The sequence below is a fragment of the Enhydra lutris genome, unplaced genomic scaffold, assembly GCF_002288905.1.
Source record: "Enhydra lutris kenyoni isolate GAN:26980312 unplaced genomic scaffold, ASM228890v2 scaffoldscaffold14, whole genome shotgun sequence".
Classification (NCBI taxonomy): Eukaryota; Metazoa; Chordata; class Mammalia; order Carnivora; family Mustelidae; genus Enhydra; species Enhydra lutris.
In genome coordinates, this window is record NW_019154098.1 from 2,572,647 (window position 1) to 2,698,108 (window position 125,462).

The following is a 125,462-nucleotide window of genomic DNA, read 5'->3' on the forward strand; positions in this document are numbered from 1 at the left end:
CTCCGAGCACCTGCACTCTGGTCTCATTTCTTCCCAGGGGACCCAATGGCCAAGCCGTGGGTCTCAACACGCCCACATCACAGATGACGAAACTAAGGCCCAGAGGGGCCAGAGTGGACTCTGAAAATCATTCATCTGGTCGTTCAGCTGCGGTGCCCACGGACTGCCAGTCCAGCAGGGAAACAAATAACCCCCCAGCTGCGGGGGGGTGGGCGAGCAGCAGAAAACAAAGCCAGTGAAGAGAAGGTAGTGCAGAGAGCTGGGCAATCGGGGAGGGCTTCCCTGAGGAGGTGCACTGGGGTCTGAAGGTCTCCCTCAGCAGACCCTGCCCCGCCCAGGGGAGTGGCCCCCACAGCAAGTGAAGTCACAGCTGTCCCTCAGCCAGGCCCGCCCGCAGGCTTCTCAAGGGTCCTGAGCACAGAAGCCCCCACGTCGGGGCCTTTGCCACCCTCCTCCTGTCTCGAACACCTGTTCCTCCAGAGCCCCCGGAGGCCCCTCCTGCTCTGGTGACTCCCCCAGCCTTGCCGCAGCTGTGAGCTGGGGGGAGGGGGCGGGGCCAGACCTGCCCGGGAGCCTCCGTGCCTCCTGTACCTGCACCATTGGGGGTTCAAGGTCAGGTCTCATGCCTTTGAAGCACCGGGTCCTAACCACGCCTCTGGCCCCGACCCCAGGCTATGCGTCCCGGGCCAAGCTGCTGGCCTCCGGTTCCGCCTCTGCACCATGGGTGCAGTCAGCTCTCCAGGGCACGGGGTTGGCAAGGGGTGCCATGGGGCAGAGCTCAAGTCTCGGGTCCTCAGGCCCCCGCTGAGTGACCCGGACACACCACTTAACTGCCCTGTACCTCAGTGTCCTCACGGGCAAAATTGGGCCAGACGCACAGAACAGGCGCATCTTGGGAGGAATCAGCGGGGATCAGGGAGGGGTCATCTCGAAGACAACCGGTGGATTGTGGGATCACAGCTCTCCCTCGTGGAGGGGTGCCCAGGGGCTGAGGGAGGACTGTGTGGGCCGGGGACTAGGGTGTACAGAACCTTCAGCAGGTGACAGGGGTGGGGATAGATCTGCAGACATCTTGCTCTGAGAGAAGCTGGGGGGCGGGGTCCGCTGCTGTGAGCCCCTGCACAGCTGCCCAGGGCCAGCCATGCCCGCAGCCACCCCTCCTGGAGAAATCTGCATGTCCTCCAGGGCTGAGGGTGCGGAGGGCGGACTGTGGGCAGGGTCAGGCCCCGTGCAGCCCAGGGGCCCCTCTGCATTGCACTCAAACCACGCCCTCCCGCGCCCCCTGTCCCTGAGCCGAGGGTGGGGGGGGAAGCCAGGCTGGGATAGGAACCCAGACTCTGGCTGGTACCACCTAGGACCTGCTAGGTGACCCAGGGCCAATCTGGGCCCTCTTGGGGACCTCGGTAGGGACCCAGCAGTCCCTGGATGGAATGAGCAGAGAGGCTCAGACCAGCCAAAAACAGCAGGCGACGTTCTAAAGTGGATGCCGTGAAACCAAGAATAATCATGAAAATAAACAGGAAGATGGTTCCCCAATAATGGCTATCTGGGCCGTGGAAGGCGGGGGGGTCACCCACCAGCAGCCTGGGGACACGCACAGGTACTCTCCGCCCTGGCCATGCCCTTGTGCACAAATCCCAGGTCCCGAGATGCCAGCCCGCCCTCCCTTGTCCCACCCCAGCCCAGGCCAAGAGCACTAGACCTGGGTTTGACTCCCAGTTCCATCAACTTTATGCTGTGTGGCCCAGGCATGTGGCTCACCTCTCTGGGCTCCTCCTTCCTCATCTGCAAAGCGCCCTGTGGATTTCAAGTGTCCTATAGGTGCCGGGCTCACAGCAGATGCTCTGAGCACCTTGTCGGGGACAGACCGGGCCTGCCCCTCTTGGCCTCTGGCACAGACTAAACTCAAGGCCGCTGCCTGTTGGCCCAGGGCTGACGCCAGGCTCCCCATCTGCTGGGGACCCTACGTAGCAGGACAAAGGCAGACAGGCTGCAGGATTGGCGTCCACCGGGCAGCTGGACAGCTGCGAGGGCATGCGCAGGGAGGGGGTGCGGTTTTGAGAAAAGCCACGATGTTAGGACGTGCCCACCCCTGCCAAAGAGGGGACCCCTCTCAGGGCCCGTGGGCAGGTACCAGCTCCTGGCGTTGTAGGGAACACCCAGCGAGCTGGCAGCAGCAACCTCCCATCCCTTGTTGGAGAGGACAGAGTCAAATGACCTGTGCAAAGATGCTCATTCCCTGCTCTGGGACCAGGAGCAGGGTGAGGATGACAAGGGACCGGCTGGACCCCACAGGGTAATAGGGTAGGCTTCCTAGAGGAGCTGTCAACCCTTCCTATGCTGAGCTGTCCCGTGGCAGCAGGAGGCAGAGGCTGGAGTCCTGCCCCCAGCTCCTCCCCCACCAGCCCCACCCTCCAAGGCTCCTGCTGGGAGTGTTTCCTGGGGAAGGGAGGCCCGAAAGTCCTCAAGATGGGTGACCAAAATGTTGGGGAGGGAGGGAGCAAGGAAGAGTCCGGTGGAGGAAGAGCTTGGGCCAAAGCTCGGGGCGGGAGGACGCGTGGAGTGTCACCAGACAGCTGAGGTGCAGTGAGACTGGAGAGTGGTCCCCCCCAGCCTAGGCAGGGCCTCGGGTCCCTCACAGGCACAGCCCCTACCACGGGCATCCCCCTTTACCCACATGCCTCCCTGGAAGGTCTCCGCAAAGCTCTGGAAGGCCTGTGATGTGCAGGGCTCTGGGTGTCCCCACCTGGAGGGGCAGGGAGGAAACACCGCCCTCACCGTGCACCCCCACCTGCCCCCCCAGCCACACCTGCACCAGGCACTCTGGGTCCAAGCCCTCCTCCAAGGCCAGCTGAGGCCATAAGCGGTGCAAGAGGCCGGGAGGGAAACCTGGGAGGTCACCTCTGGCCAGGAGCCTGCCTCCCAGCGGGCTGGATCCGGGCCAGGCACTTTGCACCATGTTCAAGGCCCTGTGAGGGTGGCCCCTGGCCTCAGCCTCCTCGGCTGTTCGAGCAGGCTTCCACACCTGCAGAGTCCACTGCCTCTTCCAGGAAGCCCTCCCTGATCCCACCTTCCTTTGCCTCCCAATCACCCTGCCAGCATTCAGCTGGGGATCTATCTTCTCCACCCAAGACACCCCACAGGTCTCAGATCTATAGGAGAACCATGGATGAATGGGGGGGCTGCTGGGTGGGGGCGTCAGGCCTGGGTCTAAATTGGACTCTGTCGCTGCTAAGTATGGGGCTCCCTGCCCCCCGCCAAGACCTCAGGTTCTCACCTGGCAGGTGGACACCTGGCTTCCCAGTCCGCTGGGTGGAGGTGAGCGAAACCCAAGCACAGGGCCCAGGCCCCATGGAAACGCCCAGCAAGTGCTCTCTGTATGTCGGGATCAGCCCGGCCAAGGACAAGCCCCAAGGCCCAGCAGGGTAACCCCAGTTTAGCTGCTGAAGCTCCCTGTCTCTGTGTCCTGTGCCCTCATTTTAAAATATGGATCAGACCCCCTCCCAATAATAGGAGGAATCCAGATGTCCCTTTCCACCTGCTCCCCACCACAAGGCCCCCCAAGGGCAGGGGCAAGAGAGAGCAGGCCACGCCAAAGACATGCCAAACGGAGACTCTGGGGGCCGTGGGCTGGGCTCAGGGGAGCCAATTTGGGCTGCAAAATAGAAAGACTTCCTTTATTTTCAGAGCAGCTTCACAATGCAGCAGCCTAACTTGGGGTGATCTCCCCATCCTCAGAGGAGAGCAAGCTAAGCTCTCATGAATTCACTCACTCATTCACTCGACATGCACTGAATGTGATTTATGATCCTCTCTTTTGTTGAAAATTCACAGACTAGTGGGGACACCAGACAAGTGGCCAGGCAATGACAGAGCCACGGTGCTATGAGAACCCAAAAGAGGCCACAAATCTACCAGGGAGGGCTCTCTGAAGGAGGAGGCATCCAAACTGAAGGGAGACAGCATGTGAATAAGAGTGTATAGGTAGGGTTGTTTTAGTCACAAGGGATGGAAACTCAGCTCAAATTAACGTAAGCCAAAGAGGGAGGTAATCGTTTCATTTAACTGACAAGTCCTAGGAAACCAGCTTCAGGCAGGGCTGGATCCAGGTGCTTGAGCCATGTCCTCAGGACTTGGTCTCTGTACTTGGTCCTGCTTCCCCCAGCAGCCAGCAGCAGCTTGACCTCACAGCCCCGGGGAGGAGAGAGCTGTCCTTTGAAGTCCCCAGGGCTGGCCATGGCTGACCAATTGCTATAGCCCGGGGCAGCTCGCTCATCAATAGGGATAGTCGGGGGCTCAGGGCTACCAGAGCCCAAGAACAAGGCCAGGGAAAAGAACAGGACCAAGCCACTGAAGGATTTTTTTCCCGCAAATGGTCAAGAGAGGCTGAGCCAGACTGTCCAGGGTGTGCAGGGGCCGCCTCTAACCCCAGGAAACCCTGGGCCTGGGTCTCAGCCCCACCTCCACCCCCGGGTTACGACCATCACTTCTCCACCCTGCCTGGCGGTGCTGCCAGGTGGTAAAGACGTTCCAGAAGGTGCAGACATGTCCAAGCCTCACAGCATTTCAGAGCTGGAGGTGCCCATAGATAGACGGCAAGACTGAGTCCAGCAAGGGGCCTTGGAGGGCCTGGGCAGGATGGAAAGACCCGTGCCCCTCCTTCTGAGACCCCTCACTGTCTCTGAGATGGGCAGGAACAGGAAGAGGGAAGGAAGTCAAGAGGCAGGCAGAGTGAGGCCCTACAGGGACTGGGGATAAGTGCCCCAGCCGTCCAGCTGCCCCTCCAGGACAGCGGCACACTAGTGGCTCACTCCCATCCAGGACCAGGACTCACTCCTGGGGGCTGAGGGCTGCGAAGAGCGCCCCTGCCGCCTCCCACCACCCTTCTCCCAAGGGGTCCCCTTTCCCTGACCCTCACCTGTGTGCGTACCGGGCCCCATCTCCCCTCTCCTACCCACCAAATCCCTTCAGGGCACATCCTGTGCCACCTCCCAGCATGCCTCAGGGCAGCCAGAGGTGACTTCTAACTTTGCCCACCTTACAGGCGAGGACACTGAGGGCTGTTCCAGGGTGTTCGGCGTGGTTTGGGATGGGCTATGCTCCAGCCCACAACCCCCCCCACTGCCTTGTGTCTTCCCAGCTGACCCTGAGCCCCCCGAGAGCAGCCTGCATCTCTCTGTTCTGCCCGGAAACGTCCCTGAATGTGGGCAGGCCAAGCGGGCTGGGGAAGCAGGCAGTGCACAGGTCCTATGCCCAAGGATGGTCGGTCTCCAACCATCCTGGTGCCCCAACCAACCATAGTGCCCCACGCCAGGCACTATGAGGGCGTGACCTCTGCCCACGGGGCTCCGGCCAGCTGGTCCCAGCTACGAGGTCCCATCCACCTCAGCCAGGCCCAGGACACCCTGCCAGGAAGAGGGAGGGGACAGTGCTGTGCCACCCCCCTCAGATTGGGTCCCAGGACAGAGCCCCGCCTCCCCCATCAGGCTGCGGAAGGCACCAGGGACCCCATTTAGCAGATGAAGAGAGCAAGGCTCACGGACAGGCCGAGGTGCCCAGGGTGAGGGCGTGGCAGAGCCCGCCTGGAACCGGGGTCCTGGGCCTCCTCTGCTCACTCTCCGCCCCGGGGCCAGTCTGAAGGCCAGGTCTGTGCCTCCCCGTCAGCCTGGGTGGGCGGGCCCGGGGCCAGACTGTCCCCACAGAGGAGCAGAACCTTCTCTCCTTTCCCCTCATTCCAGGCTATATTTAGAGGCCGCAGAGAGCGAGGCACGTGGGGAGTGGGTGCCGGGCGCCTACTGGCGGACGGGGCCACTTGCCTGGGTGTCCCTGTCCCCCTCAGGACCAAGGGTCTAGCCCTGGGCTCACCTGAGGCAGCCCCAGGTTCCAGTCCTGGCCTGTGCCTCCCAGAGCTTCGGCTTCTCAGAGTGTGAGTGCAGGACGCCCAGAGGCCAGGACAGGGACCCAGCACCCAGCTCCTCGCCACACCCACACCATGAATCCACTAGAAACGGGAGAGAGGAAGGCTCTGCCCTTATGTGAGAGGGAGGCAGGCAGGGAGACCAAGGCTAAGAGGGGTTCCTCAACAACCCAGAGCGGCTGCTGGTGCGTGGGGACCAAACTCTGCAGGCCAATGTCACTGCGCCAATGCTCCCACGACCCCAGCGCTCCAGCCATCGCTGGCGGTGCCAACCCACCCGGCCCTGAGTCCCATCTTAGATGGAAGCATCATGCATAGGCCTAGCCCTGGCCCGCAGGAGGGGCAGGGGCCTGAGCCTGCACAGTGGGAGAGCAGAGCTGGCAGGAGGGTCCTGGGGGAGGCGGGAGGGAGCCGCGCAGCCAGGGGACGGGAGCACGGGGTGCTGGGAGTGGGTCGCTGGGAGTGGGTCCCGGGGAAGAACACCCTGCTGAGGGCCACGCCCTTGACCCGAGCCGTTTCAGAGCTTCCCAGGGGACGCCATCCCAGCGGACGGTCAAGGAGCAGCGTGAGCAGAGGCAGTGAAGACCAACAGGGAAACTGAGGCCTGGAGGACAGAAGTCCTTCCTGAGGCCATGGGGAAGGAGCAGGAGAGAGGGGGCCCCTCGGCCCAGAAGCTCACAACCCAGCTCCTCCCCGGGCCCAGAGAGGGGCGGGCCTGGTGCTGCGCGGGCAGGTTCAGGAGGCCGTCAGCAGGCCACAGCCCAGAGGCTCCACAGGCCAAGCCCTGGGCCTGGAGACCTACCATTGAGTTTCTCATTGTTCAAAGCAAAATGAACAGATGCCCTAGAAAGGGTCATCAAGTGAGAAGGCCAGTACTTAGCCACTGTGAGAAGTGAGCCGTGGAGTGTGATGTGCAGGGGGTTATAACAGGAACAGAGACAGCCAGACTCACAGAGAGAACAGGGGGAGAGACGAGACCTGCAGAGAGTCAGGGATCCTCATCCCAGGCTGTGACCGGGATCAGGGCTCAGAGTGTGATCGGAGTCAGGGCTCAGTGTATGGCAGGATCGAGGTTCCTGGGATCCTATCCTGTGTGGCTGACATCAGGGCTCAGCCTTGTTTGGGATCAGGGTTCAGACTCTTGGAGCCGGGACGCGCGGTGTGCTCTGCAGACATCGCCATCTCTCCTCACCCAGGGGGGTGGGGGGTCCTGAGCACCCTGCCCATCCCCCAGCTGCAGAGGCACCCGGGCCCCCATCCCTGGCCTGGACCCTCTGGCACCTCGAGCCTGCAGCTGGCCAGCATGTGAGGCTGGCCCTGGGGAGTTTCCTGGAAGGGCGTCATCCTGGGACTATCTCCCAGAGGAAGTGTTCTGTAATGTTTATTATTTGTCTCTCCCTGTGACACGGACTCGAACCTAGTGCAGACACACTGGAAAACCAAAAAGCGTGTGGAAGGGAATCCAAAACGACTGTTCGCCGTGTCCCCAGAGCCAGATCCCAGCCATCCTCCATGCCTCGCCACGGCTCATTTGTTTTCACAGTAGGGAGACAGGCTGGGAGGCACCCCTGTCCTCCTTGGAGCCATTCAGGAGTCCCCCACTGCCTGGGAATCCAGGTTCCCAGCCCCGTGCCCCAGCCTCATAGCCTCCCCTCGCTCTTGCTCATGCCCCCAGGATGTCTCTCCCTGCCCTAGATGCCCCTGTGCTCCACCCCCACCCCCCCGGCTTGACTTACCATTTGACAAACACACCCATCGACCCTGCGTGTTTGGGGCTGGGGTACCAAACAGAGGGCAGCCCAGCCGGAAAGGACTAGAAAGCTGAGACCTAGGCCTGCATGTGGTGGGTGTGGCCATGGGCCTAGACAGCCTCTGACTCCTCCCAGCAGCCTTGGGGGTCAGCAGATGCCCGGGGCCACAGTCCTAGGGGCAGAGGCAAAGCTAGGTGACCTCAGGCACGTGCAGACCTCTCTGGGCCCAAGGAGAGAGGCGGCCTACCGCCCTGCCCGGGCCTCCCTCCAGGCCAGACTGGAGCGCAACCCTTAGCCAGCAAGGACTCCGCTGCCGTGCCTCCCCTCCACCAGGCTGGACATTTGGTGCCCAGCCCCCAGCAGACAGAACTCAGTACCCCCAGTCCACAGAGTGGAAGCTGCCGGAGGGAGCCCGTTGCCTAGGGCCAGATAGGCAGCCGTGGGGAGTGGGCAGTGTCCCGCCCGCGTGCAACAGATGCCCCACGTCCATGGGCCATGGTGGGGGGCAGGGGTGCACAGCGTCTTCCTTTCCCCTTGCAGGTGGGGGAGGACGCACTGTGCGGCTGGGATGTCCCACGTACCCACCCTTCCCCCCAGCTTGTCCCCAAAGCCCTCTCCTTTCTCCAGAAAAAGCCAGAAATGCCCTTATTTGGAGCATCAGCACGGCAGGGATGGGGGTGGGGGCCTGTTAACCCTTCACGGGTAAACAGAGATAAATCTCAGTATGTTAAACACAGCGGTGCAGGAACATAAACGGAGTGGGCGGCCCCTTACCCGCCGCTGGAGCGCAGCGTTTATTTAACTCACACCCGCCCCACGGCTGCTGGGACGGGGCTCCAGGCGCAGGCCCCAGCCAGCACCCTGAAGGATTCTCGAGCCTCCCAAGGCAACAAGGGTGCTCACCTCTCAGCGCTGGGAGCCCCAGGAGGTCGGGTGGGGGCAGGGGGAGATGATGGCCCTTGGGCGAGGTTTCTTATGAGGACCCTAGCCCGCGGGCATTGACCCACCACCGGCCTTAGAAGAGCCAAGAACAGATGGGCGGGCAAGAGGACAGGGTCTGACCCGTGGGTGTGGGGACAGCCAGGCGGGGCCGTCGCTGGCCAGGCTCTTTGGAGCAGAACCGTGGTTTATCGGGCAGCAACTAACCCTGTGGTTTATCCAGCACCAACCATGTGCTCAGTTAATGCTAGCAGCTACACAGCCCCAGCCATATGGATCAGGAGGGGAAGCACAGAGAGGTTAAGTGACTGGCCTAAGGCTGCACAGTGAGGAAGGGAGGAACCAGGCCTGGAGCCCGGGTTCAAGCCTCCCACTCTTGGATTCACAGCTTACCTGCGCCACAGCCTTTGTCTTCCCTGTTGGTCCTGTGACAGTCCTGTACAGCAAGGGTTTTTCCTTCCCGCTGCATCAAGGAGGGGCTCAGACTAGCAACATTCGGCCAGAGCTCCGCCCAGCAAGTGCGGGGCCCCATGGGATGGAGAGGGCAGGCGTCTCAGGGCCAGACGGGAATGCTGGGGACCTCGGCGAGCAGGCAAAGCCCAGCAGCATCAGGCTCCAGGCACGGCTCCCACCACCCAGGGCTAACCTGCCTCCTTCCTTCCAGGCCCCCCGGTGTGTGCCGGCCGCAACCATGCCCTCTGCGTCTCCCGTGGGCTCCTGGGCCCCAGCGGCCCCCAACGCCACAGTGGCCGAGGCCAACGGCAGCCTGCCGGAGAAGCCCCTGTTCCACGTGTTCGCCCGGCTGGACGAGGAGCTGCACGCCGCCTTCCCGGGCCTGTGGCTGGCGCTGATGGCAGTGCACGGCCTCATCTTCCTGGCGGGGCTGGTGCTTAACGGGCTGGCGCTGTACGTCTTCTGCTGCCGCACCCAGGCCAAGACGCCGTCAGTCATCTACACCCTCAACCTGGTGGTGACCGACCTGCTGGTGGGCCTGTCCCTGCCCACGCGCTTCGCTGTCTTCTACGGCACGCGCGGCTGCCTGCGATGCGCCTTCCCGCACGTCTTCGGCTACTTCCTCAACATGCACTGCTCCATCCTCTTCCTCACCTGCATCTGCGTGGACCGCTACCTGGCCATCGTGCAGCCCGACGGCTCCCGCCGCTGCCGCCAGCCGGCCTGCGCCAGGGCCGTGTGCGCCTGCGTGTGGCTGGCCGCCGGCGCCGTGACCTTGCCGGTACTGGGCGTGACGGCCGGTGGGCGGCCCTGCTGCCGCGTGCTGGCGCTGACCGTGCTGGAGTTCCTGCTCCCGCTGCTGGTCATCAGCCTGTTCACGGGCCGCGTCGTGTGCGCCCTGTCGCGGCCGGGCCTCCTGCGCCAGGGCCGCCGGCGCCGCGTGCGGGCCATGCAGCTCCTGCTCACGGTGCTCGTCATCTTCCTCGTCTGCTTCACGCCCTTCCACGCCCGCCAGGTGGCCGTGGCGCTATGGCCGGACGGGCCGCCCCGCGCCCGCCTCGTGGCCTACCACGTGGCTGTGACCGTCAGCAGCCTCAACAGCTGTCTGGACCCCATCGTCTACTGCTTCGTCACCAGCGGCTTCCAGGCCGCCGTCCGAGGCCTCTGCCGCCGCCACGGAGCCAGGTGCGAGCCCAGCAGCGGCACCATGGTCAGCGCGCGCAAGAGCTCCCGAGGCTCGGGCCACCATCACATCCTCAGGGCCGGCCCCAGCGTCTTCGCCCAGGACCTGGCCAACGGGCCTGACGCTTAGTCGGCAGGACCCTGCCAGGGGCCCAGAGGTCAGGACCGGGCGGGGCAGACCAGGTCAAGGCCAATGGAGACCTCGGCTCTGCCTGGGGGTGGGGCTGGGAGGGCCGACATCATGGCCCTTGATTGACTGCGGATGGCTGACCCACACGCTGCCCGGAGAAGGCATCTGAGGCCACACAGCTCCGAAGTCGATGAGCAATGTCCGCCTCGGCTTCCGCAGGGGATGCGGGAGTCCAGACGCTGACGCCTTACTGTCCCGGGGGCACAGACCGTGGCCGATGAAAACGCAGAGGAGCACCCCGGAGCTGCTTCTCTCCTGGCCTGTCCCCACCCTACAAGGGACTCCTCAGAAACAGGCACTAGGAATCCCAAAGAGGTTCTGTTCCCACTGCTCTCGTCCCCTCCTCCCCATGCCTGTCCCCCACAGAGAGAAGAACAAGGACGGAAAGGAAAAGTCGGGGCCCAAGAATGTCCCGTGAGCAGACAGAGGCGTTCAGGCCTCTGGAAGACGCCGCCCAGGGCCCCCGTGAACCGCACGGCGAGACAGCATGACGGCCCTGGGGAGCTTAGCTGGAAGGGCTGTGACATCTGGGCTGAGGCCTGTCCCCCCACAGCCCACAGAAGAGAAGCTGTGTCCTGCCCATCTGGGGTGGGAGGCAGTAAGCAGCACGTACGGGGGCCACGGCTGGGCCACGGCCACATCAGAATCAAGACCCCGTCCCACGTCCTGCCACACCCCTGCGCCAGCCCTTGGAGGCAACTCCAGTCCGTCCAAAGCCCTCACTCCAGGAATGACCTCAGAAGACACTGCGGGCTGCCCCGGGGGGGCGGCAGGGCTCGGGCCCCATCCTATGGATGAGAAAACCAAGAGCAAAAACCTAGAGCAGCTTGGAGGCCTCCCAGCCCGAGGCTCCCGGCAGCCCACATACGGAGCCCTTTGTTCTCCTCTGGGGGCAAGGACCACTGGCCAGCTCCTGCCTGGGCTCGCCGTTTCTCCCCTGCCTATCCTGGGGAGGGAGCGTTTTTTCTGGCTTGGGTCTCTGGTGCCTCCTCTAAGCTGCACTCCGGGATTGCCTCCACAAACCTTCTATGGAGCAGCCAAGCTCTCTGAGCCCTTTGTAGACTGCTGCAGGGTAGGGGCCTACTGGGGGAGATGAGCCCTGGGCCTGAGCCAGGCCCCATGCTGGAACTCAGCCACAGCCACTGAAGCAGGGTGAGATGGAATCCGGCCTCGGATCTGCCCAGCCTTGCAGAGGAGAGTCCTATGTGCTCAGTGGCTCCAGCCAGAGGCTTCCATCCTCCAAGTTCAGGGCCCTGGAGGGAGGCCTGGGAGGCAGGAAGGCCATTTATAGCCCCATGCTACAGATGAGAAAACTGAGTCTCAAAGAGGGAAAGGCCCAGCCAGGGCCGGAGAGAGCACCAGGTCCTCCAAGGTCAGCTCTGTCTTCGCCCACCCCTGAAGGACAGGTTCCAGGCATAGTGCAGGAGCCTCTCCCCAACCTTGCTCAGAGCAGGGCTGTGGCTCCCCAGGGACCCAGAGCCGCATGGGGCAGAGCAGGGACCTGTGAGCCCGTGGCAAGAGGGATGCCGAGCCAAGGACCAGCACTAGTGGTGGGTTTCAGGCAAGGAAGCCCCCACAGAGCTCTGTCCCCAGCCCCACATCGCACCAGGGCAGGCATGCGGTGGAGGGGTGGGGGAGGGGGAGGGTCAGTGTCAGGGCTTGGCCCCAGCAGAGCACCACCTGTTTGCTCTCTCCCCCTGGTGCTCATTCTCATTCACGCTCAAGAGTGAGTGGCTGATGCCAGAGGACAGGGCTGTGTTTGAAGGTGGAGGAGTAGAGGTTCTCCTGGGACAATCCCTTCCTCTAGGAGGTGGGGTCCGTAAGGCAGGTGAGCCGGCACGGATCTGGGAAATGGTGACCGGGACCCGGGTCTGTTCCCCTCTGCTTCACAGCTGTTGTCTCGTTAATCGCACCGCGTACAGAGGGAAGAGCCATGGGCAGCGCTGGGATCCGGCATCCAGGGAGGTGCCCGAGCCCCCTCCCCTTGTCCTCAGGCCTGAAATCCCACCATCCAAGCTGGGTTTCTCAGGGGCTCCCCAGGGCACTGTGGGAACCTTCTACCACTCAAGTTGGACAGGTAGCCACCTGTCCCCTGCAGCCGGGACGGGAACTGGCGGCTGACCTCGCTCTTCCGAGAACTCAGTCTGACGGCCCCCCACACAGAGCTCTCTCTAGGTGGGCCTCAGTTTCCCCCCATCTCCCCTGCCCTCTCTCCCCTCCTTGGCCTTGCAGCTGGCGGAGAAAGGGCTGAGGAACGCCCCCCCCCCCCACAGCTCTCTCGAAGGCTTGATCCCACCTCCTGACGTCTGGCTCCCTCCTACTTTGACCTCCTTGTAGGGACTGAGCCCCCAGGGGCCTCCAGAGGCCGACCTGGACTGTCCTTGTTCCCACAGGGGCCAGGGTGTGAGGTCTCTGGACCCCCTCCCCCTGGCCTCCCTTCCCTGATTTTCAGGAAGCCCAAGTGACGTGACATGGTGTGTGTGTTTGTATCTGATGTAAACGATGTCCTTACAAGAAGTCCTCATCCTGAACTAAATCTGTTCCTTCCCTTCCTGCCCTGCACTCAGAGAGCATGCGCAGGCATCACCTGCCCCAGACATGCCCCCCCATGGAGTCTCAGACCCTTTGAGACTCAGTTTGGGGGGCTCTGCGCCAGCAGGAGCACATTCACCGCCAGGGACAGGCTGTGGTGGTGGGTGTGTGCTCGCGCCATCCCTGGGGGGCAGGGGTGGGGGCGGTTAGGGACCTGGAGCCCCACGGAAACCACTCTGAGGTGTCCTGTCCTCTGAACCTGCCCAGAAGCCTGGGAGGTGGGGATTGTCATCCCTGGTCTACAGATGGGGGAAGGGAGGCTCAGGCGTCCTGGATGGCCTGGGCCTCCGGACACCTGGTTCCTGCCTCTCAAGACGGCCTGGGTCCTCTGGTCCTCTGTTCCTCCTGGGGAGCCCCGGGTGGGAAGGGGTGTGGCTGGATGCCGCCCATCACTCTGCTGTCTGGCGCACTCTGAGACCGGAGGCGGCCGGAGGTAAATATTAGGGCCTGTTTAGATTAAGCTCCATTAATAGCAGAAAATGTCACTGCGGCGCCCGCCCCAGCTTCCTGGGGGCCTCCGGTGCCTGGGGCAGGCGTGGAAGGCCCTGTGGGAGATGGATGTCCCCCCTGACGGCCAGATCCGACCCTGCACTGCCCCGGGCCTCCTCACACCCCCTCCCTTCCCCTGGGAGGCTCAACGTGCGCCTCCTCTAGGGGCCCAGGAGGCAGGGGCCGAGGCAGTGAGGCTGTTCAGCCGAGGCAGCCTCCCCATGGGGTCTGTGCTCCTAATTCACCGAGGAGGACACTGAGGCTTAGAGATGTGAGGGGACCCACGCAAGGCCACCCAGTGACACCCAGGAAGAGCATTGCCCACCCAGACCTGCCTGGTCCCAGGGCCAAGGCCACCCCCACCCCCTGACCGTGGCAGGAACCAGGCAAGCTGTGGGTCACTGCGCTGAGTCTGGGGAAAGGGGGATGCGCCCTGGCGTAGGAGGGAGGAGGAGGGCAAGACAAAAAGCGGAAGTGGGAGGGAGGGAGGACGGGCCTGGGGAAATGGCTTGTGTCATCCCCATTTCCACGTGACCCCCTGCCCCACGGAGCCTCCCCAGACCTCCCAGACGGGCCCCTCCCCACCCCTGGCAGCCCCTCTCTCGCCCTGCGCTTAAGGCTCTATACACCCTCCCCTGGGCCTTCCCTTTGGTGCAGCACAAGCCCTGACTATCCCCATCTTGGGTCCCTTCCCTTCCTCTGGCCCTGGGGCCAGCCTGCCAGAGTCCTTCCCACCCCAACCCAGGACAGACCACCCGGCCCAGCAGTCCCTCAGGACTTGCCCCCAACCTAACCATCGGGCTTGGCCCCGTGCTGAGCCCGCAGGGACTCTGCAGGGCCTCTGGGAGTCCAAAGGCTAGTGGCACAGCTGTGACGCTCGGAGTCCTCTGCCACGCCAAATGGGACTGTCCAGACAGGGGCATCCTGAAGGGCTTCCTGGAAGAAGAGTTTCAAGGCCCTTGCCTGCAGGTCCTCACCCCACCCACCTGGCCCGCCGCACCCACCCCACTGGGCCTCACCTTGAGGTTGTGGTACCAGGAGCTTTTCAAGCCCCACGGGCACCCAGAGCCTTGCAGGCAGGCGGGACCAGGGCATTTCACGCCCATATTACAGATGAAGAAAGGGAGGCCCCGTGGGTGAGTGGACTCTTGGACCACGCATCATGTCCTGCTGCACCAACTCGGGGACCCCCCTGAGCCTCAGCCCCACTGTGAGGAGGGGCCTTCTGCCCAGACCGCAGGTGCCCCAGGACTGAGCAGCTCTGGCCCCACTCCAAAGGCAGCAGAGGAAGGGGAGAGGAGCCTGGCAAGGCAGGCGTCCCTCCCAGTGTCCCCGAGACCGCAGCCTCATCCCTGCCCCTCTGCAGGCCTGTTTGCTCAGCTGTAACAAAAGGGCTCAGAACAAATGGCCTCCCAGCCTGGTGTTAGATCCTGGGGTCTAGCTGACAGAAAGGACTTAAATGGGAGAAGCACTGCCTGTGTTTATAAACTAGCCCCGGGCTCTGCTTTCCTCCCTCCTCCCCACCCACCAGCCCTCCACTTCCAGTGCTCTCGGCGGGGAGAGCAGGCGTCCCGAGCGCAGAGGTGGATTCACAAGGCATGGGGTCCCCAGGCTCACCCCCAAGCCAAGGAGGCCTTTGCAGCGGGGTCCCAGACAGAAGTGGGGTGGGGCATGAACTTGGTGGGAGGAGTAGGCCAGGAGCACTGTCACCCGCCCTGCACTGGACCCTCAGGACCCAGGCATCAGCGCGTCCCCAGATGTCACAGGGTGCCACAGACCTTCACATCTAGGGACTCCAGGGGGGCGACAGGTGTCTGGCCCCCTGTGAGCCCCAAGTGTCCAGACTATACCAGTGGCCTTTGGGACCTGTTTCATGGAGGAGTCCTGGGACCTGTGAGGGTCTTCCTGCTTCACCCACCTTGGGTGCCTCTCCTAGTAGCCTGCTTCGGGAGGGGGCAGAAGGAGGATGAAGGTCAAGCTCTAGTCTAGGGAAGTGAGGTCCAGGGGTCTGGCCTCACCTGCAACCTGTCCTCTCTAGAGAGAGCCATGGGGGGCATGTCTGGGAGCAGCTCTGGGACCCTAGCACCAGAGCGCCACAGAGAGGGTGTCACAGCACAGCCCAGCCCAGAACACGCCTCGGGGGACAGAGCCCAGGCAGGTAAGCGGGTGTCCTGCCCAGGCCAGGTCCCTTCAGCCACACCAGCTTCTCCAACGCTGAGCGAGTCATGTACCATTTCTGGGCCTCGGTCCCCTCTTCTGCCAAGGGGGGTAATTGACACCCTCTGCCTTTAGGCGCCGTCGTGACAATTGTGCACGTGTGCACGTGTGTGTGTCTATATGCACGCATTGTGTGCACTACATGTGTGTGCGCGTGCGTGTTACATGCATGTTTCACCGCGTGTGTGTTGGTGTGTGCGCACGCAAGTTGTGTGGATTTGTGTGCCTGTGTGGGCATGTGTGTGTGTTGTGTGTCTATATGTATGTGTGCTTGTGTGTACATGTTGTTTGCGTGTGCACAAGTGTGTTGTGTGTGCGCGTATGTTGTGTGTGTGTCATGCACCTGTCTGTATCCTTGTGTGTTGTGTGCCTATGGGGGTTGTGTGTGCGTGCCTGTGTTCTGTGTCAGTGTGTGCATGTCTGTGCGGGTGTGTGCTTCTCCCCGCGGCGCTCGGCACTCGGGAATCTGTGATCAGCCTGGGCTATGGGAGGACACGAGGCCCTGAGCACGTTCATTCACCCCACAGCACCCTTCACCTTCCCCACACCGAGCGTGATGGAGGGTCTCCCACCACCAGACCCCTGTCCCCCACGCGCACGGCAACGGTGACTGAGACCCGTCGTTCTCCCTCATTCCTCCGCAGTAAGCTGTCTTTGAGCTTCCCTGGAACGCGTGCCCGCGGTGAGTCGGGAGCCGTGAGACAGGCCAGGGCTAAGGGGGCACATTCCGGGCTCAGCCTCAGGCGCAGGATTCCCAATTTCTGCCCCATGGTCTTGAGCAAGTCCCTCCCAGACTGGCCCCAGGGCCCCGGGGAATGCGGGGCGGACAAAGACATCGGGGTGGCCGTGGGCCACCAGGGGGCGCTGCTGGCCTGGAAGAGGCGGCGGCACTGGACTTGGCCTGCGGCAGTGACCTCTCCAGATCACCTCTGCCATCTGACCCCAGAGGGCTGCTTGGAGGAGGTGCGGCGTCCTGACCCACCTGGGTGCGGGGGGAAGCTTGGCCCTGAGTCAGGAGGCCCCTGAACGCTCCGGCTCCTCCACCTTCAAGGCCGCCCCTCGCCCCCACTGCCCCCCAACAACGGGGAGGCTCAGTGAGGTGGCCACAGAAGGGAAAGGGTGGCTGGTGAGCCAGCACCTGCTCGCAGGCTGTGCAATGAGGACGCACAGGACAGTGGGCCCCGTGGGCAGCCAGCGCCCTCCCCCTCTCCCCAGACGCTGCCTCCCCTCCTGCGGCACAGGCTGCATTGTCCCGGCGATTCAGGGGAGCTGAAAGGTCCCTAAGGCCATACGTGGCCCCCATAAGAACCTCACTCCCTCTCTCGTGAGCCCAGAAATGGTCAGACAGCCGCCTGCAGTCACACAGCCTGGTGGGGTGCCCGCCGCGTGGGCAGGAGAGAGAACACAGCCGAGGGCTGGGATGTCCTGACAAGCGGGGCCGTACGCTTCCAACCACAGCGCTGGCGTCTGCCCCAAAGCCAGGCAGCAAGGAGGCAAACAGACAGACAGACAAACGGATGCCAGGGAGAAACGGGGCTGGGTAGCAGTTCCTCAGTGATCCTGGAGCTCTCCGGTCAGGGAGAACCACAAGCCCTGGGGTGTTGGACACGGAGGGAGATAGCAGCCGGCGGATCTCTAGTCCGACAGCTGGGCTGACACGGCCCCCATCGCCACCCGCCCACCATCCGCCCGCACAGCCATCCTCACCGAGGCAGCTCAGTGGAGGACAGCATGGCCTCAGTGTCGTGGACACAAGGTCAACTCCAGCCAGCCCTGCCCGGGGCCTGGATTCCTGGAGAGGCCTGCTAACTTCAGCTGGTTGTGAGGAAAATGCAGGGAAAGGCACAGGCCTTCAAATTGTAGCCACTCACCCGTGAATGAGGACCGTCCGCAGATCAGTCCCTCCGTGAGCATCCACTGAGCACCGGCTCTGCTGCTTGGCATTAAATTGGAGGCTGTAAGGATGAATGAGGTACAGACCCCGTCTCAGAGAGCCCGCTGCTCTAATCCAGCGTGGCGGGTCCCGGCCGAGATCCCTGTGAGAGCTCAGTGACCTGCCAGAGGGCTGGGAAAGGCTTCACAGAGGAGGTGATGTTTCGCTGGGTTTTGAAGGATAAATAGGAGTTTGCCTCTCAGAGAAACAAGGAAGGGTATCTCTACCGGCACACACTGTGGGGGTCAAGGCTCAGAGCTATGGAGGGGCAGGCCAGGGTTCAAAGTCCTAACTGAATGGCAGAGGGACCTCGGGCAGGTCACTTCTCTGTCTGAGACTCTGTTCCCTTGTCTATCAAATGAGGATGAAAACACCACCTCCCCAATGAGCTGATGGCTGTGGAAAGTGCCAGGCGAATGCTAATGTTCCCTACTTAATTTTCCATGGTCTTTTTTTGAGGCCAGGGTTATTTCTGTCCACACTTGGCTATTTCCAGGCCCAGAGTGCGTCCTTTCCCACAGAGGACGCCTGGCTCCCAGGCCACGGTGGGAGGACAGGGATAGGGGGCATGAGGAGCAGAAACAGAGCCTGTCTTCTACTAAGGGGAGTACAGACGCCCTTGATTGGACAGGCTGGGCACTCCCCTCCCCCGGGGAGCCCGGGCACCAAGAGCCCAGTCTGAGAACCCCCAGGGCATACACTCCCAGCTCCGAAACCCCTTTTTCAGATGAGGTGTGACCAAGGCCCAAAAGATGTCGGGGGAAAGGGACAGGAAGAATTTACCATCATGAATGATCTCATCACTGCCTGCCCGGAAACCATCCTGCTGCTGTCCGGCCTGCCAGTGAGCCTCCCGGCTCCCACGGCGGCCCTGGTGGGCCCAGCGTCTCCTCCCCAGCCGCCCGCACCCACCTTAGCCCCTTGGTTCATCACCTATGCAGAGGACTGACCCAGGGGTGTTGACACCAGGAGGACAAGGCTGGCAAGGAGGGGAGGGGCTGGAGGGCGGGGTGCCACACATCCTGCATCCCAGCTGTCTGGGGGCTTTCCAGAACCACAGAGGGCCCACAGGGACCCCTGTCCTCCTACCAGGGGCTCAAGAAGCCCCGACAGCCTGGTCAGCCTCTCCCACCTCTGCGGAAAGCCCAGACCCCGCCACCCCGCCCTACTCAGACCCTGCAGGCCCTCCCAGGAGGGCATCGCTTGGGGTCACTCCCTGGGGGGGATCCTCCCTCCAGGGCCCTTCCCAGCCGTCCAGGGGCCTTGCCAGGGGTGGGGCCAGGGGTGGGTGGCAGGAAAGATCAGGGCCCACTGGGGCCAGCTGGGAGCAGGGAAGGGTCTGTGGGTGTGGGAATGGACACAGAACGAGAGGCCAGGAGGCAGGGAGGAGTTGGCTGGAGATGGGGCAGCTGGCACGAGGCGGGGGCCAACAGACCTCCACACACGTGCGGCAGTGGCTGCCCTACTTTGCAGGGGTCCTCGGGCTGCTGAGTCTCTGTCAGTGACGTCTGCTGTTGAGGACCGCGGGGTGGGGACCGGGATCCTGCTCAGTTCTCTGTCCCCCCCGGAGCCTCAGGAGCTTAGTGTTTGAGAATCTTCAGACTCCACGGTTTTGAGAGCCTGGAATTATCGAACTTGCCCATTTGGGAACATCAGGCCGGAAGGTCACCTGCAGAACAGCTCATGAGCTCCTGAAGCCCACGGGCACCGGGCATATCCCAGCGACTCCCCCTCCGCCCCCCGCCACCCAGCCTGCTGGGGCCAGCCTGGAGCAGAGAAGGGTTCAGGAGAGAGCACAGCAAGGACCCCACGAAGAGGACTTCAGACGTGTGCCCGGCCAGCCCTCCACTCTCCGCTGGGGAAACTTTACCGGCCACTCCGGGCAGCCACGACCGGAGGCAGCCCCAAGGTCCACCAACCGATGAGCGGACCCACAACCACGGAGCCGGGCATCCCTCAACCACGCAAAGGCACAAACCCGGGGGAGCCCACTACGGCGTGGATGAGCACGGAAGCCACGGGGCTGAGTGCCAGGATCCGCGTGCAGCGCGGGCCCAGAGTGTGCGGTCCCATGGACACGAAGGTACATCCCAGGGACAGGGAGCACGCAGGGGGGTGGCTGGGCACTGCTGGGGAGGGGCTAGGTGGTCACTGGTGGACCCTGGGCTTCTTCTTGGGGTGATGGAAGTCCTGGAACGAGACAGAGGGGGTGGTCACCCAGTATCATGAGCGAGCCCAGTGCCATGGAATCGTTGACTTTAACAAGGTTAATTTTATGTTACGTGAATTTCACCTCAATAAAAAAAAAAGACCTCTTGAGAAAGTCCTTATCGGGATGCGCAGCTGGCTCAGTCGGTAAGGCGTGCGACTCCTGATCTTGGGGTCATGGGTTTGAGCCCCATGTTGGGTGTAGAGATGATTTAAAAAATAAAAATTAAAAAATGTTTTTCAAAAAATAAATTAAAAAGTCCTTACCTTAGAAACGGGCCTGACACTCCCGCCCCACAAGATTGTTGAAGGGATTAACCAAAAGTACTGTGTGTGTTGCGTGACACGGCCGGGACTGTCCCCCGCCAAGCCAGTGCTTACTAAAGGCAGACGAGGGAAGAAGAACCGGGGCCGCCACGGAAAAGCACTGTTACGGGGACCCTCACCAGGTTTCCAGGGAGATCCTAAAGGATCCTAGAGCCTGGCCGGTGGACTCCACCGCCATCCATGTCACCCCCACCCTTGCCATCCCGTAGGGTCCCTCTGTGCCTCCGCGCCTTGGACCGAACTGTGCCTTCTGCCCCTTCCGGCCAGGAGAGCTCCAGCTCCCTCGGGGCCCACACTGGCCAAGAAGCTGCCCACCCGCCCCGGGGGCCCCCTCATAGCAACTCATGCTCCCTCCCTTGCCTCCTTGGCAGACTCCCTGACCGCACTCTCTGGGGCCACGCTCAGCACACCCTCGGGACAGCAGCCGGGGGGCCCGCGAGCGAGTGTCCCAGGTGACTTCCCGGCACCCACCCTGGCGCCCTTGGCCCCGCCTCGGCAGAGTCTTCTGTTCCAAGGCCTTGGCCGTGCCAACCACTCAAATAAATTAATGTTCCCATGGCCGCTGACTCACGGATGAGAACACCAAGGCCCCTGCCAATGGCTGCTAGCCCCTGGCCTGCCAGGGAGCGGCCCTTTGCCCTGGGAGCACAGTGCCGCGAGCCCGAGAAGTCACGGCTGCCAGCTGCTGGGGCGCCGTCCTCAGAGTCTAAGGGCTCAGCACCAGGGCCGCCTGCCACCTCGGTCAGGCTCTGTGAGGAGGCCGGAGGAAACAGGCTGAGCGGGGGAAGGGCCAGGAACCGGGCCACTAACCCGGCCTGCCTCCTCACCCCTACAGGGACTACACAGCCTCCCGCCCACCACCCCACTCCCGCCCCTCCCACTCACGCCCCACCCCCACCCCCCACCAAGGGAAGCTTTGGCTCAGATTTCTGAGCATGGGGTGCCCTCAGGAACCAGTTGTGGTTCTTCATCTTAAAAGAGCCCAGGAGAGAACCATCCCCAGGCCCCCAAGCCGGGGTGGCCTTTGGGACCCCACGGTCCAGGAGACTGAGTCCCAGACAAGAAATCTGAGAAGGAAGTGCAGTAAGACTCCCCAGCCCTGGACAGCCCCTAGGATCCTCTGTCCCCCTCCCCTCAAGGGCCTTGCAGCTGGATGGGGGTGGGGGGACCTGGGCCTACAGCCCTCCCTGGGCTGGAAGGGCGGAGAGCTGTGCCAGCAGAAGGCCCAGCATGGTCCAAGGCACAAAGATAGGCTCTGCTGTGGTGGGGGTGAGGTTTGCTGGGGCAGGGAGCAGGAGGAGGGTCTCCGTGAGGGGCATGGTGGAGGTTGGTCATTCTGTAGCTCAGACACCGCTCTGGGCCTTGGCAGGGACCCCAGGAAGGCTGCATCTCCTTTTCTGTAAGACAGACAGAACCAGAGCTTGCCCACTGGGCTTCCGTGGGTAGGAGTGAGGCGCAACCACTGCTCCATGGGTTCGACCCTATGGGGGCAGAAGCCCTCATTTGGCTGCTCAGCTCCAAACGTGCAGCTCAGGGATTAGAACCCAGCTCAGGCTGGCCGCAGAGCCCTTCTCTGCTTCTCCCCACCCAGGGAAGGAGGTGGGAGACAGCTCATATCCCCCTAACTCCCCCCCCCCCCACCCAAGACCAAGGACCAGGGACCTGCGTCTTTCAGGACATCCTGCAGACTGAAAACTGGATTTTTACAAAGTTCTTATTCCATGAAAATCTCCTGGGGGATGCTCTCAAACCAGTGTTCGAGATCGACAACAGCACACCGACCTTACCGGTGTTTGGTAAGGGTTATTTTTAGCCAACTTTCTGTGACCACCTTTTGAATTCAAAGCTCCTGGGCATTGGGCAGCAGAAACAGTGGGACGCAGAAAAGAGAAGGAGGGAGTGTTGTCTCCCTCCTAATCAAGGTGTGACTCGGGGCACAACCGTGCTGCAAACCGGAGTGGACCGACCGGGACAGGGAGGGGCTGAGATGGTTATCCGGCTGCTGAGAAGGTAATTACAGACCTCTCCATTGTTCCCAAATCTCAGGGTGCCCTTTATCGCCATACTGCTAACCTCCGCTCTGCCCGGGCAAGCCTCGATGGGAGGGCAGGAGCTGGGGGCTGTTTTCTAGTCATAAGCTGTGAGTAAACAGGCCCCAGAGAGCGTGGGCCTTGGGAAATCCTGCCAAGGACCAACTGGACTTTCGGGCCTGAGAGTCTATGCCCTCCATTTCAAAAACAGAAAAACTCCATGGTGGGCAGAGGTCCCCAGAAGCCCCCCAGCATGCCAGTGATACCACCATGATATCCCAGAGGGCCGCGCTAGGGAGCTCTGAGAGTAGGAACAGCTTGGAGCCCGCTGTGCGAGGATGTACCTTGATCCGGTCACTGCCATGATGCTAAAGAGAGTTCCAGAACGCTGCCTCCTGCCATCTCACGGAGCTGCCTTGGCTGTGTGACCTAGGGTGAGCTGGTGCCCTCTCTGGGCTCAGCTCTCCCAGAGCCCTGTGAGCTGCATGCATAAGGGCCCTCCTCTGGTGTACTTCGCTCCCACACAGCTGACACAGGGCCTGCCCAGAGGAGCTATTCCAGAAGGCTTGGGGACAGAATGTGGAAGCCTCCAGCGTGGGCTCCCAGGTGGAGGCACCACGAGCAGGGATGTGGGTTCAGGCTGTGGACAGTGTGCACGCTATTCCCAGGCTGATCTTCAATCATCCACACACGACCCCTGGAGAGAGTCTCTTCTCTTATCCCATGATACAAATGGGGAAACTGAGGCTCAGTGGTGAAGGTCACGTCAGGTGTGAGCAGTCATGCCCACTAGGGACATGGGATGCTTCACAGCCTCTCCTGACCCCGCTGCCCAGCACCACGTTAATGGCAAACTGGACTCCCACTCTGGCAGGGGACCGCTGCCCCATCCTCGCCCCACCCCACCCCACCCCACCCCACCACGCAGCTTCTGCTCTGCCGATGCCACAGTTGGCCTGAGTGCTCAGGTCCCCGTGTGCACACATGCATACGCTTCTCGGGTCCCCCAAACACCCTCTCCGGCTGGGTCTGCCCATATCATGGCCTGGGTGTATGCGTGAGGGCTGGGACTGGGGAGGCAGTGGGAAGAATGTGTAAGTTGGGCTGGGTCAGGGTCAGGTACACAGGCAAGACAGCGGACCGAGTGGAGAAGGCTCTGACCCTGAGCAGGAACTTGTGTGGTAATGCTTGTGCCCAGCTCCTAGCCAGCAAGAGGGTGCAAACTTGGGTACGAGCAAAGCCCCGAAAGCGGGGCTGACTCTGCTCTCCCCAATCGCAGGCTGCCTGCCCCATGGGGGTCAAGAGCTGTTTCCAGGCCAACGCGAGCCAGCTGCAGACAACTGCACTGAGCCATCTGGCTTTAGGGTGTGCTCCGATCTGCCACTCGCTGGCAGATCCGGGCTTCCATCTGGGTCATATGCTGACTTCTGATCCTGGTCATTTACTGAGCCCTGACCATACTCACAAACCCACTGGCCAGAACCAGTCATGCGGTCTAGCCAGTTCAGGGATGGGGCAGGGATAGAGGGGAAACGCAGTCCTTCTGGGCCTCAAAGAGAGGAGAACCGGTACTCTTTTGAGGGGCTGTGCCTGTGAGCCCGAGGAACTGTCTGCTCCGAGGAACCTCGTTGTAATTCACAGGCAGGGTTATAATCCTGGACGTGGGCTCTGACACAGCCTCCCAAATATCCAGGACCCCACTCTGACCCTCCCAGAACACAACTCCCTGCTCTGTGGCCCCACCACTAGAAATCAACATAAAGGCTAGTGCAACTATGTATCGTCAACCTACATAAACGGGCTCCAGACTCCCGGCAGGATTTCCCCACCCAACGCTCACGACATGTATTTTTGTAATTCTTAGTATCCCATTTGATAGGGGAGGACATTGACACTCAGAGAGGCAAAGGAACTTGACCGAGCAGACACAGCTCGTTCATGCCAGAGCAGCGTTTGAATCCAGGACTGTGGGCTCCACGAGCAGCTTCCCCCCCCTTCCCAGCCTGGCTGGTGGGCTTCATTCAGCCCGTTCCAGGGTCTCGCGGCCCCAGCCAGGACTGGAGGGGGAGTTCTAAAGATGAATCAGGGTCCTCCCCACCCCATAAGCACGTCGGCTGGGTTCCATACTGTTTCTGCCACTGGGGAGCTCAGTGACCTTGGGCTAGTTACCTAACCTCCCCGAGCTCCTATTCCTAGTCTATAAATGGGCTGTTAAGAGGATTTATTTTCTGCATAAATAAGAGATGATGAAAAAAAGAAAAAACCAACCTCAGCACAAAGCCTGCTACACAGGACACCCTTAATAAGTGCCAGCTGCTGGCAGCGTCTGATGAATGTGGGCTTAAAGCTGGAAAATCCAGGAGTGTTAGAGGATCCAAGCCATGTGACCCCCAGTGATGGGGTTTCAGGTACTGTGCCTGCATTCAGGAAAGGAGAGGCTTACAAAGGCCCCTGAGGCCCATGTCACGGGCCCTCACTGTCTGGTCGGTCACCAGGAAGCTGGTTAAGAAGATGATGGGGCCCTCAAGACAGGTCTCCCTCTTCCTGGTCATCCTATTAGACCAAGTGCACCCTCTGCTTAGGGAATTTATAATGAATTCTCACTTCTGCTAGGCACTGGCCTGTCCCCCTGGATCCCTGTGTCCAGAACCTGCGATGTGAACATTATCCCAGCCCAATGACTCCCTTACACAGGAGTCCTGATACAGGGGACAGAACAGGGGCAGAGGACAGAGCTCAGAACCCACACTTGCTCCGCATCTTACCTCCAGTCCCCATGTTCTGTGCCCATGCCTGGTCACGACCACCCAGGTCCTCGGTCACAGAGCCCCTTCCTATGGACCCAGGACCCACACCTGGAGACTGAGCTCGTTGACTCTGCAGAGTGGGTGCGGTTCTCTCTTCGTAACAGGTGGGAAGTGAGGCTCAGACGGTGAAGGAAGTGTTCCTGGCCACACAGGCACAGGAGGAAAGGCCCATGGGGCTCCTTCTCCTTCCCTAAACTTTCAGCCCTCTCTCCCTGTGCCCACAGCCCAGCTGCAGCAGAGCCCTGCTGGGCTTGCCAGGAGCCCCCATCCCTATCTCCCCGTCGAACACTGCCCATGCAGACCAAGCAAATGCGTGTCTGGTCGGTGGCAGATCCTTTCTCCACTTTCTCTCCTCCAGCGGGCCAGTCTGGCAACAGACGGCTAGCATGGGGGCATGCAGCTGGAATAATGTCTGATGGATTTGAAACCAGAAGCAAAAATCCCAGTCCCCAGAGCTTGGGTGGGGCAGTGAGGACACTGGTGAGGGCGGGCATCCGCCAAGGGCAGGAGCCCCGACGTGTGACATGAATTCTGGAACTTGAGGTGGACCGTCACTGCCAGCCTGCCATCGCACTTCCCTCCAGCCCACCTGCTGCAGGTGCGAACCTGAACTTTGGCTCCCCCCATCACCACACACCTATGCCACGCAGGTGGTTTCAACCCTCCTACCCCCTATTTAATTCTCAGCGAGCAAATAAGAGTAAAGCATATGGACAGTCAGAGGATACTAGAGGGGGACACAGTGGGCTCCCTCGCGGGCAAAAGACGGATCAAGAGCGACCCGCACGGGGCGCCTGGGTGGCTCAGTGGGTTAAGGCCTTTGGCTCAGGTCATGATCCCGGGGTCCTGAGATCGAGCCCCGCATCGGGCTCTCTGCTCAGCGGGGAGCCTGCTTCCTCCTCTCTCTCTGCCTGCTTCTCTGCCTGCTTTAAAAAAAAAAAAAAAAAAAAAAAAAAAACCAAAAAAAAAAAAAAAAAAAGAGCGAACCGCACCTAACTCAGAGGCCCAAAGAACGGCGCAGAGAGTGCGCTGCCTGCGGGCAGGGACCCCGGCGCCGGGCATGCGCAGAGAGCACGCCGCCCGCGGGAGGGGAAATCCCAGGGTTGGGCATGCGCAGAGGACGCACGGCCCGCCGATCGGCAGGGCTCCAGGGGCTGGGCATGCGCAGAGGGTGCACCTCCTGCGGGCGGGGCTCATAGGCGGAGCATGCGCAAGGCCTCCTCCCAGGTCCATCAATCAGAGGCGGTGGGAGGGGGCCTCGGGCCCGCGGCGCCGGGGATATCGCGCTGCACGTGCGTGAGGCTGCGGCGCCGCGCTCTCGGCCGCCTTCTCGGCCCACCTGTCGCAAGGCCTAGTCGGTGGCTCCTCCCGCGTGTCACAGCTGCCCGCTTCCCTTTTCCGCCCCTCCGCTCCTGTCCGAGCTCTTCCAGGAGCCCCGCTGGCCCTCCAGGCCCGACCGCCGCACCCCGGCTCGGTCCTCTTCCGCGGCCCCCAGCGCTCTTGACGGGGGCGACCCTGGTCCGCAGCCCACCCCCGGAGGCCGCCTGCGTGTCCCTACCCTTGTCCCGCCTCTGTCCTAGCACCGCATCTGCTGCCCGACCCCCCCCGCACCGCACGCCCCTCCCAGTGCCACCTGCTTCCCCGTGTCTCTCCTGGTGCTCCGGCCCCGTCCCTCCTCTGCTCTTTGCCCACCCCCCCACCCCCCCGCCCATGCCAACCGGGATTGAGGGACTGGAGACATCTGCCTCCTCTTCAGTGATGAGCGTCTGCCCCAGGAAAGCCCCGCTCTCTCCTTCCTTCCCAGCCGAATCCCCCCCGCCTCACAGGGTCCCCGGCACCTAGCAGGTGCTCAGTAAATACTCATGGAGGGTGGGAGGGAGGAGAGCGATGGACACCTCAAGGTCAGGCGGTGTGGACTAGTTGCGGGACCGAATACTCTTTTTTTTTTTTTTTTTTAATTTATTCGACAGATCACAAGCAGGCAGAGAGGCAGGCAGAGAGAGAGGAGGAAGCAGGCTCCCCGCGGAGTAGAGAGCCCGATGCGGGTCTGGATCCCAGGACCCTGAGATCATGACCTGAGCCGAAGGCAGAGGCTTTAACCCCTGAGCCCCCCAGTCGCCCCCGAGTACTCATTCTGAAGCTGCCCAGTGACTTAACTCCCAGATCAGGGTGTTTGCGCCCGGGAGTTCAGCTGGGGGAGAGGAGGCCATGCCTCAGAAGTGAGGAGCCACACCCAGAAATTTCTCAGCACACGGCCATACTTAGCTCTCTTGTGGGGACACACACGTGAGCCCACAGGGTTCCCACCCCAGCCCATGAGAGCAGCGTCTCAATGACCAATTTCACAGAGACATGGCCAGAGGCTCAGGGAGGTCAGTGCCTCTCCCAGGCCACAGGGCTGGGATGTGCTCCAGACTCCCTCTCTGTGGCCCCGAGCTCTGGGGTGGGGGTCTGGGCTGGGGAGAGAGCAGGCAAGCCAACTTGCTGTGGTGTCCCCAGAGAGCCCCAGCTATCTTCTGAGGCAGCCCCGGCATCCTCCTCCACCAGGGCATGACCCGGGTGCGACCCAGGGGCTGGCCCTCCCTGCCCCTGAGTCGCTGGCCTCCTGCAGCTGCTGGGGGCCCCCTGGCTGCGCGCCCACCGGCGTGTGAAGTGCTTCCCGAGGACTCCCCGGGGGAAGCCCCTGCCGGACGCCTGCTGGCGAGTGCATCAAGGAGGAGGCCTTCCTTCCGGGCTCATCCGCGGGGGCCTCAGGGGTCAGGCCTCGGGTCACCCTCCAGCTGGGACGGGAAGCCTCGCAGGAGTCTGGAGTCTGGGGTGGACAGAGGCCACAGGGCTGAGGACACTAGCTGTCTGAGCTGACACCAGCACGAGCTCAAGCCATTCTGCTCTGCGACCTGCTCGGCGCTGCCTTCTGGTCAAGCTGGAACCGGTCATTCCAAGTCCCTCCTGGGCGCTCCGCCTGGGCTGGCACCTGGAGGGGAAGCCCAGAGCCCTCCACAGCTCTCCGGGGACAGATGGTGGCCTCCCACCAGCCTCCCTGCCTCCACTGCAGTCCCCACACCTGTGCTGTCCGAAACGGCCGCTTGCCGGTTGTGAGCTCTTGAAGTGTAGTCGGAACTGGGAGTGGTTGTATGAACACGCACCGTCTCAGAGTCCGAGGAGGGGAGGGATGGGGTAGAATATCTCAGTTTAGCTCAATAACTGTGTATTAGTCACACTTTGAATAATATTTTGGATATATTAGGTTAAATAAAATATATCGTTAAAATAAATTGTACCCGGGCGCCTGGGCCGCACGGTCAGTGAAGAATCTGACCCTCGATTTCGGTTCAGGTCATGGTCTCAGGGTCCTGAGATCCATCCCTGCATCAGGGCCCACACTCAGCAGGGAGTCTGCTTGACATTCTCTCTCCCTCTCCCTCTGCCCCTCCTGCTGATTCTCTCTCTCTCTCAAAAACAAATCTTTAAAAAATTTGCATCAATTTCTTTCATTTTTATTTTTTTTTAAGATTTTATTTATTTGACAGAGAGAGATCACAAGTAGGCAGAGAGGCAGGCAGAGAGAGAGGAGGAAGCAGGCTCCCCGCTGAGCAGAGAGCCCGATGCGGGACTCGATCCCAGGACCCTGAGATCATGACCTGAGCTGAAGGCAGAGGCTTAACCCACGGAGCCACCCAGGTGCCCCTCTCTTTCATTTTCATAACACGAGACTACCAGAGACTTTAAAGTGACTTATGGCTGACATTGGTTCCCACTGGAGAACACTGTCTACACCACTGACAGAGGGAGCTTTCCAAATCTGAATCAGATCTGCCCCTCTCTTGCTCAGAGCTTGTCCATGGCTCCCGCTGCCCTCAGAGAAAGTCCTTCACGCCCACTGGATCTTTGTCATGACCCAGGTGTCACTTCTCACGCCGGCCCTACCTTTCTCCTGCCCCAGCTGCTCCCATCCCCTTGCACCTGGAGACCTTGCATAAGCCATTCCCTTTGCCAGGAATGCCCTTCCCTGTTGCCTGCTCCCCCCTCTGCCTGGAGTGTCACCTCTCCCTCAACACTCCTCTGACCTCCTCCCCCAGCCAGTCCCATGACCCCTGCTACACCCGGCTGCCCTGGGCTTAAAGAAGTTTGGTTGGAAGCATAAAAGTATGGAGGTCACTGAGGCAGCCACTTTCCTGAACGGAGCTGGTGAATTTCAAAAATGTTTCTAGAGCCCAAGTCTTGTGCTGAGCTCCAATCCTACCTGGTGCCTCCCAGTGGCCACTGTCCCTGCTCTTGACCACTGGGCTGCACTGTGCTCCCTGGCCCGTCCCCCCCAGGGCTCAGAGGTAAACCGTGAGGGCTGCTTCCCCAGCTGCTGAGCCCTGGGTCTTGGCAGTGGCTTTGTTGTTTAGTGTAATCGCCCACACTTCTTTGGAGGCGGACGCCTGCCAGACTTCGCCGCAGCCCTTCCTGTACAGCGATCTAAACGATGGGAACCACCTCCCTGTATTAGTTTGCTTGGGCTGCTGTAACAAACATGACAGACGGGGCGGCCACAACGCCCGCTGTTTACTGTTCCACCGTCTGGAGGCCGGAAGTCCAAGATCAAGGTGCCGGCCCCGCTGGCTCATTCTGAGGGCCTTGAGGAAGCACCTGCTCCTCTCCTTGGCTAGTGGACAGACCGCCGTCCCCATGTCCACACGGCATTCTCCCTGCATATCTGCGTCCACACTTCCCTTCTTCTGAGGATGCCAGTCATCATGGTTTCGCGCTCACACATGCAAGCTCACCAACACCATCTCCTCCGCAAAGGCTCCATCCTGGGGTCTTGGGGGTTAGGACATCAGTGTATGAATTTGGGGATGGAGGTACAATTCAACTCATGACTTTCCCAGCAGAGCCTCGCCCCCATGCCACAGATGAGGGAGGCCTTGGTGGCTATGAAGTGGGCCAGGACCCCGCCAGGGCAAGAGGGTCCCCTGTAGGGAGGGAGGCTCTGGGTTCCACAGAAGGCGGATCCCCGGCTGTGGGTGAATTGAGTTCAACAAGGTGGTTATCGCAGTCAAATTTCAAAATCGGGGCCCTTGCAACAGCCTCCTCCTCCTCGACTAATTGGCTGTGGGTGCCCAGGGCAGTATCGGTTTCTTCTCCAGATCCGGGTGATGGTTCCCACAGATGGGCGCAGGTCCCGCCCTGCCCGCAGAGCAGTCTTGGCACCTTCCCTCCCAAAGGCCCCACCCTGGGGCCAGGATGCTTGTTCCTTCCCAGCAGCGAACCAGGCAGACCTCGGGTTCCCTCGCTGTGCCCATCTGGAAAATGGGCTGAAAAGAGGTTTGATTTAGCGCCCCTGGAAAAGGAAACTGCACAGTAAGTGCCCCAAGGGGCTGTGAGCAGAGCAACTGGCTGGAAATGCCCGTATGGGCCTTCCTCCAGCTCTGTGGACCTCCGCCCACCTCTCTCCGATTCTTAGAAACTCCTGTGGGGAGAGGGACTGACTGACTGCCTCTGGCAGAGAAGAGCAGGCTCGTGGCGGGGGAGGGGGAGACCTGGACCTCAAGCCTGGCTCAAAGTCCTCACCTCCTCTTCCCTTCCTTGTCCCCCAGTCCCAGCTGCTGAGTCACCTTCCCCAGGGAGGCCTCTCTCGGGAGCTCTCTAGGCAAAAGCGTATTTTGAGCAGGTCTTGGAGTTGGTGAGGAAGGCCTTTGTGAGTAAGGTTGCGTCTTCGTTTAGTTTGGACGGTGGAGAGAGCGTGGACAGGGCCGGGTGGCATTCTGGAAGGAACCAGCGTATGTAACAGCTGCGAGTGTGGCTGAGTGTGGACAGCAGCCCCTCAAGAGTGCCCCCTGCACTGACCACCCCCCACCTCGGGCTCCAGCTCTCCCAGGGGGCTGTGTGGCCTAGAGCAGACCTCTAGGCCTCAATATCCTTGCACCTGCTGTTCCTTCTGCTGGAATGCTTTTCCTTGCCCATTAACAGGGCAGCCCTTCCTTGCCGCCAGGCTCACACACCGCTCGCACAGGGAGGCCTCCCTGAGCCCTGGTCTTTGTGACACAAGAGCAGCACGCTCTGGCTGCCCACTCTCCCGCACACCACAACCCCGCCCCATTTCACAGATGAGGAAACTGAGGCATGAAGAAGCAAGAGCCCACATGAGCTCACAGAAGGCCCCGGCGCCTTCCTCTTTGAGTCGTCACTCCCTGGAGCCAGCTGCTGGGCTCCTCCTGCTGGGAGGGCTGGAGGCTCCATGGGGCCCGTGGACGGCATCCTGGTCAGCGGGCACATCCCACACTGTGCCACATGAGGCGGGCCACAGCTGTGTGAGGCTCTGACCAGGCACCGGCAGCCAATGTGGGGCTGGGCTCAGTCGTGGGCTTCAGCATCTTTTCTGGAAAGTGGTGTCTCGGGCGCCCCGGGGGTCACATCACAGGGCTACTGTCGCTTCCTCTGGGCCTTACTTCTGAGGGCGGCCGGCCTGCCCCCAGGAGCAGGGAGGGAGACCCTGCGCTGCCCCCCACCCCATGGTCCTGAGGGAGGGACGCTGCAGAGCACCCCCCAGCCCTGGGGCAGAATGGGCAAAACATTCAAATTTCGAATCAGCCTCAGGGAGTCTGAGAAGCCTCTGGAAGGAGCCGTGTCTCAGCGGGGATGAAAGCCTTTGGGACTCAACCCTGGTCTCTCACAGTCTTCCTTCAGCGAAAGCTTTTCTTTTGTTTTGCTTTGTTTTTTGTTTTGTTTTGTTTTATTCTCTTGTTTTTGTGTGGGTTTTTTGTTTTTGTTTTTGTTTTCTTATTTAAATTCAATAATGAGGGGCGCCTGGGTGGCTCAGTGGGTTGAGCTGCTGCCTTCGGCTCAGGTCATGATCTCAGGGTCCTGGGATCGAACCCCGCATTGGGCTCTCTGCTCAGCAGGGAGCCTGCTTCCTCCTCTCTCTCTGCCTGCCTCTCTGCCTGCTTGTGATCTCTCTCTGTCAAATAAATAAATAAAATCTTTAAAAAAAAATAAATTCAATAATGAACATGTAGTGTGAACATGTAGTGTATAATTTGTTTCGGAGATAGAGGTTGGGGGTTCCTCGTGGCCTACACCACTCCATGCTCCTCTCATCCCCTGCCCTCCTTCAGGCCCATCCCCCAGGGACCCCCATGCCCCCCATCCCTCCCCAGCAGTCACCCTCCGTTTGTTCCCTAGAGTTAAGAGTCCCCCATGGTCTGTGTCCCCCTCTGATTTTGTCTTGTGTCCGCGGCCGCACCACCCTGAACGCGCCCAGTCTCGTCTGATCTCGGAAGCTGAGCTGGGTCAGCCCAGTTAGTGTGCGGACGGAGGGAAGGCCTTTCTGCAAACAGCCTCATACACCCTCCCCCCAAGTCCTGGGGCCCAGGAGGTGGGAGTGTTAGAACCAGGATTCCAGGTGGCAAAAGGGGCAAGTGGCTGGGCACCCCCTGCTGAGGAGCAGCCTGGTGCCCCGAAGCGAGGGGCCCCCGAAGACCCCCAGGGGAGCCGCCGGGCCCCAGGGTCCCCAGGGCGCCAGACACAGGCAAACCGAGCATCAGCCTGCGGTGGGCTCTCTGCGGTTCGCGGGTGGGGAATGGATGGGCAGTGACCTCAGCTCGTGGGGACCCCCGGGGGGGCCAGGCGGGGCAGCAGGAAAGAGGGCCCTCGTCTAGCTGCTGTTTCTCCAAAGCTGCCTGAGCCCTTGGGCCGCCGGCTGACTCTCGGGAGACATGAGCTCCAGAAGCAGACGTCCAGAAAAAGGACAGAGGGCAAAAATCCAAGCAGGGGGAAGCCGGTGGCGGCCGGAAAGCGTGCCTGGGGACTCGGGTGGGGAAGGCAGGAGAGCCTGTGCGTGTGAGCGGAGGGAGGACAGGCCAAGCAGGCCCTCCATGCAGTGGGAGGCTGCGGGCGCTCCCCGAGGGGCGTGGCGTCCAGGCGGCCTGTGTGGGTGCGTGTGCGTGGTGGCCGAGGATGGCGTGTGGGTGTGCATGTGCACATGCGTGCGCGTGTGAGTGTGTTTACCTGCTGGTCTGAGGGCAGAGGGCGTGTGTGAGCGTGGATCCCCAGCTTAGGCCCCTGGGGGTCCCCCACCCCGTCCTGGACCAGCCATCGGACTGTGTCCGTGAAATCAGAGAATGGAATGCCCCCAGCCATCTTGGTGAGGGCCGCGTGCGGTCGCGGTGGGCAAACCAAGGCGCAGAGAGGGGAAGCAGGTTGTCGGACGGCACAGCCCGCAGAGTGTGGAAGGGATCAGAAGGAACCTCTGCCTCTGATTTCAGCCCATGCCCTTTGCCCACCTCCTACCCCCCGGAACTAGGGAGCGAAGCCTCACAGGGGCCAGGGGCAAGGCTGGCCCTCGGAGCCATCACTCCAGTCTCCCACCAGGCTTCTCTGAAGCACGTTCATTGCCTAAAGGTGCAGATGTGGAAACCAAAACCCTGACCAGCGACATGACCTTCTACATCCCAGGTGAGGCTCCCCGCTATACACCTGCATGGGGGGCCGTGCTTGCCCTGGGCCCCTGTCACTGAACACCTATGCTCACCCACAGGGCGGGCAGGCTTGAAGCCTAGCACTGCTTCTCGAACCCAGAGCCTTCTGGACACTGAGGAGGGTGTCCCAAGGCCCTGCACCCACCGTGGCCAGAACTGTGGCCGTGCCCGTGGCCGTGGCCACAGAGGGCTCTGGAAGTCCCTGCTCTGGGAGAGAGCAGTGGAGAGGGCGGCGGGCAAGCTCCCCAGGTGTGGGGCACAGGCAGGGCCAAACCAACCCAGCAGGTTGGGCGGGAACTGGGTGGGCCTCGTTCCATCCCCGCGCCCCACCCCTGCAGGAGGCGGGAACCCTCCTTCTGGCCCTGAGGACAGCCCTGGGGCAGTGAACGGAGGGGTCGGGGCTCTGCGGTCCTCTGCAGGGAAGCCAGGCCACCACGGCCCTCTACCTCCACCTCATGACATGCTGTCCTCGGCCAGTGGGGTGATGAGCAAGGAATGCAAAGGGCTTAGCACAGAGTAAATGCTCAATAAATGCCCCCCGTTAGTTCCGGCTCTGGTGACGCTGTGTCCATGAGAGTGACAGGTCATACCAGCGTGACGGGCCCAAGTGGGACTGGAGGTGGTAAGCAAGGCCCTCTGGTGCCTGAGGGACAGGACCCCTGGCCCCCCAGTTGTTGGGTCCCCACCAAATTCAGGTGCAGGGACCCCACATCGGGCCCCTGGCACAGCGCCAGGCTCCAACCTGGGTCCTGACAGCTCCTGGGTTCCAGAGCTCCAACGCTGGGGCCCCGGGTCTAGAGACCAGCCCTGGCTCTGCCTGCGGACTGGGCGGCTTCGAGCCGTCACTGGACTGCTCCGGGGCAGTCTCCTTCTCTGAGCAAAGGGCATCCTGATTGCCTGGTATGACAGAATGGGTTCTTGGAAGACTGAATGAGCTGTTGTGGTCGTGTAGCCCTAGCCCAGAGGACCCCAGCCCTGCCTATAGCCTCGGAGCCATCGAGGTGTACGGCCTCCCCGCACACCTGGCCCTGCCTGTACTCGCAGCCTCCCCACACCTCTGGCCTCCCTGCGACCCTGGCCTCCCTGCCCTTCTGCAGGCTCAGGCGTCCTCTGAGCCCACGGCCTCCCCGGCCCTGCCCACACCCTCCCCTGGTCCCCCTGCTGTGGGGCCTCAGAGCACCCCTCCCCTTCAGCTGGCAGCCTGGGAGTCAGCCCCTGCCCCTCTCACCACCCGCTCTCACTCCCAGAGCCCAGCCTCACCAGCAGCTGCCCTGAAGTGGGATGGGGTTCCCCTGAACCAGGCAGTGGGAGAGCACTGGAGTAAGCCGGGAGGCTGGTCTAGGGACGGGGAGCAGGAGAATGGAAGGGGCTCTGCAGGGGCAGCACTGGGACCATTGCGCTTGACAAAGATCAGCTCTGTGAAGGGGGGTGTGAAGCAGGGCTAGACCAACGCTGAGCCCAGGTCTCGGGCTGGTGGGAAGCCAGAGCCCAGCAGGCAAGGGACCCCATCCTGCTCAGCCCTGCACAGATGGCACAGCAGAGGGTCCCCAAGGCCAAGGCCTGCAGGCTGGGGGCGGGGGTGGGGGTGCTGGAGGCTGCAGGGACTTGGCCAGTGGGTCAAGCACACAGAGGCGTCGCCAGCAGGGAGCCCTGCCATGGAGCCCCACCCGGGTCCTGGGTGCCCACTGCAGGTCCCCTGCTGACCGTGGTCTTCCTCTGTGCACCCTCACCCACTCTGCTGCCCTGGCCTCCCCCCGCCCTCCCTCGCCTGTCAGCCCCCTTCCCATCAGCCTCACCGTGAGCCTCCAGCACTCATTCCTTCCAGTCGTCTTCCGCATTCTGTCCACCCCAGGTGGTGGCCTCTGGGGCAGGGAGTGCTCACCAAAGCAATCACTGTCACCTTGGGGGGACTGCCTGGGGCCATCTCTGGGCCCCTGCAACCCTGGCTCCCTGTCCCCATAAGGCTAGCCTAAAAGGTGCTTTCTGATAACTGAATGCTGTCTGTTCACAGGTACGACCTGATGCCGGCCAGGTGCTCGCCAGGGCAACCAGATTCCGTTGTTCTGAGCACCCAGTCCACTCCCTCAAAGGCACCCGGCTTCAAAGCCTTCTCTAGTAAACCTCCAGTCCTGGGGAGGAAACACGACCCCGGCCCTTCCTGGGGAGTATCCTGTATGAACCAGCTGGGAGATGGGACAACCTCCAGGGATGGCACCGCTGCGGAGGGAGCAGTCTCACTGGCACCTAGTGCGGTGCCTGCCACAGAACACAGGATTTGTAAACGAGGACAGAAAGATGAAGGCGGCTAAAATGCAGTGGAGAGACCCATCAGCCCTGAGCTCTCTGCAGGCTTGGAGAGACCCCACTGGCCTTAAGAGCACCAGCCCTGTGCTGAATCCTGATCCCACCACAGACTGAGCCCTGAGCCACGCTGAACTCTGAATCCTAGTGACATACTGAACTCCGACCCCAGTCCCAGAATGAATTCTGACCTTGCTCACAACTGGGTGGTGATTTTGATTACACACAGAGCCTTGACCTGATCACACACAGAGTCCGGATCCTAGTTACATCCTGAGCCTTAATCCTGGTCACACACTGAGCCCTAATCCTGACCACACACTGATGTTGACTCTGATCACACTCCGAGCATTCTTCCTGGTCACATTCTGAGCCCTGATCCTGATCATATACTGAGTTCTGATCTCAGTCACTGAGTCCTCAACTTAGTTACACAGTGAACCTTGACCCTGATCACACTCTGAGCCCTGATCCCCATCACACATGGAGCCCTGATCCCAGTCACATACTGAGCCCCGATCCTTACTCACATTTGGAGATACATAACCTTGGTCAGACCTTGGTTATATCCTGACCTTGGTTATACAGTAGGCATTGATCCTAACCTCGATTTATCACTGGCTCTAGTTTTACTGACCGAGCCCTGACCTTATTTGCTCCATGACTGAACGTGACCCTGTTTACTAGTCCTGACCCCTTTGCACCTACCTGCTCCACCCCTCCCTTACCAGGCAGAAGAAAGCGTCTCAGCTCAGTTCCACCCTGGCCCCCAGCTCTGAACCCAAATCAGAGGTGGGAGTGGTTTCCTGGGACTACAGATTAGGGAGGAGCTAAGCACCCCGCTTCTCTCCTGTCACGTGCCACCTCCATGCTTCCCAGCTGGCCCAGCCACCCCGCTGCTCTCTCCTCACTTCCAGCGTGCTGTTGGGGGGATGACCCTGGGAATGTGGCCCAAACACTCAGAGCTCCTTGGAGCTGGAGGAGTCAGTAAACACCATGGAAAACAGGCCTCCTGGCACGACTGCCTCGGAAAACGGGGTCAGCCCTCTCTGCAGCCTGCCGTTCTTGGCTCTGGACTCCGGTTACCCCCAGCAGCTTCTCCTGGGCTCTCCCACCGCAAGGTCAGACAATGCCTACTCTGCCTTAGGCAGCCGCCTAACACCTTGACTCAAAGCCCAGCCTCTGCCTAATTTCAACGGCCCCAGTTCCATTAGCACTGCATTGTCTGGGCCTCAGTATGGCTTCCTTCCACTTTTTTTTTTTTTTTTTTTTTTAAGAAACTACAATTTGTGAAGCACCTGTGACAGGCTGTGTCCCCCAGGCGCCTAGCCCCATACATGTAGTGACCAGGCCACAACAAGGCTTCATTGGATGAACGAAGGCTGACTCCCCTCCCACGCTTTCCTGGGCTTCTCACCAGAACCCGGCAGTGAGGTCCTAGCACCCCATTTCTAAGGTGGGAAGACCGAGGCTTAAGGAGGCTTAGACAGGCTGTCACGGCTAGTAATGACTCTGCTCCCTCTCAGTGAGACCCAGGCACCCCGTAAACAATCCATACAACTTGCTGAATAAACGGCCATGAGAACGCACGCATGGGGGTATGAATGGACAGGAGAGGAGCAGAACCAGGGAGCTGCCCATGTGAGTTTCTAGAGGGTGTGCTATTCTCTGCATGGCCTGGGGAGGGGGCCACCTCCTCTAATGCACCCGACCCCTGCACCCCGGAAAAGGGGCATCTGCAGGGCCAGGACCTTGGCCTGCAGCTCCTACCTTCCCTCACTCACTGCTCCTTCCTGCGCTGTGCCTGGTGTGGGTGTGCGCAGGACTCAGCCCGGGAACCCGCGCCCCAGAGGCCATCCTGTGTGGCTGAGAGGGTTGCAGGATTAGAGGCTGGGGCCAGCGCAAGGGCCCAGCAGGCAGGCCCAGGGGAGCTGTGGCAAGAGGGAGGGGGCCCCTCTGTGTTTCGGGGGTGAAGGACAGAGGGGCAATGCCCAGCCCCCGGTGGGAGACCGGGCTGGCTTCTGGGATGGACATCGTTGGGGTTGTCCCCTTTCCTCCTTCAGGTTTCTCCAAGTCCCCTTCGCAAGTGATCTTGCCTGACAACCCCCCCACAGCCCCCCAAGCCAGCACTTCTCCCCACTTCCTGCTCTGCACAGAATCCGTCACCACCTTGCTTACCAGCTGCCTTACCGTCTGTCTGCTCTCTCGCAAGGATGCAGTTTGCAGGAGAGGGGGCAGCATTCGTCTGTTTTCCCGGCATCTGTGACAGTGGCCGGCACGGAGCAGGTGCTCAGCCAATGGTTCCTGAGTGAATAACCGAATGGAAACACAGGGCGGTTCTTGGCACCCAGGAAGTTCTCAGTAAGTGTTAGCCCTTGGTGACTCTGCACGCCCATCTGAGCCCACATCCTCCCCTTGCCTCTGGGGTCCCCATCTGCAAAATGGGGATGAAACCCATCTGACCCCACAGGGTTCCTGTGAGGTTCAGTGAGATATGGACAGGAAAATACCTTGTAAAGTGTCGATTGCTCTCTAAAGGGTGATTCAAGGCACAATCAAAGCCCAGCTTTATTTTTGGTATGTGCTGGGGGAGGCAGGAATTACCTTGCACTTGTGTGGTCTAGAAGGGCTTCCTGGAGGAGGTGCCCCTGGGACAGGAAGACCAACGGAGGGGAAATGCACTGCTGGCAAGAGGAACAGTGTGAGCAAAGGCAGGAGGACAGAGGGTCGACCCAGAGGGTGGTGGCAGTGGGCTGGGGGGCAGTTTGCCATCCAAGCAGAGTGCCAGTGGGAGTTCTGAGTTCTGAGTTCTGAGTTCTGAGTGCCAGTGGGAATTCTGAGTTCTGAGCACCCCCAGAGGCCCACTCTGCCCTTATTGACGTCAGCAGGTGGGGCCTGGGCCTCGGGCCATGGGCGGGGTGGCCCCACGCATCACCTGCCTTCACTCTTCATTCTGAGAAGTTCTGCTAGTCGCCCCACCCTGCACCTGCCAGAGCAGCTGGCTCCCTGCCTCCCCTTCAGGTCACCCTGGTCATTCGGTTCCCGGCTGGGCTGCAGGGAGCCTGGCCCACCCTCCCCCACCATCTGGGCACGTACCCTCATAACGCAGAGCAGATGCCCCCGCTCATCCCCACTCTGACGGTCCAGGAGCTCCTCGCAGGCCCTTGACCTTGGGCAGAGGGCACAAGGATGCAGAGCCAGGCAGCCTGGGTTCAAATCCCGACTAGGCTACTTACCCGCTACCTGCCACCTTCTGTCCCTGTGCCTCAGCTCCCTCTTCTAGCAGAAGTGCCCTCAAGTGCTGTGGGCGGGGCTTAGCCGGTGTGCAGTCCCTCGGGGTGCCTGTCCATCATGCCCCCAGGCGCTTGAGTCAAGCCAGACCAGCATTAGCACTGAACTCATGCGCCCATTTTGCAGATGAGGCAACCAAGGCACGGAGAAGCAAAGGGACTCGTTGACAGCCAGCTACATAATTTTTAGGCCCTTCTGAGGGAGGGGGCTGTGCGCAGCCCGCAAGGAAGGGGTGAAGCTGGGTCTTTAACCCAAGCAGGCTGATGCCCACCTGTGCCCAATCTGGGACTTCTAGGTCCCCTTTAAAGAAGGCCTGTTGGGGCACCTGGGTGGCTCAGTGGGTTAAAGCCTCTGCCTTCAGCTCAGGTCATGATCCCAGGGTCCTGGAATCCAGCCCCGCATCCGGGTCTCTGCTCAGCGGGGAGCCTGCTTCCTCCTCTCTCTCTCTGCCTGCCTCTCTGCCTGCTTGTGATCTCTCTCTCTCTCTGTCAAATAAATAAAAAAAATTAAAAAAAAAAAAAAAAAAGGAAGAAGGCCTGTTGGCACTGGTGCCCCTTTCTCCAGCAACTGCAGGTCCCACAGGGACTTAGACAGGAGGAAGCCCCGACCACCCGTCCTGCTTCAGGCCCAGGCCAAGAAGGGATCAAGAGACAGGTGTTCCTGTCACGGTGTGTGTGTGTGTGTGTGTGTGCGTGCGCGCGCGCGCGTGCATGGCAGTGTGTGTGCCTGCTCTCAGGCTTTGTGAACCTCTAGGGTTCTGCCGTCCCCAAGTTCTCCGCCAACCCCTGCTGCATTTATTTACCCTACAGTTTGGTTTTAGAACATAAGACAATGACAAGAAAAGGTAGAGCACAGAGACTTCACCTGGGCCTGCTCCCCAGACCCCGGGATGGGGCAGGGGAGGGGTTCTGCTTCCCTTTCAGCCCATCTCCCCCGCAGGAGGCCTTCCTCTGCCCCCCTCACTCCTCTGCTCCCGAACAAGCCAGCCAGGCCTTTTCTAGTACCTGCTGCTCAGAAAGCCCCCCCCCCCCCATTCTGGGTGAAAGCGGCCTCACTCTCTCACAGAAACCCTCCAGGTCTGCTCAGGCTGAGAAGGTAAGGGTTGTGCTGGGGGCCAGAGCTGGTCTCCCCAGTGTCGCGGGCACTCACGGAGCACAGCCTCCATGCCTGCATGGGCTCTGTGCCTTTCCTCATGCTCGACACCACCGCCCTGTCCCCCAGTCCTCTAGGCACAGATGTCCTGTCCACCACACAGATAAGGAAAGGAAGGCTGGTGGGCGGGGGGGGGGGGCCTCACCCAGGACACAGCAGCAGTAGAATGGCCTAGAAGCCTAAACCTCTTCCAAAGGTGCACTGTGGCCCCAGGTGACCATATGACCCTAGGTGGACATATGACCCTGGGAAGCCTATGACCAGAGAGCCATAGGACTCCGGGCAGTTGTATCATCCAAAGAAGTCCTGTGACTACAGGAAGACATATGACCCCAAGAAACCATATCACCTTGGAAAACTGTATGACCCCAGACAGGCATGTGATCGACCCCACGAAGCTATATGACTCCAAGTGGCTTATGACCCTGGGAAGCTATATGACCTTGAGTGTCCATATGAACTCAGGTGGCCGCACGACCCGGACAGCTAGATGACCCGGAGTGACAATGTGTCCCCAGAGAGCTTTATGATTCTGAGAAGCCATATGACCCTGGGCACTTCCAAGCCCCAGGAAGCCTGTTGCTCTCTTGTCAATCCCAGAGCCTGGAGGTCCTGCCACAGCTTCGTCCCCCCGGAACTGAGGTTACTCTGAAGATCACTCACGGCTCAGGATGCCTGGGCAGTCATTGTCCTCTCAAGCCTCGGGTCCCATCGTGGGCGACTGGGGAGCCTGGCTTTGCCCTAAGACCTGGGACCTGTAGGGTGTGGGCCCACCTGCCCCACATCTCAGGAGGCCTGCACCCCACACTCTGGGAGGGCCCAGCCTCTCCATTGTGCCTTGGGACTCACAGAAATTAGGCATTTCCCCCTGGATCACACAGCGGGAAGTGGCTGGAGCTCCAGTTCTGCCACGGGGGCTCTGATCATCTCCATCACACCTAAACTCACTCCCTCTGCTTGCCCCCCCCCCGCCCAGGTTCTCTCTCTTTCTCAAAGAAATAGATTTTAAAAAAACATAGGACGTGTTATTGCTTAAAAATGAAGGACAGGGGCGCCTGGGGGGCTCAGTGGGTTAAAGCCTCTGTCTTCAGCTCAGGTCATGATCCCAGGGTCCAGGATCGAGCCCGCATAGGGCTCTCTGCTCCGCAGGGAGCCTGCTTCCACCTCTCTCTCTCTGTCTGCTTGTGATCTCTCTGTCAATTAAGTAAATAAAATCTTTAAAACAAACAAACAACCCCCCCAAAAAAAACCCCAGAATATGTTATTGCTTAAAAATGAAGGAGAGTTTTGCAAACGATCATCCCCCGAGGGCCACAGCCTTGGCTTCTAAACCCCTTCCCTGCGCGGGCCCCCTGGGCTCACCCCCAGTGTACAGCCTGCAGCCGCTGCTGACGGCAAGGTTCAAACTAGGCCCTGTTACCAGCTCCCCCCCACCCCCAGAACCTATCGGCTGATTGACCCTCCACTTCCCCAACCCTGACCTGCCCCAAATCCTGCCCCTCCCTAGGCCAGCACACCCAACCTCTCTGCCTCCAGGCACCAGGGTCAGGGGCCTCATGCCTTCTGCAGGTGTCCTCGACCTGACCTGGTAGGGTCACACAATGGGGATGACAGCTCTTGACCCACAGAGGCATGGGACTGCAGGGGATACATGGGATGCTGAGTCTGGCCTTCAGCTAGTGCCCAGTGAAGGCTGGTTCACGTTGTTTCCAGAGTCTGTGGACCCTTCAGTGCCTCTCCATGGGTCCTCACTAAGAGATTCCTTTCCTCTTTCTTTCTGTCCCCCCTACCTGCAAACATGTCCGCAGCCCCACTGTGGGCAGCCTCTGGGATGCAGCCATGAACCTGACCTGGTTACCAGCCCCTTGGACAGAGCTTGCAGACCACTCGAGAGACAGACATGCCCAGTTACAGCCAGGAATCATCTGTGAAGGGGCAGAGGGAGTCAGAGCTCATGGGAGGGATCCACTCTCTCCGGTAAGGCAGGACATCGAGAGGGCTTCCTGGAGGAGGGGAAATTCCTGGCCAGTCTCTGGAAATGATCAAGGTTACAATTTTATTAGTTCTTAGGCCCTGCAGATCCATGGACAAGAAGGACACAGCTCTGCTCCAAGGGGCCCCAGTTGAGGCGGGGAGAAGGCAAGGTTGCATGAGCAGTGATGAGACATTGTCAGACCCTCCCAGTTTCCCAGGACATGGCCCGGGGCTTGTGGGTCCCTCCAAGTGTCCCAGGGGGTCAATGTGCTTACAATGAGGATATAGGATGGGCTCCATAATTTGTTAAAAATTATGAAGTTTTTAAAAAAGATTTTATTGATTTATTTGACAGAGATCACAAGTAGGCAGAGAGGCACGCAGAGAGAGAGAGAGAGGAGGAAGCAGGCTCCCCGCTAAGCAGAGAGCCCGACACGGGGCTTGATCCCAGGACCCTGGAATCATGACCCGAGCCAAAGGCAGAGGCTTCAACCCACCGAGCCACCCAGGAGCCCCTTATGAAGATTTTTTTTAAAAGATTTATTTATTTCAGAAAAAGAGACAGAGAGAAAGGGAGAGTGCTTGAGCCGGGGTGGGTGTGGGGAGTAAAGGGCAGAGGGAGAGGGGAAGCAGACTCCCTACTGAGGGGGAGCCCAGTCAGGGGTGGGGGTGTGTGTGTCCATCCCACAGATCACAACCTGAGCCAAAACCAAGAGTTGGACACTTAACCAGTCAGCCCCGCAGGCGCCCCAGAAATGATTAAGAATTTCAAGCTACTCACCGCAGAGCTGTCAACCAGGCATGGAGTGCTTCTGAGGTCGCACACCTGTGACAGGTAAGTGCCCAGGCACGTCCTGCTCTGGGGCCAGGTCTTTCTGACTCTGGGGCAACAGGCTTCTCATATGTCCAGCTCCCTACTCACAGCACTGGGGGCCCTGTTATTCAAGGAGGGTGTGAGGGGGAGCTGTGTGGCTTTGTAGCTCCCCACCCCCAGGCGGTTGGACAGTGGGGTCACAAGCGACAGGCTCAGCTTACCCTCTGTCTTAATCTGCTCAGGCTGCTGTAACGGGAATAAGGCAGCCTGGGCAGCTCGAGCACCCAATACTTACTTCTCACAGTTCTGGACACCAGGAAATCCGAGACCAGGGTACCAACGTGGCTGGGTTCTGGGGAGGACCTGCTCCTACCGCCTCCCCCGGTGCAGGCACGCAAGAAGAGAGGAAACGAGCTTTCTTGGGTTTCTTCTTATGAGGGCACTCAGCCATCGGCAGGGCTCCACCCTACTAGTCACCCCCAAAGAGCCCCCCAGTGTCATCCCACTGGGGGTGGAGAGCCAACCTGACTTTTAGGGGAACACAAACACGCATTCTGCACCCCTGCTCGCTGATGGCAGCTGGACAAGGCCCGGGGGGATAGGCTGGAATAGAGCGCAGGAAGTGGGGCCCCGCTCCTGCTCCTCATAGGTTAGTGGACGCGCACGCGCACACACGGGCCCCTGCACCTGTTCTTGCACATGCGCAGTAACCTTGCTCTCTGTCCATTCTCTGTGCCCGACTCCAGACTGTAGAAGTCAATTAAATTTTATTCACATGAAACTTTACGCATACGCTTTTATGCATGCATTCATTTGCCTTTTCAGAAACACTGATGCGGGACCTACTATGAGCAGGTCCTATGCTGGGCTCCCCGGCTGGGGGCCTAGCAGGCATTCCTTTCTCAGAGGCTCATTCTGCTACAGGATCCTCCAGGAGGGACAGCGGATCTTGCTGCCAGCTCTAGTACCCTGCATCTGGCTGAGTACGTGCCATACGGTAGGCGCTCTGTAGCTGGTTGCTGAAAGGATGAAAATAGATTTTGATAAGTTGCAGCATTCGGAGTGTTGTGAATAATTAAAGTTATTAAGTCCTTACTCTGTGCTCCTTACTGTATCAAGTTTTTGAATAAAGCGTTATTTAACCCCCATGACAGCTTGGGGGGTAGGTGTTATTAGAAGGCTCATTCACGGAGGAAGGCTCTGAAAGATTAAGAAAGGTGTCCAAGGTCGCAGCATCTCTGGGATCACCTCTGCCTCTATCTTCTGGCCAGAGGAGCCAGAAACCCAACAGAGGAGGGAGACAGACAGTTGTGAGGAACCCACGATGAGTCGGGGGGCCCTTCGGGCTTTTTAGGTGCTCGCCGCTGATGTTCTTATTAACCCTTCACTGAAGCATGACATACACACCTGTGTAACCCAGATCAAGACACGGAATCTTACCAGCATCCCAAACACTCTCTTGGCTTCCCCCGTGTGGCTCTGGCACCCCTCCCTTTAATGCTAACCACTATCTTGACTTCTACATATACTTTACCACTTTTTACACACGGAACCCTATATGCTTTGACGTCTGGCTTTTCTTACCCCAAAATCATGCGTGAGTCATCACGTTATGTGTGTCTGTGCACTATTCGTAGCAGCGCTGTCATTCCACTGCACAGACCAGAGAATGCTGTCGGTGTATCTGTTCTACAGCTGAGGGGCATTTGGGTCCCTTCCCATGTGTGGTTATTACAAACAGGGCTGCTGTGAAGACAAAGACGAGCGCATAACGTATGCGTCTAGGAGGGGACTGCGAGGTCGTAGGGTTTGCAGTGCAAGCCCTTGGAAAGGGACTTCCAGGGGCTGCACCATTCTGCACCCCCACGAGCCGCGGGAGAGAGTTCCAGTTGCTCCACGTCCACACCAACACTTGCTGCTGTCGGATTTTCCCATCCTAACTGCTCGGGAGGCCGCGCGGCGCACCCTTCCTTCCTAATTCCCTCCAGCGGCCCCACGAGAGGGGCTGAGGATCTCTGCGTTGCAGATGAGGACGCCCAGCTCTGCGAGGTGAAGCGGTTTGCTCACAGCCGCTTCCATCCCGGCGAGGGCACGCGGCTGTCTGACCTCAGCCCGTCAGGTCATCCCTTTCTCCGTCGGGCTGCCTCCCGCAACCTTGCGTCCCTGGGCTCCGGCGTGGGAAGGCGGCCCATCCTTGAGACCGCAGCCGTTCTGCTTGAGGGGTGCTACGGGACTGGGGTCCCGGGCTGGCATGGGTCCCGCCCAGCTACCCAGAGGGGGCGCAGAGGACGGGCGGATGGGCCACGGCGACCAATGGGGTTCAAGGAGAGAGACCCAGAGGCGAGGCGGGGAAAGCGTCCTCTGCAGCACCTGGGGGCGGAGCCCACCCTGCTCGGTGCGGCCCGGGCCGGGTTGGGGGGATGGGGGGAGGAGAATGCTCCTAGAGGGGATTGGCTGGTGGGGGCCCCGCTGCGTTCGGAGGGAAGGGGGCAGGGAGTGAGCAGGGGAGGGGCGGGGGCTCCAGCGCGCGGAAGCTGGGGCTGGGGGCACGCGGGACGCCCCTCCCCGGAGGAGGGAGGTGGGACGCAACGAGGGGCGGGGCCGGTCGGGGCGGGGCCTGGGCCGGCGGGGCGGGGCGGATGGGTGGGCGGGGCGCGCGGAGGCCAATAGGCGCGCGCGAAGCCAGCCCCGCCCTGGCCTCCCGCGGCGGCTGCTGCATAGTCATGAGCGCAGGCCGGCGCTGCGTCAGCGGAAGCGGCGCGCGGCGGCTGTTTCCGACCCGATAAAGCGGCGTTGTCCCCGCGCGCCGGCCGCAGCTTCGGAGCGCTCTGTCCGCGCCCTCGTCGCTCCCTGACTGACCGCCCGGCCGGCCGGCCGAGAGCAGCCGCCGCCGGGCCCCGCCGCCGCCCTTGCCGCCGCCGCCGCCCCCCAGCGCCCGGGGCCCCGCGCCCCCGCCGCCTCCGCCCGGCCCGGCCCGGCCGCCCCGCCGCGCCGCCGCCCCCGCGGCCCCGGCCGGAGGAGACAGGTGAGCGGCCGCCTCGCCCGCCCGCCTCCCAGGACCCGCACCTGGACGCCGGCACCTGCAGCTTCCCGCCTCCCCACCCCACCTCCGCGCGGCCCGGCCTCGAGCTCCTGGTCCCGCTCCTGGCCCGCCCGGGCATCTTGTCCCCAGGGAGGAGGCCACCACCCCACCACCGCCCCGACTGCCCCCCACCACCCGGCCGGGGCGACTCCCGCCGGAACTCGCTCCCCATCCTCGGCCTCCTTCCTGCTCTCCCCGGGCTGCACCTGCCCCTCGTCACCCCCGCGCAGGATGCCCACGGGAGCATCCCGGGCCCCGTCCCCGCCGTGTGCACCTTCCCACGGATCTGACCCCCTTCGGTCGCACTGCATCCCCCACCCCGTTTCCTCGGGTTTCTCTACCCAGAGTGGAATCGGGGGCCTCGCCCCCTTGGCTCCGACCCCGTCCTGCCTCCGCGGCCTGACATCTATCTCCCAACTTCTGAGAGTCCAGCGCTTGCCTGCCCCCTGCGCCTGCCTTCACCCCACCCCCTACCCCCTGCGCACACACGCGCTCTGCACGCCCGTCCAGTGCCCCACACCTCAGGCTCCAAGCTGCCCCCTGGACTGTGCCCGTGTTTGTGTCTTAAGTGCTTGTCCTTCGGTCTGTCCCTTGGAAGACACCTTTATTTCCTGTGGCCAGGCTTGTCCCTGGAGGAGAGGGGCCAGTGCATCTCTGCAGCCGGTCCGGAGCCCCTGCCCTGCACATTTCTCTGCATCTCAGCACCGCTTCCCCTTTCCCGAGCAGCTCCTCCTCCTGGAGCTCTTGAATTTAACCCATTCCTCCCCAAGGTGTGTTGCTTCTGATTCGGTTATTGGGGAGCACTTTGCAGCAGAGGGCTTTTCCAGGGGAGCTATATCAAAACGGGGGCGGGGAGGGTGGTTTGGGAAAAGCCCCGCCTCTTGGTTAGGTATCTGTAATGATTCTAGAAAGTGGTGGGGTGGGGGGAGGGGAAGGGGCACTTGATCTTCTGGGAAGTGTGAGATTGTTGTTTTTCCAAGGGGGGCTCTGAAGGGTCAGACTGAGCCCCCCAGCCCCACTGGGTACCTCAGCTAACTCCAGCAAAAGGGGCCTTGGAGCTCGCGGGTGTTTGGGCATCTTAGCCCTAGGTCCTGGGAAGGGAGGGTTTGGAAGATGAGTGACTGAAGCAGTTGTTGTGGGGTCAAATGCTTGTCAGAATCAAAGCCTGTTTCTGCTGGGGAGACCCAGGTCGGATCTTGGCGGTGCTCTGTGTGTGTGTCCTGCATTTTCTTTCACTAGGACCACCTCACACCGCTCTCCTGCCCGGACAGACGGGCAGGGCACGGGGGGCAGCGGTCATCTCTGTTACTTTGTGTTTGAAAAAAAAGGGGAAGGGGATAAAAAGCTGGAGGGCTGGTTTATTGATTAAGTATAATGAATGGTTGGCTATCAGAAACCGTAATCCCTCATCTCCTTTTAAAAACGGGAGTAATTTCCTTGCCCTTTTGCTAGATATGGAGTTAAGTATTAAAAGAGAGAGTTTATTTAAGGCTTGCGAGAGATTTTGCAGAATCTGCCTGAAGTTGAGTAGTGGCAGCATTCGCAGCCGGCACCTCTGCAGGCCCCTAAGTGGAAAGACCCAGGCTTGATCAGGATCTCAAGTGCTCTCCGGTGAGAGGGTGGGGAAATAGGTTGTCTGAAAAATCAGGAATTTCAGTCCCAGGCAGGCTAATTGTTTTTATGGGCAGCAGCTGTAAAGGACGGAGGTGGACCTTTTGAGATGCATTTGAAATGCATATTAGGTCTTTAGTGGGTTTTTTTTGTGTGTGTGTCCCAGGTGCCCCCCCAGGGCAGGCTGCCCAGCCGCTCTGGGGCAGGGGCGGGGGGTGGGGGCCGTGAGTGAGTGGCCTGCTTCCTTTGCAGTAAGGAGTGTCCCTGTCGTGGGGCGGGGGGGCAGCAGAGCAGACATTGGACTGGGTGAGCTTCGAGGTGGCTTGCAGCTTTTAACATCCTGGGGCTGTATCTGTTCAACTTTGCTTATTGGAGAGGAGGGGAGCTGGGAAGGGGAGGGAGGAGTCTAGGGAAGGGGCCCAGCTCTCTTGGAGCCAGGAGATCCCGCCCTGCAGGTCTGCAGAGGGGGAGGGGCTGCGGCAATGGCAGCTCCCCCGTCCCCAAGGGAGGAAAGGAGTCCGAGAAGGTATTTTGGCCGGTGATTAGGTCGCTTGACGTTGGACTGGTTCCATCTGCGTCGTCAGGGGCATAGTGGGGCGCAGAGCTGAGTGGGGTCTGGGTGCTGCTGTTACTTTCCGACGGTGCTGCCTGTTTGTCCTTATCGCTCGTCTGCACCCTGTGCCCTCTCTGCCTTCTTCACTGCCCCACGAGGCCCCGGAGCCCAGCCCCGTGCAGCAGACGAGCAGCCTCACTGCCTGGCATGGAGTGAGGGCTGCTGGCTAGCGCCGTGGGTGGCCAACAACCGCAAATTGCCCGTACCCTCCTCGGGAACACCCCTGGCAGAGCCCCGTCTGTCCTTCGTGGAGCCGGAATGCGCTAGGAGCCGTGTTCCCGGGGAGGCTGCCGCTGCACAGTTGCTGCCTCTGGCTCCCCGGGATGCTTGGTCACAGCACACCCGTGGATGGAGGTGCACTCGGTGAAACACCATTGAGAGGGGTTGCTTCCACTCCAAGCCAGGAAACACGAGCGTTTCAGCTGTGCTGAGTGGAGATGTGACCAGAGGGAGAGCCTCCCAGCCAAGAGCAGCCACACGGAAAGAGGGGGCGGGGGTCGGAGAGGACCCTGGAGCCAGAGCAGTCAGCGTCAGCAGGGGGGCTCCTGGCCCAGGCCGGCCGTTGCACCTCCCCCACAGACGCCCAGACAAGGCCCCCTTGTTTACATTAGCGTAATTACCCCACCCAAATCAGTGAACAAGGATCTTTTTAAACGTGGAACTTTCAAATGTGCTTCGAGTGGCCCCCTTTTTTTTTTTTTTTTTTAATCAAAGGTATCAAATGTGAGGCCTTTGTGAAATAAGGCACTTGGAGCTAGCCGGGGGATTGTGGATCTTTTCATTGTGTGCAAAGGAAGCTTCCCGGCCCTAGATCAGGAGGAAGCTTGCCAAAAGTCCGACTTCACCAGTCTGCACGATAGATCTTTCAGACCAGCCCGCTGCCTGCGGGGGAGCAGTAGCGTTGGAAACACTTCGTGGGGCCCTCACGGCGTCTGCTAACCTCCTTCCTGGGCAAGTGACTTTTAGAGGAGACATTTTAAGAAGATTAAAACGTCCACAGACTTTCAAGGGCAGCAGCGTAATCCACTTACTGTTTGCATGTCACGAATAGAGTCCTTTGAAGCTTGGCGCTCCTGCGGGGACCCTACACGGCTGCGGGGGGACGGATGGTGTCCCCACCTTCACCGATGGGCAAGCAGAACAAGGGAGGCTGTGGGAAAGGACACCAAACCACGAAGTTGGGCGAGGAGGACTCAGAGTTCCACATCACTAATTCGGGGCTGCACAGGGTCAGTGGCAGACTCCGGAGAGGAGCCCCCCACGAGGGTGCACGTTTTCCTGGGAGGGGGAGTGCCCGCCACCCCAAGGTGGGATACTGCCACCGCAGGATGGGGTTTGCAGAGCGTTTTCTACTTACTGAGCGAGAGGCTACCTTGCCCTCCCACCTCTGCTTGGCGGGCAGCCCAGGTGAGGAAAGCATTGTTCAGACCGAGGTCGTTGGTGTTTTCATCCTCCCAAACCTGTTGAAGGATTTTGCTGGCGGAGAGGAAAACTGCATTCCTGAACCAGCGCCCGCGGGGTACTTTTCTTTTGTTGCATGCAAAAAGGGCCTTCTGACCTGGGGTTCCGGGGTGTGGCTCCTCTCCACGTTTTTTGGTGGTTTGCTGGAGGATCTCTCCTGGGGCTCTGCCTCTGAATCCCGCAGTCGGTTGAATGAATCCATTGGCAACCCAAGTGCTCCCCGTTGTGAAGACAACCAAGTCCTGAGTGCGAAATCCATAGCAGACCCTTGTGGCAGATGACAGAGGGGAGCTGTGGGACAATGGCCGGGGGGGCGGAGGGGGCTGTGCTCCAGATGGGGCGGTCACTGTATTTCGCAGGCAAAGCTTATCTCGCAATTTCGAGCGATCAGTTGGACTCTGCAAGGCCAGGAAACAAATCCGCTTCTCATTGCCAACATTTTAGTCATCGTCGTAGGAGAATCTATTTACCCAAAAGTATGATTTTTGGGTTTGAAGTGGGAAGGAAATATTTTTCCACCAATTATTTTGAGGGGGGGAGGAGTTTTGCCATCCCTACCCCAGAGCTGAGCTTGTCAACCCCGAGGTCACTGGACATAACAGGGTGGGGGAGCTGGTTCCTCAGTTGGTGGCTGGTTAGAGTACGGGTCTTGCAGAGTTTTATTTCCCTCTCAGCGGAGACCTTCAGACGTTTTTGCTCATATAACTTCATATAACTCTGAAGACCTCAGGTGCGTTTCTAAGTGGATGTTGAGCTTTTGGCTAATTTTAAATAGAATTAGATGTAATGTCTAGTGTAGTGTGTCTGTGGACACTGAAATTCACAGTTAGAATGCCCTTGGAAGGATCCAAGGCTAAGTATGTTACTGACCGGATAACCACTGTCCACCCTTAAACCCCCCAGACTGTTGATGGTTGTAACATGTGCATCTTTTTTCTTCTTGAACTTGGACGTTTGCTGTTTTCAGCTTCTTTCCACATCAGAGACTTTCATTGATCCTCCTTTCCACGTGTGACACAAGTGTATGTAAATTGGAGTTTAAACTATTTCTGTGATCATAAGGCTGTGTTCACGCCATCCAGAAGTATCTCTTGTCATTGTAATTACCAATACGAAATTGATCACAGAAGCCTCATTGATCTTCGTAATCACTAAATGCACAAAATAAAAATACATTGGAAAGGCATGTTGTAAAGAGCTGAGTGGTGGTCCCATTAAAGGAATTAGGGATTTGCCCTTGGTGCCTAGGCAGCCCTTGTTGCTGAAACATTCGCCGAGAGGCTTCCCTCCTGCTGATGGGGCAGGAAGGGAGAGTGAAGGCTGGGGCTTCCCCCACTAGCCAGAGCTCAGGCAGTCTAGTCTGGGACGATGAGGTCTGTAAATTCAGTCTCTCAAAGGCGCCGCTCCCGAAAGCCCCGGAAGTGCTTCTGCTGTGCTGCGTTACTGTGCTCCGTGGGGGGAGGGGTAAAGAGCATTTGCCACTTTGTTAAACGATGACAGTGAGTGCTGACCCATGTGTACTTTAATATTTAATTGCGTCTTTCCTAGATTTACGTGTTAAAGGGCAGAGAGGATGGTAGATCTCGTAAACATGTATGCTTTAGTGAAGGGGCAATGCATTTTTATTGGGCTGGGTTAAAATTTAAGCCTATGGGATTGTGCCTTGAGTTACATTTTAATTTTCCAGAAAGATTTGTTAAAAGCAGACAGGACTGCTTGGCTGGGTGTTGGATTCCAAAGAGGTTTTTGTCTTGCAGGAATCCAGTGTGCCTGCTGTGCGAAGCTTTTGGAAACTGCAGAGTGTGTTCTGGGAGGAGGAGAAGAAGGGTGTGTTCCTGGCGTCCCTCTAGGGTATGGGCTCTTGGGGTGGGTGAGAGGCCCGGGGGGTTGCAGAGGAGCTTGACTGCTTGGGATTTGCAGAGGTGGGGCTCTCTCCCTGAGAAGCCTGGATGCACCGAGAACTTCCTCAGATTGTTGGAAAGTCCTGGGCTGGTCCTCTCTCAGGCATGCTGGAGATGCTCTCAGCACACGCGGTTACTGTTGCTAGCCCAGAAAAAGAAAGTGCCTTGGGTTGAGAACTTTTGAGCTTTGTATTACAGGATGGTTTTATGACCTCCAGGTAGCCTCCGAATAACAAGGGGTCTCTGGCTTCACCCAGCTCTGTGGGGAAAGAAAGCAAGCAAGCCGCCGCCTGGCTCCTGGGATTTTGGTGATGTGTGTGGGCTTGAAGTTTTATCTGTCTTCTGTGCTCAGGGCTGGCTGTTAAGAATCCACTTAAGAATGCTTCCCCACGAATTTGGATTTGTAAATATTTGGGAGCAAGTCGGGTCCTCAGATTGCGAGCGAGGCAGTGTCTTTGTTCCCAGGGTTAACTGAAGATAGGAAGGAGCTAGTTCCAAGATCGTGTTCTAGGAACCCTGTGGTTTCCTCTAAGCCGTGTGGAATGGCGCTGGGCAAGGCAGTATAGCCAGGACCCAGCCTGGTAGGGAGCGGCGTGGGACAGCTCTGGCGCGGACCCTCCATTGATCTGTATTTTTTAATCACTTATTTATTTATTTATTTATTTATTTATTTATTTGACAGACAGAGATCACAAGTAGGCAGAGAAGCAGGCAGAGAGAGGGGAGGAAGCAGGCTCCCCACTGAGCAGAGAGCCCGATGCGATGCGGGGCTCGATGCGGGGCTCGATCCTGAACTGAGCAGGAGGCAGTCACTTAACCGACTAAGCCACTGAGGCCTCCCTGCACCCCTCCCCATTGATCTCTTAAACACAAACCCTTGCTTACACTTTCTTAGCATCTGGACCTGGACCCCGAAATCAAGGTTTCAGGCTTGTAAAACAAAGGCTAAGAGGCTTGGGCTGCTGAAGGTGAAGAGGGGTACCCAGCTGACCCTGCACAGAGGGGTTCAGTTCTAGAAACCCTGCTGTCCCCTGGGGCCTGACACAGATGCCCGTCTACTGCCAGCCAGTCCTGCTGCGCGGAACCGGAGTCCCAGGGGGACTGTTGGTGGTTCTGCAGCGGCAGCTCCGGACAAAGTCCTCGCCATCAGGCCTGCACACCACCACCCTCTGCTGGATGCAGCCAGAGCTTCCGGAGGGCTGAGGCAGCCTCTCTGTCCTTCGTTGTCCCGTGTGCAGGAGCTCCGATTCCGCGCTGGGGATGGAGGGTAGAGCTGAGGCCAGCTTGCTCTTTGCTTTGCCAGCACGGGCCGGCGGGCCTAGCGGGAAGCCGAAGGGGAAAGCTCAGGGCTGTTTCACACGTGTCTAACTCATCCCTGAATTATTCAGACAGCTAAAGTGTGTTTAATTCTTGAGAGGGAGAGGCCCTGGGCCTTTTATTCTACAGTAGAAACCTCCTAGAGTCTGGCGTTGTTTGGGGTGCAGGGGCCATTTCCATCCTTGGCTGGGCTGTCCTGGCTTTGTGACCTTGGCCCAGAAGCAACCGCTACTCCGGGCTTCAGTTTCTGTTACAATCTGGGAAGCACAATGAGCATTTGTTCCTGGTACTTAGCAGGCCCTGGGAAATGATCTGGGAGGCCAGGTCCTATGCTGCCCGCTCAGCCTCATCCTCTCTGCAGAACCCCACGGGGACGGTCTGTTACTACCTGTGTTTTTGCGGAGCGGGAGACGAGGTGCGGAGAGGTAAAGCCACTTGTCCGAGGCCACACAGTAAGTGGCTGAGCCTGGGGGTGAGCCCCGGGACTCACACATGGGGCTTTGGGCCCGTAGGTCTCCTGTGGGGCCCTGAGCCCCAAGGACGTGGCTCACCTTCCGCCCCCCCATCCGAAAAGCAGGGTTTGCAACGTGGAGTTTCCTTTTTTTGTGTTTACCATGGTGTGTATGGAACATCGGTAACTTCACAGAATGAAACTTTTTGTTAAAAGATTTTGTTTATTTGACAGAAAGAGAGATCACAAGTAAGCAGAGAGGCAGGCAGAGGGAGGGAGAAGCAGGCTCCCCACTGAGCAGAGAGCCCGATGTGGGGCTCGATCCCTGGACCCTGAGATCATGACCTGAGCCGAAGGCAGAGGGTTTAACCCGCTGAGCCGCCCAGGCGCCCACAAAATGAAACATTTAACGCGAATCAAATCCAAAATAAAATTGACCATGTTTTCAAAGGAACTAGGCAGTTGAGGTGAGTGAGAAGAGACGGTGCTTTCGGCGCCATCCCAGAAGGCCTGGTGAGTGGAAGCTTCTGCGGGGGCCGGTTATCAGTCCTTGGTTAAGTCCACCGTGTGGGCAGCCTGTGCAGAAGTGAGACAGTGCGTGTGCCGGGAAGAGTCCTGTGGACCCTGTCAGTTTGTAGCTGCCAAGGTCATGTAGGTTTCTGAGGAAAGCCTGCGGGTCTGTGGGAGAGTGGGAGCCACGTGGATGCAGGCTGTGGCTTCTGTCGGCTTTGGATACCGTTTTGGAAGCGAGCTTACAACTTTAATGTGGGTTTCCTCATGATCTCCTCAGAGCCTTGTTCTTCTGGCGGTGGATTTTTGCCCACAGAGGTGGGCCTCGGCTTGGAGCCCCTGGAGATGTGGCCTGGGAGCCCAGGCCCGCCTCACCACAGCGCGGTCTGCTCCCGGGCCAGATGGTGGGCTGTGAGACTGGAGGCCTGGCCTCCCTGTGCCATGGTGACCTGGTCCCTTGTGGTGGGAGCCCAGGGGGCACTTGGTTTTATTTAATTATTTATTTTTATTATTATTATTTTTTAGAGATTTTTATTTAATTTACTTGACACCCAGAGCGAGATAGCAAGAGAGAGAGTACAAGGTGGGGGGAGCAGGCAGAGGAAGCAGGCTTCCTCCTGAGCAAGGAGCCTAACGCGGGGCACATCCAGGACCCCGGGATTATGACCTGAGTGGGTGGCAGAGGCTTAGCTGAGCCCTCCAGGCGTCCCTGCACTTGGTGGAATAACCCAGTTGAGGGACGGGGATAGTCGCGACGTTCAGACTTTCTAAAACAGCGCGTGGCTTGTATGGGGATGACTGTGAGGAAGAGTCTGGGCTTACTGAGGCCATCGCTGGGCAGAGAGTGTTTGCATGAGTGTGCGGCAGGCCTGGGGGACCGATGACTAGTCTGTTCATCTGAGTCACCGTGAGACCCCAGAGGCCCCGTGCTGGCGCTGTGCTGAGTCCTGGCGCGCTGGGCCTCCTGCGTGTCGGCGGAGTCCTGCCAGCCCCACCGCGGTCCCGTGGGCGTTTCCGTCTTGGGAGGCCCCTGCCAGCGTGGCCATGGGCCGGGCTCTGAATGCCACCTAGACTGCGTGTTCACTGCTGGGTTTTCCTGACCGTCCTGCATGGAAGCGGTGATATCCCCATTTTATAGATGAGAAAATGGAAGCCCAGAGCGCTTAGCACCCCGCCTGGGATTCTCTCTCCTGACCAGATGTGCTGCTGGGAAGCGTCCGGGGGCAGTGGGAGCTGCATAAACACTTGGAGCCTAAGCGGGGAGGTCCCCCGCGGACCGCACGGAGGCAGGAGTGACGATTCGGAGCTCGTCCAGCACTAAAGATAGTTCCTGCCCCCCTCAGGCGGGCTCCTCAGGGAGGGCTTTCTGGAAGTGGAGGCCCATGTAACTGGCTTCAGGAGAAACAGCCTGGCCCCGGGGCCTGAGGGTGTGGACGCCTCTTCGGACAGTACAGTGGGGTGTGCTTCAGCTGCGTCTGTTTTAATGAGCGACAGCCCCCCTCCGGTTACCACTTGTCACCAGCCAAGGAAAAGATCCTGCGGAGCTTGGGTGGCAGCCTTGACAAGGGCTGATGGCCTTGGGAGGGGGGTGGCGAGGGCCCTTCAACTTGGGAGTCGCCTCCCGGCTTGATGCCCGGTCTGTGCGCTGCGAGTGGCCTCCACGTGAGTGGCTGCCAGCTTGGGGCTTGGTCTCTGGGACAAGACGCTTGCCTGGCCGCCTTCCCGGCCTCATGGGGATGTTTCCGTGGTGGCGCATGAGAGACAGGCTGCGGAGGGGCGGTGGCTGGTGGAAGCCTGTGCCGCTGCCACCCTCCTACACCCGCAGGGGTGTCCGCGGAAGACGGGTGCTGCAGACCAGGTGCTCACGGACCCCCTGCAAGATAACGGGGTGGGGCTCAAGGAAGTATCTCCTGGACCTTCCATCTGCTGAGTGTCCTGGAGTCGACACGCAGCTTCTGGTAACTCACCGTGGGGCTGTTTCAAAGTTCAGTCATCATGTCCATTTTAAGAATGAGGTCTCCTTGTCTCTTTTGGTAGGCCCCAGGGACTGGCGGTTGGTCCCGCTCCATACCTTCCGGCTGGTTTGCAGGTGGGGAGCAGGCGGCTGGGCTAGTTCCACCAAGACTGGACCCCGAGGCTGGCCTCCCTTTGGCCCTCTCTGACTTACGAAACGCTCCTTCACCTGTGAGCCCCAGGGCCCCCTCCCAGCAATCGGCAGGAGGGTCATGGGTCTGTGCCCCAGGTCGTTGGAGGACCCGGACCTCGGGAGTGTCTGACTCGCCCGTGAGCGCCTGCATGCCCCCCTGAGCAGGTCCACACCCCCTGGCCGAGTTTCCCCAAGCACTTCATGTGGGGGTGCTTGTAACTAGGTCGCTGTCTTTATAGCGTGCTGCTAATTCACACCAGACAAGGGCCCACATTGCCAGTTGATGTGGGGTTGTCTTCACAATCCCTTTTCTTTGCACCGAGGAAGTGCGCATGTGAGCGTCTCCTACCCATTTCCGGTGATTACTATGCCGGTGGGTTCCTTAGGGCACGGCAGGGCTCTGGTCCGGAGCATCCGGAATAGGCTTACAGGTCCTGTCTTGCCTCCAGGAATCCCTTTCAAGGCCAAGGGTTCTCATCTTGATTTGATAACTCACTGAGCACGATCTTAGTCACTGCTTGGAACTACGCAGGGGTGTTGGGCTTAACTGCTGCCAGCTTCTGCCCCGTCAGTCAGCGACTGTGCCCGTGTCACGGACGGACTTTGGCCGCTGTGTCTCTCGTGTCCTGTTTGCAGGAAGCAAGTGGGCATTGCAAGTAGAGCAAGAAGCCTTAGGGCCATACAGAGGGGTGCACAGGGTTAAGGGACGCCAACAGGGAAGGCTTCACCCGACCCTGTGCCCAGAGGCTCGGGGGTCTGCTGGAGAGGGGCGTGGTTTTCTGTGCAGGGGCCTGGTCAACTGATGGTGACTGCTCAGGTTGAGGGCCCGGGAGGCCAGGGACCAGGGACCCTGCGTGCACCCCTGCGCTCCTGCGTGGTCGCTGAGATGGAGTGTGCACGGTTGTGTGGCCTTCTGGCTGCCTGGCACTGTTCCCTGCTTGGTGGGAGCTGATGCCTATGGGTTTATGGTCATTTGGGGTCTCGGTCAGGTGGCGGAAGGGAGGAACGGAGTTGGCCGTTGTAGCTGAGAAATGCAGGCTGAGTGGGCTTTGGCGGGTCCGGGGTGTAGCTGTGACGATGCCGCGTGGGCCACTTCCTCTTTTACTGGTTTCCTGCTGTTGGCCAGGTGGCCTGGAAGCGACTGGAAGGCAGTCTGGACCTCTCTGTGTGCTCAGTGGGAGCGCAGTGAGCGGGATGGATGAGGGAGGGGAGCCGTGGGTAGGTGGGGTGTCTGTGAACCGCGATCCCACTGCCCAGGGCCTGGTGACAATGGTAGCCAGCTCTAGAGCCAGACACAGCGGAGAGAGCACAGCTGCGCTCTGGACCCGAGGGAGAGAGGCGATGCCCGGACCCCTGGTCTAAATGCAGCGCGCAGAGCAGATTAAGGTTTTACCCGGAGCCTGGCTTGTTTTGGTTATGAAGCGTGAGAGCAGTGTTTTGCGGACCTGGTTTCCCTTGCTCAGTCTTTCCCCAGCTGGGTCTGTCCTGGGTTACTTTTCAAAATGAACGAGCTAACACGATATCCAGCAGGTTCAAAACAAGCTCATTATCACCCTGGCGAGCCAAGTAAATAACATTTATCCAGGACTCGATTCCAGATGCTGTGGCCCGACAGAGTGACAGCCCTTTGACTTGTAGCGGTTCATACTTTTGTCCTTTAGGATCAGTTCTAGAAGTCGCGGTTTGATCTGATCACCGAGAGTTTGGTGAGCTCTGGAATAGTCTGGGCCGGCCCTTAGAGTTTGTCCTAAATTTAGATTTTATCTTTCTAGTTTTGTTTTTATCTGCCCCCCCACCCCCCTGCCCCAAGAACCTGAGTTGTTTGGCTGAATTCTAAAGGAAACTAAAAGGGAGGGCCGACTTTTCAAAGTTATGAGAAGCTGATGCAGTAATTTGCACAGCAGAAATCCCTCTAACCAGCTGCGGGGCCGTGGACACTTCCCTCTTCCCCACTTCGGGCTGGGGTTGGACTGAACCTTTCTTGGGTCATGGATTCCTTTGGAAAACCTGGTGAAAGTGTGGACCTTTCCCACAAAAATGCAGAGAGACACCATTTTGTAGCTACTTAGGTCTCTTAGCCCCCTCTACCAGGGATGGGCCCTCTCAGCCCCCCATCTCTGGGTCTCCGCTGAGGAACCCCTGCTCTGGAACCACGGCTCAGAGCCTGCAGCGTGGGCTGCCTCGTCTGTCTGGAAGCCCGGGGGGCGGCCTGGCCTGTGGTCGGTCCGAGCCTACGTGTTTGGTGGCTCAGGAAGCAGGCGGGCAGCTGGGGCTGGTGCCGGCCTTGGGCAGTCTCTCCCCACAGGAGTGTGCTAGAGATAAACCCCAAGGGTGGCGGTTGGGTTTCCTTGCTGTGGCCAAGAGAACGGCAGCAGCCGTGCACTTAGAGCGCTGTCTCAGGCCAGCACGGCATCCTGCCATCTCGGGCGGCTGTTGGAATCTGTTGTGATGGTGACATTGGGACGCTCCGGTTTACTTTGTGGGGAAACGGAGGGTGGTTAAAATTAGCAGTGGGAGAGTCACGTCAAGGTTGTGTAAAAGAATTAAGCAATGTCACATTGAGATAAAAGTTGGGAGCCGCGGGGTATCATTCCTGACCCTGAGCCAAGCCAAGGTGGAAGGGTCAGGCTTGCAGCGGTGCGTGTGACCTGGAAGCTCGTGTGACGGAAGGGGAGTCACCCGGTCAGACCTCTGCGTCTGTACTGGTTCCTGCCATGGCCCGATCGGTGCTGTGGCAGAGACTGACCTGGTCTTAAGTGGTCCCTGTGGAGTCATGGGGCGCCTGCGGGGCTCAGTGGGTTAAGCCTCTGGCTTTGGCTTGGGTCATGATCCTGGGGTCCTGGGATCGAGCCCCGCATCGGGCTCTCTGCTCAGTGGCGAGCCTGCTCCCCCCACCCCGCCTCTCTGCCTGCTTGTGATCTCTGTCAAATAAATAAATAAAATCTTAATAAAAAAAAAAGAATCTACAGTCATTGGACCTGGTGGGATGTTACGTTGTATGATAGACACAATTACAGGGCGTGTTGCATGTGATATATCGTAATGTAGCATATAGTATGAGGTCACATCATAATGTGTATTTTACTTACTTAAAATTCTTGGTGGGGAAGGATATCTGACTGCCTGGGTTCAAGTTCTCCACTAGCTCATTTTTCTTTTTTTTTTTTTAATATTTATTTATTTCAGGGGCTCCTGGGTAGCTCAGTCATTAAGCATCTGCCTTCAGCTCAGGTCATGATCCGAGGGCCCTGGGATCTAGTCGTCCCCCCCCCCCCCGCCATCAGGCTTTCTGCTTGGCGGGAAGCCTGTCTCCCTCTCCCACTGCCCCTGCTTGTGTTCCCTCTCTCGTGTGTGTCTCTCTGTCAAATAAATAACATATTTTTTAAAGGTGCTATTTACTTATTTGAGAGAGCAGATGAGTCGGGAGGGACAAGGCAGAGGGAGAATCAGACTCCCCGCTGAGCAGGGCGCCCCATGCGAGGCTCAGTCCTAAGACCCCCAAGACCCAGACCTGACCCGAAGGCAGATTCCTCCCCGCCTGAGCTAGCCAGGTGCCCTCCCCGCTACTAGCTCAGTGTCATTGGTGGGAGGGACACGTGGTTCGTGGGAGGACCGTGGTCCCGTGGGAAACCGCCCCACCAGGAATTCTCTGGTCCGTTCCTTGTGTCCTGGGCCTGCCAGGCAGAGAAGGTGCTTGGCTGGCTCCTGGCTCACAGGACTTGGGGTCTGCCGGGGGCCTGGTTTGCCCTGCCTGCCCTGCTACTGGGCTGGAGGATCCAGGTGTGCTGGTTTTCTCTGCAGAGGCCGCAGCCACAGGGGGCCCATAGGCCTCTGGCACGTGGCCACTCTGCTCCCCTCGAAGCAGGAGACGCGCCCTTTTCCAGGGAGTCTCTCCCCACGGTGGCAGCCAGCTTCCCCACAGAAGAGGCCAGCGCTTCCAAGCTAGGAAGAGCCCCGAGTCCCACCCATTTGTAAAATCCCCTCTACGGGCTCTTCAGTGGACTGAGGAGAATGTGGCTTTACTGTGGACAGTAACTGATAATACTCCGCCATCTGCTGACCCCATCTGCAGCCCTAAAGGTCGGAATCCTGTCCGGACGGGAAGCCATGAGTCAGGTTACATGTGTGACTCCACACGTTCCTGACGGTCGTGTATTATGTATGGAAGGTGGAGGAAAGGACTTTTATTTATTTTTTTATGTATTTTCTTTCTTTCTTTTTTTTTTTTTAAGATTTTATTTATTTGACACAGAGAGAGAGACAGAGATCACAAGTAGGCAGAGAGGCAGGCAGAGAGAGGAGGAAGCAGGCTCCCTGCTGAGCAGAGAGCCCAACGTGGGGCTCGATCCCAGGACCCCGGGATCATGACCTGAGCCGAAGGCAGAGGCTTAACCCACTGAGCCACCCAGGAGCCCCTGTATTTATTTTTTAAAAAGTAATCTCTGCACCCAACCTGGGGCTTGCACTCACAACCCTGAGATCAAGAGTTGCGTGCTCCACTGACTGAGCCTGCCAGGCCCTCCAGTAAAGGACTGTTTGATTTTTATTTATTTTCTCTCAGAGCATGCCCGTGAGCTGGGGGGAGGGGCAGAGGGAGAGAAAATCTTAAGCCGGCCGCATGCTGAGTGTGGAGCCTGATCTCATGACCCTGAGATCATGACAGCCGAGATTTTGCATCTGAGGCCTAACCAGCAGCCAGCCAGGCTCCCCAGTAAGGGCCTGTTTGAAACTAAGGTTTTTGATCTGGCCAGGTTTTAATTTCGTCAGTTACATCAACAAGTCCCACCCTAGAGCCACACCTCCCCGCGGCAGCCACCCTGCTCCTTTGCAGACCACGTCTCCCAGCGCTCGTGCCCCTGTGTTTCCGGGGCCCACCACCGCCCGCTTGTCCAGGTTACGGACTCCCCATGCCTCGCGCAGCGCAGTTCTGGATGCCTGTGTCCGGCTGCCTGCCTCACGGGGAGGGTTCTCTCCAGAAATCAGGCCCACAGTGAGGCTCCTGCGTCTCCTCGGATCCCCTCTGCTTTCCCCAGCCTAGCACTGACCTGGTGCTGGGAGGGAGCGCTGTGGCCGGGCCGCTGAGCTGCGTCCTCGGTTCCATGGTGCATCTTGTATGTGCCGGCCTTGGTGCTGCATTTTCTGTGTCTGGAAAGTGGGCCGGATGGCAGGATTCCCTGTGTGGCGTTGGAGTGTTCCGAGGGCTCAGCAAGTGTGCGTGCGTGTGCGTGTGTGTGTGAGAGTGTGATCTAGAATCGGATTTGGCTTGCAGGAAGGATGGTTGGAACGGTGGCTAGCTCTGTCCCCACACGGAGCAGTCAAAGATGAGGGTCTACAGGGAGAGACTTCGGAGTTTCCGAGAGAGAGGGAGTGGGGGAAACTGGGATTCAGCTTTCTTCCCTGGAGGCAGTCCTGCCCTCCTGTGTTGGGCAGGGCCAGGCTGGGCAGGCGAGGCCTGGAGGGTCAGGTGCAGCAGGGACAGAACCAAGTCGAGCGAGAGCCCGAGGTTCTGGTGGATGTGGTCTCTGTGTGTCGGCCTCTTCTGTGCGTAAGCTGGGCCCCTGCTGCTATGGGGGGCGCTATCATGGCATTAGGGACGTGCCTGGAAGAGGAAGTCAGGATCTGGTTGGAGAGGGGGAATTGTGGGTGCAGGGGTGGGGTGGTGGTCGGAAAGGAGCTGCTGAGGCAGCCTAGGTGTGAGCCACGTGTGGGCAGGAGACAGGGAGAGGCGCCGGGCCGCTGGTGCCATAGGTGCTGGGGGTGCTGCCTGGTCACCAGTCTGAGCACTGGCTGAGGGGCGTTTGGCCCAGCTTGGCTACTGCTGAGCTGGCAGAGCCCTTGAGGAGGCCGGTGGGGCAAAAGGGGGCACAGGGGACCCTTTATGACTTTTTTTTTTGGTAGTTGTTAATAGACTTGCAGGTGCTTAAAAGGACAGCCTCTTGAGACAAACACGTGGGTAACACTCGTGCTTGTAGCTAGCTCCCCTCACCGGCTGCCCAGCCAGCAAGGCCAGAAGGCCAGCATCCTGGCCGACCGTGGGGGTGCTCCCTGGGAGGAATTGGGAAATCCCAATGCGCCATGAAGCGGTGATGAGGGGCTTCGAGGGACCTGGGAGGAGGGAGACCGGGGACGGTGGCAGCCTGCTCTCCTTGCCCTGTGCGTAGGCCCTGTGAAAACACCAGGCTGCGTGCAGGTGACCTCACCTGTCAGGCAGGCAGGGTAGCTGAGTCACGGCGCCGTAAATCATATCCGCGAGGAAAGGTTTCTTAGCTGCGGTTATGTCTTCTCCCTGTTAAAATTAGTCTTGAAGACAGAGTGAGGTGTGTTGAGTTTATAGCGCGTCTATTACAGGCTTCTGCCGGCCCTGCAGGCCTTTCTCGTGATGGTATTGCCCTTGGTGTGTGGTTTTAAATTGTAGGATCAAAGCCGTGGAAGTGCAGGAGAAGGGACAGGTGCTCGGGTCCCACCCTGCCATCTTGCTTGTGGCCTGGAAAGGTGAGCGGCTTTCTCAAGGTCTCGTGGTAGCCCAGGGGTCCTGCTCTGGGCCCGTGACTGATACTCGTCGGGTCCGGTGATAAAATACTAACCAAGGGTGGATCCCCGTGGCCGTGAGCAGCAGGACGTGAGCACCACCGCCCAGCTCAGACTGTGACTTGAATTTGGCCTCACTGCAGGTGTGTGTGGTTTCTAACGAGCAGCTACTTCTCTTCCCTCCCATAGTCCTGAGCTTGCTTGGGGAAGGTGTGGACAGGCTGGGATGCAGGGGTTTGAGGGGAGGGCTGCCAGCCAGGGCACAGGCAGAGGAGAGTCTCCTGGGCCGTGGGAGGAGGAGTTGTGCTCCTGCCCTTCTGAGGACGGCGGGAGCAGGAACCCAGCTCAGAGACAGATTAATGCCATCTGCTGTTTTAAATGCGCCTTGATGGGGAGACACTTACTTTTGAACCGTGGGTGTTACTCTTATACTCGTCTTATCCTGGAAAAGACGTAAGCCGCTCTAAGTAGAGAATGTTTTTAAGAGGCACTCGTAAAGATACAAGAAAGATGTGTTTGCGGACTTGCCACGTGCTTCCCTTGCTCTGTCTTGGTCCCTTCCTCACACTGCAGAGTGGGGGTTGCCGCTAGGCTGTGTGCTTCCTGGGCCACAGAGGGAGGGCCTCGGTCAGGGCCGACTGACACAGGCCACACACCTCCACCATTCCTCCTCCTCTGCCCCTAAGTGCCTTATTTCTAGAGGGCTCAGACAACACCCCCCGCCCCCCACCTTGGGAACTGGGTGGGACCAGAGGCAGAGATGGGGGGGCAGTGCCGGGGCTGGTGCTGGGTCTGTGCTGGGGCTGGGGGGAGCTGACCAGGGCTCCTCAGTGAGTGGTAGCTCCCCCGTGCCAGCACGTCCGCCTGCCCATGCCGCGTCGGCAAATGTAGTCCACGACGGGGGAGTCACCGCGGCCTCCGGGGACACAGGCCCGAGTGACCCCCACTGCGCCCTCCCCTCATGTTGATGGCCTTGGCGGCTTCATGCTCAGCTTCAGGACTATAGCAGCCCCTGTTGGGGCCTTTCTGCCTTGTGTCCTGGCTCTGCCTCCTGCTGCTTCTCCGGGGCTGGGCGTTTGTACCCTGGATGTACATGTCCTTGGGAAAGACCTTCCAGGAAGGTGGACGCGGGTGTGCAGCAGCTGGAGTGTGGGCCTCACGGTTTGAAAGAGAACTTGGAGGCAGGCTAGTTCTGTAGGGTTCGTGTCCCTGGAGAGTGTGTCCTTCTGCAGGACAGTGGGACGCGCCCTGGCCTGGGCTGGGCACCCCGTCACCCTGGGGCGGGGACTCAGCGATGGGGGAGCTGGGGAGGGCCCTGGGGGTGTCGGCTGCAGTGGGAGGTCGCTGCTCTGTGGTCCTGATGGGAGATGGTAGCCTTTGAGGGGCCGCGGCCTGGGGAAGGCCTGCGGACAGGTGGAGCATGGGCCCTTGCTCAGCGACTGCCCGGACGGAGGACGTCAGGCCGAGGGCCACGTGGGGCAAGCGTGAGCTGAGGGCTCCTTCCCTCCAACGGGGGCCCCACCGGAAGCGGTTGGGGGTGGGAAGGCCTATTGGGAGCCGTCCTGCCATGGGGAGGGGAGCCCATCTTGGAGCCGGCAGACCCCCACCAAGCCCCATGTTCAGTCCTGTTCCTGGTTCCACGCAGGCCTTTGCAGATCACCTGCTGTCCCGGGGTCAGCCTTGCTGGGTTGTGAGGGCTGGGGTGGGCACATAGGAGGCGGTTCTTTTCTCCCCTGTGAGGCCACGGTGGGGGCTGGGGGTGTGCTGGACCCCAGCAGGACCCAGCTGAGCTGGCGGGAAGTGCCCACAGCCCCGCCCTCCCTGCAGAGTTCAGAGTACCGCGGGGGCGCTTGCTGTATTGCGTTAGGTTTTTATCTCCCGGGAGAGGAACCGAGTAAACAGAATAGAGTTTCTTTGGGCCACGGGCCAAATGAGAAATATTTTGGATCTGGTGACCTTTTTCTTTGGGTCACTATTCACTGTGGAAGGTTTTGACCCGTATTGCGTTTCAGAATAGGAAAAACGGCTTATTTTTCAGAGCGGCAAATAAGGAAAAGAATGAAAGTCTCTTGGAGTCTCTGCTTCCAGAGGCTCCCCCGGGAGGAACATTTTTATAGACACCAGACGTCCTCTCCAGCTGCGGCCAACTTTCCATGGTGCTGGCAGGGGCGCGCTGAGGCCCAGCCCCTCCTGTCCCGAGCCGCAGCCCGCCAGCCAGGGCCCTTCCTCCCCCAGTAAGAGCACCACCTGCCCCCTCGTCCCTAGGCCTGGAGCCTGTCTGCCCAGCGTCCCCTGGGGCTTTGGTCTCTCTTCTGGGACTCTCCTGTCATGGGTCACAGACCCCTGCGTTTTCACAGTTGAGTTGCAGCAGGTCACCTCATCGAAGGTCACTGTCCCTGATTAAATTTCAGGGTAAAGCGCTTATATAGTGAAAAGCCACTGAAGGAAATAGGATTGAAGCCGTAGGTTTTGTTCTGCTCAAAGATTGATTTGCAGGGGGTGGGGGTGGGGGGTAGGGAAGGGCAGGGGTGGGGGCGGGGAGGCAGAGAGAGTCTCCTGCAGAAGCACACTCCCCGAGCCCAGCACGGGGCCTGGCACAGGGCTCGATCCCACGACCCAGAGATTGGGGCCAGAGCCGAAACCAAGAGTCGGACACTTAACTGACAGGGCTGCGTCCAGACACCCCAACTTCAGCCATTGTTCAAGCAAGTCCGTACTGTTGAGATGAGCACGAAAACATCCTGACTTTCTCGCTCACGCGACGTGCCGTGGGCTGCCCGGGAGCGGGGCTGGGGCTCACGGAGACGGTCTGCAAAGCACTGGTATTTGGGGCTGTCCCTTTTCCACGCGTCCTCCAACTCCGGGACTCAGGTTTGCACACGTGGTGCCGTCGGTCTTCTGGACTGGAGCGCGCCCAAGATGTGGCCTGTGTCTCTGTTGCCACCTGTCCCCTGTGCCTTCCAGCTGCAGAGTGGCCACCGCAGGAAGGTCCCCGAAGCTGTCCATGCCAGACGCTGACCGAGTGTCGCCCCTTTGGGGCCCTTGTCTGGTGGGCCCCCGGCTGTGCCCGCCAGTACAGGAGCCCGCGCTGTCGTCGATGCCCGGAATGTCTGGGGAGGTTGAGACATTCTAGGCTGCAGCGTCAGGAACTTCCTTGTTTGTCCCCAGCTCTTCCTTCCGCTGCTGCTTGTCCCAGGGCGCTGGGCGCAAGGCTGTAGACGGGCCTAGAACTTTCAGGCAGGCAGGGAATCTTTGCTGTGTGTGTGTCTCCGGCCGGCTTCGAGCAGGCTGGAGCACAGGCTGCGGCTGGCGTCCGCAGGAGGAGGAGAGCTAGGTGTCCCCGCTTCTCCCAGCGCCCAGGCCCTTTGGCAGCGCCGTGGTGTCTTGGGTTTAACTCCTTCCGGAGAAACTCTCCACAGGCCCAGGTTGTGGGGTGTCGTGGGGTGATGTGGTGGCGAGTTAGGGGTAGCTGTGGCTTCTCATGAGTTTTGGATACAGCCAGTGGTAAAATAACAGGCCTCCTGTGGATGGTTGGGGTGGTTTGGTGCCCTTGGCCGGGTGCCCTTGGCCAAGGTGGGCTGGGAGGTCCATGCTGGCCTGGGTGTTGGGCTCCCGTTGGGCAGACCCTGTCCTGCCACCTCTACTTCCTGTCTGGTCTAGCTTGTCCCACTTCTGGCCATCCAGATGAGTTGTAGTAGAAAAGGACGCTGGGTCAGGCCCCTGGACCTGTGGCGGCTTGTTTGGAAGCCGGGGGAACACGGCAGACTCATGGGACATCTGCAGGGGCAGTGTGGCTGATGTGGACGGTAGCCGTGGTTTGGAGTCAGAGTCTTGGCCAGACGAGGACTGGTGTGGTCCAGTGTGGGTTTGCTGTGCTTGAGTGGTGAGGAGGGCGGGAGCAGATGGAGCAGGAGGGGAAGTGGTGAGGGGTGGGCAGCCGGAGGGGCAGAGTCGGGCACAGAATGTTCTGGCCATACCTCTTGCTGGGGACACAGTAGCAGGGAGAGCTGGGGAGAGCTGCGGGGCGGGAACAGTTTAGGGGGGTGGGGGGGGCAGGGGGGAGGTTGGACTGCAGGGGAGGCAGGGCCAGCCCGGAGAGCAGGGCCAGCAGGTGGAAGGGAGTGCTGTCGCCGGCCACAGAGCCTGCCCTTATGGTCCTGGCAGCTTTCTCTCCTTAGCCCTGGGCGAGCACACACTCATTCTTCACACCCGTCTGGGGGAACATGTCCTCGATCCTGGGTCCCCCGGCCTCTCGGGCTCCATTTCTCCGCTGAGATTCAGGTGGGGCTGGACCATGCCTGAGGGACTTGCCGGCCCTGATGCTGCTGCCTTCTCTTATTCCTTGAAGACCCCATGGCTGACCCAGGTCAGGCCAGAGCTCCTGCCCCTCCCTTTGCACTGGCGGCCCCCAGCCCCCTCCCCTAGCTCAGCTCTGCTGCAGACCTCCTGGACGGCACCTCTCCACGCCCCAGCTCCCCAGCTGCCAGGCGGTGCTGCCTCTGGGCAGGGGGCGGGAGTCTCCCTGGGTGGAGCTACTGTGGGGGTTGGTGCTGCTCTTGGAAAATGCCTCGCACACAGTGCTGTCCACAGCAGAGCGAGCCCGCTGTCCTGCTCCTGCTGACGACAAGGCTAAAATGAGCCCATGCCCTGCACCGTGCCTGGGCTTCCAAGTGCAGTACCCCACCTGCCCCTGGGTTGGTCTAGGTTTGCCTGCTGCCCTCTGTTGTCTCGTGGGTCTCCTCCACCTCTGATACCCCGCGTGGGGGGTGGGGGCGGTCTCACTGGCTGTGCCTTGCGTTGACACCGCTTCTCCTCACTCTTCTCTACCCAGCCCCACACCCCTGTTTTAGGTGCCTTGAAGGGAGGGACCCTATCCTAGACCACAGGTGGCGGCTTCTTTGTGTCCCCAATGCCTGCCCGTTCCGCAGGTGAGGCCGAGGGGGTCGTCGTGACCACGTAGCTGATCTCCATCCTCCGTGGTCAGCATTCTCTTGCTGAGGAAGTCCCGTGCAGAAGGCTCCGTGGTATTCTAGACCTGACGCACAGGTCCCTTCCTTTACAGCGAAGTCGCTGGCTGTGCCTACTTTCTGATGAGGGAGCAGAAGCACTTAACCTGAAGTTTTGTGTTTCCAACAAAGATTTTTCTCTGACAGCTCTGCGTAAAAGTTCCCGTGAAACCAGGCATGTTGTCATTATTAGATTACTTGCTGGTGCTCCAGGCCAGTCAGACCGAAATCAGACCGCATTTGGTTCACGTAAGTTCTGCCTGATTGTTCTCTGCTCTTCGTGCGATTTCTTGGCTAGGGCCATGCACATCGATGTGCTCGACCCAGGACTGGGTCATGCGGGAGGTTTCGACACTCTCTCGCAGATGAAATCGGAGGCGACTGCTGTCCTGCGTGCGAGGGTTTGGGGGTGACAGCAGCTCCCCTCCCCGAGAACCCGCAGGGCTTGGGCTCCGCGGCGATCGCCCGTGCGGCCTGCAGGTTCCCGGTGTGGATGGGGCGCTGAGGGCTGAATGTCAGAGTCTGCAGGCACGAGAGGCGCACTGGTGATTCAGGATGTCCTGCGGCCCGTGTCCCCGCCCCACTGCCCGCAACTGTGGGAGGCAGCATAGCTTGTGTCAAGTGTGTGAAATGCTCAGGGCTGGGAGGGCTCTCAGCGTGCTGCTCTGTTTAGAGTGTGAGGAGAAGAGCATGGCCTCGGAAGGTCAGAGGGGTGGGTGTCAAGGTCCTGGGGCTGGTGTCACAGGGCCTGTGGTGGGCGAGGCTGTGCTTGGCAGGTGCTCGGTAGCCTCTGCCCACTGGGCTGCACAGAGCCCTGGGCCCAGGGCCCAGCCGGCTCCCCGAGCTGGTCCCTCACTGGGGAGCACTCGTGTGTCCCCCACGTGTCACCTGCATGGTGGCTAGCTTCGTTCTGAGCTCACTTCCGGTTCGTACTGAGTTGTGAGCTACTGTGTTAACCATGGAAAGACCCCGCAGGTGGGGTGAAGGGTCAGTGACATTGGGAGTCAGTCGGGGCGTTGGCAGGATGCGGCGCATGCCCACCAGGCCGGCTGCTGACCCGGGCCCACTCTCCCCGCACTGTGCTGCCTCGGCTACCCAGACTGCGTCACTGTCTTCCAGGAAATTAAGTTTAAATCAGATTGAAGCCGTGATGCTCCTTGTTCTTTTCCATCCTGACAATTATCTTAGAATCTCTCCTTTTAATTAACTCAGTTTTCCAGGTCTTTCTGTAGGCCGGGTGGTTTGTTTGTGGAGGGCCTGGCGCTGTGCCCCCGATGGGGAGACGGGGCTGCGGCCCTGCCCTCCTAGGCTGGGCGGGCCCAGGACGGGTGGGGTAACGCGGCTCGGAGGCCCAGCCTTGGCACAGCGCTCTTGGCCTGGGGGCAAGGGCCCAGCTCCTCCCTCCAGCTGAAGCCACTCCTGGTTTTTCTTCTTTTTTTTAGAACTGCTTCTTTGGCGGCTTTCACTTCTCCTGTAGGCAAGTCTCAAGCTAATATTTATCCTGCAAAGTATCTTAAAAATGCCGGAGGGCAAGTATTTGTGGAGAACTTTATCAGTCTTTGAAAGAGCGTTATTGTTACCTCGATAAACTGAGGCGCTGTTTACAATAGGCAGATTGTGTTTGAACTTGCAACCTTTAATTCAACAGTTTTTGTTAACAGATGGAATCGTTTTGGCCGAGCTTCTAGAGAGGCCTTTATCCATGCGGTTTCTGTTTGTTGCTGGCGAGCCTTCAGCCTGCGCTGGGGGAGGGGAGACCCGGGCGGCTCGGGCTCGGTCTGCGTCGGTTCAGGTGTTAACTGCTTTTGCAATCGGGCAGGCTTTTCAGGAATGCGGACTTTGGTGCTTGAAGCCAGCCCTGCCTCTTCGTGATTGTCTCTGTCAGACTGGAGGTGCTTCCTTGCAGGGGGGAAACTGGGCCTCACCACGACCTAGACCGGGGGGCAGGTGGTTATCCTTCGTCCCGTCTGGAGATTTCAGGAGCACAACACCGAGAGTGAAGTCATTCCTTAAAAACTCAAGTAAAATCTTTCCTGTAAATCTTTCAGTAGAAGGAACCACTTCCTGGATCTTCTCCGGAGCCTGTGTCCTCCACCTGGCAGCCCTCTTGACTGTCAGGTGAGGGAAATGCCTCCTGGTGCGTTGGGGTGCAGGGTTCCGGCTCCCACGGGGCCGCAGGCTCCCTACAGCTCCGGGCTGTCGAAGGCTCCTCCTTGGCTCCAGGCCTGGTGCTGAGGGTGTCAGGGACCCGCGGTGGGGACTGGCGTGGGCTTGAGCAGGAGGAGGTGAGAAGCAGTGCCCAAGAAGGCTGGGCCCTGCAGAATGTCACCATGATTCAGCTGCGGCCTGCGGGGGCTGGCCAGAACTGGAGACAGAGGCCTTTCTCGGGGACTGAGGGAGCCTGGGTAAGGGTGTCAGCTGGGCGGGGCTTGTGCGCTGGACCTTGGGTTGGGGTGGGACGACAGAGGGGCTGAGGTGGCTGCTCTGGTGGTGGTGAGATGTGGAGCCTGGGTAAGGGTGTCAGCCGGGCGGGGCCTAGCGGAGGTCAGGGGGCTCCCGTGGAGTCTTGTTTGTGCCCTGCGGGGAAGCTTAGGGACCGGCACTTCCTCCTCGGTCAGCTGACTCACTCTTTCCTGCTGACTTGTTCCTCCTCCATCTGCTGGTCTCTGGCTGTTTGTGTCTCGCTGTCTCTGTGTGTCTCCACCTGCCTCCCTCCCTCCTGACTCAGGCCCAGAGCTAGATGTGTGGCTGCCGGGGGCGGTGGCAGTGTGTCCCCAGGGCCTCCACTCCGTGGCGCGAATTTGCAGCCCCATCTGCCCCAGTGCCCGAAGGCTTTCAGTGTACCCAAGATGGGGGCTTGGCTGAATTGTCTGGGGGTGCGCCGAGTACCCACAGGGGCAGATACCCCACTGTCTTGCTGATAGGGCGTTCCAGGTCATTTCTAGGTAAGTTTCTCATATTGCACTGTTCACTTTTATCTCAGCAAAATACACCCAGCACACCGTACCATCCGAACCGTCTTCAAGGGTAGGGCTGCCCAGCCTCGGGTAGTCCTCACCACGTGGCCTCCGTCACCGCCCTCCGTCTGCAGAACCCTGTTGTCTTCCCAGAGGGAAATTCTGGCCCCCTCACATTTATTTTTAATGCATCCGAAAATCCGTCCTAACAAGTGAGGTCCCGTGGTGGGTGCTGCTGCTGTCCGGCCTCAGGGCGGTCGGGCTTGAGGTCCCTGGGCTGGCCGGAGGGGTCACCGGGGCTGTGTGCCGCGGAGCCGGTCTTGGGTGGAGAGCACTGTATGAAGCGCAGTGACTTTCTCGCGAGTGCCCGAGGATCTCCAGGAGATGGAAAATCTAGCCTGTTGAGCCCCGTTCGTTTTGCGCACGTGGGGTCCATCTGTGGTCACATGCTCAGGTCCGACCGTCGGGCTGAGTTTAGGGAAAGCCGGTGTCATTGTGTCTATTTCTGAGACCTGCTTGTGCCCAGAGTAGTTTGGTTTAACTTCATTCCTGGGCTCCAATCTCAAGAGCTTCTGAGCAGCCAGGTGGCCAGGTACTGCCCTTTGGGGGAAGGTGGCTGTGGTTCTCCATCTCTCTGGGCTTCCCCGCGGCCTGTGGCACACATTCCAGTCGCCACCTGACTTGGCGTCCGCATCAGGTGCAGCTTGCCAGTGTCCTGGATGGCGCGTGGGGAGGCTGAGGGCCGCAGTGGGCTTCCTGTGCGTGGATTTGCCCTGTGTGTCGGGGGGCGGGGTGGTAACACTTGGCTCTGCAGGCGTCTGGGGGTCTGGGCTTCCCCTTGCTCAGGGAGGCCCGGCCGTGAGCCCGGCGCTGGGATTTTGGCCGTGTTCTCTGTGCGGGCTGGAAGCAGCCTTCTGCTGGCTCACAGATGGTAATCCAGTCCCGGAGGGCAGTGCTGAGAGCCCCGGGGAACGCCAGCACCCGCAGAGTAATGAGTGGGGGGGCAGCGGAGAAGCACACATGAGGCTTTGGGCCTCGGGAGCCCAGTTCTGTCTGGGTCACAGGTGGGGAGGGCTGCGTGTCACCTGGACAAGATTAGGGTTTCTTCATTCCACGTGGGCCTATTTCAGACCTTGATGCGGTGCTTTTCTGTCTTGTCTCTTAACCCGGAGAGAAGAGGAGAGAACAGTTGACTCCTTTCTCCTCGGTGGGCACAGGGCCTGGTAGACAGGCTGACCTGGGAGTACCTCTAAGTGGGAGAGTCTGATGACCGGAGCGGGTGGTTGCCTTCTGTCCAGTAGGGAGGAGGCCAAGTGCAACAGAGTGTCCTGAGTTACAGGGCGGGGGCGCACAGGTGCTGTGGGCAGGAAAGCCATGGGATTGTGTTTGGGAACTGGGGTAGAAGCCTGGTGAAGACCCAGCCCGGGGTACCGGAGAACGAATAACTTTCCTGCCCCAAAACACGTGGGACGGGTGTGCTGCTTGCTGGGGTGGGGTTAGAGTGCAGTCTGCGTCTTGCGAAGCCAATGTTGAGGGCGGGCTGGGAGCAGCTTCTGAGCCGGTTCCTGGTAATCCACTTTGAACCTGCACTGATGGGGGGGACCTGCCAGTCTCGCTCCTGCGAGATTTGACTTTGTGATTGCAGAACGCTGTGTCCCACCGCACGCCCCCATCTTATCCTGCACTTGGAGACCACCAGGAAATTTATTTTTAAAGATAATTTGCTCTGTGTGTGTGTGTGTGTGTGTTTTTAAGATTTACTTATTTGAGAGTGAGTGCAAGATGGGGGTAGAGGGAGAGAGAGAATCCCAAGCATACTCCCACGGAGCCCGACGTGGGGGTTCATCTCACAACCCTGAGGCCATGACCTGAGCTGAAATTAGGAGCCACCAGGCGCCCCTACTGTTTCTTTAAAAAAAATTTTTTTTAAGATTTTATTTATTTATTTGACAGAGATCACAAGGAGGCAGAGAGGCAGGCAGAGAGAGGAGGAAGCAGGCTCCCCGCTGAGCAGAGAGCCCGATGTGGGGCTCGATCCTAGGACCCTGGAACCATGACCCGAGCTGAAGGCAGAGGCTTTAACCCACTGAGCCACCCAGGTGCCCCTCTTTTTAAATTTAAAATAAATTTAGGTCCTACAGAAGAAGAACAACTACAAGTATAAATCACCCAGAAATAATACCTTTTTCTCTGCTTCTGTACTTTAAAAAAAAAAATTGTTATGATCGTAACGTGCGCTTGACTTCTACCTGCCTTTTGCACGCGGAATGGGCTGTGTTCCCACGCCAGCAGGGAGGCACGCCGCCGAATCTGAGCCTGGTGCTCCACGCTTTATGTACGGACGCTTCGGGTTTCTAGCGGCGTCCTCAGCGTTGCCTGTGCCTTTGTTTCTAGGATGAGGTCGGAAGAGGGAACGGCAGCCCAGGGGTATTCACATTCTGAAGCTTTGGACACACGGTGACCACAGCTTCCATGTTTCAGAAGTCTTCCTCGTGGTGCCGGGGCCACCCTCACGAATTCCACAGGGAGAGTCCGCCCAGGATTCCCAAGGAAGCCCTGGTTCTGATTTGCTGACTTCTCCGCGTGGCGGAAGGGTCCGTCGGTGAGGTACCAGACTGGGTTTCTTTGTCCCAGAAAATCAGGGAGCCTCCAGGTTAAGGGGTCAGTCTTGTCTGTGGAGGTAGAGTCTGACTTACGCCGTTGAGAAAACTAGAGCAGCCTCCCGTCCCCCCATCCCCCCTCTGTAAGAGATTGTCTCTGCTCCCAGCCTCTTCCCTGGGCTGAGGGGGGGTCAGGGGGAGTGGCCACCCTGCCCTCGTTCCTCGGCGCCCTGCCTTCCCTGGGACTCTGGGCAGGGCTTCCCCTTGGGGTCCCGGGACCCCGCGCTCCTTGATGTAAAACCAGCTGTAGGTGCTGTAAGGAGTTGTGAGATGGAGGGATTTATGAAGGGCATAAAAATACAAAAGACCGCGTTTTTAGTGGTTCAGTGATGCGTGCTGCCTGTTGGTGTACACACGACCTATCCCATCCGTGAACATCGCCGACCTGGGTCTCTGGCTTCATGTGTATGGAGGGAAACAGGCTGGTTTTGTTGCTGTCATTGTGCTTCTTAGAAAGTGAGAGTAATTTTAATTCCAGGCCATATATAGAGCGCATATAAGTTTTACTCATTAACCAGCACTTGACCTTTTATAAGAAAACTAGGTTTGGTTTTGCCATTTCTCGGGGCGCCTGGGTGGCTCAGTGGGTTAAAGGCTCTGCCTTCAGCTTGGGACATGGTTCCAGGGTCCTGGGATCAAGCCCCGCATCGGGCTCTCTGCTCAATGGGGAGGGAGCCTGCTTCCCCCTCTCTCTCTGCCTGCCTCTCTGCCTACTTGTGATCTCTGTCAAATAAATAAATCTTAAAAAAACAAAAAACAAACAAACAAAAAAAACCAGAACAGGCATTTTGCGTTCACCTGACAATGTGGCTCATAATTTAAGTCATTCCATATTGCCAGACCAGTGTCTGACTCCGTGGCTCTGTGGCCTTCTTGCCTTAGGATAAAAGCGGAACCTGGAAACTGCTTTGCTTTGGTTTGACATATAAATGCTGGCAAAAGGTCTCAGGGTTTCGTTGTGTCTTGGCAGAGTGGCTAGTGGTTCTCCCTCATTCTGCTGGCTCTCCGAGAAGCGTTTGTAACGTGAGGCGTTCGTGTTTTTATGTTTTAATACCGTTTGGTGGCTCCGAGTGTCCCGAGGCAGCGTGTAGCCTGCCTGCGTCTCCTGTCCGTGGCCTGGAGGCGTCTGCGTGCGCCGGGCTCTGCCCTCAGCTGAAGACCGTGCACGATCAGAGCTCCAAGTGCTGACCGCCACTGCCCCTCGGCATCGCGTGCAGTCCTGAGGCTTTGCTCTGCCTGCGCTCGCCGGGGCTGCCGCGCCGTGCACGGCCACGCTCTTGTTTCCATGGCAGCCGAAGCTTCTGCAGACTCCAGTGGTTTGCTGGGACATGGAGAAGAAGGGCAGGGGAAGGAAACCACTTGCTGCTTTTTAATTAAGAAACAAAACCCATCCCACTGAGTTGATGATGCAAATCTGGGAAAAGTCTCTGAAGGCCAGAGGTAGGAAGTATTTATAGGAGAAAGTCTCTGTATTTTAGCAGAAGGCAAACATTTCAGGGAATATTTTCCTCCGGGGGCAGTTTGTCCTCGTTTGGCATAACCTCCTCCTAAACGGACTTGCCCTTGCTTTCCGAGGGTTGGATGCTGGCTGTGTTCCTCGCAGCAGGGAGCAGCTTGTAGCACAAAGTGCGGACGGATTCTGTGTAGAGAGGTCTTTGGGGTTGGTCCTAATGCTTGCCCCCTAAAATTGGGGAAGAATAGTGCTTTGATTTGGTCCAACCTTCAAAATATGTACCGTCACATAGACTGTGGAGTCTGCTGATTTAGCTTGGATGTATTTTCCTGCCCTCCCCACCCACTGGAGGTGTGACCCCAGGGGCCGGCGGGGATCAGGACGATGGGACAGGTCAAGTCCTCCTGTGCACTGCACTGGAGCAGAGGCCAGAGCCCCACCCGCAGCACGCCCTGCAGAGGCTCAGAGGGTACAGGGTGACTCACCAGGCTCACAACCAGCCTCACCCCGCACCTACTGGCACAGGAAGGCAGCAGAAGCAGAGCCCTCCGGGCAGGCCACTAACCTACCCACCGCAGTGGGATCTCTATCTACTCGCCGGGCCCCAGAGCCGCCCTGTGGGGCACACCCAATTCCAGCAGCCACTTTTCCATCCACGGGGACAATGTCAGGGTGCCTGCAGAGCTGCAGGAACCCGAGCAGGAATTTGTAGGCCCAGGGGGCCACGGCACAGCTACAGGTTCCTCAGGTCGCGGACCTGCCCAGCCATCCAGGAATGCGTCTCTGAGGAAACACACAGCGGGAGGGTGGGGAGCAAACAGCAAGCACCTCGGCAACTCCCTCCTGACCCCATTCCAGAAGCCAGGAGTCGCTGGGGAGAGCCCGGGTGTGCCTGAAACCTGTCCCAGGGACACAGCACTGGGGGCACTGCGTTCCAACTGGAACTGGCGCCCCCTGCCGCCCCCCTCCCTCCAGGCCATGACCACACCGCACCTGTCACAAGCTCGGGCTTAGTTTAAAGAAGCAGGTTGGGGTGCCTGGGGGGCTCAGTTGGTTGGGCGACTGCCTTTGGCTCAGGTCATGACCTCAGGGTCCTGGATAGAGTCCCACATTGGGCTCCCCCTGCTCTGCAGGGAGCCTGCTTCTCTCTCTGCCTCTGCCTGCCGCTCCCCCTGCTTGTGCATGCATTTTCTGTCAAATAAATAAAATCTTGAAGGCCAAGAGGCCTTCCCTGGCACAGGGGGTCCCCAGTGCTCCTGTGACAGCTGGCAGGCCACCGCTGGCTCTCACTGCCCCCAGCCCGAGCTCCATGGTGGTTAGAAGCAGCCTCCTGCCCTGGTCTCTCCCACCCACTGGGTGTGTGACCCCAGGGGCCGGCGGGGATCAGGACGATGGGACAGGTCAAGTCCTCCCGGGCACTGCACTGGAGGGGAAGGCCTCTTGGTGTCTGTGGTGTCCTACTAAGAATGCAGGCCCAGCAGAGGCCTCCCAGCTGGGCCGGTACCAGTCCCCTCGACTGCCCGGGCTTCGGACCCAGCACGGAGAGCCCTAGCAGGTGGCCGGGTGCTGGGCTGGAGGACTCTGCCTGTGAGACGTGGCTGGGCAGTGTTTTATGCTCCAGGCACCCCTGGACTCAGGCAGTTTGATCAAAGCAGAGGAATTCCTGAGAAATTCCACCTACCTGTGAAATTGGGAGCTGCTGTGATTTATTTGGAGGGTGTGGTGCCTTAAAACAAAAGAACACTGTAAGTAGCGTGTGTGTTTTGAGAGTTTACTGGAATTGCAATATGTCAGTCTTAAGGCTTTAAAAAAATCATCTCAGCTACTCATTAGCACTGACACACTGATGTCTGCTTCCCATTCAGAAATGAATAAGCCTCGAGGCTTACCTCGCTCTTCTAAGGGAGAGGCAGTTCTAAAAATCGGTTTTCTTTTCCTAATGGAGTAATTATGGGTTGGTCTCGTCCTCCACCCCCCCTTTTTTTTTTTTAAAGAGTTTATTTATTTATTTGACAGAGATCACAAGCAGGCAGAGAGGCAGGCAGAGAGAGAGGAGGAAGCAGGCTCCCTTCTGAGAAGAGAGCCCGATGTGGGGCTCGATCCTAGGACCCTGGGATCATGACCTGAGCTGAGCCAAAGGCAGAGGCTTTAACCCACTGAGCCCCCCAGGCACCCCTTGTCCTCCACCTTCAGCGCTCACGAATCCATTTCTTTCCAGTCGTCTGGAGTGCCTGCACTGGTTAGGCATTGGACCACCCAGTGGGGTCCGAGCCATTCTGCCCTCAGGGTTGGCGCCTGCTGTCTGCTGTGTGCTCAGGCCGCCTGTCCCCCCGGGGGATGTGCTCCTCCTTTTACCAGGGGGCCAGAGTGGGGGGAAGGCAGACAGCTGGTCCTGGCTCTCTCCTCAGGCCAATGGGACCTAAAGGCAAAGCAGAAGCGCCTGGCCAGCCCAGAGGACGTCTCGCTTGCCAGGCATGTGGCCTGGAGCTGCTCCTTCCTGTCCTGCAGGCCTGTCCCTACTCCAGGAGCTTATGGTGGGGCTGAGGCTGCTGCTGAATGGTCACGTGTCGTGCCCTGGCCTGCTGCGGGAGGGAGTGGCCTGGCCCAGGTCTCCGCTGGAGGCTTCTGTGCGGGGTTGGGCATGTGTTTGAGGGGGCAGGTGTGTAAGAGGGCAGGGGAGGAGACCACCGGGGCTGTCCAGCGGGGAGGGGCCGGGCAGTATGGTCAGTATGAGAGCCGCCTGGGAGGAGCGCTGGAGGTCCCGGGCTTGGGCCCCTCTTGCTTCCTGCTGGGATGGGAATCCATTGAGAAACACTTTAATTAGACTGACTTGTTCACAGCAAAGCAACACTTTCATCCCTTGCTCCCAGGGGGCCTCTTGCCACATTTCCTTTGCTGCTCTGCTTAGGTCTGTTAACACAGCAGTGCGTACACATGCATCTCTCCCTCCGCCCCCCTTTCCCAATGTCAAGTTCCCAGCAAGCCGACCCACAGGAGTCAAGTAGAGATCGACGTCAGGTCCAACGTGGTCGCTTTTGGTTTCTGAAGTGTCCCCCACTACGTCTGGTGACACAGAACACTCCAAGGTTGGGTTATGAAAAGGTTCAAGTCCCAGCTAAGCTTCTGATCATTTATCGCCGGAGTAGCAATGCGCTGTCCGAACCGGGACGCTTGAGAGCGGGGGATGGGGGGGATGCCGTTAATAACCGTGCCACGTGAGTGAGGCACGTGGTCCTCGTACCCGTGGGGAGTGTCTCACGCTGGGCTGTGCCATGGGTGCGTGTCGGATTGGCGCGGTCTCGGCCTGTCGGGGCTACCATACAACCACAGGCTGGGGGGCTCCTCGCCAGCACACTTGGAATTCTCACAGTCCTGGAGGTGTTTTGTCTGAGGGGCATGCTTCCCGGTTTAGACTCGCTTTCTCGCCGTGGCCTCACCGTGCATGGTGGAAGGAGCCAGAGCGGCCCGGGTGTCTTCCGTGAGGCACGAACTCCGTTCACCAGGGCTCTACTCTCACGACCTGATCACCTCTCAGAGACCCCAGCCCCTGATCTGACAGCCCAGCAATGTGGTGGGGGGCACGACACTGAGGGGCTGTGTGCTTGGGGACACCACAAAGTCGCGTGCCTTATTTATTTATTCATTTATTTTTAAAAAGACTTTATTTGTGAGAGTGGAGGGGCAGAGAGGGAGCAGGAGCAGAGGGAGAAGCAGAAGGAGCAGAGGGAGAACCAGACTCCCTGCTGAGCGGGGAGCCGGACGCTGGGCTGGACCCCGGGTCCCCGGGATCGAGACCTGAGCCGAAGGCAGACGCTTAACTGAGCCCCCAGGCGCCCCAGGTTCCTCCGCTGTAGCGCATGTGCCACGCTGCTGGGGGACGCCCTCAATGGGGGCTGCTTCCCGTGCCTGAGGACGGGGAGATACAGAAAGTGGTACTTGATGCTCAATTTTGCTGTGAACCTAAACTATTCTAAAAAATAGTTTACCAATTCTTTAAAAAGTGCCCTTTACATTAAAGAAACACACACAGTCCAAAACCCCTGACAAGAGAGGACTCAGGAGGTGATCAGTCTGAACGTTCTGTACCTGGGAGTACCTTCTCACATCTGAAATGACCGTCCTGTAGGGACTCGGCCTCATCGGGCCCCCTGCTCGGTGGGGGCCCTGCTTCCCCCCTTCTCCCTGCTCGCACTCACTCGCTCTCAGATAAAACAAAAACAACTCAGAAACCTGCACTGGCGCATCATCATTACCTAAAGTCCATAGTCCACGGTAGGGGTCACTCCGCGCTGTCCACTCTGCGGGTTTGGGCAGGTGTGTCATGACAGGTGTCTACTGTTACTGTACCCTACAGAGCAGTCCCACCGCCCTGAAATGCCTCTGCTCTGCACGTGTGCGTCTGTCCCCTCTCCCCACCGCGCCACCCCGCTCTGTCCCTGGCCGCCACACATCTTTTTACTGTCTCTAGCGTAGTGTTGCCTTTCGCGGAGTGTCAAGGAGTTGGAATCATGCAGGGAGTAGCCTTTTGGGATCGGTGTCTTTTGCTTAGCGATATGCATTTAAGGGTCTGGACATCTTTTCATGGCTTGAGAACTCCTTTCGTTTTCGCACCAGATAACATCCCACTGTGTGGGTGGATCCCAGGTGACTTGAACACTCGCCTGCTGAAGGGGGCCGCGGTCGCTTCCAGGTTTGGGCAGTTAATAAAACTGGACACATCCACGCGCAGATTCTCGTGCGGACGTAAGTTTTTAGCTCCTTTGGGTAAATACGGACGAGCCTGGTTGCTGGGCCCCGTGGGAAGAGCGTGTTAGTTTGAGAGAAAGCGCCAGTCGTCCCGTGTGGCGGCGCCGTCCCGCGTTCCCACGAGCCGCGAGGGAGCGGTCCTGCTGCTCGGCGTCCTCGCTGGCCCCTGGTGTTGTCTGTGTGCGGACCGCGGCCCTTCTCGTGGGTGCGCCGTGGGGTCTCGTTTGTCTTACTGGTTTCTGATCCCACGTGGTGTGGAGCGTCTTCACGCGACGACTCGCTGTCCGCGCACCTCTAGGAGCCGTCTCTGCGGCCGTCTTGCCCTTTCGTAAGTCAAGGTGTTTGTGTTCTTGTTGCTGAGCGTGTCCTGTGTTCTGGAGAAGAGTCCTTCAGCAGATGTGTTGTTTGCAAATCCTTTCTCTTCGTCTGTGGCTTCTCTGTCTCTTGATACAACATTGATTTGATGTTGGAAGTCCGTGGGATTTCTTAAATACTCTGCAGGAAATAACCTTATGAGCAGATCTGCCGGAGTGCCGCTTTCTTATCAAGGATACGTCGAACTTGCTGGATTGGATTTTACATCTTCTTACGCTCTTGGTCCGAAAGCAGGTCTTCCTTCTTGCCCGCTGCCCGTCTTTGGTCTTTGGCTTGCCTGGGGTTGTGTTGCGTGCGGGTTTGGGTTCTTTGCGGTGGTCGTTGGTGAGGGGGAGGCAGGCCGAGCACCGTACAGCCGCTCTTCGACAGGGTCCTCGGAGGGTAATAGTTGATGACGTTTTAAGGTGTTGGTCGTTGCGTGGATTTTCTTGGGGTTACGGATGGCGGGTTTGAAAGGGCGGGTGTACGAAGCAAACGGCCGTTGCCATTAAGCAGCCGCCGTTGCCTCGAGTGCCCAGAGCTCTGCCAGGGGAGGAGGTGGGGGCGGGTGGAAGGAGCAGGACACGTTGGCATCGCTTCTCGGACCCGCATTCCCTCCTCTCCGACCGCGTTCCCGGAGACGGATGGAATCGCGGAGCTGAACCGGGGCGCGTGGGGTCTGTCCGAAACGGCTCCGCAGTTAACTGCTTGATGGCATTCCCTTCACAGCCAGCTTTCCACAGAGCAAATTGTAGGAAGTCACGTGTTCTGGCATCGGTTACCCTTAAATTAGAAACAGGACAATAGAGGAAGTTGTTGATTGGAACAATGGTAGTTTCACTGGTCTAAGTGCATCTGCAAATCCTACCCTCGTCGCTGTCCCTGAACGCTGCGGTAGCCCCTGCTGCGGGCCCCGGAGGCAAGCGCGTCTTCTCTGCGGGGGAAAACCGGTCTGAAGCGTGTTTCTGGGTCTTCTGGATGGAAGGCTCTTGGGAGCACCCCCTTGTCCGTGCTGCGGGGCAGGAGCAGGCCCGTCCTCGTCCAGCTGCTGCCGCGGGTTTGCCAGGTTCGAGCTCGGGCTTCTTAGTTCGGTCCTTCAGAAGGATGTGCGTGAAATGTCTCATTTTTAGTTTTAGTTCCTTTGGTTAACGGTCTACCATTTATATAAAACAGCTTCCTTGAAGAAAACCGTTGGCGATAAGGCTCGTGGGCAGCGCAAACCTGCGTTTACGGGGTCCGGTGGCTCCCCTTAGTACGATGACTCATCCTCCGCCCAGGTGCTCAGCTGATGGGAGAGCAGCGGGGGGACCTACCCCGTGAGCTCCTGCCTTTCCTTCTCGAAGCCGTCTTCCTTTCCTTTCCTTGTGGAGTCCTGCTGGGAAGGGCCCTCGAAGTAGAGCAAGTGAGGGGAGACTGTGTCAGAGTCTTCGTGCCCAGGACACGTGCGGCCCTATGTGGCGCGGGTCCTGGTCCCTTGCTCCTGAACCTGTCGGTGCTGTGATTTAGTTCAGTTCAGACGGGGGGGACCCTGAGTTCTGTCTCCGGGGAGCTGACGATCAGGTTCCAGGCAACGTGTACGTGAGCTTTGGAACACAACCCTGTTAGGCCAGGGCGGGGACTCTGCGTCATTTGGTGACATTTGATCTGTTGTTAACTTGGTAGCCTTTTTGTCTGTTCTCAGACACTTAAAGAAGTAGACTACCAAATTAAAATGTGAAAGTCATTAGCCTTAACTATAGGGGAAGGGACACTTGGGGACATGCCAGAGTATTGGAAGTGTTCTATGTCAGTGTAAGTCTGACAGACTGAATGTGGCTTGATTTCATCATGTGTAAGTCCTGCCCGAGCAAATGAACAGAGAACACTTACTAGCCTTCTTGTAAGATGACGAGACAGTTGGAGTACAAGGGAAGAGAAAATCCTGTTTACAGTGCCCACGAAGAAAAAAAAGATAAAATCGTTAGGAAGAAACTTAACTAGAAATGGTCAAAGCCTGTGGAAAGAGTATTTTGAAATTCTCACGAGAGGCACCGAGGTGGTCTCGGACAAATAGAAAGCCCATCCTCCTCCGGCTGAGGGTACACAGAGGTCCTCCCTCAACCAATGTATAAAATTAATGGAATCACAATAAGAATTACCAACAGAAGCTACTTCTTTCCTGAGCTAGTCCAGCTCTTCAAGCTCGTCTGCGTGTATACCAGCCAGCAAGAAGAAATAGGGGAGTGCTGGGGAAAGAAGCCGTGAGAGGGTACGGCCCCGGCAGAGTCTGAAAGCTCCAGAACCCTCTGTCCTTACAGCGGCGGCTTACTGGGCACGGGCAGCAGACGGTCGGACGGAACGGGAACCTGGGGAACAGACCCAGGTACTGGTGGAAATTTGACGGGGGACAAAGAGGAATCTCAGAGTGGCGGGAGTGGACTTCCAGATAAATGCCGTTGACACGATCCGATGGCCACTGTGAGAAGAGAACGGTGTGTCCTTCCCTCACCACACACAAGAACATGTGTCCGAGATGTCACACGTGCTCCACGAGTTGTCACTGCGAACTAATGGCTGAGTTGGACAACCCACAGCCTGTGTGCACAGCCTGACCCAGAGTCTGTGAATCGTGCTCTGTCCCTCTGGGGGTCTCAGAATGGGCTGGTACGTCTCCCACGTGCTGTGGACGTTTTGACCGCGGCTTTTGTTTGCAGATTGATTTGAGAGCACACAAGTGGGAGTGGGAGAGGGAGAGGGAGAGAGAGAGAATCCCAGTCAGACTTGGGGCCACGCGTGGAGCCTGATGCCCGGCTCGATCTCCCCACCCTGAGATCATGACCTGAGCCGACCCCAGGAGTTGGCCGCTTGACTGGGCGCCCCCGACACGCCTCGACCGTGGCTCTTCAGCAGAATTGCTTCCTCGGGCTGTTCCGCCTTGTGCGGGCTCTGCCCCTACGGCCTTGCTTGCCGCGGGTCTGTTCAGTTTCGATCTCAGGTACCCAGTGTTCGTGGTTCCAAGTGCATGATGCCTAAACTCGGTTTGTAAAGTGTCTTCTGTCACCCCCTGAAAGCTTGTAAGACCCCCAGGGCTTGCAGAGAGCGGCCAGAGCCCAGCTCCGCCAGGCGATACCTGCCGATGGGTGCCCAGGTGTTGTCTCGGGGACGCCTGGCTCTGAACCGGCTCGGCCAGATCTGGACGGAGCCCGCTGTCTGCTGACGGGCTGTTAGTTGAGCCCCATTGGAAGGTACCAGTGGGACAGCGGCTTCGCTCTGGGGACTGTGCCGCTGGTGCAGCGCTGCTGCCTTGGCTTGACAGTGCGGATGTGGGGCTCTGTAGGGCCGTGAGGCGCAGACGGACGGGGTTTACTAGCTGCTGCCCACGGAGCAGACTCCCTGAAGACGCCAACGGTGTTTGTCGTTTCCATCCTTGTAGATGACAGGTCGCGCGCGTAAAACCTGGTCACTGCCACTGCGCTTGCGCAGGAGGGAAGCCAGCTGTGTTAGCGCTTAGCCACCCTGAACGACAGGTAAACCCCCGCCACGCTCATGCCATCTCACGCGGGCCTCCCTGCAGCCTGACGCCCTTGCCCGGGCGGGGGTGCGGGCGGGGGTGGTCTACACAGCGCGCAGCCCCTGGGACGTTCTGGTCAGCGGTTAGCTGGCCCTCACGCATTCGTTCATTCATGTGTTCATCTGCTCTTCCCGGGACCTCCCCGGGCTCCTGCTGTGCGGCCGGGCACCTGGGAGGTGCAGAGACACATGAAGTGTGGGTGGCGGCCTCTGCCCCGGGAGCTTGTCCCTCTCCGGGCTGGGGTCATGTGACGGAGGTACAGGCCAGAGCCCATCGCGTGACGGGTGGGGCCACGGCCCGATTTCCAGGGAGGGCTGAGCCCGAGAGGGGCCCTCAGACACGCCACCTGAGCACATGTCGCCGGATACTGTGGCGGCGAGCTGGGGCTTTCTGGAGAATTCCCCAGAGATGGTTAGGCTCTCGGGAGGGAACTGCTGGCACCCTTCTCCGTGCCGCAGGCTGCATCTCAGAGGCCACTTCTCCCGCTCTGGGAGAGTGTGGCTTGGGCCCGCCAGCATTTTCCCGTCCACTTTGAGCAACGACTGATTTGGTTCCACGAAGAGGCGATGACGTTGAGTTTGCCACATCTGGCCCAGTTGATGGATTCAAAATGTAATCGTGTAAAATGTAATGTTTCCGCATTTCTGGAGGAGACTTTTCCCCATTTCATAATAACCTTCAAACAGTTTTCTCAGCTTTGATCTGGTTGACCCTGGGGGCCAGATCATTCTCTAGCGTGGGGCTGCGCTGAGTGGCAGCCTGGCCCCCACCCACGCTGGGAACCTGTCCAGACGCCGGCTGCTGTCCTCAGAGGGGCAGAGTTCCCGGAGACCAGGGCCTTTGGAGAGCTCGCAGATACCTAGTGTGGAGCTCAGCCGCCTGATTTCTCGCTGGTGTGGACGTGGCCTTGGCAGAGGCCGCCCTTGTTCAAGACATGGGTGTCAGGATGGCGGCAGCCCTGGGCAGCAGTGCAGGGACTGAGCTGGATGGCTGTGTGTTCGTGACTAAGTCGCTAGGGTTCTTGGAAAATGATGATCGTCATTCCTGCCCCTAAAACCCCGGGTCATCAATGTGGGCTTTGGAAACCTGTGTGGGGTACGTGTCCCTCACATAAAAATGATCTATCTTATTTGGTGGAAAAGGGCATTTAAAACTGTGGACCCAGGGATGCCTGGGTGGCTCAGTTGGTTGAGCGGCTGCCTTCCACTCAGGTCATGATCCCCCCGTCCTGGGATCGAGCCCCGCATCGGGCTCCTTGCTTGGTGGGGAACCTGCTTCTGCCACTGCCTCTGCCTGCCGCTTTGCCTGCCTGTGCTCGCTCTCACTCTCTGACAAATAAATAAATAAAATCTTGAAGAAAAACCCACAAAAACCACGGACCCTATTTTGATGTAAGATTGACGGGTTGACAAATGGATTTCTTCTCCTCCATTTTCTTAGGACAGGGATCTCTCCCAAGGTAGCGAGGGAGTGGGAACAGCGGGTATTGGCGATTATTAATGCCGGACAGCTTGGGTTTATTGTTCTTTTTAACGCTGTTTTGTTTACTGTGTATTTTAGAAGTAGTTTCATAACACATTTTTTAAAAGATTGAGGTTAGTTAGAAGTCCTGGTTGTTTCTGTTTAGTTTTGAGAGAGAGCGAGTGCGAGCGCGCGCAAGGCGGGAGGGGCAGAGGCAGAGGGAGCGCGTCAAGCAGGCTCCATCTCACGACCCCGGGACCATGACCTGAGGTGACCCCAAGAGTCAGCTGCTCCACTGACTGAGCCACCCAGGCGCCCTCAACCCCCTGGTTTTGATCGAGCCGTGAGGTGGTAGGCGGCACTTGGGGCATTCTGAGAGCTGTCTTGAGGACGGGGGTCGTTGGAGTGAAGCGAAGGGGCACGGGGTAGGAGGTGTGCAGGATGCACCGTGAAGACAGGACGCGTACCTGTGGGCCCCAAAGATGTTCCCGTGGCAGCGGGAAGGGACCGGGAGGGAGCCCTGCCGTGGTGGCGGGGTGAGGGAAGGGCTGGGGCCCTGCCATGGCCTCCAGGGCTCCCTGAGGGGCCGCTCCATGTGAAGGCTGCCCCTGGTTGCTCACCGGTTCTTGGGGGAAGGGGAGAAGGAACTGATGAAGTCCATCCTGGGTTTAGTGAGTATTAACTAGAAGTATTTTTATGTAAACGAGCTGTTGAAAATCTCTGGTAAGATTTCAACTCACAGACCGACCTTAAAACAAGATGGGAAGGCAGTGGTGTGATTTCAGGGCCCCTCTTCTCTTGCAGGTCAGGGTGAAGAGAACCCCGGTGCCTGGGGCTTGCATCTGGCCAAGCGTGTGGGTTGGGTGGGGCTGTGTCCTTAGTCTGCCTTGCATTTTCCTAAAACCTTTCTAAGGGGCAAGTTCTAGTAGAAGGGTAGGGTGGATGCTTTGTTGCGGTGTGTCCTGTGGGTACAGAATGTGCTCCCAAGCCCATCGAGGCGCCAGGACAGTGGGAATGTGGGGCCAGGGTCAAGAGTTGGTCACCGGTAGGAACGGCATGTGTGGGTTGGGAGTCTGTGAGCCCCTAGACAAGATACTCGAGTTTGCGATGCAGGCCCTTTTCTCCTGGAGAGGGGCCGTAACCCGCCAAGGTCAAAGACCACCGCTGTAGACAGACCACAGCACTCACTCAGCTGCCTTTTGGTGGGCTTGGAACACCCCCCATCCCCACTGCCCCTGCCCTGCGGGTGGCAAGCCGCCCATCCTTGCTCGACCCGCCTCCCTGCTGTCCACTCCTGGGCGGCATCTCTGCTCCTTTATCCGGCCTCCCTGCCTCCCCAGCCTCTTCTTCCCACGCCCAGAGGCTGCTGATTCTTGCTAGTTCTCACTGTCTCAGGAGCCAAAAGCTGAGCCCTCTCCTGCTGTCTGCCCTTCCTTGTCCTGTCTTCACCCCAACCCGGGATCAGATCATACAAGAAGACGCTTCTCTAGGAGTCAGGGTTTGTCTTCTCCACGGCTGAGCCGGAGGCAGCACCAGAGAGCTGTGGCGATCCAAGGTCGGGGTCTCCCGGGTGGCCCAGAACCAGTCCACAGAGCACCTGGACAGCCAGGGGGTGGGAGGCCACATGGCGGCTGCCCCTGACTGACTCTCTGCTGGGGTTGTTTTCCTCTTTTGCAGATCAACCAGTCGCTCGATGGGGAGCAACGGCGGACCCCCTTCTTGTGTCACCTTCCCACCTCTCTGTAGCAAGAAAAATAACTTCAGCACTGCTTCGATAACGATGATGGAGCTAGTATTAACTGAATGGCAATTATGGATTTTTAACTCTAATTCACAGTAAACCAGCAAGCCGTGTGCTTACAGTCCGACTAAACATCATTTCGTCTTGCTGCGTGCCTCGCCCGTTCGTGAGAAGTTGAGAGATCTCTGTACACGGAGGGATATAAGCACCGCTCGCCAGAGGAACACCACTGACGCGGGGAGAGAAGGCGTCCTCACTTATCCTTAACGATACCCGATAGCGTTATCTGTACAGGCAGAGGAGATCCATATCCACGCATTTATCTATGTTTCTGGTGGTAATGAGAATGGCCCCACAGAACGCCGACTCGGAGTCTGTGCAGGTCCAGGAGCTACCCGTGGCCCTGCCGGACCTGCAGAAGCGGGGCAGCGCCGACGCCCGCGAGGAGACCATCAGCGAGGGGTCCATAGACCGGATCCCCGTGCGCTTGTGGGTGATGCACGGGGCCGTGATGTTTGGCAGGGAGTTCTGTTACGCCATGGAGACGGCGTTGGTCACACCGGTCCTCTTACAGATTGGTAAGTGCCGTCCGCGCCTCTGCCCGGTGTCTGGTGCCGAGCGTTGGCAGTCGCGCTTGGAGCTCGCGCTCATGTTGGCACGCGGGGCTTGTCCGTGCGCTGGGCAGCGTCAGGAGCCCTGGGAACCAGCGTCCCGGGCATTTTGCTCCCCTCCACCTCCTCTGGCCATTTTTTCCCTTCGGCGGGTGGGCCTTGGGTGTGGATGAGGAAGTACCTGTTTTGGCAAGGGGGCGGTCGAGTGCTGGGGTGTGCGTGGTCAGCTTCCAGTCGCTCTGATCGCGGGGGTGCCCGGCTCCCCTGCGGTACCTCCCACCCTTCTCCTGCCTCCCGGACGTGGTCACCAGCCTTGTCCCGGGGCAGGCCAGGGAACCTCCCTGACCCTCCCTCACCTTCCTTCCCAAGGAGGGGAGGGTGACTGCAGACCATCTCCCAGTCAGGCACAAGGCAAGTGCTTGGAACAAAGCCCAGCCTGGAAAACCCAGAATCACGTTGTTTTTATCACCAGCTTCTTGTTGACGACTTAAATCTGAGTTTCGAGTGGACGTTGCGTGGCTGAATGACAGGTGTTTCCAGAAATACTGGAGTTCGCGGAGTTGCTCAGTGAGCCTTACAAAGCCCCATACGGGAAGACCGTGGCGTCCCCTCCGGATCACCGCTGGGGGGCCTTAGGCCCTGTGTGTTTTGTCGGTGTTCAGTTTCCCTCTTGTCTAAGGGAGTTTGAAAGTCTGCAACTTTCCAGCCTCTGAGCCTCCTGGATAAGGGGCTGAGCTGTTAAACGTCTTCTCTTTCGTTCCAGAACTCCGCATGTGTGTAGTGTCCGCTTGCTTTGGTGGTTTTAGGAACGTTTCTTTCTCCAGACGTGACGCTTCCTGTTCGGTGAGCGCTCACGGCTCCGCGGCTCCGTCGGTCAAGTGCAGGGGTCTGAAAACCCCGGCGTTTCCATCAGTGACGAATGGTGCCCTCGTTTCCCACCTCGGTGGTGGCAGGTGCTTGCGATGGTTTCCGATGCCGTGGTTATGGGACGCACCCCTGCCTCTTCTCAGCATCGTTCCTTCTCTCCCTGCTGAGCTTACCACCCTGTGGCACATTCTCTCTGTAACCCCAGGCCTTACCTAGTTCATCTTTAAAGGTGTCCTGAGGAGGCTTCATGAGACCTCAGGCCGGGTTGAGCACTTTTTTCCGGAGAGCTGGGGACAGTGCGGCGTGAGTGATGTGGTCCCTCTTGCTCTCTCATCTCCACGCTTGTCGCCTCTGCGTCTCTGCCCTTCACGTTCCGCACCCAGGCAGGCATGCCAGGACCGAGGCTGCGACGGGACGCCCGTCTCTGCTCTTGCGGGACCAGCCGGAGCCACCTCACAGCATTGTGAGCCGGAGGGAGCCAGAGGGAGCGGGGTGGCTGCAGACCTCCGAGAGGGACACCAGCCCCGTGCAGGGGCCTCGGGTGACGGTGGGGGATGGCGAGCGGAGGGCACTCGGGGAGATGGGCTTGGCGAGTTTAAGAAACAAAGACTGGCTTTGTGGCCAGACCTCAGGGAATTCGGCGGCAATGAGTTTCACCAGACGTTGATTGTTTTGGGCCTTCAGCACGGAGGGCCTTGGGTCTGGCACTGCTGCTGAGGTCATCCCAGAGGCAGGCGGAACTGTAAGCAGGTGGTTACAGTTCCACATGGAGTGCCACCGTCCAGTCTCTAGACCACCTCGTGCTTCCGGTGACTAGTACGGAATTGAGAAGCTCTGGTTACTGAGAAGTAGGTTGTTCTCGAAGGACAGGTCTGGGGCTCTTATTCCCAGACCTTCTTTGTGATAGGTTATGTGTATCGTGGCTTAAAACCCTGGCACTAACAGCTTCTTGGAATGTTCCAGTTTCTAGGTTGCGAGGCTCAGTTTCTGTACAACTTAGCACGTTTCCTTGTTGGGGCTTGAGTACCCCATGTGCTCTGGGAGGCTGGTATGGTTTTGGCTAGCCTGGGACGGGAGACACGAGTGTGTTACTCTGGAGCGTAAAGGCACTTGCTGCGTCTGGACAGGAGGTCATGGGAGTGGCTGCCGCTGCCCACCTCCATAGGCCCTGACCCTCAGGAGTGGGGGAGGATGTGGACCCCTCAGCACTACAGGGCGCTGGCTCAGGAGGAGAGCAGGGCTTGGGGGCGGGGGGACCTTGCCCTGAGCCCAGGAGGCCCAGTTTATTTCCCGGGGTCGGGCTTCATACTCAGGGGGGACGTAGTGATCAGAATGTCCTCTCACTCGAGCCTGACTTTCTTAGAACAGTTGTCTGCCGGGCCCAGGTGCGTGCTGTTTATCACGGAGTTTTCTTACCTGTAGTTACCGGAGCTGATGCGGAAACAGTAACCTTCAGTCCGTCCACCTGCCTCACGTCTGCGGTGACCGCCGGTGTGACCGGCCCCGTTTGGCACCTGTATGTAGTCACCACCCCAAAGGGCCTATGGTGACCCCCCCCCCCCGCACCCCGTCCAAGGGGATGGAGCTGGGATCCGAGGAGATGTTCACCTTGTGCGTGTGGCACCCGGCTGAGACCGTGGGGCCCCCCAGCGAAGAGGCCTTTGAGAACTAGGTGTTAGAGTCAGCACCTTTCGTGGCCCCAGACGGAGCCTCCTCGTGGCCCTGGGATGCCCTGGATGCGCCTGCTTCAGGCGGGCGCCCACTGGGGTCGAGCAGGGACCAAACATCTCCAGTCGCCCGGTTGACCTGCTGGGGAGGGAAATGGGCATCGCGAGAATGTGGAAAGTGTTTGGCAACACTTTCAGCTTCAGCGTCCTTGGCCGTGAGCTGTTCTATTGTCCCCACAGGTGGAAGCATTGGGTTTTGCCACGGCCTTGTCTGGTTTGTGGTCCTAAAGCCACGCATTCACACCGGCTCTTGTGGCTTCTTCGCTGTGGCTGCCGGGCTGGGCGGCATGCAGAGCCGGGAGGTGTCGGGTGACTTCCACTTCTGTCCCCCCAGCCCTCTGCACGGGTCTCTAAGCTGAGTCCGGCCCGCCCGCCCTCTGGCTCTGGGGGTCAGTGGTGCTAGAGGACTCTGGTGAGTCACAGGGCACGGAAGGAAGGGACGGTGCCCTTCACCCAACAGCCTTCCGGCCGGGAGGACAAGTGGAACAGAGGCAACTGGGCTCAGAGGATGGGCTGAGTGTGCAGGGGCCTCCAGGGGAATGACGTCCCCGTGGCCATGGTCATTTTTCCTGGGGTCCCTAATACCGCGTGGAGGTGGGGGATCCCGTCCCTTCCCTGCTGGCTGCCCGCTGAGCAGGAGTCTGGGTTGGTAGATAGGGAGAGTTCTGGAGGCCTCTGTTAGGGAGATGAAGCGTATATCATCGAGGAGGGATGACCCTGCCACGTGGTCTTGGCAGAGATGGTAGGGAGCGAGCTATTGAGCTCTTGTGATCTCAGGGGACCTGGGCCCCATTAAGGGGACCCCGGAGCTGGCCTGAGCAGCCAACGGCGGCCCCATTTTGCTAACTCTCCCTGTGTCTGGCCCCTGGCTTTCCTGGGTCTTCTAGCATTGACATAATTTTGTGGCAGGCTGAAGGTTAGTGGGTTTTTAACGAAATGGGCTTTCTGTTTGGGTGAAATAATTATCGCGTAATACATCGGTAGAACGTACACAGGTTTGGAAAGCCAGCTGGCCGGGTGTGCTTGCCACATGTTGCATGCTCTGGGAGACTGAGAAGGACCTGGACCCTCTCCTCCCTTGGGAGAGGCTCCCGTTACCCGGTCTGGGACCCAGGCAGCCTGCTGGATGTGCTCTAACTCCACAGCCACGTTTTAGGGTGTGTTAAGCAGTGACAGCGGGGACCCGTATTTTGGTTGAAAGTCCCCTTCCCAGGGCGTGTATCTGTGTCAGCTCAGCTTGGAGCTTGGAGATGGTGGTGCCCGGACTTGCAGGGTCCATTGGGAGGCGGGGTCACCTGTCTCCCTGGTGAGTCTGTGAGCTGAGTGGGGGGACGGCGGGAGCCAGCAGGTGGGCGGCCCCCGACTGGGCCACCGCAATCTCCAGCAGGTGACCAACCAGGTAAGTTGCTCTCGATACCGTGGAGCGTGGCGGGCTCTTCTTCACGCTGGATCCCACAACTGCAGTCACACTTTTTCTTTCTTCTTTTCTTAAGACTTTTTTATTTATCTGCGAGAGCGAGAGAAAGCGTGAGTGGGGAAGGGGCAGGGGGTGAGAGCGTATCCAAGCAGACCTCCCGCCGAGCAGGGAGCTCAGTCTCACGACCCCAGATCATGACCGACCCCAGGATCAGGACTGGGGTGGAAACCAGGAAAATCTGAAATCAGACGCTTCACACTGATGGTGCCCCCGGGCGCCCCGTGTGGCTTTCCCTGCTTTGTGGGCATGCAGGGTCGAAATGCCCCAGCCAGGAACCGGCCCACACGTGGTACGCCCTGGAAGTCAGCTGGCCTGGCCTGTTGCCGTCCTCGGTTGGAGAAATTAGGACAACAGTCATAATTCCAGGACTGACTTCGTTTTATTGCATAAGTTCCGCTCGTTGCCCAAGCAGGATCGTAAGGAAGAGCCCGGGTCTTGACATTGTCAGCGGTGCTGGTTGGTCTTTCCCAGGGAGGTTGGGTCTTGGGGGTTTTATTTTTGGTCGCTCGCCGTCTCCTGTGATCCTCAGCAAAGTGCACGTGTGGTGACAAGCGACCTGGCAGGACTGGTCTGTTTCCGTGCTTCGAGGATGACGGAGGCCATCTGTCTTCGAGTCGCTCTGGGAAGGACAGGGCCCCGCTGCCTCCTTTCTCCTCTGACCCCGGAGCTGAACTTCCAGGCTGGCTCAGGCCGTTGCTGTGCGGGATCTGGGAGGGAGCTCCGGTGCCGAGCTGGCTCAGGAGGTGAAGCATTCGTGCCGGTTTAAGTCCAGACGGTCTGAACCGTGTGTGTGTGTTGCACTCGAGGGAGGCGTGCACTCCCTGATGGGCCGGTAAGTGTAGAGTGCCACGGCACCCATGGCCACACTCCCCTCAGGCAGCTCTGCCCCAGACAAGCTCTCGTCCCTGTCCCTGCTTTACCTGGCCACTTGGGGACCCGAAATCAGCTGTCTCGATCTCACGTGACTGCCTCTTTCTCTGAAAGGAGCCTTTAGACTAGAAGCAGGTGCCATTTCTTGGGCCTGGAAGGGATGTTGCCACGTTGGTTGAGCCCAGGAGGCGGCAGACGAAGTGGAGGGATGGTGGTGGGGTGGGCCCGTCCTTCCTGGCTCTGTGCCCCACGCCTCTGGCTGGCTGGCAAGGGGCAGGACGTTGGCATGGAAGGGACACCGTGCTCCGTGGAAGATGCCGCCAGCAGTCCCTGAGCACTGTTCTTGGAGCAGGCCCAGCTTAGCCTCTAGCCCGCGCTTCTGAACCCTTGTTCCCAGGGCAGGCCGTCTTTAAATTTAAAGTTGATTCTTCTTTAATTAGTAGCATTGCCACCAAGGTCAGAATTCAGAAGTTCCCGACTGTTGGGATGGTGAGGTTTCCATCCCTCACCTAACCCCCACTCCCCTTCCAGGTTCATTCCTAGAGGCAGCCAGCCCTAGAAGCCTCCTTCTGGAGACTTCCTCCAGGCCAGACACAAGACAAGGGGCTTTGTGACTTGTCCATGTCCCCAGTGGCCGCTCCCAGGGGCATCCAGAGCTGGTGAGGATCCCGACCGCAGGTGGGAGCACAAAGCCGGTCTGTGCTGGCGTCTAATGCCTGCTCGGCGGTCCCTGTCCCTCTTTCTCCTGTTTCTTCCACACTGGATCCCCATCCCCTTTACTGAACAGGTCAGCTTTGGGAGGGGACTTCTAAAAACCGTGTTCTTGGGCCCCAGGCTCAAATATTGGCATAAAGGAGATCAGAGTGGCACCTCCAAGTCCAGGTCCCAGGTTTGGTTTGGTTCGTGCTAAGGCGGCTTCAGCCCTTCTCCAGGGAAGACGCCTCCTGGGACCACATGCCTGGTCCCACGCTCCCTGGGGATCTGGCAGTGGTGAGCCTCAAGGGGACGTGCAGGGTCACTCTTCAAAGGAAGCCTGGGGAAGCGTCTGCCCCGAGCCCCAGAACAGCCCTTCCTAAGGAGCAGACGCCCCTCCTGGCCTGGCCCCATCCAGCTCCCCTTCCCTGGGGAGAAGTTAGTCCGTGCCCTGCCCTGCCCCACCCCTGCCCCGGGTTTCCTCTTGGTTCAAGGTGTACCTTCCAGGGAAAAGGGAAGGAAAGCCATCTAGAAGAAAGGAGGCCACCTCCTTGAGGAATGAGAACCGCGTTTGTCTTTATAAGCTCCTAATTCACGGGGAGAGTTCGCTGTCCGCTTGCCTGTCTCATCCAGGGCGCAGGGTACAGCTTGTGTGCATTTGGTGCGTGTCTAATTAAAAAAAAATGCAGCCTTTTCCCCCCTTCCAGTGCAGCTCTGTGTGAACCAGGATGCCTGGGCAGTGAAGCTCCCCTTTTCTTCCTGCGGGAGAAGCTTACCCTTGAACAGCTGCCCTTAGAGAAAACCTTCAGAGTCTGCAGTGCCCCCGCTCCGCTCCGCTCCCGGGGTTGCTCGGGGTGGGGGGGGCGTGTTGCAGGTGGGTCTGTGGGGGCCTGGGGGGGGGGGGGGGGGGCTGCTGACCGTGCCTTTGCCCTGCAGCGGCTGCGGGCTGGGGCAGCTGACTGCGCGGCCCGTGGGAAGTCCGCAGGGTGCCCCGCCGGTCAGCACAGTCTCGGCGAGAACTGGGAAACAGGGTCACGCTGCATCGGGACTGGAAACGCAGCTGGTGACTCAGCACGTGCGTGCGTACGGGCATGAACTCCGAGTCGGAGGCCGCGTGGGGGTGGGGGGGGTGACCAGGCGACCTGCTGTGCAATCAGGTTACCGTCTTTCCTGCAAGGTGCCTCTGACGAACGTGGAGCTTCCAGCAGGTGTGTTGCAATCTGGGTGGCAAGGGCTGTATTGGGTGTCGCTGTGACTCCCTTTGCCTGGGACGTAGCGGGTTCTGGTAACAGGGTACTTTCTGCAGTTCACATGCTCTCAAAGTCTTCCTGCGAGTCCCCTTTGTGTACCTTGACGCCGCCCAGAGGGTCCAGTGAAGGCTTTGTATTTGTCTGACGGTGCTGCCGCCCCAGGGCCTGCTGCAGTTAGCACGCTTGGCTGGCTTTCCTGTTTTGCAAAAGCAGACCCAGCAGCCAGCTACCCCCAGTTTCCTCTGCACGGGAAGCTTCCCCAAGGCATAGCTGTCCCGCTGACGTGGGCCCCGCAGAAATCCACGACGGCCCTGCTCAGCCTCGGGACCCAGACAGTTGAGCCCAGGGACACGAGATGAGTCATCGCCTCGGACACCTGGCCTCTTGCTTCTGCTGAGGCGTGGCTCCCCTGCTTGGCAGAATGTGCCCCGGTGGGGGCAGGAAGGAAGCGGCGTCCCTGAAGGGAGATGTCAAAGCTTCAGGCGGCCAGGTCAGCCTGCTGAGGCCAGGAAGGCCTGAGGCCTTGTCCCTGAATGCCAGGTAAAATGGGCAAGTGCAGAGCCGTGAGCCGTCCCCTGGGGCCTAGAGCCTAGGAGCAAGAGACAGATCGCCCCACTTACAAGTGACTGCACACCTGTTACCCTTGCCGGGGGGATGCCCTCTGGCACCCAGGCACGGGAGGCCCACCCCTCCGGCAACATGAGGACCCTCAGTGTCACGGTAGCCCGGAAGCCCTGGGCAGTGTGGGTACCTCCCCTGCACGGAGAGGTCATTGTCTCGGCCAAGAGTACATTGGGGTTTTTGGAATTTTTTTTTTTTTTTAAAGATTTTGTTTATTTATTAGAGATCACAAGTAGGCAAACAGGCAGGCAGAGAGAGAGGAGGAAGCAGGTTCCCTGCTGAGCAGAGAGCCCTATGCGGGACTGGATCCCAGGACCCTGAGATCATGACCTGAGCCGAAGGCAGAAGCTTAACCCACTGAGCCACCCAGGCGCACTGGGGTTTTTGGAACTTAATTCTGTATTCCCCTTTTTTTTCTCTAGCAGCCGAACATTGGGTCGGGCGCTGCTGCCTCCCCTGGAGGGGCTGAGGCTCCTTCTCTAACTGTTCTTCCCGGATCAGTGGAAGCTGAGGCCGCACAAGCCTGGGGGTTATCAGCAGGCTCTCTCGGGCGGGTTTCCCCCAGGGCCCACCCGTCCTTCCTGGCCCTTGGCTCTGCCCTTGGCGTATCTTTGCTTGCTTGTCTGCCAGGCCCCAAGGGCAGGGGCACAACTGCCCTGGTCCCAATGGTCCCCTGGGTATTGTGCCCGCGTGTGCGTCTAGCCTCAGGCCTGGTGCTGGGGGAGGCGTGCTCACACTGCTTCTAGCTGGACGGGGGGCACGATCGTTCCGTGGTTGACGCTTCCTCGTACGGGGAGTGCTGGGCTCAGTGCCGTCCCCAGCATCGAGGGCTGCAGAGCCGGACCTCCAGGCCCGAGGAACTCAGTGGGGGAGAGGATGGCAAGTGGCTGAAATCGGACTGGCCCTGGAAGATGTGCGTCTCAGGGAAACATCCAGATGCAGAAGGACAATCCTGTGGTGGGATCCTACCTGTTCGAGGGACCCAGACAGTCATGTTCCTGGAGACCCAAAGTGGTGGGGGCTGGGGAGGGGGAATGGGGAGTCAGTGTTTCATGGGGATGGTCTCAGTTTTGCAAGGTGAATGCCCTGGGTGGACCTTGGCGACAGCTGCGCAGCCACGTGAGTGTATGTGATACTCCTGAACCGCACACCAAAAAATGATTGCAGTGGCCAGTTTTACGTTACGTGTATTTGACCATGGTTTTCAGAATGTGGAAGAAAATAGGATGGGCCTCACAGACTATGCAGCTCAACACGGGATTTCCTGCTGACACGAGACTGAGGAAGCCCTAAGGCTGCCCCGTGGCCCGGGCTTAGAGTCGGCAGACGGCCGGTCCTCGTCCAGCAAGAACTCCGGGGTCCACGGGCACGGTGTCCGAGCCTGGGAGTCCCACCCGGACAGCCCACTGCGGTCAGGGGACCCTTCCTGCCCACCCCCCCGCCCACCAGCATCCACACTGACCACTGTGGACCACAGGCCAGTGGGAGAGGCACACGTGAAGGTGGGAGTTTGTCAAAATCTCCTGAATTTTGACCAAAATAATTGAAAAAAATTCACATTAGGCTGTTTTGTTTGGATTGGGAAGTCTGGATTTCCTTGTGTTTCAGATCATTGTATTTTAGAAACAATGAAACATCAGCTGTAGTCCTTTTTCCCAAGGAATTACGAAGCCTGTTATTCTTCTGTCGAGGCCTGACTGAGCGCCTACCTGCTCGGTGCTGGGCATGGGGCCAGGTGCGGTGGCGAGGCCTAGAGTCGACACGCAGACGGGCCATGTGACCAGAACAATTGGGTGAGGTCAGAGGTGTGGGAGGCAGTGGGGACCCCTGGAGCCCTGGGTCCAGGGATCAAGTGACTGCTGAGCAGGGGAGGCCTACAGGGAGGTTATCTACGGGGAGGCAGGCTGGCCTCGAGGGCGGCCCGGTGCTGGGAGCTCTGCCAGGACCTGGGGGAAGGTTGTGATTGATGGGCTGGAGAAGTAAGGTTAGGAAGGACATTTAGAGTACTCGCTGTTGGCACCTGTTGGAGGCAGGCATGGGAACAGCAAACAAGGCAGAAGGCTACCAACCTGGGTGCAGGAAGGGGACGGGAAGTCGGGAGGCTGTGTGGAGGAGGGGACACTGGGCCTCCCTGTTGCAAAGAGTAAGTTGAGGTCATTGAAGCAAGGGTGAGTCAGCGCATTGTAGGCTGTGCTGCGCAGGGAGAGGTATAGGGGAGAGTGTGGCGTGGCCAGAGGCAGAAGGGCAGGAGCTCGCCACAGAGTGGTGTGAGCAGAGATCTCGCGTCTGGTAGGCAGGGATTGATCACAGGAGGCATTACGTGCCACTCCACGGAGGTGATTTCCAGAGAAACTGGGCAGTTGTGCCTTTTTTCAATATTGAGCATGTGAGCATTGGTAAAGGAACAGGTTTTTAGAAGCGTTAATAGTAAGCATTGTCTTGTAGCAGTTTCCAGACTTAGCAGATTAGTCCTCAGAATTGTGGTGACCAAACATGAAGCAAGTGCACAAACTTGATTAAAGAAGACAGAAAAAATGATGTGCATAATTCTTGCAGGAAAAGCTCATTTAACTGTACAATGAAAGCCAAAGGTCATTTAAGTAAATTGTAAACAAAACATTAGAAGTATGTGTTGCAATGATAAGATACCAGGCAGCCCAGACACTTGAGTGTGCGTTTGGGGTGACCTGTGGCACCTGTGTGGTGTCCCGTCCCCCACCCCCCACCTCCTCAGGTGAGCACAGCCAGGTGGCTTCCCGGCTCCCTCCAGAAGTGCGATGTTCAAGGCACAGTTGCAAAGGACTCACTGCAAATAGTATTTTCCTTAAACCTGTATCAGAAATAAAATCAGATCCTAGAGAGGTTTTTTAAATGATAAACTAGAGCAAATGCTCTCTTAACTTTTCTCTTAAGAACAATCGGTATAGAATGTGTCCACCTGCAAAATGCTTTCCAGATAATGGTAGTTTTGTTTAAAAAAAAATAACAACTCACATCTTAACAAAACATGGACACAAATTACGTAAATAGCATGTCAGCAGGCTTTGTGTCTGGGTGCAGCATAGGCCATCTGCCCTCCATTTAGATGAAGAGTGGATACCGGTGTATCTTAGCGCTGATGAAGGCTTTTGGGAGCATAAGAGAGAGTAACTTTAAGCAACTTCAGTTGAACTTTGAGAATTTGGAATAACCACGTTAGAAGTACTGTATCTACAAGTCTGGTCGGGGGTGGGTCTCAGAATGCAAAACGGGAGACCTGAAACCAGAGTTTCTGTTGGAGGTGATCGGGGCTGGACAAGGGGGAGAGTCCCGGATGGGTGAATGGGCCTGGTTTCCTAAAAGTGGCCAGAGCCCTAGAGGGTTCTGCCGGCAGGAGGTGGGCTGGGCGACAGGGGTGGGGAGGTCTGACCTTGCATCAGTGCGAATAAATTGTCTTAAGTTCCTTTTAGACTTACACCTGCTTACATTTTGCCGTCATTTAAAACGTGACTAAGGAGCTTTGCTGCCTGTCCGGGCGGTAATTGTGTGGACCCAGCAGCGGTTCCGTGCTGTGCCCCACACGCTTCCTGTTCCGCCAGCCCGGCTTGCCCCCGGGGAGGCCTGAGCTCTGGACACTTCTCCGAGCTCACCAGGGCCTGCGCCGCCTGCTGCCTGTGGCCTGTTGGTCTGCAGTGCGTGCGGACAGCCCCGGGGAGCACTGGCAGGGCTGGCGGAAGGCTTCTGGTTCCCGGAGTCTCTCACCTTGCTAGATGATGGCCGCAGAGCAGAATTTAACCACAGCGCAGTCGAATTTGCAGGCTGTGTAGACGTGGCTACATTGTGGGTTTTAGGGGCTGTTCTCTGCGCCGCTGTGACTCGGCACTCAGGATTTTTACTTTATTTTTTTAAAGATTTTATTTATTTTGAGAGAGTGCGAGAGAGCGAGCACGAGTCAGGAAGGAGGAGAAGGGGAGGGAGAAGCAGGCCTCCCGCGGAGCAGAGAGGCCCGTGCGGGACTCGGTCCCTGGACCCCGAGATCATGACCGGAGCCAAAGGCAGACACTTCACCAACTGAGCCCCCAGGTGCCCCATGACACTCAGGAGTTTTCAGCGGGGGTCCTGGGCATCTGCTGTGTCCTACTTGTTCACCTCCACGAAGAGGGGACCCGTGTCCCGCTGGCTCTCACCTCTGCAGGGCTCATGTGGAGCCTGAGGTCCCTTGTGGCCAAGTGCTTCCCCTCCGAGGGGAGGTGAGGCAGCGCGAGCCCCCGTCCTCAGGACAGACCAGTGTTCGGGGGAGGGCGCGCGCTCTTCAACCGCTAGTTCACGGCCTCCGCTGGGACAGCCGCAGGGAGCCTAGCTGCTGGGGGAAGTGTCTGAGCCGAGCGCGGGGTGGTGAGTGGGCCATGGAGCGCCAGCTTTCCTGGGTCACGAGGCCACTCGTCAGGGCGGTTGCCGTGGGCCCTAGTCATGGCCGCGTAGAGGGGAGTTCTCTAGAGGCAAGCCGTCGGTCTGCTGGGACCCAGGGCTCAGCTAGCGCCGGCGTGTCCCCGACTGCTTCTGGGAGCCTTTGGTGGTGAACAGCGGGCGCTGGTGGGGAGGCCAGGCCCCATGGGACGCCGACTGTGAGCTCGAAAGGCGAGTGTCCCATGGGGAGTCCCCACGCGAGAGCCTGCCTGCACTCGGGCCCGCGCGTCGCCTGCTGTGCTGTCCGCCGTGTTGCAGTACCGCCGCAGGGCCGGGCCGGCTCCTCTGTCCCTTCCTCCGAAGCAGGTTGGCTCGTGCTCGGACCGGGCCCAGCCCAGCCTGCCTGAGGCCACAGCAACGCTTCCAGGGCATCCTGGGGCCCGGGGCCCGGGGGGCTGGGCCTGGACTGGCGGAGAGGGCCGCAGAGGGCCCCGCGGCCATGCCCCCTGCCAGCTCGACGTGCGGCCTGTGGCGGCTGCTCTCTCTGGCCTTCGGGGAGCTCAGCCGCCTCTGAGCGGCACTTTCTGCTTGTTCCTCAGACACCGACTGCGGGGAGCATCTTGCCCCAGCCACCGCCCATCTCGGCCTCAGGCAGCCCTCCCTGTTCTGCGGTCACAGCCGCGGGGCTCCGCAGTAGTGGACCCGCCGCGGCGCCCGCTTCCTGTCGCCCACCCGTGGCCTAGGCATCGCCGCCACGCCGCCGTTCTTCTGCCGGTTTCTGCCAGGAGGTCAGGAAAGTGGCAGTGTCCACGCCCCCTGGGCACGGAACTCTGTAGGATAAGCCGTGCGTTTTACACGTTTCAGGAAGCTTCTGGAAGCTTCTGAAATCTCGTGCCTGGCCTTGGGAGTTCCTGTCCCGTCGTGAAGGTGCTTGCTCTGGGCAGCAGACTCCAGAGCTGCAAGGTGGGTGCTTGTGCCGGCGGCCGGGGCGAGAGCGGCTGGCGCTCCAGCTGGCGGGAGCGGCGGGCTGTGCATGTGGGGTGCTTTTCCTGCAGCCGCTGGGCACCCGGGCGGCGGCAGGTTCGTGCCCCTGGCTTCCCAGAGGCTCAGTGACCCGCCAAGTGCACCCAGCCGGGGTGCTGGGTCTCCTCCTTTAAGATAGGACCAGCACCCCCAGCACGGACGCACGGGGAGCCCCCAGTGCAGGGCTGGGGGGCTGTGCTCGCTTAATCCTGGAAGCGGCCCGGCCTCGGGGCCAGCGCAGGGGCTGCGGGGTGCTTGTTCGACCGGAAGAAAGGCCCTCAGGACCCTCCGGAATTCAGTGCCGCCCAGGAAGTCTGGGGGACTCTGTCTGGAATAGTTCGTCCCGACGTGGCCCATGGAGCCGCTGGGACCCTCTCAGGCGAGACTTCACCATCGACCCACAGGGAGCACGGGCCAGCTGACCCCTTCCCCTCTGTCTCTGACCCCGCGGGGACCTGCGCTCCCCCCACGGCCCGCCCAGGTTGGGGACTGCACCTTCTGGGTGTCTGAGCACCCCCTTCAGGGCTGTGATGAAGGATGACATGTGGGGAGCACGGCCTGGGTGCTGGGGACGCCGCTGAGAGCAGCCCGGGCGGCGGTGGGCTCCTGGCCCTCTGGAGGGGCGTGTGTGCACACACGCGGGGCCTGTTCCTCCTCCCCTGGAAACGCCAGTCGCTTCACCCCACTCCCTGCCTGCCCACGGCTCTGGGGTTCTAGAACATTCCACGCAGATGGAGGAGTGCTTGCCCCCTCTCTGCCCAGTTGTAGATCCTCCCTGTGCCGGGCGCCCTTTCCTCCCTCAGGCCGTCTCTGGGGTGCCCATGGCCCTCGCCAGGGTCCTCCACACAGCTCGTGGACGTCCGTTCATCAGAGGTCACGCGAGGCTGGTGGGCATTTCCCACGGAGCGCTGGTTCTCACGAGTCCAGCGTTATCATGGAGCTCTTGCTGCGGATACAGACCTATCTTGATGTGGAAGGCTTTGTCTATTGAAGGAAAGAATGTATGTTCCCATTCCCGGTTCAGATCTTTTGTTAAACATTTATAGGCCACTTTCCCGGTCCCCTGGTTGCCCTTCCCCCACAAGTACCAGTTTATCAAAGATGACATGGTGGCATTGAATGGGAGCTGCCGCGCGTGACCAGTGTGGCGGCCGCTGCCCGTGACCTCACACGGCCCTCCGACGATGCTGACACACTGAGCATTTCCTGTGAACGGGGAGCCTTCCTGGTCCCACCATTGTTGTTCGCCTTCTGCCCGGGAGAAAACAAAAATTATTTACTACGGGCTGCGTGCTGTTTGTTGAGAGCCGGGCTGGGAAATGCGCTGTTGGAGGTGTCCCAGTGGCGGCCTCGCGGCAGCGGGGAGCCCAGGCTCACTCACCCCTGGGGCTGCCTGAGGGACGTGATGGGAAATGCCGATGCTTCTTGCCAGTGTGCCGGACAAAGAAAGCCACTGCCCCGTGTCGCTTCCGCCATCCCCAGCTCGTCCCCCCTCCCTGAGGCCGCCTGGCTGGGGCGCATGGGGCTTCCTGTGGGGGAGCCCGGGGTTCACCTTCGGGAGGCCCAGGGACACCACCATTGGGCTGGCACTGCTGCGGGTCCTATCGGCCCCTCCCGCGCGCTCCTGCCTACCTCAGCCTCTGCTCTGGGGTCCCTCTGGGGGCACTTTGCTCAATGGGTGCACACTTTGGGTGCCCAGTTGGAGGGGACAGACGGGGCCAGGAAGCCTGGTAGCTGCTGTGCCCGGTGAGTCTGCTCCGAGGATGTGTGACGGGGCAGGATCCAGCCCAGCGTTCCCGCCCCGAGTGTCCAGCCCAGACACCGGCAAGGCCCCTGGGCACCAAGTGCTGCCGCTGGGCGTGTCTCGAGGTGGCCGTGCTGGCTGTTGATCGGCCGTGTGGTTGGGGGCGGGGTGACGAGTGGGGACCAGAGAGAAGATGGGAGGCCTGACCCACCTGTCCTGGTCGGGAGAGCGAGCCACAGGGTGAACCTGCTTCTGGGCTCAGCAGCCACCACGGCGCATTCTCGGGCATCCAGAGGGCACGGGGAGCCGTCCAGGGTAGTGCCAGGCCGCTGCCCATGCTGGCGGCCCTCTCCCGGAGGGACGGGAAACCCTGGTTTCCAGAGGGCCCCTTCAGCGGAATGGCTTCCTTCCCGGGCCCCTTGACAGCCAGCTTCTCCAGTCCCATCCATGCTGTTGCCTCTGCTGGGGAAGACCGTGCTGTGTCTCACGCTTGCTGGCGCCAGAACTCCTAGGGACACCGTCCTGGCCTCCCGTGAGCTGGGTGCTGGTGGGCCGTGGCTTAGCGGATGGTGGGACGGGGTCAGGGCCTGTCTCACAGCAGGCGGTGGTGTGCGCCCGGCAGTCTGTCTTCTGCTGCTCGCGTCTGGCGTGTGGAGCCTCGCACTTCAGACAGGCGTGTGGGTGTTTGCAGAAGTTAGGCAGGATCCTGCACACGTGGTTCTCCATGACCAGCCCCGGAGCCTCTCAGCCTCGGGCGCAGCTCTGGGAATGATGGAGTGCGGCCCCTCCAGCGGAGCCCACGTCTCTAAGGAGCTCTTCCATGCAGCTTTCTCTCTGCCCGTTGGCTCAGTGGGACCGGGTACTGGAGCTGCTGCCCAGGAGTGCGGTGCACCCCACCTTCAAGACCAGCCGGTGGGGCGTGCATGCCCATCTGCAGTTGCTGGGCGACTGTATCGTGGGGGCCAGAGGGCGCTACTTGTTGTGCTGTGTGCTCGAGCTCGGATAAAAGCAGAAAGAACAGAACAGGTTTCCCCGGGTCCTGTTGCAGGGAGGGTTTTGAGTCCAGCTAAGTTACGTGTTTAAAATGAGAATCGCAGCACTCTTCAAAGGAATGTAGCAGAACATAGAGTGTCTACAACACATCATTTACGGTGTGAAGGGTACAGCTTAGTGGTGTTAGAAGAAACAGGGAAGCCGAAAACGTGACCCTCACTCCAAGGTGGTGACTCGTTGTAGTCGTCAGGCGTGTGTAAGTGTGCTCGAGGCTGTGACAGTAGGAAGTGGGAGAGCTCAGCGGAGAGATGCTGCTGAAGAAGCAAATGGAAATTCTGGGGCTGAAAAATGTAATATCTGAGAGAATTAGAGGAGATCGGGTTGACGTAAGACGCAGCCCACTGAAGGCTTGGTTGGCAGAGGTGAAGAACAGAGGGGACAAAGACGGAGACCAGAAAGGGACGGGGCCACAGGATGCGGTGGAGCAGTGTCCGCGGGTCGGATGCTCTTGTGATTGGGGGTCCCAGAGGAGCGGAGCTAGAGAAGGGGGCAGGAGAAAGTTGGGGTACTAACAGGAAGTTTCCCGTGTGTGCTGGAAGACGGGTAGGTACAGCTTCATGGAGCTCAGTGGCGTCCAAGCAGGAGAAAAAGGAAACTTCACTTAGGTTCATCGTAGTCAAACTGCTAAAAGCCAACAAGAAAGAGAAAATCTTGAAAGCACCCAGAGGAGAGGAAGACAATTGGCCTCTCCAGTCACGTGAAATGTCACCGCCTTCTCTGCAGAAACGGGAGTGACCGCCTCACCGCTCCAGAGGGGGCTGCGGGAGGAGTTAACCCAGAATTCTTTATCCAGCAAAAATACCCTGTCAGAATAGAAGAGAAAGAGATTTTGGGTAAAATAACAAGCGGGTGTGCCGTGGGCAGATGGCTGGAAGAAACGCTGAAGGAGCACGACAGCCCAGAGGCAGAAGGGACGGGCTACCGTGTGAACACTCGGGTCTTCAGAAAGGAAGGGAGACATGGTTCAGTGGGAGGTAAAAACAAAGGGAGTTTTCATTTTAATTCCCTGAAACGTGACGGTTTAAAGCAAGGACTGTCGCACAGACGGGGTTGACGCCCTCTAGATGGGACACGTGCGTGACGCGTGCGTGAAGAGCCTCGGGGGCGAGGACAGCGGCCTCCAGAGGTTCCTGCTCGCATGCTGGGCTTCTGCACCGGACTGGAGAGTGCTGTGTACTGAACTCTCCCGAGCAGACCCTTGCAAGATAAGGCTGAAAAGCCAAAGTGTAAATTAAAACAGAGCGGACAGTATTCCGCTAAGTTGGCCCAAAGCAGGCCGGGCAGGAGGTGCGGAGAGACGAGGCAGGGGCGCGGACAGTAACGTGGCACGTAAGTGTGGAGCCGTGAGGCAGCGCCACGGGGGTGTGTGTGCCCCTGACACAGGGCCCGGGGCTACATAAGGCAAAGGTGAGCCTAATTCGAAGTTTCACCGCCCCACCCCCAGGCAGGCCCCACAGGTCCCCGCTGGTCGTGTGCGTCGGTCCCCGACACTGGACCAACAGCGCGCACATTGCAGGAGCCGGGAGCCGCGGCGGGTGCTGCTGGGCGCGAGTGCTTGTGGCCACGGAGGGGGCGAGGGGCGCGGCCATTGGAGGAGACTTGTCCTCTCACTGGAGAGCGTGGGCTTGGTGGGAACACCTGACATTACAGGGTGGGTGTCACAGGGTGGGTGGAGACAGGCCTGGCGGGTGAGAGCGGTCCAGGGATGGAGAGCGCCAGCCACAGCCGAGAGCTGGACTGGAGAGGGGTTCGCGGGCTGCCCGAGGATGGGTGAAACAGAGGGTTCGGCGGTTAGGGTCTTCCCGCCGGCCAAGCAGTGTTTATTGGTAAAGTTGTGCCATATTAAAAGCCCCAAAGAAAGTAAGAGTCTATGTACCCGGGGTCAGGAACACTTTCCATTCTTTGACAGGGACCGTGTCGCACATGTGACTGGTCCTTTCCGAGGCTCGTGGTGCTACACATTGGCTCCTGCCCAGGGGCTGCGTGGGCCCTGCCGGTGCGGCTGCTGCTCTCCCCTCTGCCTGCCTTTGAGGAGGAGGGCGGAGGCCCCAGGCCTGCAGGAGAAACCAGAGCCGGCACCAGGGACGTGCTCAGCCGGCCGCTCATTTACTGAGACATCCGTCCGTCTGGTGACTTGCAGTAGGAACCCACCCCACCTTCCCTAGAGCTCCGTGTGGTATAGATGTCAGAGCCGATGCCTTGAACTGTGGACTGTGTGCCTGAGTGTTTTAGGGGGTGCTTCCCTCTGCCAGATGAGTGTGGCTCCTAGGGGCACAGCCCAGCCCCCCATTTCCCAGGGCCCATGGCTGGGCAGAGTGCTAGCCGGGGACCGCTGGTGTGCGGAGCGCTGTCGTCGTCTGAGTCAACTTCTCACGGACACAGGACACTGGCAGCCTGCAGCAGGGTGGCCAGTCCCTAGTGACCCCCATCCAGATCACGAAGAGAGCACACGAGCCCCAAAGCCTCCACCCCTCCCGCGGGCTGCCACTGCGCCGGCTTCTGCCAGCAGAATCTCTGTCAGCCACTCAGACCTCACGTAGACAGAGCCCACGGCGTGTGCCCTGACGTGGCTGGCGTGTGTGGGGGCGGCTGGCCATGCCCAGCTGCAGCCGGGACCCCCGGCCACTGTGTAACGCTCTGGTGTGTGGAGTGTGCCGTTCCCCTGGCAACGGGCATGGGCTTTGTGCGAGGGTGGTCTTACCTTGTCACTGTGTGACCCTGTGCAGGTTACCTAACCTCTCTGAGTGTCACATTCCCCTGCCAGACAACGGGCACGGCAATCTCCACCTCCCTGGGCCGTTAGGAGGTTAGAGCAGAGCAGTATCCGGTGCCTGAGGGAACACCTGGGCTCCAGCCAAACACCTACCCATGCCTCCCCTCTCGGGGAGGGACCCCCATGGCGGGGGTCCTTGAGCACATGCGGCCCCTCAGTGAGACTCTTGTCATCGATTCTGGCCAAGAGGCCCAGGATGGCGTGGGGGCGGGGGGTGTTCCTCACCGCTACCCCCGTTCTGGGTCCGGTGCCTGTGATGCCGCGTTGAGCAGCTGTAGACGCGGGCCCTGGTCAGTGTGGTCAGTGCCACGGGTGCTCGGTCTCCCTGCGCGCGGCAGGTCCAGGTCTGCCGGCTCTAGCAAGTGCCCCTTGTCTCACTGGGCGCCCGGCTGCCGGGGACACCTCCGAGGCCCAGGTGCCGGCCTCTGGCTTCTCAGTCGGCGTCGGGTGCGCGTCAGATGTCTCGGGCTCGGAGCCGGGCACTCGGACCTTGCGGGGTCCCCGCCGGACCCAGGGGCACGCGTGCCCGCCCCGTGACCGCCCGCCCCCTGTGCCCCAGGCCTTCCGGAGCAGTACTACAGCCTGACCTGGTTCCTGAGCCCCATCCTCGGCCTCATCTTCACGCCCATCATCGGCTCTGCCAGTGACCGCTGCACGCTGAGCTGGGGCCGACGGCGGCCCTTCATCCTCGCCCTGTGCGTCGGCGTGCTCTTCGGCGTGGCCCTCTTCCTCAACGGCTCGGCCATCGGTGAGTGTCCCCCCCGCGTCCCGGCGGGAGGGGCCGTGCTCTCGGCGGCGCCCGGCGGGCAGGCGCGGGGCTTCCGGGCGCTCCCGGCGGGGCTGAGGCCGGGCCCCACGTGGGAGCGCCGTGGGGACGTGTTCACAGGGCAGCCCTTCCTGTTGTGACCCGCTTGTCTGCCCCGCGCGTCCGACAGCACGTCCTGTTTCCAGCGCGGCTTCAGAAACCCCCCTTCTTTCTCCTTTTCTCAGACGTGGGATCAAAAGCGTCCAGACCCGGTTCCTTGCTTGTTCTTCTGTTCGTGTGCTCGTGCTTTGTTGTGTTGTTTTTAAGTCGAGCAGCTCTACCTGGGAAAATGGGTTTGCCCCGAGGGAGCTCATCAGAACTCATAGAAACAAAACCCGTTTTCTGGTAACGGCTTTTTAAGATCGAGGCCTCATCTGTGTTCTGACGTGCGCACACGTGGCCTAGGTCGACATCAAGTGCGTTGGACACTCACAGAGAGGCCCAGAGCCCCTCGGACTCTCAGAGGCCTGTGTGGTGCCGGGCTGGGGCCCGGGAAGGCCAGTGTGACTGGCTGGCAGAAGTCTGGGGGCGGGGGGCGCTCTCTGAGACCCTGTGGGCTCGGGGCTGCTGGCTCTCGGCCTGTCCCCTTCACCCTACGGAGCTGGTGTCCCTTCGCAGCACTGTCCCCCGGAGAGACAGCTGTGGCATTCTCCGAGGCTGCGCCTGCACGTGGGCTGGCTGTGGCACCCTGTGTCTACCTGTGCTCACGCCTCTCCTGGCCTCTCCCCTGCGCTTCCCGTGCTGCCGCTAACCTGCTCTGGGCCCCGGGTTTTGTACTCCACCTCCCACATCTGTGGGCACAGGATTCCCACCGGTCTCAGGACCCAGCTCTAGCTCGGCCGTCGGGGAACCGGTTCGGTCTCTGGGCTCAGGGCGTACTCCCCAAGGCCAGTGAGAGGTGGCATGTGACCACTGCTTCCTCTGGGTGCTTGCAGCCTGCTGCGGGAGGCATCGTGCTGGAGGTAGGGCCGTTCCCATCGCGCTGCAGAGCCGCCCCTTTCTGGAACCTGGGCTGCTCCGAGAAGGCGCCTGATGACCCCAGGGGAGGTCATGAGTACTTCTGTGGTCTGGGGTGGGCTGTCACCTGGGGTCTGACTGTAGCCCTCCGCACAGCTGGCCCGTGTTTCTGGCTGGGTGCCTTGGGTACAGTCTGATGTATAAAACGTTGTAAGTGTTAGCCTTGGAAAAGGCTAATTGGAAAAGAAACATGCTCACTGGGTAGCATCAGGAGGACAGCTTTCAAAGTCTTCCATTGGAAGATGTGGAACCACAGTGGAAGGACCAGGGAGACCCATCACGTGTTCAGGAAGCGCCATAGGAGCGCCCCCGCAGACCCTGGTCCTAGGGCCGACCTTGAACCCCAAGGTGGTGCGTGTGCATATGTGTGTGTGACTGCACGTGCCACACGTCACATTTTCTCCTAGATGTTAACTTCGTGCTCCCAACATGCCTCTCCTTTCCCAGTAGTGGTTAGGGAGGAAGGATCCTTTTTTAGTTGCAAAACGTCAAAGTGAGTAAGCGTTGAGGTTCACCGAGCAGCTAATGGGACGGGAGAAAAAATAATCATGCGCGTAACAGAAGTGGAAAACACAAGGCCTGTCTTCCACGCCAAGGAGCACGCGCCTTTTTGGCGTTGGCGAGAGTGTCCCCACTTCCCCTTGCAGGGGCGGTCTGCTCTCAGGAGCTGCGGTCTGACTGCCCCGTGTGTTCGGGTAGGTCTGTCCCTCGGCGATGTCCCCAGCCAGCAGCCCATCGGCATTGTCCTCACCGTGCTGGGGGTGGTCGTCCTGGATTTCAGTGCTGACGCGACCGAGGGCCCCATCCGGGCCTACCTGCTGGACGTGGTGGACAGCGAGGAGCAGGACATGGCCCTTAACATCCACGCCTTCTCTGCCGGTGAGAGCGCAGCCCTGCCGCCGCCCCACCCGGCACGTGGCATGACTACCGGCATGGGGGAGGCTGTTCCCATGGCCCTCCTCCCCACCTCGGGCGGGAGGGCAGGGTGCTGGATGGTGCTGGTTGGCGCGGCGGGGAGCAGCCCCCGCTGACCTCTCCCTGTGCTCAGGCGCTGTTCTCATCTGCTGGGAGCGGCAGCTTCCTGAGCTTGAGGGATGGCAGTCCGCGCTGCCCAGAGTCGCGGGCAAGCATCTGTTTCCTATCCTGGCAGATAGCTGCTCCTGATTCCTTGGACAGGACTCTGTTAAGTCAGAGCTCCAAACCTAGGGTCAGCTGGAGTTTCTCACTGTGTTTTTCCCACCACTTCATTTTCCATCCCCAAAGTTGTCCTGACTCGGCCAGAGCTATGAATGCCAGGCCTGGTCCGTGGTTAAGGGCACAGGCCCTTCGGGATCTGTCCTGGGTTCTCCCCATCTGGGAGGGAGTGTCGAGGTGCCTGGCACCGCTCACAGGCCCCCTCTGTCTCTCCCACCCGCTCAGGCCTCGGCGGGGCCATCGGCTATGTGCTGGGCGGGCTGGACTGGACCCAGACCTTCTTGGGCACCTGGTTCCGGACTCAGAACCAAGTGCTCTTCTTCTTCGCGGCCATCATCTTCGTGGTGTCAGTGGCCCTGCACCTGTTCAGCATCGACGAGGAGCAGTACAGCCCCCAGCAAGAGCGGGCTGGGGAGGCGGCCGACGCACTGCCCCCTGCTGCCCGCGGGAGCGCGCTGGACGGTGGCGCGGGGCTGTTCCCCGAGGAGGTGCGGTCGGAGCACGAGCTCGCGCTGGACTACCTGGGCGCGGGCATGGTGCGGAGCAAGAGTGACTCGGTGCTGCATGTGCCTGACGCCGCACTCGACCTGGAGCCCGAGCTGCCCTTCCTGCCCGACATCGAGCCCTCCATCTTCCACGACGGCTCGTACCCCGGCACCCCCCGCAGCACCAGCCAGGAGCTCGCCCGTGCCAGGCCACCCTGCCTGGCCTCACTGCTCAGGGAAACCGCGAAGGAGGATGACACGCTGCTCGAGAATCACGCGCCCGAAGCCAAAGTCCCCAACGGCAGCGGCTCCCCGCCGACGGACGGCCCCATGGGCTACACCAGGGTGGACGTGAGGCCCGTCGCCGCCGCATCTGGCTCCATGAGGCGGCGCAGGCACATGTTCCGCCGCCAGGCCTCCAGCACCTTCTCCTACTACGGCAAGATCGGCTCCCACCGCTACCGCTACCGGCGGGCCAACGCCGTGGTTCTCATCAAGCCGTCGCGCAGCATGAGCGACCTGTACGACCTGCAGAAGCGCCAGCGCTGCCGGCACCGCAACCAGAGCGGGGCCACGGCCTCCAGCGGGGACACGGAGAGCGAGGAGGGGGAGGGCGAGACCACCGTGCGGCTGCTGTGGCTGTCCATGCTGAAGATGCCCAAGGAGCTCACGCGCCTGTGCCTCTGCCACCTGCTCACCTGGTTCTCCGTCATCGCCGAGGCCGTCTTCTACACCGACTTCATGGGTCAGGTCATCTTCGACGGGGACCCCAAGGTGAGGGCCGGGATGTGCCCGCCCCGGGGCCTGGCGGGCATCGGCCTCTGTGCCCCGGCTGGCAGCTGGCTGTTTCTGGGGGCTGCGTTACCTCACGTTGGGCCCCATGGCCTCCGCCCGGGCTCTGGTGCAGGGCGAGGCTGGGAGGGGCTGGAACCACCTGTGCGGAGCCCAACCGGTACCGGGACTGCATCTCCCGTCGGCGCAGCGTTCATCGCGGTTCATAAACAGCCCGCCTGCGGTTGAGATGGAAAGTCCCCTCCTCTGCCCAAAGGCTGTGGCACGTGATCCCTGCCCCCGTCCTGAGCCCCAGTCTCTTTTCTGGAACAGGCCCCCTCCAACTCAACCGCCTGGCAGGCCTACAACGCGGGCATGAAGATGGGCTGCTGGGGCCTGGTGATCTACGCGGCCACCGGTGCGATCTGCTCAGGTAGGCCGACCTCCAGGTGGAGCAGCCGCACTCCCTTGGGGGTGCTCAGTGGCGGGAAACAGGGCCCAGGTCGTCCTGCCCAGAAGATGGGCCTGACTTGGAACAGGGCTGTGGCTCAGGGCCAGAAGCATGGAAACTCATGTGTCTGGATTTGGGCATCCTCAGACCACGTGCAGGCTGTCCTCTGTGCTGGTTCCTTCCCTGGGGGTGCCTCAGAGAGGGGCTCTGGCAAGGGACGGGCTTGGGGGGCTGGGGGACAGCAGGCACCGGGCCCGTGGGCTGGGAGAGAGGTCTTTTGTGCTTAGCCAGGAGTACAGGGGGAGGTGGGGCCTGCAGACCTCATGGAGGAGAGGACTTTCCCTGCAGGTGTGGTTTCATCCTTGAGGAGGGGGGTCTGGGTGACAGGCCTCAGTCTTGGGAACAGCATGCCTAGGCCCACTTTCCAGGAATGGGGCACAGCGAGGTCCAGGGTCCCCTGAACAAGTCTGGCCTGGGTCCTTCCTGTTCTCTACGTGTACCAAGAGGGGGAGGTCGGCGTTATTTCAGCCTGGGCTGGACTTGAGGATGGCCAAGGTCAGTGGAGCAGCGGGAAGCCAGCCTGAAGGTCACACAGCATTGTCTGTGAAGCCTCAGAGAGGCTTCCTGGGGGAGGTGACATTAAGCTGTTGGGCCAGAACCGGCGAGCAGGAGTCTGTCCCTCTAGACTCAGGGGTTTACACCCTGGGGAAACCAGCCACAATTTGAGATCTTAAGTCAAGACTGGGTGTCGGGATGTTCTGGTGGGAAGGGTCTGGGCCAGGCAGGCCTGCAGGGCGAGGAGGCCCCAGGGAGCTACTTTGTGGGACCAGGCGTTGGACTCTGGGACCCAACCTAGGAGGGCTGACGTCTGAGGTTCCAGAGCCCCAGGGAGCTGAGCGGGGTACCATGGGCTCACAACGTGTGATGGGGGCAGGTGGGACTTGGCGGGGCGGGGGTGCTCCAGGTAGCAGCAGCAGCAGGGGGTGGCCGACAGGAGTGGGGTGAGCACGCGGCTCAGGGCCCTGTGGGTCACTGTCCCGTGGCCGTACTCTCCCTGCAGCGCTGCTACAGAAGTATCTGGACAACTACGATCTGAGCATCAGGGTCATCTACGTGCTGGGGACGCTGGGCTTCTCCATCGGCACGGCCGTGATGGCCCTATTCGCCAACGTCTACGTGGCCATGGTCATGATCAGCACCATGGGTATCGTCTCCATGAGCATCTCCTACTGCCCCTACGCCCTGCTCGGGCAGTACCACGACATCAAGGAGGTGCGTCACAGTTGGGGGCTGGGGTCGGGGGCAGTGGATGTAGTGGTGGGGCCCGAGGTCACCAGCCCAGAATGTAGCACAGGTCAGATCATCAGACTCCTCTGGCTCCAAAGCCCCTGCTTGTTCTCCACTCGTCTCTAGGCAGAGAGCTCTGTACCTTCCGCTGGGGGGGGGGGCATTTGGGGTGCACATGGCCCCCCCAGGTCTTTGGTTCTGAAGTGCCCCCCACTTGGGTCGGTCTGAGGCACCGGCTCCTTCTGTGGCCTACCTGACACCCCCCCCCCAACCTGACCCGGCCGGCCTGGCGGCTTCCGGTGCATCTTAAGGGACTTTGGTCGGGCACCCGGGGACCCCAAAGCAGGGGAGCTTGGCCGGCACTGGCCTGCGTAGTAGGGCGTGAGCCCCCTGGGTCCGTCTGTGTTTTGAGCAGCTGCATTTAGAGAGGGAGCAGACAGGGGCAGTCAGTGTAAAGGCAAATACTGTTCGTCACCATGTGTCCCAGACGCCATGATTTCAGCACGGCCCATATAAAACTCTGATTATTTTCCCCAAGCCTTGGAGGGAGTGTGTATCTGACGCCAGCAGTCCCTCTTGACTCTGACCAGCCGCATCTCAAAGTGCTCCGTGGCCACAGCGCTGGTGTAGACTGTGGTTCTCAAACTCAGACACAGACCCTAAAAGGAGAGGAAAAAAAAGAGAAAGGAAAAAACAAACCCAAACTATGTTTAATCTTCTCTTGCACAATTAGAGAAGCAAAGTAAATCCACAGTGATTAGGTACCTACGAAATGCCAAACTAATGAAAATCCAAGTAACCACATCGTGTTTTTTAATAAGCTGTCGCGTTGGAGTGTAACGCGACTACAGAAAAGTACACACACTGTAAGCGAACACCGTAAGTGGGTTTTTGGACAACAAACTGGAAAGGGTAACGCAGACGCGGCAACAACAGCAAGCTGGTCCTTGTCCTCACCTCTGACCCCGTGTCGTCCTCTTGCCGGTGTTTGAACCTCATGGGACCAGAGTGTCTGCCCTGCCTTCACGCCTGTGCTTCCCTCCTGTGGTTGCAGAACGCGGCTCTTTCCCTCCCGGTCTCACCGTCGGCCACGATCTGTGCTGCACTCTGCTGGCGGTGGCATTGGGTGGCACCCTTGTCCCGTGCGCGTCTGCAGTCCACCTGGGATACGGGGGTGTGTGTGTGTCGTAGAGGAGCGTGACTTCGTTTCCCCACGTCCGGGTAGCTGTGTGACCCAGTGCCACTCACATGAGGGCCACCTGGTGTCCACCCGCACTGTGGTGCCGTCCTTGTCCGAGCTGGATGGCGTTTCTGGTCCCTCTGTCCTCTTCCACTGGCCGGTCTGTTCTCAGACAAGTGCTCTGTTCTAAGTAGCTTCGTAGGAAGACCGAAATCTGGTGCCGCGGGTCCTTCATCTTTGCTTTTTGAGATCGTCTTGGGTGTCCTGACGGTTTACTTTTCATCTGAGTGTTAGAGCAGTTTCTGGGCTTTGGTATTGGAAGTACGTTGATTGTATAGATCAGTTTGGGGAGAGTTACGAACTTGATAGTGCGGAGGCCTTCTACCCACAGAGACGCCGCATTCTTCTATTAATTCTTCCAGCGCATTCGTAGGTACTTCTGACATCACACACAGTCCCACCACCTGTGTACGATGAGATTTATGTTTTCTTTTCTAATCCTTAATACGTTTTCCATTTTCCTTGCCTTATTGCAATGGCCAGAGTCTCCAATACAGTGTTGAATAGAAGTGGGACGGGGTCGGGGAGACAGGCTGAGTGGTCGCCAAGCAGCCGACGGAAGGCAAGTTCTGTTTCCGGACTTCTGAGCTCACATTCAAACACGGCGGTGTTGCTGACGGGCCGACCCCCGCCGCGCCCTCACCGCCGGCTCTCTCTCTTGCAGTACGTCCAGCACAGCCCCGGGAACTCCAAGCGCGGCTTCGGCATAGACTGTGCCATCCTGTCCTGCCAGGTGTACATCTCCCAGATCCTGGTGGCGTCTGCCCTCGGGGGCGTGGTGGATGCCGTCGGGACCGTGCGCGTCATCCCCATGGTGGCCTCCGTGGGCTCTTTCCTGGGCTTCCTGACAGCCACGTTCCTGGTGATCTACCCGGAGGTGTCAGAAGAGGCCAAGGAGGAGCAGAAGGGCCTGTCTTCCCGGCCGCCTGGTGATGGCGGGGACGGCAGCCAGAAGCCCACCGTCCTGACCCTGTCCCGGAAGGAGGGCCTGCAGGGGCTGGTGGAGACGGAGTCGATGGTCTGAGCCTCGCCCCTGTGCACACACATTCCTGGGGGGGGTGGGTTGGGGATGGCGGGCGGGTTGGTCAGTGTGGCTTTGGTGACGGCACAAAGCAGAGTTCCTTCACGACACGGGTGGGGGTGCGGTAGCTCTAGGGTAGGCCTGGGCCTCTGGGCAGAAACACCACACTGATTACTTTTCCACGATTAAAAAAAATCATTTGAAATTTTTTTTTTTTAATTGAAAAGGAGCTTCTGATTTCAACTGTTTAATTTCGCAGGTATATTATTCTGCATGTTTTCAAACCGTAAGGCAGATTTACAATAGTTGCAAGCAATCCAGAGAAAAATAAGATTTTCATTTCCAAGGTCATAATTGAAAACCACAAGTCCGTGCTGTGGCTCGCCGCCTGCGGTCTGCGGATTAAAGACAGCAGCCGTGTGGCCAGTCACTGGGCCTCTCTGCGCCCTCTGGGGGCCTGCAGGTGTCAGATCTCACGTTCTGTTGGTGCTGCCATTATTGGAGAGTATTTTTATCATTATTTTAGAAAAAAAAATTTTTTTTTCTCTCAAAACTGGTTTTCTTAAGGAAACCACATGTTTTTTTTCTTCTCCTCAGAGATTCTGATGGCGTGAGGGGCAGGCCCGCCTCTGGGCAGCGGGAAGTGGCAGCCGCCCCCCCACCCGCACCCCCATCCTGAACCTGTGCTGTCAGGAGGGCCCCAGGGCACCTGGGGGGCGGGACAGGGTCAACTGGGGGTGGCCTGCGGGGACGGCGGGCTGGGACGGGCACCTGCGGCCAGCAGCATCCCAGGGAGCAGACAGGCCCCCGGCAGGTGCGCACCCATGTCTGCGCCTGGACCCCCGACCCCCTCATCGTTGTCCATAGCTCCCCAGATAGGAGATGGACTCTTTCATTGCACTTTGACTCGTGTTTAAACCATTTTTGGGAAATCATGAGGGCAGAGCTCCAGGTGCGGCCTCGGCCCCTGGGACCTGCCGCCAGGCCTACCTCGGGTGCGTGGGACGCGGCCCCGGCCTCTTCTGACCTCTTCTGACCTCTCGGGCCTGCTGGGCCCACCCGACGCCGGAGTCGGGGCAGTGGCAAAGTGATGCGAGTGTCTGGGACCTTGAGGACGGTCCCCTCCCCCGCAGGACCTTGGTGGGGTCTCCGCTCTGAGCATCTCAGCCAAACGCAGACTTGGGGGAAGGCACGCGGTTGATAGATGCCGCAGCTGCTGGGGAATGCTTTCCAGACCATTCTCTCACGACTGAGCAGTGTCTGCTTTTCTCATTTGGAACGACCGGTCTGAGCTTCCTGATGGCACCTGGACACAGACGATGGTCATACTTCGCTGCCTCAAGTTTTTTTTTTTTTTTTAATGAAGAACTTTCAGATGCATGAACAATCATGCCGCAGTATCACTCTAGAGCAGATATATATACGTATATATATATTTCAAAGGAGACTAAGCAGTTTTTAAATAAATTACTTGAATTTTCTGTGTATTCCAAGGACTGGCTGTTTCGTGTGCTTGGCTGGCCTCTGGTCACGTCGCGTCTCGCAGCTGCCGGTGGCACGCGGTGCAGGTGGCGTTTTGGGTCCGCGTCGGTCCCCTTCCCCCTCTGAGCTCACCCCCGAGAGCCGACCTCCCAGAGCCGGCCCCGAGAAGCGAGGGTTCTGCGAGTGTTCGTGCAGGAGGCTGGCCTCGTGGACGTGGAGCGGGGACAGGGAGAGTCCGTCCGGCCTGGTGCGAAGCCCCGGTCTCCTGCTCCAGCTGGGCGGGCCCCCAGGACAGGTCCCTATCTCCAGCTCAGCCCATCCCCCTGGTGGCTTTCTCCCGCCGTGGGTCCTCCTGATCGCAGGGTCCGAGTAGCCGGCCTGCTCCCGACAGCCAAGAAAGCCAGTGGCAGGAGAGCAGCTGATCCAGGGTCAGGGGTGAGGGCTGGAAAAGTCCCAAATCCAGGTGTGCAGCGAAGCAAGCGCATGTCTTGGGTCAAGAGGACTGCTCCGGGGCGGGAGGCTGGTGCTCCCAGACGTGGGCTTGGGGCCTGGCCAGGTCTTGGTGTTAAGGCACTAGGGGCTTACGGTGGGGCCGTCATCCACAAAGTGTGTTAACCCTGGACGTCCCAGCCGTCCCCTCACCGTGCTCTGAAATAACAAGGGCCCCAGAGGACACTCCGTTGGAAGCGGAAGGCGCGCCCCTCCCAGGACCAGCGGGCCCGGGGCGGGGCTGCCTCAGCAGATTCTGGTCGAACGTGGATGTTCCTGATGGGTCTTCCTCACTCCTGGGTCTGGTCGGGGCGCAGACCTGTGGGGAGAGGGAGGTGCCTCGTGGTCTGGATCGGGGTCCCTCTCCGTAGCTGCCTTCCTGGGCTCTCGCTCCGGGCGGGAGCACAGAGGGGCGCTCGGCCCACCCATGCGGGGAGATGATTTCAGGGTCGCACTGACTCGAGAGCCTCGAGTGTCTTCACGCGTCTTAAGAGCCGCGAGGAGGAGCTGGCAGTTTGCACGCGGTTGCGCTCTGGGGCTCGGGGTGCGGGGTGGGGGTGTGATTTCTAATGCAGTAGCCGGGGCGGACCTGGTGGGGACCCAGCAGGAGAGTGTCCCGGAACGGGCCATCTTCAGCCTGTGCCCGAGGGTTCTGCAGCAGGCCTGCAGGTGTCAGTGCGCAGGACAGGTGGCCCTGGGGCTCATGGGCACAGGTCCGTGGGCTGGGAGCGTGGCCTGGAGGGTCTGTTCAGTTGGTTGCTGTGTCATGGAAATGGGCTTATTACCGAAACAGGGTAGCGTGGCTGACTTGCCCTTTTGTTCCCTGTAAACGTCAACGAAGTGAATGTCTCAGATGACCCAAACCTGTGCAGCCAAAGCCTGGTCTGTGCTGGAAGCTGTGTGGGGGCAGGGGGGCTCCGCGTCAGGCCAGGCAGCCTGCCCCTGCGCCTGTATCCCTGTTCTGTGTGACGCCGTTGTGACCTTCAGGTGGCTAAGGGTCCGCAGCGTCTGTCCCCGCCCTGGAGTCCCCCGTGAGCGCCCGGCCCCCCTCCGAGGTGCTCAGGTGTGTGCTTGCAGGTGCCAGTGTGTGGGGACGGGGTTCTCTGAGCCCCACCCCAAAGGCCCACCTGTCTGTGGGGCCCTAGGAAGCAGGACGTGGTTAGAAAGCTGAGCTGAGCCTGTGAGCCCCCCAGGGTGGCCCAGCCTCCGGACGTTTCCATAGCGTGTCTGACAGCAAGCTTCTGTCCTGTGTCTGCCGGTGGCCACAGCGGCTGGAGGTGGTGGCACCTGTCACTGCCCAAGTTCGTAACATACCAGCTCCCACCAGACACCGCCTCCCAGACAGGCGTAGCCGAACTTTCCTTTCCGCCAGCTGTCCAGCTCCTGTCACCCTGGGGAGGGTGGGGTGCGGGTGGCCGGGCCTCGCGGGTGGCTCATGCCGGGGACAGGCCAGTCTTCCCCCTGTTGCATCCGCAGGCATCCATCTTCCTGTTTCCAGGCCTGGGGGGCCGCTGGCCTGCTTCCCAAGCTCCCGGAGTGGGCATGCGGCTGGCGGTGGACTTGGCCCAGCACCTGCTGGGAGTGGGGTCGATGCACCCCGGCCCTGAACATGCATCACATCTGGGAGCCCAGCCTCAGCTGCTTCCTACCCCCTCACGGGAAGCCAGCCACCACCGTCCCGGCCCAAGCCCCCCAGTCTTGAGAGGGCCTCTTGGCCAGACCGCGCTCTGGAGGCGGCGGTTCCTCCCGGACCTCGGGCTGCTGAGTCCCGTCGCTCTCCCCGGGGCTGGGGGCAGGGGCGTCTCCGATGCTGTGGACCAAGACAGTCTCTTGGTGGCAGAAGGACCCGTTTGTTGGAAATGCCTCTTGTTGGAAATGCCTCTTGTTACAGGACGAAGTCCCCAGACATCTCGGAACGACCCTATTTAGTTCTATTGCGATCTTGCCACAGAACTTTTTTTTTTATCAACTTATTAAGTTGGGTAGTGTAACAACTCTTGCTGATTTCAGCAACAATGTAAGTGTGTGTTAGACACACAGTGTCTTATGAGGAAAAGCGCTTATAAAGAAGAATAATACCGGATATTAAGTTTTTATATTGGGTGCTAAGAAGGGGCCTGACGTTGGCGTGTCTGTGTGCCGAGCGTCGGTCATGTCGTTTCCTTCTGGGTGCACCGAGCTTGCGTGTCCACCGGGTTCTGTCGTGCACACAGTTCTGTCTGGAACGCTCGGTCTCCCCCCAGGGCCTCCCTGGGTCTGTTTTGCTGTAACTTTGTGGTTAAATCTTAAACCTTTCCCTACCAGGTGACCACGTGGGTGTGTCTGAGTCACTTCCCCGAAGCCCCTCCCTGTGCCTTCCTGGGGCTGGGCTGGGGACCCAGCCCCCCCCACCCCGCCCCGCCCCCTGTCCTGAGCCCAGGTGGGTCTGGTGGGGGGAGGGCAGAGAGCCCCCAGGCCCACTGCTGTGTGGACAAAGTATGGGCTCAGGAAGTCTCCCCAGAACCCCTTCCCCACCAGTTCCCGAACCTAGGGGCCCGTATTGGAACCCCCATCTTCAGCCAGGACAGATCCCAAGCCAGAGGGGAGGAGGTCACAGCTCTGCCTGCCTCCCCGCCTGGGGGCGCCCAAGTGGGAGCTCAGGCCCAGCCAGCTGGGGGTGGGCTGGGGGTGACCCCGCCCAGCATGCCGGCGGGGCCCCAGGACAGGTGTGGTCGCAGGTCCGGCAGCCCCTCCCGTGAAGAGGGAGCTGCTCAGAAGCTGGGCCTGTACCTCCAGCCACACAGGTAAGTAGCTGAAGCCTGAGATTCGGGGTGCCTGGGCCTCGGGCTGGGTGGGGTCCCGGGCAGGGGAAGGTGTTGCCTCCCCCCGCCCCCCGCAACGTGGCCCAGAGGAAGTGGGGGTGGGGGCTTGCCCAAGGCCGCTCGGCCAGTGATTGCTGAACCCAGGACAGGGCGCCGCAGAGGCTGGGTGGGGCCCCGGGAGGGAAGGAGGGGCCAGGGAGGGAGGGGTGGTGGCCGGAGGCTGGAGTTCCCTGGAGCACCCTCACCCGCAAGCCTTCCTGCGGCCTGGAGCCACAGCGCCCCCTGCCGTCTGCCCAGCCTCCGCCAGCCTCCCCTAGTGCAGGTGCCACCCGCCCGGCTGGGGGTGGGACAGAAAACTGGGGGTGGGGGGCGGCTTGCCAGACTCCGCACGTGCTGATGTGTTTTTTTCTTACAAAAATGGAACCACACATGGGTTCGTGATCTACATGTTCTGTTGAGTAAAACCTTGATCATCTTATTTGCACGTTTAGGTCTACATCCTTTTAATAAGATCAACGGGGTCCGGGGGGCGGGGGTTGTGGCACCCGGGTGGCCCAGTCAGTTAAGCCTGCCTTCAGCTCAGGTCATGATCTCAGGGTCCTGGGATCGAGCCCCGCATCAGGCTCCCTGCTCAGCTGGAAGCCTGCTTCCCCCTCTCCCTCTCCCCCTGCTTGTGTGCCCTCTCTCGCTGTGTCTCTCTCTGTCAAATAAATAAATTCTTTAAAAAAAAGTTGAACAGAGGGTTTTTGTTTTGGGGGTTTTCTGGCTTTTGTTAGTGAAGTTTATATCTATCTACTGTGTAGATCTCCTCTATCTTCCTAAAAGTGTAGCATTAATTTACTTTTTCTTGGTGATGCACTTAAGGATTTTCCTGGGAAGAGTGGGACACCTCAAATGGGGCATACGTAGACAAGAACACTTTATTTGTGAAGCAGTGAAGTTGTCAATGAGAGAGCTCCCATCTGGTTTTGACTCTGTCTGGACACCACTCTGGTTATAATCATCAGTCTTTGCTTCCACTAACATGGCTCTTTAACATTATTAGGTCACTTCCAACGAAATGGAAAGGAGCAGCCTGTGATAATCTTTAGATGAGGAAACCAGAGAGCAGAAGGCGGACACACATCTATTCCAGACTGTTAGAAATGATAGAAAACACACGTACACTCAAGACAAGAGAAGGAATCCTGGACGGGTGGGAGCAGTCAGCCTGAGGGAGGAAGCCCGATCTGAAATGCTCAGGGGTTCTTCTGCAAAGGGTTGGGAAGGCACCAAGGGGGCGGGGGTGGGGTGAGGGGCAACTAACTTGTCCCACAGCTCCCTGGCGGAAGGTGGCCGGGTCCCGGACTGAAGCCCTCACTGCCGCAGCTCCTTGAACAGGCACAGGACGGTGCTGCCCCTGGCCGGGGCTGCACAGTATGAAGTGAGCAGAGATCGGGCATCAACTCGCCAATTGGAAAACTGCATCGGTAACGTATATAATTGAAGTTTGTGATTTATTATTTTCTTTTTGCTTTAAAAATTAGCTTTATTGGGGTCTGATTTACATGCAATAAGACTGACTAGTTTTAAGCGCACAGCGTTCCGACAAATGCATACAGTAGGAACTCATCGCTGCCGTCCCAGTCTCACGGCTCACGCGGACAGCCCAGCAGTTCACGCCTTGGGGTGTTTCCCGAGAGAAAGGAAAACCCAGAAACTTCTATCACACATGCTCACAGCCAGATGTCGTGTCACATGGAAAAGTGCCCCCTCCTCCCGCCACTTCGAACTGACCATCCCGGGTCTGCGTTGTGTCACCGGAGAACCCCGCAGTGTGATGCGCTCCTCCCGCGTGCACTACAGTGCGAGGCCTGTGTGATTTCAGGTATCGCGTGTTTGTTCCCGCTTTGTTGCTGCTTAGGACCCGATGACGAGCGTCCATCCGTCCGCAGAGCAGCTGGTGGGCTCGGGGGTTTTGCCACTTCTGGGTTCCTGCAGATGCAGACTTTCCGATCTCACCGTAACTGCCGGAGCGGGTCTGCTGAGTCGCGTGCTGTGTGTGGTTTTAACTATTAAAAGCTACCGTAGGGCTCCCGGGTGGCTCAGTTGCTTGAGCGACTGCCTGCAGCTGAGGTCATGGTCCTGGAGTCCTGGGTTCGAGTCCGCCCTGGGCTCCCTGCTCGGTGGGGGGTCTGCTTCTCCCTCTGACCTTCCCCCTCTCATGCTCACTCTCTCTCATTCTCTCTCTCAAGTGAATAAATAAAAACTTAAAAAATAAAAAGCTACTGTATGTTCCCAGGGATTGGTGGGGGACCCACGTCTCTTGTGTTCCCACAGTGACAAGCGAGGGCTCTGTGGCTGCACCTGCTGGGCCGCGTCCCGGCCAGGCCGGCTGACCCAGTGTCGGCCAGTGCTCCGCTGTGCAGCGCTACCCCAGTGGGGCTCCAGGGACACGTGGGCGCTCAGTATCTCCTGTGTTCGCCATCTTCCTCGGTGCAGTGTTGAACTTGACATTTTGTCCTGATTTTAGTGGGTTTTTCTCATTACTCGGTTTCTAAGGGCCCAAGTCCTGATCAATATTTTCTCCTAGTCTCGGAGAGAGAGAGGTGTGCGCCTTGTTCCGGAGTTCAGAGGGCAAGACTGAGTCTCTGCCCGGGAAGTGCGGTGTCTGCTGGGGGCGTTGGGGCTGCTCTGGGGCCGCCCGAAGCCCTTCCTATTCCTGGTTTGTGGTTCTGATCCCGTCTCGTGCTCTTCCTGGATCTGTCGAGATGAGCCCGTGTTTGAGTTTGTTGATGTGGTGGTGAAGGACACCGTGGTCTCGCGTGCCGCACCCGTCTTACCTTCCTGGGATGGATTCTACTCCGTTATACGTATTATCCTCTTTACTTACTGCTGGATTTGAATTTCTAGAATGTTGTTAAAGATGTTTATGTTTATGAAGGGAAATGGTCCTGTTTTTGTTTGTTTTCCTTTGTAATGTCTGGTTTTGGTAGGAAGGTAATCATTACTATCATAAAATGAGATAGGGAAGAGCTCACTCCTTATTTTTATGAAAAATCTGGCAGAGAATTTACACGTTTTCCTTGTATGTTTGAAGGGTTTGTCAGTGAATTTTTAAAGAGATTTATTTATTTTAGAGAGAAAACACTGAGGGGGGCACCGAGCAGAGGGAGAGAGAGAATCCCAAGCGGGCTCCACACCCAGCCCGGAACCCAACTCGGGGCTCGATCCCACGACCCTGAGATCATGACCTGAGCCGAAACCAAGAGTCTGATGCTCAACAGACTGAGCCGCCCAGGAGCCCCCATCGGTGAATTCTTTATGAAATTGTCTCATGTGGAGCTCTGGAACTGGGGTTAACTCTCTTCGTCAGAAATGAGGCTCTTCCGGCTGTATGACTGGAATGAGCTTTGTTGCCGTGCTTCCACTCCAGCCAAGTTGTCAAATTTATTAGCATCAGATTCAAACTATTCCCTTCTGATCTTTTTCAGCAGCTGTAGGATCCGTAGTGATTTTTGTGTTCTGGTTTTTAGTGGAGGTGAGCAGACACACGGTGGCAGGCACAGTGTGCGAGCGTGAGTTTTGACCCGTGCCCACTCCTGAGTCACAAACACAGTCTGCATAGCAGACTGGAGTTTTCCCTCCAGAAGGTTCTCTCTTCTGCCCTCCACTTACACTGCGTCCCGCGTGCGCGCCAGTTAGCCATCGGGCGTCCGCTGAGCTGAGTGCAGGCGCCACGGGTAGCTCTGCCCGTTCGGAGGAAAGGCGAGTGGAAGCAGGGGTGTGCAGCCTCCCCGCCTGGCTGCTTTCACTCAGCACGCTGCCTCTGGGAGTGTGCACACTGCTGCGTGCCACACGGGCCGGTCTCCGCGCCGACGAGAGGACAGGCCGCCTCCATTCTCTGGCTGACGCGCGTCTCCAGTGTGGCGCTGTTAGAAGCAGAGATGCTGTGGACACACTCGTGAGAGTGTCTCTGTAGACACGGGTGTGTTCATTCCTCTCGGGTAAAACACGAGGTGGGGGGTGCCTAGGGGGCCCAGTCGGTAAAGCATCTGACCCTTGATTTCAGCTCAGGTCACGATCTCAGGGTCGTGAGTTCAAGCCCCGTGTTGGGATCCCTGTTCAGTAGGGAGTCTGCTTGGGATTCTCGCTCTTGCTCTAAAATAAGTAAATCTTTAAAAAACCAAAAGAAAGAAAGAAAAAAAAACCCCGAGGTGTGGAATTGTGGAGTTGTATGGTGGGTTTGTGCCATGTAGAAACTGGCAAACGGGTGGCTGGCGGCTCAGTCAGTGAACTGTCCGCCTTTGGTTGAGGTCATGGCCTCGGGGTTCTGGGATCGAGCCCTACGTCAGGTCCCCAGCTCAGTGGGGAGTCTGCTGCTCCCTCTCCCTCTGCCCTGAACCCCTCTGCCCCGGCTGTGCGCTCACTTGCTCTCTCAAATAAATAAAACCTTAAAAAAATAAAAAAAGGAAAAGAAAAAAGAAAAACAATTGGCAAACAGTTCTCCCCAGTGGCTGCACTGTTTGCACGCAGCAGTGGGCGATCGCCGTCACACACAGTAGTTCCTTTTGCTTCGTACCCTCATCTGCGTTCGTTCTTGGGGCTCTAACGTGAGCTACTCTGATGACCGTCGGGTGGTGTTTCACTGTGGCTTAATGTCTCTCCTAAATGACTTATGAGTTTAAGCATCTTTTCAAATTGGCATCTGCTTATCTCCGTTGGTCAAGTAGCCTTTGCCCATTGCTTAATTGGGTTGTTTGTATTGATTTGTGAACGCTCTTCATGTCACGGGTATACGTCTTTGTCAGATCCAGCATGTCAACATTTCCTTCCAGCTTTGTTTTTTTCTTTTAACTTCTTAATGATGTATTTTAATGATGTCCAATTTATCACTTTTTTCCTAGTTAGCTTTTATTGTATTTTCTCTAAGATGTCTTCATCTGTACCAAGGTTGCGAAGATGTTCTGTGTCTGTTCTGTAAGTTTTATTTTTTTTTTAAAGATTTTATTTATTTATTTGACAGAGAGAGATCACAAGTAGATGGAGAGGCAGGCAGAGAGAGAGAGAGAGGAGGAAGCAGGCTTCCCGCTGAGCAGAGAGCCCGATGCGGGACTCGATCCCAGGACCCTGAGATCATGACCTGAGCCGAAGGCAGTGGCTTAACCCACTGAGCCACCCAGGCGCCCCTGTTCTGTAAGTTTTAGCTTTACATCTAGATGAACCACCCGGAATGAGATTTTTTGGAGTGAGATTAGGGTTGAGCTTCCTCCTGTTTCCATACATTTACCCAGTTGTCCCAGCCCTGTTTGTTGAAAAGACTTGCTACTGACCTGTCTGGCGATTTCTGTTGATGGTCGGCTGACTGTGTCTACATCCTGTTCCGCACCATCGATCTACTTATGCCCACGCTCTTACCGTCTTAATCACTGCTGCTTGTGGGGGGGAAGCTTTAAATCACGTGGTGTGAGTTCTCTAGCTCGGATCTTTTCCAAGGTTATCTTGACTATTCAACCTGGGGTTTCCATGTGTGCGTGTACACCTGTGCAAGTCAAATTGTCAACGTACGTATGTTTACATTGTGTTGCGGTTCAGATTGGAATCACCTCGAATGTACTGGGTGGACTTGTAGAGAACTAATGTCTTTACAGTATTTAACCTTCTCATCCATAAACATAGTATACTTTTTTATTTAGGCTTTTTAAAATCTCAGCACTGTTCTGTGTTCTTAGTATACCAGTCTAGCACATCTGCTTCATTAAGTTTATTCCCATGAGATGTGTTTTGAATGTGATCATAAGTCATATTTTTACATTTTTTAAAGATTTTATTTATTTATTTGACAGAGAGAGATCGCAAGCAGGCAGAGAGGCAGGCAGAGAGAGAGGAGGAAGCAGGCTCCCCGCTGAGCAGAGAGCCCGACACGCGGGGCTCGATCCCAGAACCCTGAGATCATGACCTGAGTTGAAGGCAGCGGCTTTAACCCACTGAGCCACCCAGGCGCCCCTAAAAAAGAGATTCTTTAGGATTTCTGTAATCAGTATGTGGACAAAGACAGTTTGTTCTTCTAGTCCAACCTTTTAATCATTCATCTTTGCCTTCGTGCCAAGGCCAGGACCTGTGGTGTGGTGTTGAATGGGGGGATGAAAGCGCTCATGCCTGTTCCCGCCCTTGGAGGGGAGCAGCCGGACCGCGGCCGTCAGGTGGGCCGTGTGAGGAGGTTCCCCTCTGTTTGCTGGAATGTTTGTTGTGGATGATTATTTTATTCCATCAGTTTTTTCCTGCATCTGTTGAGACGACTTTGGCTTTTCTCCTTTATTCCGCTAATACGTGCATTTACAGATGGTCAATTGTTAAATCAACTTTGCGATCCTGGGCCCAGCCCCACTCGGTCATGCTCTGTTATCCATTCAAAATGTTGCTGGATTCAACTGGCTAAGAGTTCGTTCAGGCATTTTGCATCTGTGTTGTGAAGCGAACCGATGTGTACTTTTATTTTCCTGTAAGATGATCTGTCAGATTTTAGTACAACATGGTGCTGGTCTCCAGAATGGGTCAGGAGGTGATCCCTGTCGTTCAGAGGGACTAGTGTGGGATTCTAGGACTCCGTGCTTAAGAGTGCGCTAGAATTCACTGTGACACCCACAGGGCCCGGGGTTTCCTGGGAAGGTTTTTGACTAAAGTCAATTTCCTTAATAGATGTAGAAGTATTAAGATTGTCTATTTCTTCTTGTATAATTTGTACATTTCACCAAATTTATTGCC

At 59.0% G+C, this 125,462-nt stretch overlaps 2 protein-coding genes across 2 annotated transcripts; both read left to right on the forward strand.

Annotated features, from left to right (window-relative positions):
- The first annotated feature begins 9,298 nt into the window (after positions 1-9,298).
- On the forward strand, positions 9,299-10,372 carry LOC111146454 (G protein-coupled receptor 20). The gene has a single exon (XM_022502008.1). The coding sequence runs from the start codon at positions 9,299-9,301 to the stop codon at positions 10,370-10,372; it is 1,074 nt and encodes a 357-aa protein (XP_022357716.1).
- A 35,649-nt stretch (positions 10,373-46,021) lies between these two features.
- LOC111146718 (solute carrier family 45 member 4) lies at positions 46,022-115,322 on the forward strand. Its single transcript, XM_022502388.1, has 8 exons — positions 46,022-46,057; positions 86,517-87,158; positions 106,235-106,423; positions 108,197-108,376; positions 108,917-109,950; positions 110,281-110,380; positions 111,459-111,670; positions 113,590-115,322. The coding sequence occupies exons 2-8, from the start codon at positions 86,906-86,908 to the stop codon at positions 113,947-113,949; spliced, it is 2,328 nt and encodes a 775-aa protein (XP_022358096.1). The 5' UTR covers positions 46,022-46,057; positions 86,517-86,905; the 3' UTR covers positions 113,950-115,322.
- Positions 115,323-125,462: the final 10,140 nt, after the last annotated feature.

What these genes read in the sequence shown, in the direction of transcription:
- LOC111146718 (XM_022502388.1), top strand. Translation starts at nt 86,906, where the DNA reads ATGTTTCTGGTGGTAATGAGAATGGCCCCACAGAACGCCGACTCGGAG. An exon ending in ACCGGTCCTCTTACAGATTG is followed by an intron (nt 87,159 to 106,234) that starts GTAAGTGCCGTC and finishes CCTGTGCCCCAG; the next exon opens with GCCTTCCGGAGCAGTACTAC. An exon ending in AGTACCACGACATCAAGGAG is followed by an intron (nt 111,671 to 113,589) that starts GTGCGTCACAGT and finishes TCTCTCTTGCAG; the next exon opens with TACGTCCAGCACAGCCCCGG.
- LOC111146454 (XM_022502008.1), top strand. Translation starts at nt 9,299, where the DNA reads ATGCCCTCTGCGTCTCCCGTGGGCTCCTGGGCCCCAGCGGCCCCCAAC.